We start from the raw sequence: 126,042 nt of genomic DNA on the forward strand, positions 1-126,042 counted from the left end.
CTAAATTAGCTCATGAGACTGGCTTAAAAGATTGGACGATGCTCCTGCCGTATGCCCTTTTTTGCGCACAAAACACCCCGTCTGCCAAACCCCCTAACCTCACCCCCTTCGAGATCCTCTTTGGCACTCCACCCCCCCATTCGAGGTCTCACTCCCTTAACTGAACATACTACCTTGTTACCAACCTCTTTGTCTGACAGGCTCATTGCCCTCGACAGCCTGCAGAGGGACTTGTGGACGCAACTAGCCTCAGCCTACGCCCCCAGCGAGTCTCCTATACCACATCCATACCAGGTGGGAGACTTTGTGCTCGTCCGGCACCACCAACAAGAGACTCTACAGCCTCGCTGGAAAGGACCATACCAGGTCCTACTGACTACTCCTACAGCGGTAAAGGTTGACGGGATCGCCTCTTGGATCCACGCGTCACATCTAAAGCCTGCCTCAGCGCCAGAGGATGACTCCTGGGAACTCAAATGGTCTGATAACCCCCTAAAGCTTAAACTGAGCCGAAAGACTCCCTAACGCTGTTTCTGTACACTTCTGTTGTGCGTCCTTACAAGATGACCCAACCAAAACCCCAGGCTGTAACCCCCTGGGCCCTAATGGGATTACTCATGTTAATTACCCCCGCGATGGCAAACCCCCACCGTCCTTGGGTCTGGTCATTGATTAGGTGGGATAACCAAAAAGAGGTTGACAGATGGATAGGGTCAGGCCATCCAACCTTCAGTTTTTATTCATGTGATCTTGTTCCTCTTGATCCCAATGTAGATCTCCCCCCGGGAATATATCTGTGTCCCGCGTCTGTGGAAGGGAGAAGTTACTGTAATTCCCCAGGCGAATACTACTGTGCCTACTGGGGATGTGAGACAGTGGCCACAGCATGGACTCCCTCAATAAAAGATCGACACCTTAGCTTGTCAGGAACAGGGAGTGGCCAACACAAGGACCCTTTGCCACTGTCAAAAAGGAGCCTTCACTCTTTTGACGGGGGACCAGGCAATTGCCAACATTTGCAACTCAAAGTCCTCACCCCTGAGGACCAATCTTAGACAACAAGAAAAACTTGGGGATTTAGATACTATATGAGTGGACCTGACATAGGGGGGTTTTTCCTTATTAAAAAGGAGTTAAAGACAAAACCATTACCGCCAACACCAGGCCCAACAATTGCTAAAGGGCTCTCATCCCCTATGCCCATGACTACCCAAAGCCAAGGGCCCACGACCTCACCTCTCACCCTCTCCGGGTATTCAACTAACCCTCCTGATTTGGGGCTCATCCCTCCAACTGTAAGCTCCCTCCTTAGTCTCATACACGGGGCTTATAAAGCCCTCAATATTACCCATCCGGACCTCGCCCGATCCTGCTGGCTATGTCTAAGTCCTAACCCTCCATACTATGAAGGGACTGCTCTAAATGACTCTTATACATTAACCCCCAACCCCGACCAATGCGAGTGGAATCAAGTATACCACACTCTCCCCCTTCCGGGCCTCGCCAGTCAAGGGACCTATATAGGAACAGTTGATAACTGGCCGACAGACCTACGCCATCACTGCCTCATACACGTCAACTCCTTTCCCAAAAATCAGTATCTCCTTCCCCCCCTGGGGCATTCTGGTTATGTACCACTGGACTCACCCCTTGTGTCTCCACAAATGTTCTCCTTGCAGACAATAGCTCCTGTATCCTCACAGACCTCATGCCTCATATTAAGTACCTCCCACCCAACATGCTCCCCCTCATGAGGGGCCGAAGTAAACGAGAACCGGTTTCCCTGACCCTGGCGGTATTACTGGGGATAGGAGTAGCGGGAGGCATAGGGACTGGTACAGCAGCCCTCATTACTGGACACCAGTCCCGCCAACAGCTCCTCACAGTTGTTAACCAAGATTTAAAGGCCCTCGAGGGATCTATAACTGCACTAGAACAATCCCTTACGTCACTATCTGAAGTAGTGTTACAAAACCGGAGGGGCCTAGATTTACTGTTTTTAAAAGAGGGGGGTCTCTGCGCCGCACTTAGAGAGGAATGTTGTTTTTACACTGACCATACTGGAATTGTGAGGGATGCAATGGAAAAGCTGAGAGACAGAATCAAATCCCGAGAGCCCTCTCTAAGTGAGACCAAAGCGTTCTCCTTCTGGGAGTCAATTCTGCCCTATATTCTCCCTTTACTGGGACCCCTGGCCGGGTTCATTATAGTTATGGCTATAGCCCCTTGCCTCATTAATCGAGTAACTCAATTTGTGAGGACCCAGATTTCTCAAGTAAAAGTTATGGTGCTACGTCAACAGTATGACCCCCTGCCCATGCAGGGCCTTTAGGATTAAAGGCCATTTACAAGAAGAAGGGGGGAATGAAAGGGTTAACTCCCTAACTCCCCAGAGCAGGAAATAAAAGGGTTAACTCCCTAACTCCCCAGAGCCGGGAATGAAAGGGTTAACTCCCTAACTCCCCAGAGCTATCAGAGCAGAGCAGAAAGAAATGCCTAACTCCCCAGAGCTATCAGAGCAGAAAAAAAAAAAAGAAAGAATGCACCTGCAAGGTTGTTCTGTCTCAACGAGATAAGTAAGACAAGTAACTGTTCTGTTCTGGGCACATAGTGACTGGGCTAGGACCCCCAGTCTCCATGGTTACTCAACCCCAAACCCCTCCAATCAATTTCTGCCAAATCCTATGCTGCTCAAAATTAACCAATGCAATCTGCTTCTGTAAACTTGCTTGCCTCCCGCTTGCGCCCTTAAAAACCCTACACAGTTCCCCCTCGGGGCCCCTCCGCACTTGTTTGCCTGGGGGACCCCATGCGCATGGAAATAAACTTTTTACTCCTCACTATGAGCTGAGTCTTTGGGGTCTTCTTCCCTGCGACGCTGGTTCTTACAGCCTTAGCAAGCAAGTGGTTATCTCCAGCTTTACCCTCACTCTGATTTAACTGTGCTCTGCCATCAGTTCCTTTTTGAAGCTTTGTATTCCAATTAAATTATTCATGTGCCACTGTTTAAGAATCATTAAATGAGTTTAATCCAGCTATTTGAGATCTGCACATTTTTTTCCTGCCTAATGCTAATCGGTTTTAAAATAATACCCAATGATCAATCCTGAGTGGTACATTTTTATTTCAATCTTTGCTTGAAAGTGTGGGTTTAAAATTAACCCAGTGACAGATTGTCTGAGTTAATGTTATCTGGAGTGAAATGGTTCATTGATAACGAAAACCAGAGAAGTAGCCACAGTATTTTTTAAGGAAAAGTATGTGTAGGAATAATAAGGAACAATTATTAAAATTTGGGAGGTACATCATTGGGAATAAAGACTTTTTGTGGGAAATCTCAGGCTAACAGAGAGGAGGTGAGACCAGAGAGGTGGGGTAATCACCTGTTCAGAAGTGAGACAGCCCTGTCGCCCAGAAAGCCCTATCACCTCAGCGAATTGATGAGGTGTCGTACTTAGCAAAAGCAAGAGTAAGCTTCCAGCCAGACCTAGGGTCTGCACCACAGCAAAGACTCAAGGGGGATAGTAGTCACACGGGTGATCATCCTCGAGGAGCTTTCAGGAAGCAGCGCTGGACACTGCACCCAGGACCTGGCTGGAAATGAAGTGTCCAGGAAAGGGAACTGGGAAAAAGCAAGGTCTGAGATCAAGGAACTCAGTGCACAGGAATCCAGGAAGCCAGGACCCACCTGCGGGCAGCTAGAGGAGCAAGCACCACCAATCTGACCCACTAAGCAGCAGGCTGAGCGCTCGCCTCAGGTATTTTCAGAACTACAGGGGACAAGGGCAGCAACAGAGGACCCTGCTGTGAGGGACGGGGAAAGGTACGAAGATGAGCCTCTCTTCCCACATTTATTGTTATTTTCTTCTGACTCTATCCCCAGAACCTAGAACTTCATTAATGTAACTGAAACAATAAGCCACTCATAACTTCATATGATAGACGATACAAGCGACATTAGATGCTCAGAAATTAAAAATTATATTTCCCTGTAACACATATTGAAAATAGACACAGTGAAATAGGGAGATCATTTTTACAATTTAAGATATGGTACGAGGTAGCTGCACACTGGGAACACTGTATTGTTTTGGTGAGAGCTGAATGCAGTCAAGTCACATAGATACAATCTGATGAAAGGTAACTTCTGTGACTGAGCCCTGTCTGACTGGAAGGCAGCTGGTCTGCACAGACCCTTGGAAAAGAGATTCCAAGAGCAAGCATTTCCTGGGTGGATTGCTTACTGTTCAGCAGGAAAGGCCAGGGTTTGAAAATAGGAACTTCCTGGCTCCAGGACTCCTCTGCTCTGTGAGGCCCCCACGCTCCCTTAGCCGGGTCTGTGTCACAGGAGGTCACCATCTCTGTCAACTCACCTGTTTCCCACTCTTCCCTAACAGCTGCCTGCTCCTCAGTTAACCATGTTGGGTACTCAGAGAAGTCAGAGAGTTGCTACAGTGTTTCTTGAACGTTTCCACCAAGTCCCTTCTAATGGAGAAGAGGAAACAGCCACCCACGAGTCTCTAACCACAGACTTTTGTAAGGGAAACATTTTAAATTGAAAGGATTTAACTGGAAAAACTTATTCCATGAGCAAACAGGAATTTTTCTATTTTGTTCACTGACTATAGGAAGCACTTGGGAAAACAGCAGATACAATGTTGCATGAATTAATGAATCATTTGCTAACAGGAAAAGAAATGGTTTTCCTCTCTGTGTCCTTATTTAATCACTGCTGAGCAGAATTGAGTTACTTCAGAAATTTGAGCTCATTTGAATTTACATCATGGTAATTTCTCATCTTGTGTCACCGTATTCTGAGAGCCTGAACCCAGTGAAAAATGGGCACTCAAATGAAATTGGTTTTATCTTTGTTTTGCAAAATTTCTAAAGGCAATCACTGAGGTAAAATGAACAGAACATTGCTAGAGAGGTGGTTTAATGGTTTCAGATGATGGATGGTAGCAATTTTGTTAAATATCTTTCAACTAAAAGATCCAAAGACTTGTGTCATAGAAGTGGCTTTCTCTTTTGTTTCTTGGAAAAATATAGCTGAAAAATTTCTTCTCTGGTGGAGAGGGGAGATTGAGCCCAGGGCCCCAGGCATGTTAGGCAGGTGCTTTACCACTTGCTGCATTCCCAGTTCTTCAAGGACCTCTGTGAAGGAGAAAAACAACAGATCACTTCTGTTTTTGTCGCATGAAATTAAATTAAGTTTTCAAGATTTACTTGTCAAGAAACTCTTCTCGACTCTCACATTTTTAGTTCTGCTACACAATCTGATCACACCACTGAAAGTTTCTCTATTTTCATGCTTAGAAAGAAGCTACACTTACGTTCTCTGTAAATAAGCCAGCTTTCAAAATCCCTGTTGACCACTGGGCAAGGATTCATCTTGTGATCTACACTTTAACCACTGCCATAAGTTTTTCATTCTCCAGGTTTAAAAAAGTCACTCCAAGGGGCAGGGGATATAGCTCAGCGGCACAAAAGCCTGCCTGGCAAGTATGAGGTGATGAGTTTGATCCTCTGATACCAAAGGGGGGGGGGAGAGAGAGAGAGAGACAGAGAGAGAGAGAGACAGAGAGACAGAGACAGAGACAGAGAGACAGAGACAGAGACAGAAGGAAGTAAGTCATTCCTAAGCAGCATTTCCTTTGCCTGTGCCAGCACACTCACCTGTCAAAGAACAAGTTTTCAAACTCAGTTCTTCACATTTCTTTTCAAATTAATTTTTAAAGATAAGCACTGAAGTACTTTTCTGTTCATTTTAAGTAAAAGCCAGCAATTTTTTTCCAGCTCAGTCATACACAAAGAAAACCAAGAGAGGTTCTTGTAGAAGGAGGCGTGATTGGTAGAGGACCCCACAGCTGCTGAGGTGCACAGGGTGCAAAAGGACCCTCTTCCCACAGAATCACCAGCATGGATTCATTTCCATGGACACACCCACCCAGTGTGGTTTTGCATACATTAAGGAGAAGTCTCATTTTTAAAAAATTAAGTTACTTGTCCCCTATACATTACCTTTATAAAATTAGTAAAGAAATATCAGTGCTTAATCAAATTGCTAACTTAACTTCCATGATTTCTGACTTAAAAAGCAAAGTTAACATTCATGCCTTAGTCGGTCCTTCCAGAATGTCCTTTTTGTCTGTTGGAACTATTTGGATGAACATCAGTCAGTAAGTGTGATTTTTTTTTCACCTCTCCAGTTTCTTTCAATTCTTCACACAGATATAACTACAATGTGAAACTTCCCTGAGTTTCTTTGTCTTCTTTTGTAAGTTTTAACTTAATCATTATGTGGTACAGTATTTTTTTTTCAGTAAGGCTTTTTACCCCTAGTCATTCTAATTTTTCTTCGTTAGTACAATACTTTCTGATTGTTCAGTTTCCCTTTACCACACAAGCTGTGATAGTTCATCCAATTACTCTCTGGATTTTTTCCCCCTGGAAGCTATAAAGAATTAGATCTTTGGCATTTAACACAATATTAAAGCTATTTTTAAAATCCCTCTAAAGATTTATACTATTATTAAATGACATCCACCTATACCTAATTCAATCATAAAAAATATAATCTGTGACTTTTACCCTGAACTGTACTGAGAAATCCTCATTTTATAGCCATTGCAGTATTTTTGGCTTTACTAAAAATTTTGAATCATCTTTTGTATTTTATATAGTCTCAAGTTTATGAACCAGCTATTCAGACTGCTCCTTTGTGTTTATTCTGCTTGAGTTTCACTCAGTTTCTTGAGTCAGTGGCTTTGCATCTTTCACCAATTTAGCAACACTTTCTGCAATTTTTTTTGAAGTCTTTAGTATGCACTCTTCATTTTTCAGGGCTCCAGTGATATAAAAGTTGAATCTTTTGTTAGCTCACAAATGACACTGAAAAAATTTGAATAATGAATCAGTCTTACGTTTCCAGAATTCATGTCACTTGTTCACTGCTTGTGAGGGTGTATGTGTGTGTGTGTGTGTGTGTGTGTGTGTGTGTGTGTGTGTGTATCTCAATTCAGCTTTCATGTATTTCACTAAGGATGTTTATGTGTGAACTCACAAGAGATTTTGATCAGTTCTTTTTGCTTGTGCTACCTGTGTCACTATGACATCAGGATCCTAACCTCTTCATGAGTGAGAGTGTTTTCTCAGAGTCTGTAATATGGGTGATAATATTAATTATTCTTTAAGTATTTGGTAGAATTCTACAAAATCATGTAAATCTTGAGGTTTTTTTTTTTCCAACTATGGATTCTGTTTCTCTTGGAGTTGTTGAGAAAATCAGACCATTTGGTTGATTACTATATGAATAAGGACCTAATGGCTTGTGAGTTCCAGGGTAAATTTCTAAATGGAAAGAATAGTAAGTCTTTGCATCTACAAGGGTGCACACTTTTATGCCATATTTGGAGGGGGTTTTGGAGTATACTGCCTGAAGCTACAGTGACCACAAAATGCTGCAAGATGTTCATCAGTAGCCATGTACCTAGGTAGTGTATACACCGCTTGACAATTATCCACAAATCTCTCCAACCACGAGCAGAGAAAGCAGCCAGATTACCAGTTCTTTTCATTTCTTGGCAGGTGGTTTTGTCATCAAACTTTCAGGCAATTTTGAAAGAAACCATATCTCTTCGGTGTCATCATTATTCTATAGACCTCAAGTCCATACTCATCTGTTTTGCATGTCTTTTGTATTTCTGGGATTACCAATGGAAATCCCTTTTTATGAGTGATTTCAGCTCAGTTAGTGAGGTGTCACAATAAACACATTCTTGAGTATAGCCATTACTGCATACAGAACGCCTAACTTGTACTTTAGCATTTGTGTATTTCACAGGGAATGTAGACTCCTGGCCAAGATCCTTACAATGTTGTTGGGCCTAGTTTTAACATCAGATCATTCCACTTGGTTGCATGACCATTTCATACCATTTCTATTAGCCAAATGTGCACCCACGTTTGTTTTCTTCATCACCTGGATCAAAGGAGTCCAAATCCCCTGTGTCCCTTGATTCTTGTTCCAATTCACGGTCACAGGAACTTTGACTTCAATGGCCAATGTCAAAGTTACTACCGTCTTCTTTATAATGCATGAATGATCTGATAATTCACTTTCGACCTCCTCTAAAACTTGCTTCTCTGGCTTTTCATATGCCATTGTACTGAGCTGAGCTACTTCTACTAAAAAAAAAAAAAATCAAAAGAAAACTTTTTAAGAAAACAAATCCTAAACGCACAGAAATTTAGTAATGAGCATTACATGGGTAAAACTCGCCTGTTGCTGCTTTAGACCGCCTCTTCACACTTTGCCATTTGTCTGCCCAGTGAATGTACAAGTAGATTTCTGCTTCCCCTAAGTACAGCCACTGTGAGTCATACCCACATTCCACCTATGGTAAAATGCACATTTACAGAATGGAAAAGTGGTGTGGATTTGTTTTATTCCATGTGAAGCTCAGATAAATATATGCAAAACCTGTTTAATAGTGTTACATCAGTAAAAATCCCAATTTGACACTTTTGCACACATGCACACACCTTGACATTCATCTTACTTAGTGGGCAATCACGAAGATTGCCTCTTGTATCCCCCAGGTGCGGTTCTGAGATGTACAGCCAGCTACTATTATGCTGAAGTACAATTTTGTAGTAGAAAACTATGGGATGGATAGTTGTAACCCAGTGATATGTCCTGGGTATGTCCCAGTGGTGTAACATCTAAAAGTAGGAAATCGGTAACAAAGATGCTGGAATATCTGGAAGAACAAGGTGGTGTTGGGGGACTGGAAGAAAGGGAAGAAAATAAGACCGTGAGATTAGAAACTGCTAATATTCCTGGCTTAGGACTCACACTTGATACTTCTCTGTTGCCTGATTCCCAAACATTGAGAACGTACACTTTTCAAATGTCAAGAAAAGCTGTGCTTCCATCTGGACTGTAGAGTTAGGAATGACCTGACCTCCCACACCATGATCACAACCACCAACAACTACCACTGAGAATCATCCAGAAGTGTGAAGCCTCTCTTTCTTGTCTTTCTAATTTTTTTGTCAGTATCAACTAAACCTAAAAATATAATTTGTTGTCTCCCATAACTGGGTACATAGCAAAACATACGACTACAAATGGGGAAAATCCATCCAATGATGGCTCATTGGATGAGCCATCCATCCAAAATGGCTCTGTAGAACTTATTCTAAGATTAAACATTTGATTAAATGCCTTAAACAACAGAAAACAATGAAATAGCTGTTATTTTTTTTGTCTTTTTATCAGTACCAGGTATCAAACTCATGACTGCCTGCTTGCAAGGCAGGTGCTTATGCCACTGAGCTAAATCCCCAGCCCCTGAAATAGATGTTATTTATTGGGTCATTTTCTGTTTATGCCAATATTTTATGTTAAAAAAAAGCATTTCCTAAATGTAGCGGGATCATTTATTTATAGCTCTCTGTTAAATCAACAAAGAGAATTTATAGCTTATCTTGGCAGAAGGCAATACATATAAATGTAAAACTGTCAGAAAAAGAATATTTTCAGTTTTTTATATTGTACCCAGAATATTAAGTTATTCATGTAAAAGAAGCACAAGGAAAAAGATTTTCACTGTAAAAACAATGAATCTATTCCAAAGGCAGGCAGGAAAGAAGATTTATAAACCACTGAGGATTATTCTTTAAACTATGTTTCACATCTCACTTTAAACAAGGATTGTAGCTCAGATTCTTTAAAAATACTTAATACAACCTAAGTTTCTTTTCTATCTATAACATACTTTAAAATGTTCTTAGCTTGCTAGGCAAAGCTTCAAAACTTATTTCAATCTAAAGTTCATTTTAAGAGGAAAAAATATGTTAGGAGCAAAATCTAAATGAAATCATATCTTTTAAAATGTTTGTTTTTCTTGAGTTCCATTTTCTGTTTATAATGCATGAACAGTGACTTACAAGTGATTATAATGCAGTGACTGGATTTCCTAGGTTTAGTCTAGAACTTATGGATAAAAACCCATGGGTCTCATAAAAGTAAACAAAAAGGTAGGTCTGGTCCAAGGACACCAGCATCATCTTCCCAAAATGAGACACTCATGTCATGTACTCACACACACACATGCACACACACATAACGATATGCACAATATTAACCCCCAGAGGAAAATGACATGAGTGTCTTGGAGAAGTAATAGCATGAACAAGAGCATCCTATTAGCCTGTGTTAGCTTTCAGGGACCTGTTGGGGAAGGGAGGAAGGCAGGATATGCCATACAAAGGGAGACACTGCTACGCTCTGCTTTGTGTAAAAGTATACCACTCCACCCTGTGTATCAGTGAACAAAGTGGGTGGGGGACAACAATTTGGTTTGACGAAGTAACAAGGGAAGTCTCCTTTTTTAATTCCTGGGGCAAAGAAGAAACCCCAGAGTTCAGTCAGTTTGCTTTTGTTACCTTTCTCAAGATCAGTGATTGCTAAGCAACAGAAAGGAAGGAAAGGTCAGCCAACCTCAAGTAATCTGTCCTTAAAGTAGTTCTCAACTCTAATAGCCATGTTTCCTGAAAGGAGAAAGGAAATTCATAGGAGAATTGTAGGAGACCTCCTAGCAAATAAAAACCTACTTTTTGACTATAAGAGAAAAATGTATATCTAGAATGTCAAAACAGAAAGAGAGAGAGAGAGAGAGAGAGAGAGAGAGAAGAAAAAGAAAAGCAGTAAGATCACTTCCATACAGCAGAGTAGTTTCAGCTTTTTCACCAAAGTGTTTGTGGAAACAAATGTGAAAAAAAATTGTATATACTTAAACAATTTTTGTTTTATTTTATTTAGCTTTTCAAATAAATTTTGCCTTTAGTGTAACATTTCCAACTGAAAAGTTAACTTAAATTTCCCTTAAAAATAAGGAACTAGACTAGGCCTGAAATCTCAGCACTCCAGAGGCTGAGATAGGAGGATTAGAGAGAGTTCCGAGGGCAGCCTGGTTCACACAGTGAGACTCTGTCACAAAAAAGGAAATATCTTTTTATCTTATCAATAAATGTATTGTTATTTATCTAAATTACACAGGCACTGTTTGCTAGTATCATTGTATTTAACTACTATCTTATCTTAATTACTGTACTGCAAATGGTGAGTGGTTCATTCAACTCATGAAGAAATTATCATCTTGAGGAAAATAGTTCTAAATAATAATAATTATGCTGACTACACATCTAAGATTGCCACAGTTTTTTTTACACAATGTCCAGTAAAATTTGAGATATTACTGATAAGTAATTTAAAACTTTTAGTATAAGTATATTCAGATTTCGTGTTTAAATAGCTATATACTTACCTACCTACTTATTTTTGTGCTAACAATCAATAAGTCAATTGTTTATTAACCAATAATCCTCTATTCTATGCCACAGACATTCCTCAAGCCAGATGCTCTTGTCTTGGGCACAGTATATATATATTTTTCCCCATAGCTGCTGACAGTAAGGTTGCCATGGTAAAACCATGCACTGAAAACATCCTTTTTTAAAATTCTGAAACTCTAACTTGAAGTATTCTGTATTCTACCTGGTAATCGCACATGCATCCATTTTTACCTAAAAGAGTCCCAGTTGGATCATGACTTCTCAGTAATTATTCACCCCACATTTCACTCTCAAGTGTTCTAGTTTGAATGTTAAGTTATATGATGACTCCTATACAAAATGCAGCTCGAAATCTCCACAACAATATCAGAGGACAAAGTAAAAAAAGATTTTAAAGCCAGAAGCAGAAGCCAAAGGAAGAGCCGGCCTGAGCCAGTGATAAAATTTGAAAATCAGGAATGGCCCAGCCTGAGTTCTGGGGGAGATTTGTGGAACTTCTGCTTGTAGCAAGATGGCCCTAACCTATGCTCCAGGCTCAAAATCCTATCACACACCACTCAAAAGAAAACTGTAAGTGGGAAGTCAAAAAGAATTTGGAGCAGAACGAAGCATACTGAGTAAGACAAAACAATAAAGTAATTATTAACTGCTAACAAGAAGATAAAAAAATTAGGAAAATATATACTAATAGTAAGATAGAGTATATTTTCCATAATAAGCAAAATAAAGGTTATTATATAATTTTTTAACAAAGTCATATATTTATTTCTGGATTTAAAAGTTTTAAACAATCATTTACTAAGTCATTCTGCTTTAACTTGAAGAATTGTAGACTTTGTTTAGTTATATAAATCAGTAAGATCTTTTGTTTTGTTTTAATTTTTAATTTTTTTCAAATCCATTTTATTCAAACACATGAAAGAAGAAGAAGAAACCTACACAAAATTGTAAAGCACACATCAGTCAGGGGCAGCAACAGTACATACATTGCGCATTATCATCCCCAAATCATTCTCCCAGAGCACAAAAGAGCTGCATTCAAGGGTCTGAACAATAGCAGCACAAATAAATTCAGCGAATACAGAGAAATCAGTAGTATAACTGTTTTACTATATTTTATATACATATACATACATATATATGTTTTTTCAGCTTGTCACACTAATGAAACAATATGTTTATACATGCATGTCGCATTTATTTAACTAATAAGTGTGTTCCCAAGGCGCATCCGTGTACCTATCTATAAAACTGTCCAGTTTATCACTTTATAGCTGAGTAGTACTCCATTGTGTACTCCACATCTTTTTTATTCATTCCACAGTTGATGGGCATTTAGATTATTTCCAAGATCTGGCTGCTATAAACTGTGCCCCTGTAAACATGGGTGCACACATATCACTGTGGTACAATATTTTTAACTCTTTTGGAAAAACACCCAGATGGGGAATAGCTGGGTCAAATGGGTTCTCCAATCCTAGTTTTTTGAGGAATCTCCATACTGATTTCCACAATGGTTGCACCAGTCTGTATTACCACCAAAAGTGGAGAATTGTTCCTGTTTTCCCACAGCCCCTCCAGCTTTGATTACTGGTTGATTTCTTAATACTAGCCATTCTTTCTGGGCAGTGTTGTTTTAATTTGCATCTCTCATATAACAAGTGCTGCAGAACATTCTTTTGTGTGTTTATTTTCTGTTTGTACGTTTTCATCTGAAAAGTGTGTTCATCTCAGATGCCCATTTTTGGATTGGGTCTTTAAATCCTTGGGAGGACTGCTTTTTTGAGTTCTTTATATGTTCTCCATAGTAACCCTTTATCTGAGGAACAGATGGCAAACATTTTCTCCCACACTTTGGGTTGTCTCTTGAGTCTGTTGGTGGTGTGAGCCAAAGTGGGAGGAGTGGGTCAAACTCATTCATTCACCAGCAATTGCTCCTGAGATCACTAACTCACAAACACAGATGTGGCATTTACCCACTGACAGAGGCAGAGCCCTCATGGCCTCATCAGCCCATGAAGGTCCCACTCTCCAAACATTAAGTTTCCAATACACAGAATTCAGGGGTTCACTCACATCACAGTGTCAGGGATTATGACTGCAGTTTCGATAGCAGCAATACACTCCCATGATTCAACAACAGTCATCAGAGCACCAAGTCAGGCTACAATTACCGAGGCACTATGGATACCACAATCAAGTATCGAAACAGGGTACAAACAAACAGGTTACAACAGGCACAAACAATGTTTTGCTCCCCAGTCCTCACGTGCTGGGTCTTACTCTCCATTGCAACAGTTTGTAGAGGTGAGGCTCGTAGGAAGTGATTGGATCAGGAGAGTACTAACTTTATCAGTGGATTAATCCACATATGTGTTCAGAATTCCAAAAACTTATTAAGATATAGGTCCTCAGTGGATGAAGCAGGTGTCTGAGAATGTGGCTTTGAGGGTGTGTTTTGTCCCTAGCCCTGTCCTTTGGGGCTCTTTCCCTTTCCTTTTCTCTTTCTCCCTGCTTCTCAGCCATCACAAGGTGAGTAGCTTTCCTCTGCCACACACTCCCCTCACCAACATCAGAAACAGCCAAGTGACAATGCATAGCACTCTCTGAAACCACGATCAAAGCTGAATCTCTCTTCCTCTAAATTGCTTTTCCCAGATTTTGCACTACAACAGTAAAAAGCTGCCTAGCAAAGAACCATTTCAGAAATTAGCAGGCCAATAAGCATAAAACAATATTGTCATATCACAGATTAAATACATAGAATCTAAAATTTAAAGTAGTTTGACTTGCGAATTCGTGTCTTTATGAGGGTTTAAATGTTAGCCCATCAGTGATTCTTTTTTACTTTCAATGCTGTATATGGTAAATAAACAAACATTCAATACTTTGTTATCAAACAGATGCATCGGTTGATTTTGTCCTTCTGTAGGCTAATATAAGTATCTGAACATATTTAAGCTAAACTAGGCTAAAGTATGATTGAGGTTTGGTAAGTTGAGCACATTATACTAACGTTTAACTTGTGATACTTTAAACGTGCAATACATTTGTTGGGATGTATTCCAGATAACTCTGCAGGTATCTGCAGAAAGAGTGTGCTAAACAGAAAGAACAGCAAGTGAGAATGTCCTGAGGTAGCAGTGTGCCTTGTGTGCTATAGGAACAGCACAGATGCTCATGTAGTGAGAGAAGAGTGAGCAAAAGACACCAAAACAGAAGACAGCCTGAAAGGGCAACAGGAAGCCAGGTTGTGTCAGACCTTCTAGGGTGCCTTTAGAACTTAGCTGTCACACTGAGCAAAACAAAAACACACGGGCGGGCTCTCAACAAAGAAATGGCATGATCTTACACTTGTTTCAAGGAGAACTTAAAACAGTAATCTCCAAGTATAATTCTAATTTGTTTCTGAAAAGTGGAGTCTATCAAAGTAGTGTATGCTCATTGTAAAAATAGATGCCTTAAGCCTTTAGTGTACAGACGGACTCATCCGCCCTCCGTGGGGCTTGGGGCTGAAAAGTGGTAGTGGGGTCGGAACTCATCCTCCCACCCTGCGAGACCATGGCAGCTTAGCACACACCCTGGGGTCAGACAGCTGCCAACTATGTGCCGCCCTCTCACCCTGGCAAGGGAGAGGAAGGAGTGGGCAGCAGAGCTTATTGTTGGCAGGTGAAGGTTGTTTTGTTTGTCTTCCTACTTCTCCTCAGGTGGAGATTAGCTCCCGTGCAAGAGCAAACTGATAGCATCTTCATTAATGTCAAAGAAGGTTTTCTTGATTCAGACACATTCTCTAAATAATACAGCACTCGGTTGTCAGAATAAGGTGCAGAATCCCCAAACTGCAGCCCAAGACTTCCACAGCACAGCCTCAGAACACAGCATGTTCCCTGCACTCTGCACCGTGGGCGCTGGCCACACAGAGCTGCTCTCCACTGCTTCTTTGTTCACACCACCTAAATCATGGCCAGCGAGAAGCATCCAAACAAAGCTAAAAGCAAGCACTGGGAATGAGGCGCTCTACATGGCTTTAGCCACATCTCTTTGTCTGTTTCCTGGATGCTACTATTCACTTCATAGAATGTGTCTGACATCAAATCGATGACATGTGAAAGCCCTTCAGATAACAAGAAAACAACCTCCTTTATAGCTGTTTGTTTGACTGAAAGGGAGAATCATGGAGAGAATGTGAGAGGGTGTTCAGGAAAAAGAAAGCCTAGAGTAAGGCTGTTGTGGGTGGATGGGTTCCATGGATCCCAAGAACTGCCCTCTCTGAATGTTCTTGGTCATGTGGGTGGGGAGAAAGTGAACAGTCTAACGTGGAACTGCAGTGAGCATACAGATGGGGACCTATCTTCCTTGTGTCATCTACCTTCACAGCAGCAAAATGACAAAATACATATAAAACTGTAGCTTATGTATCATTTTGCCTCCAATACCAATAGAGTACTGACATAACTAGGCAAGAATAATCCATGGGTGCCAGACACAAAAGTAGGGCGGGGGATGAATTCAATAAATAGTAGAACATTTTCATAGATTCAAAGTGCTTCCTCATCTTTGCTTGCTTATTAATAGCCAGGGAAGATTAATAACTATGTAATAAAGAACTGAGACAATGCATTGACCAATGATTAAAATTAACATCAGCAAATCCAGATGGTCACTGTGTGGCTCTGGACATGATACTCTGAGAGGTACATAGCATAATTTTTATAGCAATCTGGGTAGGATGGTACCTCCTATCTTAAAATTCAGTAATATTTGGAAGAATTACTTGCATGTATCCTTCAAAATAGCAATGCAGTTGATGGAGAACTGTCTCCAAGGATGAATATGGAGGCACAAAAGCTTCTTGCAATGGATGATTCTACATTGATCTTGCCCTCATTAGAAAATGTTACATGGCACATCCTAGGAGAATTGTCAAAGACATAAAACATAGACTTAACAATTAAAACTGTTAGATCAATCTTTAATTTCATGAAATTGGTTATATTAAGTGAATATTCTTGTTGGTAAATACCTAAGAATGTACAGTATACTCTTTTATGTGAGTACTCACTATGATTTGGGAAGAGGGCTCTTGGTTCCATTGAACCGGGATCTCCTATAGCTTCAAATTCTGTCTTCATGTCCAACTTCACAGCCATAGTAGTGTTAGAGGCAGCTGAGTTAGGTAGAAGTATTATAGGCAGTCAGATAGGACTGAGCCCTTGAAGAAACCAGTGCAGAAGACCAACTCGAGAGAAGACAGACATCTCCCACTGTGGGCCAGACTTCAGGGAAAAAAATCAAACAAATGCACCCATATCCTAAGTATAAAACATCAGGGATTGATATTCTAAGTAGGTCTCTCTCACCCTGAGGAAACCAAAAGTAACCACTAATCTAACCCCTTACAGGAAGAACCTCTGCTCTATATTCATGCCTGCCTGCTATGTGACTATGCCTGCTATGTGTTCCTGACTTAATCAATCTTACCTGAGCAATTATAACTTTACTGGCTGGCCGTAGTTCTGCCCCACCTCATGTCCACTTTGCTAGTTCCCATGATTTCCTCACGTTGGACCTGCCTTACCTCATACTTTTGTTCTATAAATGACCCTAGAAAAGGCAGAGGCTTTGGCAATCCACTCGGTACCCCCTCTATCTCTCAGACAGCTTTCTTTCTCTCAATGTATATATTTTGCTCTTAGCCTCCATTGTTCCTAAAATTCACTCTTTGATTTCAGAGAACACGAACTTGTACCAGACCTCTAGTAGGCTGGAGTCTCTTTCCCCTGTATCAGTGGGAGCACCCTGGCCACTGTCCTGTGGTTGTTGTGGGCTTGCTGGCTCTAACTTACCTGCACGTGCCTGCCTGATGCACTGGCCTGAGAAGCCATAAAGAAATGTAGATTTTTTAACTGGCTATGTCTGTGATTCTAGAACCGGACATTTGCCTCCATGAAACAGACATGCTCAAAGGAGTTGAAGAAAGGGAGCTGGCTTTCTAAACAAAACAAAACCCAAAGAAAAGTGGAGGGGCAATGGATTGGTCTTTTTGATTTTATTTTCTTGTGAGGAAGGAAGAATAGATGGTTCATATCAGGGTACCATCAGGATATATATATTCAAGGATTAAAACAGAGGAGATTTCATCATCACCTTCATTGAAACTGATCTGTTTGGAAAATTTGGCTGTTACCTCTCTCCTGTGATTTCTCAGAAGATAAATAAAAACGCCGTTTCACTTTGGTTTGAAATATTCACATGAGTGACTCCACTGATTTGTTTGTTTGATCTGCTTCAGCTGGGCCCTAGTACAGCACCTGAGGCCCAAACAATAGCTTGACCTAATTTTTATTTACCAATCTGAATATTTACCAGGTCTTGCAGAAGCATCTTCCTATCAGGGATAACCTGCCCCTTGTACTAGCTTTGAGTCTGTGAGATTGCTTTCTCAGGCCCCAGGGGCCAAGCAGTACTTTCCAAGTTCTTACTTAGCCCAACAGAACAATGGTGAAAGTGAAAGATTATCATTTGTTTTATGACAGAAATAAGGAAAGAAAAAAGGGGAGCTTAAAAGGAGTGCTCAGGGAGATAAAGGTGCTTTGAAGGAAAATGCTTTATCCCACAAGTAGAAGGGACCACTGAAGGAGTAAGAAAGCAATGGCCACAAAGTCAACCGCTGTCTTTCTCCACCTTCCCTGGTAGTTGATCCAGGCAGGCCCACTTGATCTTGTGCCAGAAAGTTGATCTCTGGTGGCAGGTTCAGTGTGTTTTCATACTGGGAGATTGGTGCTGGGGGCAGGATTGGTCTGATCTTGTCAGGCTCAGGTACTGCTGTTCTGCCCACTGGTTGATAAATCTCTTTATTTACATAATGCCTAACTGATCCAGATACATCGTCCTGACCTAGCCTCCTACTACATAAATCCACATAAGTATGGGACAGGATGTGGAGGAAGTGAAGGTCTCTGCCTTCATAAGCTACTTCGTGCTGCAAGGGCTTGGAAGCCCTGCCACTGGGGATTAGCTACTTGCCAACTAGCTTTGGATGAGGTGGCTCACTGGCCAGACTGAGAAGCTGCTAGAAAGCCGTAAGAAGTTAGTTATCATCTACACATGGAGCTTGCTGAGCTCTCAACTTAACGAAATAGAGCTTGGTGGACTTGAAGAGAGACATTGGATAGGCAACCAGAGACTATTCAAGCTGTGACAGAGAAGGGCCTTTTTTTTTTTTTTTTTTTTTTGAGGAGGGGTCATTTTGACTCTCTGTGTCCTTGAAGTAGAATTGGATCCTGTTTTTCAAATAGGAGCCTCCAGTCTTCCAGAGTTTCTCAGGAACAGCCCTCCTGTGGTCACAAGGTCTTCTTCAGCTATTTCAGGTGGAGTGAGCTTTATGCAGGGTTATTGTGGGTGCAGACAAGGCTAGCTCACCAGATCTTTCTGGTGGAAACCACTAATGCCAATCTTGTGAAAATTCAAGTGACCATTTCCCATGTCACATCTCTTCCCACATGAAAGGAACCATGAAAGGTTTTTGTTGTATTCCACTGTCTTGCCTGAGGAAGGACCAATTTGTTTTCTAAATACCACCTTTCTAACTGTCAATGTTAAGGCCCATTTACTTTCTTGGGGATATAGACAGGTTTTAATGGTTCCTCAAGGATAGAGAACAAGGTAGGATCTGAGAGCCTGAAAAACAGCCTTTGAATTCCCCAAAAGACTGTATACTTTCACAGATAACATCCACAGGTTTTAGTTACCTTTCAATGAAGCACAAGAACCCTTAATATATCAGGAGAGTAATACAGTTTTTCTCATTCAAGTTTTAAATTCTACAGTGCATGCAAGTTCTTAATAGCTTCACCATCAGACTGGAATAACAAGCCTAACATCTTACAAATAAAAGCACATTCAACATAGCTTTAAATGCAGTTTTCATCAGTAGATTAGATCATGCGCAGTTATGATTAAGAATAAAAGCAGGTCTATTGCTTTGATGGAGACGTGGAAATCTCTCATTCGTGTACTTCAGGGCTTAGATGCATTATTACTTAATCAGAAGGATCTGTTTATCTACAGCTGATGAACAATACTGATGGCATATCCATGAATTTTTATTTTTGAAATAATTATAAAGGAGTTAAATTAAATTCTGAAGTTTGAAAATACCTGAATTAAATACATGTTCTCCTGTCTCTAGATTTTTAGGTAAAATCATTTCTTGGTTTAGGTTTGTCAGCATTGTATGTCTTTCTTACACAAACAATCGAAGCAGCCAACACTTCACAGAGGTAGATCAGGTATTTCCAATTCAAGATCTTGTAGTAGAAGAGCACCCCCCGCCCCAACGAGTCCAGCCCATTAATTGCTCGGGTAACCATTCTAGTTACAAGATCCTGTTATTTCTGTCTCTTAGAAATGCACAGTCACTGTGATGTAGAGTTGGTCACTGTGATGCATATTGGAAGAACCAATCAAACACAGCTAAGTGCTCTTCTTCTATGCCTCCCATTCAATTCCATAAAAACCTCCTCTCTGGGTCTTCAGGGCCTGCTATCTTGGGAGTGATCCTGATCAGTGCTCATTCATGTAAAATAAATCTGCCTCCAAATCCAGTGGGGGGGGGCGTCATTTGGGTGTTACTGCTTGTGATTGCAGTCTTACAGACTCTCTGGAAAGTGAATAAACTGACTTAGTTGAAAGAGTTTCACTTTTAAACAAGTGCCTTATTTGAAAGACAACAGTTTCAAAGGAGGAAGATCAATAGAAAGTGACAGAGCTATCCTGCTCTATAGTTCTCATATCTGTGCCTTTAAACAGGCCATGCTGTTTTATACAGGCTGCAGCCACCTTTGCTGCTTTTAAATAAGTGGGGGAAACTTTTAAAGTAGCAAGAGCTGCCCTGGGAGTTAACAATCTCTAGGTGTGCCTGTCAGCAGTGTCCATGGCTCCAGGACCAGCTCAGGTACAAAGGTTACCCTCGTTGTCTACATAACAGCCCTGTCCATTCCCCAAGAGAAACAGAAGCCCTAAGCATGGTGATATCCCTTTCTCAAAGGTCATCCCTTGGGTACAAAACTGCAGCCTAGCATCTCTACCCTACCTGAGGGCACCAGTTCTCTGCTACTGCATCAAGTGGCCAGGAGGTAAAGGGTTCATGATTTTATCTAGCGGGCTCTGTGGTACTGAGCCCTGAGCTCAGCCTGCAGCTGCACAGGCTTTCTGCTTTGTGCTCTATCTGCCTGCCTCTTGTAGCCATTGGAAGGATCAAGGAGCCCTCAGCTGCCACTAATTTTTATCACACTGTGCTTTCTTCTTAGTCCTTGCCCGTACCAGGAAAAGAGGCTTTCCTAGAGACAGAAAAGAAACAAAAAAGCAATCCAGTCTTCAAATTCGTCCTTCTTAACTTGAGTCTCTAGGTTTCAAAGAGAGAAAAACATAACCATCTGCAACAGCCTTGCTTTCTAACTTTCCTGTTACCTGCTTGTTAACTCCTGGCTGGCTCGCCAAATGTGTTATTAGATGAAGTCAGAACCAGCAGTGTTTCTCAGGTTCTAATTTGTTTTGATCAATGGATTGGTCAGGACAATTGGTGATTGTAAAAATTTAGCAGGTATTTTAGGGTAGAAATAAGAAATAGATAACAAAAAGGATAGGAAGCTCAAAGGAAGTGCTCAGGCAGAAAAGGGTGCTTGGAAGAAAAGAGATATCCTGCAAACAGAACAGACCATTTCAAGAACAAGAGCACAGTGGTTCCAAAATAAATCACTGCTGATGTTTTATGTCTTCTTTGATATTTGATAAAGGTGGTATCACTTGATGTTGTGCTAGGAGATTAACTATTAGTTGCCAAGTTCAGCATGCTTTCATGTCAGAAGTTTGGTACCTGGTGCAGGGCTCAGGCATTGAGCAGGTATTGATCAGGTATTGATGAATGTCAGGCATTCTGCACCTGTTGTTAACAAGTTTCCTCAACTGGTAGATCATGCCCAGCTTCTCCAGACACATTGCCATGCTCTAGCCTCCTACTATACTATTAATATTTTGTCTTCATTCATGCTTATAGGGCAGACATTCATGGGTATCTTCTATTATGCCTCGAGCACTACCCTGAATCATGTACTTACGAATTAATGCCTGGCACTTTCCATAGAATTCTTTACCTCGCATTTTCCCAGTTTTCAGGCTTTCTGAAGTTAACATTGCTTCATTTGGACACCGTAGCTCATCTTGTTTAGTGGGAGAAACTGTACCTCTACTAACATCTGACCTCTTTTTTTATCTGAAGAAGGGGAAATGAACTTTGACATTCCAGAAAGATTCTTGTCACACAGATTTTGCAGTGGATCTCATGAGTTTCCAGCTACAATCTTGAATTTACACCATGCCTGAAGGTCCCTGTATCGAGTTCTGACCTAGATCCTCAGTCTCCCAAATAAGTGTACTGCAAAGGCTTAAATAAATGAGGCAAGTGGTATAATTTTGGGATGGATCAAAACCCTTAGCCAACTTTGAGATGCTAAGGGCTAAGACCAAGCCTTCTATGGACTGTCTATATTTATTAGGTCCAAACAAACAAAGAGTGGGAAAACTGAGGAAAGTGCGTGACATGCAGACCTTGGGAGTCACTTTGAAGACTTCTTGAAGTAGTAAATTATGCCAGTTAAGAGAACTGTCTCATGTCCAAGATGACAGATATGATAGGAGTGAGGCTGCAGAAGTGAGATCCCTGTAGCTGTAGTCTCCATCTGCTTAATTGGTGTTTGAGCCAGGTGTTCTCAGCTGTGGCCTTATCTTGCCTTTTAAGGTATTTCTGGCTGCACAGGCTACTACAGACCTCACCCAGGTTCAGTGATTCATAGAGGTTAACTTACTATGAATCAGCTCTCATCAGCAGAAAAGGGACCTAGGCATAGGACAGACTCACAGACAAACATAGAAAGTCAATTAGTTAATTTTAAATCCTGCTCAGAGCTGCTTCATAGTGGTCTCCAACACCTGCAGTGGAAAGTGACTGATAATTCAAGGTAAATTTGTAGTGGTTAAGCTCAGCAAAGCCACACAGTCCTACCGAGCCACTAGCTTTAGTTGCAACTGTGCCTGTGGGGCTAGACTTTACTGCCTAACAATGATCTTCCCAGATGTCCTGAGTCAAAGTTGTAGGCAGAGCTGAAATATCCTCAATAACTCTTCCATCTCCTAGTCTTGATTCTTACGGATGTAATTATGGAAGAACATCGCGGATCAAATATTTTATAAACCGTAAACTGAAATTAACCAAAACATGAGATTCCTCCAATGAGAAAGGGTAGGAGTTTGCCTTCCCCTTTGGGTCAGCAAGGCAGCAAGATCACTGATATGCAGATTATTTATAGCTGAGTGGTGATATCATGCAGGTCACATGAACGACCAAGGGACACTTGTATTTCTTAGTAAGTTCTGGATCACATGTTAATGGTACAAAGCATCTAAATGCCAGGTATCGAAACCAAATAAACACAATGGATATAAACAGTATATGTCACAAGCATGAGTGAAGTATAACAACAAAAATAACAAAGAAAACTTAGAGATGGAGAGAGGGAAGTGAATAGGAAGAGAAAGTGGATTTAAAACAGAAACAAGAGATTCAGGAAGGCAGCTATGCTAACCACTATACCACCAACGCACCTTGTTTGTACTTTTTTTTTTTTTTTTTGTCTTTTTGCTTTTTATCGGTACCAGGGATTGAACTCACGACTGCCTGCTTACAAGGCAGGCACTTATGCCACTGAGCCAAATCCCCAGCCCCCATCAAGAAGATTATACACCATGACCAAGTGGCATTCATCCCAGGAATGCAAGGATGGTTCAACATATGCAAATCAATAAATGTAATCCACCATATCAATAAAGCCAAAAATAAGAATCACATGATCATTTCTATAGATGCAGAAAAAGCCTTCGATAAGGTCCAACATTTATTCATGATAAAAACTCTACAGAAAATTGAAATAGATGGTCTTTACCTCAATATAATAAAGGCCATTTATGACAAACCAACAGCCAGCATCATACTAAATGGCCAAAAATTGAAAGCCTTTACTTTAAAATCAGGCACAAGACAAGGATGTCCTTTATCACCACTCCTATTTAATATAGTACTGGAAGTACTAGCCAGAGCAATTAGGCAAGAAAGAGAAATAAAAGGGGTAAAGATAGGAAAAGAAGAAGTTAAGTTGTCATTGTTTGCAGATGACATGATACTCTACATAGAAGACCCCTTAAGCTCCATTGAAAGACTCTTAGATACAATAAATAAATTCAGTAATGTGGCTGGATACAAAATCAATACTCAGAAATCAATAGCATTCCTATACACAAACAACAAAATCACAGAGAGGGAAATAAGGGAAACTGGACTATTCACATTAGCAAGCAAAAAAATGAAATATTTAGGAATTACTCTTACAAAAGAAGTGAAAGACTTATACAGTGAAAACTATAATACACTAAAAAAGGAAATTGAAGATGATCTCAGAAAATGGAAAGACATCCCTTGCTCATGGATAGGAAGAACAAACATTGTGAAGATGGCCATTCTCCCAAAACTCTTATACAGATTCAATGCAATCCCAATAGAAATACCATCAACATACCTTATAGATCTAGAGAAATCACTCCTAAATTTCATCTGGAACCAGAAGAGACCTAGAATCGCAAAAGCAATTCTAAGCAGCAAAGACAAAGCAGGAGGCATCACAATCCCTGACTTGAAATTATACTACAAAGCAACAGTAGTAAAATCAACATGGTATTGGAATCAAAACAGAGCTGAAGATCAATGGAATAGATTAGAAGATACAACCACAACTACAAACACACGCAACCACCTTATCTTTGATAAAGGAGCCAAGCAGGTTCACTGGAAGAACGACAGTCTCTTTAATAAATGGTGCTGGAAAAACTGGCTCTCCATTTGCCGAAAACTAAAGCTAGACCCATGTCTATCACCATGTACTAAATTAAAATCTAAATGGGTCAAAGATCTGAATATTAAAACAGAAATGCTAAATCTATTGGAAGACAAATTGGGTAGAAACCTTGGAGACATAGGAGTAGGTAGAGAATTCATGAACAGGACTCAAACTGCACGGGAAATACTTCCCAGAATCAATAACTGAGACCACTTCTTATTAAAAAGTTTCTGCATGTCAAAAGAAATCTCCAGCATAGTGAAAAGAAAACCCACAAACTGGGAAAAGATTTTAGTGAACTCTCTCTCAGACAAGGGACTCTTGTCTAAAACATATAAAGAATTAAAAAAACTCAGACCTCCAAAATTCAAAGATCCAATCCAAAAATGGGCATCTGAGATGAATACGCAATTCTCAGATGAAGAAATGCAAATGGCAAATAAATACATGAAAAAATGCTCATCATCATTGGTCATTAGAGAAATGCAAATTAAAACCACACTGAGATACCATCTCACTCCTGAAAGAATGGCCAGGATCAAGAAAACCAACAACAACAAATGCTGGAGAGGCTGTGGGGAAAAAGGAACTCTCCTGCACTGTTGGTGGGAGTGGAGACTGGTACAGCCTTTGTGGAGGTCTGTCTGGAGGTTTCTCAAAAAGTTGGGACTGGAAATCCCATTTATTCCAGCTATTCCACTTCTAGGCATATTCCCAGAAGAACTGAAAGCATCATACCACAGGGATATATGTGCACCTATGTTTATAGCAGCACAATTTGTAATCGCCAGATCTTGGAAACAACCCAAGTGTCCATCAACTGAGGAATGGATAAAAAAGTTGTGGTATTTCTATACAATGGAGTATTATTCAGCTATAAAGAAGGATCACATTGAGATATTTATCAATGAATGGGCGCAGCTTGAGACCATACTCATAAGTGAAATAAATCAATCTTGCATGTATGAATACCGAATAGTTTCCCTAATGTAAGTAATGATTCAAATATATAAAAATATGTGATAATCATGATTCCCCATTATGTGGCCTTGAAGCCTTATAAAATTTTCACTTATTAATTAGAAAGGCTTTATTCTGGGCTTCTTGATATGGAAATTTTGAAGCTATAGTATATGAAGTTTTATCCAAATATTTTAAGGAAAAAGACAGACACTACGGTAACTACTATTCTTTAAAAAAATTATTTAGCTATTTCTTATGTTTATTTTAACTAAGGGAAAAATTAAAAAAATTAGGATATATAATAGTAACTCTTTTCAATCTCCTATTAACTTGTTTTGAAGTCCTGTAATACTCCCACGATCTTGTTTTGACTGATTGGACTCTGTTCCATTCTGTGCGATAGTAGCAAGTCTGAGGGTATAGGCAACTAATTTGAAGGCAATAAGATTCACAAAGATGCCCATTCTGGTTTGACTATTGTCTCCTTTGGAAGTCCTGTAATGTTCACAATGCCTAAGTTTTATTGGTCTTGTTCTCCACTGTTTTGTCCAACTTTATAATATCTAATGAGATAGACAATTCCTTTTAAGGAAACAAGAGACAACGTTGATAACCATTGTTAATAACCTTGTACTCCGTTCTACATCATGTGCTATGTCTATCCTTGGTTTTGACTTACAGCTTTGTTTTGCCATATTTGACTTTATTCTCCCCCCCCCCAAAAAAAAAGTAATAAGAACTAAGGAGTAATAAAATCCAAAATGTGTAAATTTTGTTGTAAAAAAGAGAGGGAGGAAAAAAAAAAGAGCTCTAACGGATATAACAGCAAGTGTGTTTAGGGGTGTTAAATAGCTGACTATATTAATGTTTTTGGATCATTGAACACAGCTGTTTGCAGTCTCTCTGTTTGAATGTCTACTTTGTATTCTTTGATACTGTCATTTGAGCAACTATTTCCAAGATGATAATATGTAATCTATTAACAGGTGATTTCTTACTGTTATTTTTTTTGTAGTTCTGTATTATGTGTAACCTTACACTGCTTTGTTTTGTTTTGTGTTTTTCTCTTTTTCCTCTTAAATAAAAAAAAAAGAGATTCAGGGATCCAGAGGGTGGTGAAAGAAGCTGGATGTTTTGTGTACACATAAGGACTCTACACAAAGAATGTAAACATTTGGTATTGCAACCACACATTAAAAAGGCAGAGGATCAAGAGATGGGTGGAGCAGGAAAAGAGAGATAGGAAAGAATATGAAAAAGGAATCGAGATGTGTTATGGAAAGGTACCAACTTCCCACAAGCAGTGTGAACATTACATACTACACATGTACCAATAGACAGAACTAAAATAAGTAACTAAAAGTGGAAAAAGAAGCAAGCTGTGTTATACACATGTACCTGTTCTCCCAGATGAACATAAACTGCATGTAGACTAAGTATGTGCTGACAAAATTTTAAAAACAGAAAAGCAACACTTTATTTGATAAACAAATGAGAAGGAATCTGTAGGACTGACATAACATAGGCAGAATTACCATGTACTGGACTAAAGTTACACACCCATACTCACATGCACACACACACACACACACACACACACACACACACACACTCCGGACATTACATAGATGAAGCTTCTGGCTTTTCCAGGGTGGCAGTGCTTCTGGGCATCAAGATGTTTCACAGGCAGGGAAGTAGATGGCTTTTCTGTGGGCTGGGTTGTGTCAGCCTTGGACTATGGCTGTAACACCTGTTAGGAGGCCATTGCTGCAATGTGCTGTACACATGTCCTGCCAAAGGTGAGGGCTGCTGAGAAATCATCTTACCCACGGGAATGGTGCCAGCATTCCAAAAAGTTGTGATTGTCTCTCCCCATTTCTCTAGTTAGGGCCTTATCAGATTTATCCAGGGATGATCTGACCTGATAACATGTGAGATCTCACTCAGTGACAATGTCTGGCTTCCTTCAGTTCTCATTTTACAAAATCTGCTTGAGGTGGTAAAACTCAAGGGGAGGTGTTGTACTAAGGATTGTTTTAGACAACAGGAACATTGAATAAATTCTATATATATTCAACATTTTCCTTAAAGTATGAATTGAAGCTTGCCTCCCCTTTTAATAATTTATGTCATGAATGACTTCATGGATGCAATGCTTACAAATACTTGTTTTTAAATTTTTTAATTTTATTGAAAATAAAATAAGACACAACAACAACAAACACCAGAATAAATCCAATCAAAACAAAACAGTGAAACTGGTAGAGAACTTCAGAGCAAGATACTAGGAAAACAACAATGGCCACATAGGATAACTTGTTACCTTCACACAAAAACTAGATTAGATTTAAATTTTTCCTTCTTCCTTTTTATTCCACATCAGCTAGAATAATTCTTTAGACAGTCTTTTCCATCATTTTTTTCATTTCAAAGCCTCACAATAGAGGCCAGTTTAGAGCTCCAAGACTAAGCTTTGAAGACACTGGGGTACTGTTTCATGGAGACCCCAGCCTGTTCCATTTCACAAATGAGCAGAAGCTGCAGAGCTCTCATTTTGCACAGTCCTCAGTGTAATGGGACAAGACACAGAGTGACAGTCGTGTGGATTCTCTTCTGGGAAAAATCTCATGGGCTTTCACTGAAAAGCTGGTATTGCTTCTGACCAAAGGTTCATCAAAGCCGATTTCTTACTACTGTAATTGCTTTATTAAGTGAGAATATCTTTTGAATTCTATTCATTCAGTTTTCCTAACACTGTGTTCTTTTTTTTATAATTTTGTCCTGAATCCAGCTTTGATGAGAAAAAGGTAAATTATGAAGGGCATGCCGCTCTGGTCCAAACTGATACCCTCAGTCCCACAGAGAAAGATTAGTTGCACAACCTCTAGTGATGCCAGATTCCTGCTGTTGTCACTGTTTGTCATGCAATTTAGAGAGCATGACAGGTCCAAGGCCTGTTGATAAGATAATTCATCAAATAAACTCATAATCTAACACTGTTTCAGCAAGGAATAATTGGTGTTTTACAAAATGCCAACATTTTCATGATGCTTATATAGAATACATTAGATCTCAACGGTCAAACTAAGACACAGGTCTGTGTTCTTAATGCAAAGGAGCTTTGGTTTCAGAATTTTGCCCTCTGTTTTAGATAGGCAAGATTCCCAGCCCGAGGACTTGCATAAACTGAGGGAAATATTCAGTGCTGATGACCAATCACAGAAGTTCAGTGTTAACTCAGTATAAAAGTCAAGAGAAGAAGATTTTCAAGGCAAGATAAAGTTTCATCTGCAAATGTTGATTTTTAAGTTTTAGGAGAAAACATCAGGGAAACATTTAATAGCTTCTTTGGAGTTAAGGGGAGAAGTTTGATTTACAACTATTAAAGTAAATACATAATAAACAGCATAAGTTTCACACAGAAAACTACCTAAGATTGTAATGATTTTTCCGTATTATCTAGTAATCCCATTACTTGTACATAAAACAGGAAATAAAACTAACATGTGATAGAGATACTTGCACTCACATTGCAGAATATTTTAGGTGCCACAAATAAGAAAAATATGACACTTGTTCTTAGGTATTTGACTTATTTTTCTTAGCATAAGGTCTTCCAGTTGGCTCTATTTTGCATCAGCAAATGATGAGACTTTTATTTATACCATAACATTTCTTCATCTATCTACGTATACATGTACACCTAGGCTGATTCCTTATCTTACCTACTGCGAAAAGAACCGGGTGTGGCTGAGTGGTAGAACACTTATCTAGGCATAGATGAGGTCCTGGTTCTGATTTGGAGCACTGCAAAAACAAAAACAAAAATCAATATACTCTTCAAAGTTACTATATGATACTTAAGTATTCACACCACAAAAAGTCCTGATTACAGGACTTTTGAATTACAGGTTAACTAGCTCAAGGTATTCATTCTACAACTTCTAATATTTCAAAACTTAGCCTTGTATATGATAAAAGTATGCATTTTTTGTCAGTGTAAAAGCTAAACTTAAAAACTGCATTGCAAAAAAACAAAACTGAACATGATTTTTAAAAGGAGTTCCTTTTTTTAATCTTTTTTTTTATTTAAAGAAAAGGAAACAAAAAAATACATGGAGATAAGGACCCTTTCTGAATACTTTTAAGAAACAAGTAATGGGAGAGGAAATCCCAAAGGAAACTTAGCAATTAGCAAGGACTGTCTTAATGAAGATGTAAAAACAGAAGCCAATTTCTTTTGGAAGGATAGAGGCACTATCAAGAGGTAAGGATTTCTAAAAGAAGAGATAAAGATTTATGCTTATTGATGATTTTTCTCTGACCAACAGAAAGACAGAATAGGGAGCCCATTGAATCAAGTAAGCTACAATCTTTAAATGACAGCGATTGTTTGGACAGAAGGGTTCACAAAACCCCGTCACAGGTTTCGATGTTTTCTTCTCTGAAGTTCCATGAATGCTCTTACAATTGATGTGACTTGAAATTGAGAAAGATAAATCTCCTAGAAGTTACATGGCAGAACTGGCATCTTCTGGGTTTTGGCAGAAGATGCTGGTTTGAAAAAGAAATATTGTCCTGTTCCTTTGGAATACTTGTTTGACTGACAGACACCCCATGACTACAGGCTCCATGAAGGAAGGCAACATTAGCAACTTTTTACAGCAATGGATTTTATGTATTTAGTACAGAGCCTGGCATTTAGTAGGTTTGACAACACAGTCAAATGAATTAATGACATAGTCACCTGGCCATAATTGCAACAGTACACTGGCAAACCTCATATTTGCTTATCACAATATACCTACAATTTTCTTCATATTTTAGGATTCTCATTTGCATTGCCTTATAACTTTCTTCTTATATTGAATCTTGGATCTAACTTTTTTTTTTTTTTGCTTTTTTTTGAAAGCTAAAGTTCATGCTAGATCTACTTTATGAGAATAAGATCATGTCTTTACTCAGGAACTGAAATTCAGATATGAAAAATGGAGAACGTGAAGTACAGGCTGACAAAATATCACTCTTACTGGGATGGAATTACAAATAACTGGCCCACCAGATAATACTCTCTGGTCTTTTCTTCCAGGTAAGGAAGGGGAACAAATGTGGAGCCAGTGCTCGTCAGTAAGGCACCCAGTATAGATAACTCAGTTTACAGAGCATTAGAGTCTCTAGGCTCAGTGCCTGCATTTGTCTGCATGGAGAGAGAGCTTGTTGTATGGTAAACGACCTGGATCTGCATTAAAACAGCTGTGGTGCAGCTGGATCTTTTTCCTTATTTCAAACCAGAACTTGTACCAACATCTGACCTAAGACAAAGGTTCTGACCATGGGGTGCTGGAAATGTTTTACAACTGGATTCTTGGAAAAGAAAAAACAAAACAAAACAGTAGCAAAAGCAAAATCTGATTGTAGCATTTGCCAATTTCCAGGGTCTGTTGTTTTTATCATGTCCAGTTTCCATTCAGCAATGTGGTATCAACCGGCTCACAAAATTCCTGAAATCTTATCAGTAGGCTGCATAAACTGGCATATGTAAACACTGATTCTTTATCCTGGACAGTGTTTATCACATATCTCAGCCCATTATAGAGTTTGCTTTCATTGATTAACACATGCATACTTATATTGATTTATTCAAGCATAATATTGATGAAATATCTTGGGATAGGAATGAAAGATAAAAAGAAGACCCTACCCTGTGTTAACAGTCAACAAAAGACAAACTTTTAAACAAGCAAAGGTTGTCTTAGAGGTATATGCAGGTTTTATGGAAGCACAAATATGAAATCAGGTAAATTAGAAGGCCAAGGATCCTCAGAGTAAGAACTTGAATAATTAATGAGCATGCTTCTGATAAGAAACTACTAAGTATTCAATAATACAAAAGCAAATTAGATTCTTCTATTGAGAGCCACGGAGTCTAAAACAAAAGATAGTAGGCGAGCAGTTGCAATCTGTTGTAAGTACAGTCACAGAATGGATATCAGAAACAGGGATGACTTATAAACAATCATGAGTAAAACTTGCATTGCACAGTATTGATCACAGCCCTCCAGACTGCTGCATAACTCTGTAGTAGGCCATGCAATATCTAGTCTAACCCAAGTAGCATCTTCAAGCTTCCCTAACATGCCTGGGCTCCTTTTTGGGGAATCAAGTGGTACTAGAAATCTCTGTGTTAAATTGAAGATGTGAACACTGTAGCAGTCTTTGCTCATCAGTATGCCTGACTTGTTTTCTGTGCCTTTTTGAAAAACACTGAGATGGAAGTTAAGATTCTATTGGGTGGTAAGAACAGCAGCACCAAATGGAGTCAGGAAGCCCAGGATGGAGTCTACTGCACCACCACCCTCCCCACTAGGGATCTTACAAACACATAGCCAGGTGCCCTGTAGCAGTCAGGAAGGCCCACAAGGCATGATAAGGCCATTGGCTCAACAATGTGTGGTCCCTTCATGGGCAGTACATAGATGAGACGCTGAAAAGTGAGTAGTGTCCAATAGGGTAGAGATGAGATAGCTTGGGAAACAGCCCAAGCTCCCTTTTAATCCCTTTAAACACTCCTAGACAGAGAGCCTTCATGGGTAACCTGCTCAAGAACCCCCTTCTGGCTGGTGGGAGCTCTACCCCCTTGCTTTTAAACTAAGTGTTCTGTTTCCTTGCCTTTGCATCTTTGAAATCAATTTGTTTGCACCCTACCTCCTCTACCTTGTTTCATTCTTCCATCACTTGGGACATAACCCTGCATTCTGGTTTCAGTATTGTATTAACTACATAGTACAGTAAAATCTACTATCTTATTTGCTTGAGTCCTACATCTTGGACCAGTTTGATATCATTTTGTATGCCTTAAACTGCTGCTTATGTTGGGCTCATTAATAAAATCAGTTTTTTGTTTGTAACTTATTTTTTTCTCTTTCTTAAAAATTTATCAGATCCTGTTTTATTTTGTGTTTGTTGAAATAATCTAAAATGTTGCAACAGCCAAAGGGGAAAACGGAGGTTTCTATTTTTAGGCCACAGTTATTCTTCTTACAACCTTCTACCTCATTTGTATCTTTCTATCCTATTTGTAACATTTCAATTTTTCATTATTGCAAAATATGCATCTTTTACCATGTAATAAACTTACTTGTGTTTAGTTAGGGAATGCGTTATCTAGCTTTCTGTCAGTAGTTTTAAAAAACTGAAAAAATTAACCAATAAAGAGAAAAGATTTGCATATATGGTTTTAGAGGTTCTAGTCTAAGATAGGTCAGACCCATTTCTTTTCAGGCCTCTGCTGGAGTGCTGGATGGCAAAGGCAAGGACTGTAGGGAGAGCAAATTGCTTACCTCCTGAGTCAAACATAAAAGTAAAAGATGCAGAGATTAATGCCCCACAATCCCCTGAGGCAGGAACAGGCTTCCCACAATCCCCTGAGGGACGGACTAGTGTCTCAGTTTCCTGAGAAAGGAACCAGGACCCCAAAATTCCCCAAAGGAGGGGCCAGTGTCCGAAAATCCCCTGAGGAAGGAACAGGGGTCACATAATGAGAGAGGAACTAAGGTCCAACAGTTTCGTGAGGAAGGAATAGACATCCCATAACCCCCTGAGGGAGAACCAGTGTCCCACAGTTCCCTGAAGACTAGACCAATGTCCCACAGTTTCCTGAGGAGGAAGGAACTAGGGCCCCATAATCCCCTGAAGGAGGGACCAGTGTCCCACAATCCCCTGAGGAACAGGGATCCCATAATCACTTGAGGGATGGACTAGTGTCCCACAGTTTCCTCAGGGAGGAACAGGGGTCCCATAATCCCCTGAGAGAGGGATCAGTGTCCCATAATTCCCTGAGGCAGGGACAACTGTCCCACAGTTCCCTGAGGAATGACCAGTGTCCCATAGTTTCCTGAGGGAGGAACAAGTGTCTCATAACTCCCTGAGCGAGGGACCAGGATCCCACAATCCCCTTTGAGAACTTTTTCTCAAAGTGAGAATCTGAAGAGTTCACACTCACTGTCACCTCCAAAAGTTCCACAGCCTCCGCAAAGTGCCATTCAGGGAATCACACTGGTAACACATGGACTTTGGGGGTAAAATTTAAAATTCAAATTATATCAACAAGTATTTGCTAAAGGCCTATGATATACGTGTAATAGTACTGGTTGTGCTTGTACTAGTTGTTATAAAATGTAACAAACAACTAATGATATAAGTTCAGAATAACAAAGATAAAACATAAACAAAAACAATCCAAATACTACTCTAAGGGCCCACAAATATACATGCAATAGGTATTAATATACATGTATAATATATGTGTCCTAATCATTTACTTCATCACTGAAACACAATGCCCAAAAAAGCAGCTTAAGGGAGAACAGATTTACTCTGGCTCACAGTTTCGAAAGTTCCCCTTCCATATTCAAAGATTCAAACACAGAAAGGCTCTGCAGGGGAAAGCTGCTCAAGGAAAGCAGAAAGGAAGGGGAGAGCCAGGAAGGGTGATGCACTCTTCCAGGTCTCACTGCATCTCCTAAGAGATAGTAAGTACCTCTTCCAACCACCCCTTCGGAGCACATAGGCTCTGAGAAGAGCCTTGATTTACACAACAAAACCTACCAGCTAGAAAAGTGCATTTCTGTACAAATCTGTAAGCTCAGTTATCCAGCAGGTACAGCATCTTACATGATAGAGTGAGCGTTGGAGGTTTCCCAGGGTGGGATAATAGCAGTGGCAGGGAATGTGCAGGGAGAGTGGAGAACGCTCTCCCTGAGCAGGGACCAGGGAACAGAACCACCCTGAACCAGGCATGGGATGGAGCAAGCACAGCAGCACAGTGCAGTGGTCAGCAGCATCAGCTCTGCATGTCTGCAGTCCAGCAACGAAGTCTTGGAGGCTGCTTGAACAGAGGCCTTGAAACTCTAGGCCGACACTTCTGATCAATCACAAAGGCTTTCATTCTAAGAAGATAAGATTTTATAGGAGAAGAAATAGAATATGGGTTTACTTTTAGATTCTATGTCTGTTGCTACAAAAAGCAGTTATAGTTGTCACCTAAAGCAGCACAGCTTTCAAACAGATTGCAGATGAAGCCATGAGTATGAATTCTCTGGCAAAAGAAACAAGCAGAAAGCTAAATGGAAGCACCATGAGAATATGACAAGTTATCATAACAACACTTGAAGGGCCAACAATTTGGTGACTCCTTACACCTCCGACTTTGTAAGATAAATGTAGTGCATATTTTAGGAGCAACACCTATAGTTTATTTAAGTAATACAGATTATGAACACAAATTTATGCTTTTAAAACTATCAGAAATAAAACCAAAATAGAAATTATAAGAACAAGACAATCGTGATATGCATGGCCAGTAAAAAAGAGTCTAGCTTTTCCAGAAAGCAAGTTGAAAATAAACATCAGAAACCTTATAAACTTATTCATGTGCGGGGTATGGTGGCTCATACCTGCATTTGGGAGGCTGAGGCATCTCAAATTCAAACCCAGCCTAGGCAATCCAGTGATTTCACGAGATCTGTCTCAAAATTTAAAAACATGAACAAATAAAATAAAAAGATGTATCTCGGTACGAAGGCTCTAGGTTCAATCCTTAGTACTGAAAAAAAATCATAAATGTTTGGCAATTCTATTAATCCATTAGTGCAATGTAGCAGATTTTTTTGTTCTGTGTATGGCTAGTAGTAGCAGTAGTAGCAGTAGTGAGGATCAAACCCGAAGGGCTCAATCAAGGGGCTGCATACCCAACACTTTTGTTTATTTTAATTTTTGAAACAAGGTTTCATTCAGTTGCCCAAATTGGCCTTGAACTGTTGATCCTGCTTCAGCTTCCCAGTAGCTGGGATTAGAGTCTGTGCCACCTTGGCCAAGAGTGAAGCCTTCTTTAAAATATCATGTTGACTTTTTATCATTCATAAGACCTAGAATTTACTCTCCAAAAGAGGAATGGTTAAATAAATCTCACTACTTCTGTATTATGAAATCACATGAATAAAATAGAATTATTTTAGAAACTTTATGATGCTGGTTTTGAAGACTGGATAAAAATTGACATACAGGAGATCATCAAAGTTTGTAAAGAAGAAAAGAAGGAAGGAAGGGAGACAGAAAGAGAAGGAAAGAGAGAGAGACAGGAAGAAAAGGTCCACCAGATGATGACATTTTCATTCTTGATGCTTTCCATAATCACAACAATGGCTGCTGTACTTACTAAATGACTAACTGTAATCCTGCTCAGTGAGCCCATGCACAGCAAATCTATTTCTACTTCTTGTCAAATATTTGGAAACTGAGCGTAGGGAGCCCTTAAAGCTGGAGATTGATCACATGCTTGGGGCCAAAGCACAGGCAGCCCAGAAAAAACAGAGAGACCAAAATAAGCTATGTGAACAAGTCATTGCAGCACCAAGAAGGCAAGGGGCCCAGGCATGCCAGGCAAACAAGTTTCTGGGAAGTGGTGTTGAAATTGACATTCTTTTTCAGAAGTGTATGGAGTATATAAATAAAGGTACTATAGTGGTTGAGCAGTTCCTTTCCTCCCATAAGGAGGATAAGGGCTCTACCCCACCCCAACTTTTGTCTTTTCTTATTTTCTGGGGATCTTTCATCCCTGCATGGGTTGCTACAACTGAGTAAACAAGTCTACCTAGTGTTCTTTTGCTCATTCCAACAAAATGTCAACAAAATGTCATTCATTTCTCTAGGTAAAAATGGCCCTGTTCTTCATTGCTTACTTTGTGTGCCATTTTCTATATATTTATTTAACAAGCATTTTCATTTCATGGTTTTTGTGTGCCAGTCACAGGTCTATGTGCCTTACACAGTGAATTCAACCAGCCTTCAGAACATTGGTTGGTCTGGGCACTTTGGCCCTTTGTGTTTTGAGACTAGAAAGCAAAGAAGAAAAGACTTTGGAGCACTGAAGTAGAGAATCCTGCTCCCTCACTTTGCCAACTGGTGCTCCTTGGAGGACAGTGTCAATAAAATGATACATGAAGCAATATCCAAATACCAGAAAATGGTCAGCTGTGAATGAGGAAAATGTATCCTGTGGGAATGTAGATATAGGCACGATCCAGGGAGTTTGAGGACTTTACTTTGAGGCACTGGCTTGTTGGTGCCAAACTGAGAAGTACTTTTGCAACGTCCCTCACTTTGGCAGAAATGTGGGAATCTGCCAGCACATTTCGCAGAAAGGAGTTTGCACAGTTCTCAACAGCTCGAGAGTCAAGTAGAAAAAGTCAGAACACAGGATCTTTACCTTGGAATCACAAAAACCACAAAGTAATCAGGTAAGTATTCTTCCAAGTGTGAATACAACTGTAACTAAAGACATGTAAGTCACACAAAGAAAAAATATATAATTATTGAAATTAAACATTTGATATAGTTTAAATAGCACACTACAAACAGCTTATAAGGAAAATGGATTAGCTGGGAGGCAAATCCATACCAATTTTCTAAAAAGTATCCTACATAAATAAGTAATAAATATGAGAGAAACAAAGAGATAGATTAAGACTAGAAAACACAAAATAAGAAAATATGTGTATGTATATATGTATGAGTGTGTGTATGTACATAGATATGCTGTGTGTTTGTGTATACTATTGATAATTCCAGAAGGAAGAATAAAATTAAAAAGAGGAAATTTTAAATAATTTTTATAACTGACAAGATAAATTTTTATAATCTGAAAAAAAAAAAAGGTAAACTATAGCATATTGTGTGCAAGTTTTAAAAAATCAAAGACAGACCTCCGCTGCGGACTGGAAGGTGAGCGCCCAGCTGAGCGGAGGCGACTCCAGTCCGGCCCTGCCTGCCGCCTCTCCCGCCTGGGGACCACACTACAACTGCTGCCAGCCTGGACGAGAGGGCCCAGCCCAGCGGAGGGGACTCAGGTCAGCCCATCACCTCCTCTGGCCAAGGAGCACACCACAGCTGCTGGCTGGAAGGAGGGAGCTGGGCTGAGCTGCTGAAACTTGCTTTGACCTCGCCTGTGACCTTCTTATGATCTGGAGAGCACCAGCACTACTGCCACTGCCTGGAGGAAGGAGCAGTCCTGCTGAGGAGGTTTGAGGCCTACTTAGGCCATAAAGGAACCTTGATAAGCCTGGGGAGCTTTGCCATCCAAGGAGCTGGATTGTTACAAAACATCCAATCCCTGGGAGATTATGAGATCCTTGCTCTAGGGGGTTGGGGGCCTAATGGGCTTGCAGCCACACTATACTGGGCTTAACAGGATTTGGGATTGCCTGGACCACACCAGGTAGTCTTCTATCCCTCAGGGGAGCTTTGCTACCAGAAGGGGAAACTGTGTAAATTGAGGAGGCTTTAGGTCTACTGAGAGGAGCCTGGCAAGCCTCTTTTAATCCAAGGGCTCCACTGCCCAAGGAGGGAGCTACTACCAGAGGAGTCCCAAGAGCCCAGGACATAAGAGTCAATTTACAACACGACCAGGGGAAACTCTGGAACAACACTTGAAACACAGTAATATAGGAAAATGACAAAATGAAAGACCAAAATGCAATCTCAAGCATCCAACCCATCCCAAGAAAGCCTAGGAGCCATGTACATAGAAGTAAATACATTCCATATACCTGAAATACCTGAAACAATAGTAACAGAAATAAAGAAGCAGCTCCGGGAAGCTTTGAAGGAATTCAAACTAGAAATAATCTATCAGGTAAAAGCAGAAATAATAAAAGAAATGAAGGAGATGCTGAACATATCTAAAGAAGACACAGCTAACAAACTGGAGGAACTAAACAAAAGGATAGAATCTCTGGATGAACAATATAAGAAACAAACAGAATATATAAAACAGATGCAAAGACATATACAGGAAATCAAAACCTCCGCTGAAAGTTGTAAAAACCACCTGAATGAATGCGAAGATAGAATTTCGGACCTCAAAGACAAGATTGCAGCCAGTGAACAGGAAAGGAAAGATCTTTTAAAAATGACAAGAAATCAAGAAATAACAATTCAACACCTGCAAGATGATGCAAAGAAAAACAACATAAGGTTGATAGGGATAAATGAAAAAGAAGGAGACAATACAAAGGATGTCAAGAGGATATTTAGAGAAGTAATCGCTGAAAACTTCCCAAACATGAAATTGGAAACTGATATCAGGATCAATGATGCATATAGAACTCGAAATAGCCATAACCAAAATAAAACTATACCCAGACATATAATAATCACCATTCCAGAAATCGAACAAAAGAATAGAATATTAAAAGCTGTCAGAGGCAAAAGACAGATCACCTATAAAGGAAAACCTATCAGAATCACAGCAGACTTCTCAATACAAACAATAAAGGCAAGAAGAGCATGGAGTGAACTATATCAGACCCCAAAGGAAAATGATTTCCAACCTAGACTGATGTAACCTGCATAACTGTCCTTTAAAATTGATGGAGAAATAAGATACTTCCACGACAAAGAACAGCTGAAGAAATTCATGATCACCAAGCCAATCCTGCAAAGAATATTGAAAGACAGTGTAGATATACTTAAGAAAAAACCACTTAACAAAGCAGACAACTAAATAGAACAGAAAGATAAAGATGCAACAGCAGAAATATAACATGTCACCAATAAACCAATATATAACAGTTATAACCATTAACGTAAATGGTCTCAATGCACTAATTAAAAGAAATAGATTGGCAGAATGGATCAAGAAACAAAATCCAACCATATGCTGTCTATAAGAAACCCATCTAACCCAAAAGGATACTCATAGACTGAAAGTCAAAGGATGGAAAACAATACTTCATGCAACAGGAACCAAAAAAAAAAAAAAAAAGTGGGGGTAGCTATTCTGTTTGCAGACAATGTGAACTTCAAACCAATAATGATCAGAAGAGACAAAGCAGGTCACTACATATTGGTTACGGGAAAACTTCAAGAGGAAGAGATAACTATCTTAAATATATATGCACCAAATTCCAAAGCACCCAGTTATATAAAACAAGTAATATCAGAAATGAAAAACCAAATTAGTAGTAATACAATTATAACAGGAGATTTTAACACACCATTGACACCAATGGACAGATCAACAAGACAGAAAATCAGCAAAGAGATAAAAGAACTGAATCACACCTGTGAACAAATGGAATTGATAGACATATACAGAGTATTCCGCCCAACAACAACAGAATACACATTTTTCTCAGCAGTACATGGGTCATTCTCTAAAATAAACCATATATTAACTCTCAGAACATATTTAAAGAAATGCAAAAGAGTTGAAGTCATCTCCTGCATGTTATCAGATCATAGCGCTATGAATTTAGTAATTTATGATAAAATATACTACAAAAATCCCATAAACACATGGAAACTGAATAACACACTCTTAAGTAATCAGTGGGTCACAGAGGAAATTAAAGAAGAAATTAAACAATACCTACAAACAAATGAAAACACAAATACAACTTACCGGAATCTGTGGGATGCAATGAAAGCTGTCCTCAGAGGGAAATTTATTGCACTGAGTTCCCACATCAGGAAAACAGAACAAATACAAATAAATAACTTGATGCTACACCTCAAACATCTAGAAAAAGAAGAGCAAGTCAAGCCCAAAGCCGAAAAAAGAGAGGAAATGGGGCTGGGGATTTAGCTCAGCGGCATAAGTGCCTGCCTTGCAAGCAGGCAGTCATGAGTTCGATCCCTGGTACTGATAAAAAAAAAAAAAAAGAAAGAGAGGAAATAATAAAAATCACAGCAGAAATCGATGCAATAGAGACTAAGAAAACAATACAAAAAATCAATGAATCAGAGTTGGTTCTTTGAAAGAATAAATAAAATTGATAAGCCCCTAGCAAACCTTATTTTAAAAAGGGAAGAAAAAGCTCAAATTCATGCAATAAGGAATGAAAAAGGTGAAATCACTACAGACCCAATAGAAATACAGAAGATCATCAACACCTATTTCGAAAACCTCTACTCTCAAAGGTTTGATAACACAGAAGAAATAGACAGATTTCTAGAAGTATATGAAGTACCAAAGCTAGGTCAAGAAGAAGTAAAACTGCTGAATAACCCAGTTTCTACTAATGAAATCGAAAATGTAATTAAGTCATTACCTACAAAGAAGAGCCCAGGCCCAGATGGATTCACTGCAGAACTACAAAGAGGACCTAATGCCGACACTCCTCAAACTCTTCAATGAAATTGAAAGGGAAGCAATCCTTCCTAAGTCATTCCTGGAAGCAAATATTACTCTAGTACCAAAACCTGAGAAAGACCCAACTGAAAAAGAGAACTACAGACCAATCTCCCTAATGAACACAGATGCAAACATCCTCAATAAAATATTGGCAAATAGGATGCAGCAAGTCATCAAGAAGATTATACACCATGACCAAGTGGGATTCATTCCAGGTATGCAGGGATGGTTCAATATACGTAAATCAATAAATGTAATCCACCATATCCATAGAGTCAAAAGTAAGAATCACATGATCATTTCTATAGATGCAGAAAAAGCTTTTGATAAGGTACAACATTCATTTATGATAAGAACCTTACAAAAATTGGAATAGATGGTCTTTACCTCAACATAATAAAGGCCATCTATGACAAACCAACAGCCAGTATCATACTAAATGGCCAAAAATTGAAGGACTTTACTTTAAAATGAGGCACAATACAAGGATGTCCCCTGTCACCACTCCTATTTAATATAGTACTGGAAATACTAGCCTGAGCAATTAGACATAAAAGAAAAATAAAAGACGTAAAGATAGGAAAAGAAATTAAATTATCACTAGTTGCAGATAATATGATACTCTACATAGAAGACCCCCAAAACTCCATTGAAAGACTCCTAGATATAATAAATAAATTCAGCAATGTGGCTGGATACAAAATCAATACTCAAAACTCAATAGCATTCTAATATACTAACAACAAAATAACAGAGAAATAAGAGAAGCCACACCCTTCACACTAGCAACCAAGAAAATGAAATATTTAGGAGTTACTCTCACGAAAGAAGTGAAAGACCTATACAGGGAAAATTATAATACATTGGAAAATGAAATTGAAGATGATCTCAGAAAATGGAAAGACATCCCTTGCTCATGGATAGGAAGAATAAATATTGTGAAAATGGCCATTCTCCCAAAACTGTTATACAGACTCAATGCAATCCCAATAAAAATACCATCAACATACCTCATAGATCTCGAGAAATCAATCCTAAAATTCATGTGGAGTGAGAAAAGACCTAGAATAGCAAGGACAGTTCTAAGCAGCAAAGGCAAGGCAGGAGGCATCACAATCCCTGACTTGAAGTTATACTACAAAGCAACTGTAGTAAAATCAACATGGTACCGGAGTCAAAACAGAGCTGAAGACCAATGGAATAGATTAGAACTACAAACACACTCAATCACCTTATCTTTTATAAAGGGGCAAAACAGGTTCACTGGAAGAATGACAGTCTCTTTAATAAATGGTGGAAAAACTGGCTCTCCATATGCCGAAAACTAAAACTAGACCCATGCCTGTCACCATATACTAAAATAAAATCTAAATGAATTAAAGACCTAAATATTAAAACAAAATGGGCGCAGCTTGAGACCATACTCATAAGTGAAATAAATCAATCTCGCATGTGTGAATACCGAATAGTTTCCCTAATGTAAATAATGATTCAAATATATAAAAATATGGGGTAATCATGATTTCCCATTATGTGGCCTTGAAGCCTTATAAAGTTTTCACTTATTAATTGGAAAGGCTTTATTCTGGGCTTCTTGATATGGAAATATTTGAAGCTATAGTATATGAAGCTTTATTCAAATATTTCAAGGAAAAAGACAGACACTATGGTAACTACTATGAAGTCGGGTTATTTGGTGGTGAAGCACTAGGTTGCTGAAACAGTCACACTTTGACCTGTATTGTTATATTGTTATGTCGTCTTTTATCTTAATCTCTCCCTTATTCATTAAAAAAATTATTTAGTTAAAAAATAAATAAATATTAAAACAGAAACACTAAATCTATTGGAAGACAAATTGAGTAAAAACCTTGAAGACATAGGGGTAGGTAGAGAATTCATGAACAAGACTCAAACTGCACGGGAAATACTTCCCAGACTCAATAACTGGGATCACATCTTATTAAAAAGTTTCTGCACATCGAAAGAAATCTCTAACATAGTGAAAAGAAAACCCACAAACTGGGAAAAAATCCTAGTGAACTGGCCCTCAGACAAAGGACTTCTGTTTAAAACATACAAAGAATTAAAAAAAATCAGACCCCCAAAATTCAAAGACCCCATCCAAAAATGAGCATCTGAGATGAATAAACAATTTTCAGATGAAGTAATACAAATGGCAAATAAATATATGAAAAAATGTTCAGCATCACTAGTCATTAGAGAAATGCAAATTAAAACCACACTGAGATTTCATCTCACTCCTGAAAGAATGGCCAAGATCAAGAAAACCACCAACAACAAATCCTGGACAGGCTGTGGGGAAAAAGGAACTCTCCTGCACTGTTGGTGGGAGTGTAGACTGGTGCAACCATTGTGGAGGTCAGTCTGGACATTTCTCAGAAAGCTGGGACTGGAGGCACCATTTGACCCAGCTATTCCACTTCTAGGCATATTCCCAGAACTGAAAGCATCATACCACAGTGACATATGTGCACCCATGTTTATAGCAGCACAATTTGTAATAGCCAGATCTTGGAAACAACCTAAGTGTCCATCAACTGAGGAATGGATAAAAAAGCTGTATTATTTTTATACAATGGAGTACTACTCAGCTATAAAGAAGGGTCACATTGAGACATTTATAAATAAATGGTCGCAGCTCGAGACCATACTCATAAGTGAAATAAATCAAACTCACCTGTATAAATACCGAATAGTTTCCCTAGTGTAAGAAACGAGAAGAATACATGAAAGTACGTGGTAATCATGATTCTCAGTCACACTGGTTTGAAGCCATATAATGTTTTCACTCATTAATTGGAATGGTTTTAATTCAGGTGGTTTTATTTTATTGTCTGTGATACTACAAGTAACTATTTTGAAGAAAATAAGAATGTAATAGCTAGCACTGATTTAATATCATCCTGTTTTGAAGCCCCATCAAGTTGTTGTTCATTTGTTTCCATTGGTTGTAACATGTTGTATCTTATTATATCTTAATGTATGTGAGAGTATAAGCAAGTTTTTTATAGACAAAGAGCTAATATAGAAATTGATGTTTGGTTTCTGCTAGCTGGTTCTAAATACTCTGCAATAATTTCATTCTCTTGAATGGTTTCACACTGTCTTGATAAATTTGATGCTATAGTGTATGAAGTTAGACTCAAATATTTCAAGGAAAAAGTCACATGGTAACTACTATTAATGTCAAGCTATCTGGGGGTGAAACACAATGATGGTCAAATTTTTCTGTTCTGACCGGTGTTGTTCTATTGATATGTTCTTTTTTAATCTCAGTCTCCCCCCTTTTTCTTTCCTTTTTTAAAAAATTAATTTATTTCTTAGTATCTTTTAACTAAGGGAAAACTAAATTAAAAATAGTGCGATAGATTATAGTAATTTTTTTGTTTCCCTATTAACCTGATTTGAACCCCTGTATTGTTCTCCACATCTTGTTCTGACTGATTTTATTATATTCTGTTTCGCTTAATAGTATCAAGTTTGAGGGTATAGGCAACCATTTGGAAGGCAACCAGATATTCTATGATGCCCATTATTATTTGACTATTATCTTCTTTGGAATCCTGTAAGCTCTCCAATGTGGTTTTATTGGTCTTATGTACAGTTTTGTTCAATTCTTTTATACCAGCTGATATAGGCTACTCTTTTTAGGATAACTAGAGGCATAATGATAACTATTGTTGATCACCTAGTAATCCTTTTTTTTTTTTTTTTCATTTTATGCTATGTCCATCCTCCTGATCTAACTGACTCTGTTTTGCTTTGTCACATTGGGTTTTTCTTTGGTCCGTCTTGTTTTGTTTTGTTTTGTTTTTCGTTTTTTGCTTTTTTTTAAAATCTTTTTTCTTTTTCTCTTCAAAGAAAAAGTTAAAAAAACTGTAAGTAACGGAAACTAAAATGTGTGATTTTTAGCATAAAGAAGAGAGGAAGGAAAGTGATCTAAAGGATATAACTGCAAGTACATTTAAATGTGTAGATAGAGAACCATATTGCTGAGTTTTTCTTGGATCATTGAACAGAACTGACTGCAATCTCAATGTATTAATCTCCACTTTGTATGCTTTAATTTTGTAATCTGGACACTGTTTGTAAGATGACAATGTGTGATCTATTAACTGGTGAACTCTTACTGTATATTTTTTCTCTTGAAATTCTGTATTACTTCTAGCCTTTTACTGTCTTGCTTCGTTTAGTTTTGTTTTTCTTTAAATAAAAAAATCAAAGACAGATGATTTTAAGACACCAAAATGAAATCAAATTCTTACAAAAAAATATTAGATTATTTGCAAATTTCCTAACTTCAAGAATAGAAACCAGAAAATTTTCAAAGCACTTCTAAAGATAAATTTTAATCTATAGTTGTATTCCTAAACTATTATTGAAGAATGCAAACAAAATAAAAAGATTTCTGAATAGCAATAATCAAAACGAAATTCTGTACCAATGAATTCTCACCAAAGAAAATCCCAAAAACAATTATTTCAAAATAAAGGTAAATAGGAACATCTCCCAAGAACCAGCCATGCTGGAACTTGGGGAGCTAACCAAGAAAGCAAGGAGCCCTACTTCCTCGCAAGCAGCACAAGCTGCAGGTGGGCTCTCCTGGGACAGAATAAGTCAGTGTTTCCTGTGAGTCTACCAGTGCAGGCTGAGAATCAAATGTCTTGTGCAGCCCTGGATGGTTTCTGGTAAGCAGAAATTGATAGCAACTAAGGTTCATAAAGCAACAAAACGCTTGTATTGTTTGGTTGATTTTGCTGACCTGGGGCCAGCGGTCTGAGCATCTCTTGGGAGGATTACCGTATGCAATGTAGCAAATATGGGAGATTTCCTTCTGTGTTGTCTTTAAAGGCCAATATTGTTTTCACTGTTTTGATTTGTTCTGATTGTTTGCTCTATTCAGTATTGTTTTGATTGATTATGTAGTGTTCTGTTTTTGGTTTGATTTTACTATGCCTGACTGAATGGACAACTATTGTGAAGACAAGAAGATATACTACAGTACCTATTATTGTTAATCCTGGTATCCTGCTCTGAACTTCTATACCAATTTCACTGCATTATCTTGATTAGATTTGATTTGTATTCTTTTGTTGTATTTTACTATCTTTAAAATAAAAAAATGAGGGGCTGGGGATTTAGCTCAGTGGCATAAGCGCCTGCCTTGCAAGCAGGCAGTCATGAGTTTGATCCCTGGTACCGATAAAAACGAAAAAGACAATAAATAAATAAAATAAAAAATAAAAAAACGAGTAATTGTAAAAAAAGAAGGCAAATGGTTCCAGAAAATGGTTTCAATTAAAGAATAAATAAAAGAATCAATAAAAGAAAGAAATTAATAACCAATATAGACAATTGGAAACAGGGAGATAGATCTTTTGCAAAAACAGAACCGAGATAAAGGAAGTTCAGAGGGAGGAAGGGGGAAAAGATGAAAAAAGAATTAAGCTGTGTCTTGTATGTGTATTAATTCTCCACAATAAATACAATCATGATGTACTGTAAACATGGACTAATATAAATTTTAAAATTTAAAAAAGTAATAAAAAGGAAAAGTTAGATTCTTCAAAAGACTATGAGGTAATCACAATATTCAACTTGGAGCATAAAAAAGAAATAAAGAAGCCAGGGAGTTAGCTCAGTGGTATAAGCACCTGCTTGGTGAGTACAAAGTCTTCAGTTTGATCCCTGGTACACACACCCAAAAAAAGAAAGAAAAAAAGATATGGCAAAAGTAGTTGATAGCTGATAGTTGCACATAGTTTATCAGAATTAAATATCATATCTACTAGCATTATCAAAGAGAAAGAAGAAAAAACTCACAATCTCAAGTTCATTGTGTCCACTAAGCTAGCACTGCAGAAGATATTTAAAGGAATCTTATACACAGAAGAGAAGAAATACATAAGCTATTGAGAGTTGAGAAAGAAGCAAACATAATGTAAATCAACAACTATTTATAATCAATATTATATCTATTTATAATAACTCTAAATATAAATTGTCTTAATGGATGGAAAAACAAGATCCAACCCTTTGCTGCTTGAAGAGACGCACTTTAATAGCAGAGACATATGAAGACTAAAAGTGAAACGATAGAAAACAATATTCCATGCAAAATCAACCCAAAACAAGCAAAAGTAGCTGTACTAATATCTGACAAAGCAGGCATCTAGACAAAGTTAGTGAGATGAGGCAAAGAAGGCCACTACATATTGGTAAAGGAAACAAACCACAAAAGAGATATATGGCTTTTAATATAAGTCACTTCATACTCACGTAACCTGTTTTATAAAACAAACTCAATATAAAGGGATACATAGACCCTAAAAAATAATAATAGGTGACTTCAATAACTTACATAACCAAAAGATAAGTCATTCAGACAAAAACTAACAAAGAAATTGCAGCATTAAAGCACACCATAGATCAAATGGATTTAACACAGGTCTGCAGAGTAGTCTGTCCAACAACACATGTCCTTCTCAGCAGCTTATGCAAATTCTGCAAAATAGATGATCTTTTAGGCCATAAATTAAAGCTTAACAAATTCAAAACAAGAAATAATCTCTTGCATCTTATCAGATCATTATGGAATAAAACTAGAAATCAACAGCAATTGAAACCCACAAAGCATAAAAATATAGTGAGATTAAATAATTCATTTTTGAATGATTAATTGATCATTGAAGAAATCAAGGAGGAAGTTTTTTAAAGTTCCTAGAATCAAATGAAAACAGCAATACAACATATCAGAATCTGGGACAGAGCAAAGGCAGGTTTGTTTGTTTATTTAGGGTTTATTATTTTTTGGTTGTTTGTTTATAATAAGTTACTGTGCTTCAGTGGTAATCTTAGTTCTTTTGAACTAAGTACATATTTGTCATTCATATTGATTAAAGGGAATTTGTAGCCATACAAGAGGCATCTTAATTCTTTTTTCCATTCCTGTCCCCTTTGTAAAACCCTTTCTCTTCCCAATTACGAGAGCTTCACTTCTATTTCTTTCTGTCCATTACCTTTTTTCCTTTTCCCTTCCTTCCCTTGTCCTTCCCCACTGCCTTGTTCCCCTTCCCATCTGAACATGTTATTCCTACTTCCTAATATGTCTCCTCCATTATGCTCTTTATGTATCCTTTCAGTTTTTCACACAAAAGAAATACAACATTTAAATTTGTGTGTCCAATTTACTTCCTTTAAGATTTTGGCCTTGAGTGCAGGGGGCCTTGAGCAGGCCTGCAATGGCCTCCTCACTCCCAGCTGTGCCTGGCAGACTCTGTAGTTGTAAGCAAGCAGGCACCATCTGTTCCAGAGGACGGGCGGCCTGGGGTGAGTGGCCCCTGCACCTTCCCCCAAGCCCAGCTAGTTTGGCATCCTCACTTGGGCCCGGACAGGGAACGTAGCAGCTTCCTGTTGCATTGGATCAGCTCTGTGGGTCTAGAGCTGGTCTGCCCCACCCCCAGTGACTTTCTCTCCATCTGAGAACTGGGCAGCCAAAGTCCCAGGAGCTGAGGACATAGAAGAGGATTTCCAACAGACCCTGGGGAAACCTTGGGATAAGACTTGAAACACAGAAATATAGGAAAATGACAAAATGAAAGGCCAAACTACAATCTCAAACCTCCAGCCCATCCAGAGAAACCTTAGAAACAATGTACATGGAAGAAAATATATGCCATACACCTGAAATATCGGACTTACTAGCAACTGAAATAAAAAAGCAACTCTGGGAAGCTCTAAAGGAATTCAAACTAGAAATAATATCCCAGATAAAATAAATAATATCCCAGATAAAAAAATGAAGACACTGAACATATCTAAAGAAGACACAGTTTAAAAATTGGAGGAACTAAACAAAAAGAATCTTTGGATGAACAATATAAGAAACAAACAATACATAAAGCGGATGCAAAGAGATACACAGGAAATCAAAAACTCCATTGAAAGCTGTAAAAACTGCCTCAATGAAAGTGAAGATAGAATTTCAGACCTCAAAGACAAGATTGCAGCTAGTAAACAGGACAGAAAAGATCTTTTAAAAATAACAAGGAATCACAAAATGACAATTCAACAACTGCAAGATGACATAAAGAAAAGCAACATAAGATTGATAGGTATAAATTAAAAAGAAAGGGATAACATAAAGGATGTCAAGAGGATATTTAGAGAAGTAATAGCTGAAAATTTCCCAAACATAAGATTGGAAACCGGCATCAGGATCAGTGAAGCATATAGAACTCCAATAGTCACAACCAAAATAAAAGTACATCCAGACATATAATAATCACCATCCCAGAAATCCAACGTAAGAATAGAATATTAAAAGCTGTCAGAGGCAAAAGACAGATCACTTATAAAGGAAAACATATCAGAATCACAGCAGACTGCTCAGAACAAACAATAAAGTCAAGAAGAGCATGGATTGAACTATTTCAGATCCTAAAGGAAAATGATTTCCAGCCTAGACTGATGTACCCTGAAAAACTGTCCTTCAAAATGGATGGAGAAATAAGATACTTCCATGACAAAGAACAGCTGAAGAACTTCATGATCAACAAGCCAACCCTACAAAAAATACTGAAAGACAGTTTAGATACATTTAGGAAAAAATTACTAAGCAAAGCAGACAATTAAACAGAACAGAAAGATAAAGATGCAACAGCAGAAAGATAACATGTCACAGTAAAACAACATATAACAGTTATAACCATTAATGTAAATGGTCTCAATGCACCAATTAAAAGAAACAAACTGGCAGAATGGATCAAGAAACAAAATTCAACTGTATGCTGTCTACAAGAAACCCATCTAACCCAAAAGGATACTCACAGACTGAAAGTCAAAGAATGGAAAACAGTACTTCATGCAACAGGAACCAAAAAAAAAAAAAAAAGTAGGGGTACCTATTGTATTTGCAGACAATATGAACTTTAAACCAATAATAATCAGAAGAGATAAAGAAGGTCACTACATACTCGCTAGGGGAAAACTTCAAGAAGAGGAGATAACTACCTTAAATATATATGCACCAAATTCCAGAGCACCCAGTTACATAAAACAAGAATTAATAGGAATGAAAAACCAAATTATCAGTAACACAATTATAACAAGAGACCTTAACACACCATTGACACCAAGGGACAGATCAATCAGACAGAAAATCAGCAAAGAAATAGCAGAACTGAATCATGCCTATGAACAAATGGACTTAATACACATATATAGAGTGCTCCATCCAACAGTATCAGAATACACATTCTTTTCAACAGTACATGGGTCATTCTCTAAAATAAACCATATATTAGCTCACAGAACATATTTAAATAAATGCAAAAGAGTTGAAATTATCCCTTTCATGTTATCGGATCATACTGCTATGAAATTAGAAATTAATGATAAAAGATACTGCAAAAATCCCATAAACACACGGAAACTGAATAACACACTTTTGAGTAATCAGGGGGTCACAGGTGAAATTAAAGAAGAAATTAAACAATACCTACAAACAAAAGAAAATACAAATACAACTTACCGGAATTTGTGGGATACAATGAAAGCAGTCCTCAGAGGAAAATTAATTGCACTGAGTTCCCAACATCAGGAAAACAGAACAAATGCTAATAAATAATCTGATGTTACACCTCAAATATCTAGGAAAAAAACAGCAAGTCAAGCCCAAAGTCAAAAGAAGAGGAAATTGTAAAAATCAGAGCAGAAATCAATGTAATAGAGACTATGAAAAGAATCCAAAGAATCAATGAATCAAAGAGTTGGTTCTTTGAAAGAATAAATAAAATTGATAAGCCCCTAGCCAACTTAATTTAAAAAGGAAATAAAAAGCTCAAATTCATGCAATAAGGAATGCAAAAGGCGAAATTACTACAGACTGTAGAAATAGAGAAGATCATCAACACTTATTTCAAAAACCTCTACTCTCAAAGGTTTGATAACACAGAAGAAATAGACAGATTCCTAGAAACATATGAAGTACCAAAGCTAGGTCAAAAAGATGTAAAACTGCTGAATAACCCAATTTCTATTAATGAAATTGAAAATGTAATTAAGTCCTTACCTACAATGAAGAGCCCAGGCTCAGACGGATTCACTGCAGAATTCTACAAGAAGTACAAAGAAGACTTAATGTCAACCCTCCTCAAACTCTTCAATGAAATTGAAAGGGAAACAATCCTTCCTAAGTCATTCCTGGAAGCAAATATTACTCTAGTACCAAAAGCTGAGAAAGACCTAACTAAAAAAAGAGAGCTACAGACCAATCTCCCTAATGAACACAGATGCAAAAATCCTCAATAAAATATTGGCAAATAGGATGCAGCAAATCCTCAAGAAGATTATACACCATGACCAAGTGGGATTCATCCCGGGCATGCAGGAATGTTCAACATATGTAAATCAATAAATGTAACCCACCATACCAATAAAGCCAAAAGTAAGAATCACATGATCACTTCTATAGATGCATAAAAAGCTTTGGATAAGGCCCAACATTCATTTATGATAAGAACTTTACAGAAAATTGGAATAGAGGGTCTTTATCTCAATATAATAAAAAGCCATCTATGACAAACCAACAGCCAGTATCAAACTAAATGGTCAAAAACTGAAGGCCTTTACTTTAAAATCAGGCACAAGACAAGGATGTCCCTTATCACCGCTCCTATTTAATATAGTACTGGAAATACTAGCCAGAGCAATTAGATAAGAGAGAGAAATAAAAGGAGTAAAGATAGGAAAAGAAGTTAAATTATCATTGTTTGCAGATGACATGGTACTCTACATAGAAGACCCCTTAAACTCCATTGAAAGACTGCTACATATAATAAATAAATTCAGCAATGTAGCTGGATACAAAATCAATACTCAAAAATCAATAGCATTCCTATAAACTAACAACAAAATCATTGACAGAGCAATAAGAGAAGCCACACCCTTCACATTAGCAACCAAAAAAATGAAATATTTAGGAATTACTCTCATGAAAGACGTGAAAGACCTATACAAAGAAAATTATAATACACTGAAAAAACAAATTGAAGAGGATCTCGGAAAATGGAAAGACATCCCTTGCTCATGGATAGGAAGAATAAATATTGTGAAAGTGGCCATTCTCCCAAAAGTGTTATACAGATTCAATGCAATCCCAATGAAAATACCATCAACATACCTCATAGATCTCAATAAATCACTCCTAAAATTCATCTGGAGCAAGAGAAGAAACCTAGAATAGCAAAGACAATTCTAAGCAGCAAAGGCAAGGCAGGAGGCATCACAATCCGCGACTTGATGTTATACTACAAAGCAACTGTAGTAAAATCAACATGATACTGGAATCAAAACAGAGCTAAAGATCAATGGAAAAGATTAGAAAATACAGCCACAAAGATCTGAATATTAAAACAGAAACATTAAATCTATTGGGAGACAAATTGGGTAAAAACCTTGAAGACATAGGGGTAGGTAGAGAATTCATGAACAGGATTCAAACCACATGGGAAATAATTCCCAGAATCTATAACTGGAATCACTTCTTATTAAAACGTTTCTACATGTCAAAAGAAATCTCCAGTATAGTGAAAAGAAAACCCACAAACTGGAAAAAAAATCTTAGTGAACTGTCCCTCAGACAAAGGACTTCTGTCTAAAACATATAAAGAATTTTTAAAAATCAGGCACCCAAAATTCAAAAATCCAATCCAAAAATGGGCATCTGAAATGAATACACAATTCTCAGATGAAGAAATACAAATGGTAAATAAATACATGAAAAAATGTTCACTAGAGAAATGCAAATTAAAACTACACTGAGATTCCATTTCAGTCCTGAAAGAATGGCCAGAATCAAGAAAACCATCAACAACAAATGCTGGAGAGGCTATGGGGAAAAAGAAACTCTCCTGCACTGTTGGTGGGAGTGTAGACTGGTACAACCATTGTGGAGGTCAGTCTGGACATTTCTCAGAAAGCTGGGACTGAAAGCACCATTTGACCCAGCTATTTCACTTCTAGGCATATTCCCAGAAGAACTGAAAGCATCATACCACAGTGATATATGTGCACCCATGTTTATAGCAGCACAATTTGTAATAGCCAAATCTTAGAAACAACCTAAGTGTCCATCAACTGAGAAATGGATAAAAAAGTTGTGGTATTTTTATACAATGGAGTACTACTCAGCTATAAAGAAAGGTCACACTGAGATATTTATAAATAAATGGGCACAGGTTGAGACCATACTCATAAGTGAAATAAATCAAACTCAGATGTATGAATACCGAATAGTTTCCCTAGTGTGAGAAATGATATAAATACATAAAAGTATATGGTAATCATGATTCCCCATTATATTGCTTTGAAGCCTTATAAAGTTTTCACTGATTAGTTGGAATGGTTTTATTCTAGGCTGTTTGGTTTTGTTGTCTGTGATGGGATGAACAGCTGTTTTGGAGAGGGAAGGATATCATGGTAGCTAGTGCTGATTTGGTGTCATCTTCTTTTGGAGTCCCATCAAAATGTTGTTCTTCTGTCTCCATTGGTTTTATCATGTTGTGTCTTGCTGGATTTTGCTGTGATAGTGTAGGCAAAATTTTTTATAGGCAGAGAGATGGTGTAGAGACCATTGTTCATTTTCTGTTGGCTGGTTCTGGATATCCTGTGGTACTTTCATCCTCTTGGATGGTTTCACACTGTCTTGGTGTGTCTGATGCTGTACTGTACCAAATTATACTCAGGTGTTTTGGGGAAAAAGACACTATGGTAACTACTGTTGGGTCAGGTTGTCTTGTGGAGGAACACTGTGTTGCTTGGATTGTTCTGTTCTGAGCTGTGTTGTTGTGTCCTCTTTTGTCTCAATCTCCCCCTGCCCTTTTTAAAAATTTGTTTATTTTTTTAATTACGGGAAAATAAATTTTAAAATTAACAGGATATATTATAGTAACTTTTTGATTTCCTGTAGGCCTGTAGTGCTCTCACCATCTTGTTTCGACTGATTTTACTCTATTCTGTTTTGTTTGATAGTATCAAGTTTGAGGGTATAGGCAACTACTTTGAAGGCAATATGATTCACTATGATGCCCATTCCGGTTTGACTATTATCTTCTTTTGAAGTCCTGTCATGCCTCCAATGTTTTGGTTTTATTGGTTTTGTTCTGTACCGTTTTGTTCAATTTTATTGTACCTGATGATACAGGCAAATCAAGGAAGCAAGAGGCATTATGGTAACCACTGTTGATTATCTTGCATTCTGTTTCTACATCATGTACTATGACCATCCTTTCTTTTGATTGACTCTGCTTTGTTTTGTCACATTTGGTTTTATTCTTCCAAAAAAAAGTAATAACTATGGGAGTAATAAAATCCAAAATGTGTAATTGTTATTGTAAAAAAGAGAGGAAAAGAAAGTGCTCTAAAGGATACAACTGCAAGTGTGTTTAGGTATGTAAGATAGATGACCATATTACTAAGTTTTTGTTGGATCATTGAACACAACTGTTTTCAGTCTCACTGTTTGAATTGTCCACTTTGTATGCTTTAATTTTGTAATTTAAACAACTATTTCTAAGATGACAATATGTAATCTATTAACTAGTGATTTCTTACTGTTCATTTTTTTGAAATTCTGTATTACTTGTATACCCTTTTACTGTTTTGTTTTCTCTTTAAATAAAATTTTAAAAAAAGATTATAGCCTTGAGGTGCATGTGTGTTCCTACAAATTACTTAAGTTTATAGTCCTTTATGGCTAAGTAGTACTCTATTGTACATAAACACAATATTTTCTTTATCCATTCATTTGTTGGTGGGCATATGGGCTGTTTCCAAGATTTAGCTATTATAAACTTTGCTGCTATAAACATGGGTATGCATATAACGCTGTGGTACAATGCTCTTAACTCTTTCAGGAAGATACCAAGAAGAGGAAAAACTGGGTCAAATGGAACCTCCATATTCATTTTATGAGAAATTTCCATAACAATTTCCCTAATGACTGTATCAGTTTACACTCACACCAGCAATAGAGGAGGGTGCTTTTTCTCCCAGTCTTACCAGATGTCATTATTGGTTGAGTTCTTGATTATGGACATTCTTTCTAAACTAAGATGGAATCTCAATATTGTTTCAATTTACTTTTCTCAAGGGACCATTGATGTTTAGCATTGTTTAAAAGTTATTTGCTGAATACTTCATCTGAGAAATGTCTATTCATTGCAAATGCCCAGTTTTGGACTGCACTTTAACTTGGGGTCTACTTTTCTGTTTGTTTGTTTGTTTGTTGTTTTTAGTTCTTTATATATTCTAGATGTTAATCTTTTGTTTGAAGACTGGATGGTAAAAGTTTTTTCCCATTCTGGAGTGATCTCCACTCTGTTGACAGTTTCTTCTATTGTGCAAAAGCTTCTTAATTTGATGTGATCTCAGATTCTTTATAATATTTCCTGTAATACTTCCTGAGGATTTGGTGATGAAGTCTTTGCTTACATTATATCTCCTAGAGTTTTATGTACTCTATCTTCCAAAAGATTAAGAGTTTCTGTTCTAATATTTAGATATTTGATTGATTTCAATTTTAGTTTACTGTATGATGGAAGATGTGGGTCTACGTTCAGTTTTTAGGATGTACAAAACTAGTTTTCCAGCATCATTTATTTAAAAAGTTATTGTTCTTATAGAGAAGGTGTTTGATTTCTTTGTCAAAGATAAATACCTGAGTGTCCTTGGAATTTTTTCTCCATATTCTATTATGACCCATTGATCTGAGTCTGGTTTTGTGTCTTTGTTTATTTGTTTTGGTTTTTACCAGTATTACACTGTTATGATCATATTAGCTTTGCAGTATAATATCAGGTCAGGGATTGTGATGACCCCTAACTAGTCTTTTTTGCTATTATAGGTATCTTCTGCTTCCAAATGAATTTTAGGAAGGTTTTCTGTAGGTCTCTGAGGTATTTGAATGCTATTTTGATGAGTATTGCATTAAATCTGTGCAAGAGCTTTGGAAACTAGTTTCAAAACAGTTCATTTCCAAATTGGTCAAAAGTGCTGTATTCTATTTTAGCTAGGAGGCAAAAGTTAATCGTGAAAGAAAGCAAAATTAACTAGTCTTAAATTATCTTTTAAAAGTTTTATGTACTTTTTCAGTATTTGATCAAAATTACCAAGTCTTTGAAGAGGTATTACTACATGATTAAAAAAACAAAGAAAAAATTGGAGAAAACAAACATCTACAGAGGGTTTTAGAACATGTTTTGTGTCCAGATTGTAAAATATCTTTAATTAGTATATCAAAAATTTTGCCACAGAACTAAATTGTGTTTCTTAAATACGGAAACCATGGAATGTGCAGTGCAATATTTAAAAGTATGAACTCAACAGATGGCTTTAACAGTAGTATAGAGAAGGCATTGTAAAATATAAAATAAAACAAAATAAATAAATAAGGGGGGAAAATTAAGTAACATAAGGGAGAGGAAACACAGTATTAAAAATTGCCCAATTTACATGAAATCTGATTCCCAAACAGTATGCTATTCTCATAAAGCATCTGATTTCATACTTCCAAGGCCAACATTGTACCAGTAAAGAGAAAAATCAAAAGACTCCCACTGACAACATTTGCTCAGAATATGCAAGAATCACCAGCTCCAGTGGAAGAATCTCTCCTAGGGAAGATGCTGGAGACAGGCTGCAACACTGAGAATCAAAAGGTATTGCAGATAGGTCAGACCCTACAGCCTCCCAAACAAGTGGACAGGTAAGGTTTTAAAAAAAAACAAAAACAAAAACAGAGAAGTGGTATGATTTTAGGGCTCCAGGAGAATCAGAACTCTACAGGAGCATTTATGATTCTCTGGGGCCTGAGACCAAGAACTTCTTTGTGCGGCCCATATTTATTTGGTTTTCAGACAAAGGAAGGGAATACTAAAGAAAGTGTGGGGAAATGAACAGGACCTTGAGAGTCAGTACAAAGACTTCCCCAAGTAGTAAATTATGCTAATTAGGAGAATTATCCTATTTCCCAGTTGACATTCATGGCAGGAGTGAGATGCCTGCAGCTAGTCTCAATCTAGTTAAGTGATGTTGGAACTAGGTATTCTCAGGGGTGGCACTGTCTTGTCTTTGAGACATTATGGTGTCACAGGCTAATAGAGACCTCAGCTAGAACCAGTGATTCACAGAGGTTTACTTAATGTTAATACACTGCACATCTCCAGATGAGGGGCCTAAGACTCATAAGAAAACATAGAAAGCCAATTGACTGATTTTAAATCCTGCCAGAGCTGCTTCACAGTAGTCTCCATCAAGTGGGTTCTTGAATGCTTTCAACACACAGTCTTTATTGAGAAGAGATCATGTATCCTCTTTAGAGCATAACAAAGGTGGACATTCCCAATATTCTGAAACAGAGGAAACAGCTTGCTAAATTGGTGGTGGACTGGGTTTTGGTCATAGCCAAGTAGAACTAAGCTCATATATCTTTCAGAGGCTTTGCAGTCACCAACTTTCAAAAGCTTCCATAAAAAATAGAACCCCTAGGTGTGAGCCAGCAGCAGTCATGGGCCAAGTCAAACCCTTCCTGTGAGCCAGAAGCAGCTATGCATCCCAGGAAGAGAACCAAGAAGAAGCCATCCCTTTTCTTTGAGCTAGTGGTGGTCATGGGTCAGGCCAACCCCTTCCTGTGAGCCAGCAGAAGTCATGGGTCCTAAGAGAATCATGAAAAACCCAACCCCTTCCTGTGAGCCACTGGTGGTCCTGGGTGAGGTCAATCCCTTCCTGTAAGCCAACTACCCTGCAGGCTGGGAAACAAGAAGTGCCAAGCCCCCTTGCCACCTCACCATAAGCAACCAGCTGATTCAGAGAAACATAGGCTGAGATTAAAAAAAAAAACACTGAAGAAAAAAAAACCCTACTGCCTGTATTATTTTATTGACTTTGCTCACCTAAAGCTGTAGGTGAGCTTCTATTTGGAGGATAACAATATGCAATATAGCAACTACAGGTGATTTCCTAATAAAGGTGATAGCCATTGTTAATTCCCTATTATCTTGTTTTAAAGTCCTGTATAATTTTGTTTGATTTGGTTTGGTTTGGTTTCATTCTGCTTTGTTTTGTTTGATTTCATTATATCTGATGTTATGGGTAGCTATTTCGATGATAACAAGATATATTATGGTAGCCATTGTTGATTTCCTATTGCCTTGTGTTGAATTCCTGTGTCACTTTCACTGTTTTGTTTCAGTTCTGCTTTATTTTCTTTGCTTTCTCTTTAAAATAAAAAAAGACAAAAAACAGATCTCCTAAAGGAGTAGATGGATGAAGCTGGAAATAAAGTAGAGCAGGGCAAGATCACTTCAGAGCAGACATGTACAGAAGGGGAGTATAGCAAACGTTTTTGTGTTATTAGAAGCCCAAGCAGATTACACTGACTATTGTAGGAAAGGACGTTCCAGCAGTCCATCAGGATAAATTGGCAGATAATCCAACCTTCAGGACACCTTCGGGCAAAAAAATGAGTACAGCAGGAGATGGAGGCCTAGGTCATGATGTTCTCAGAAACTGGATGGAGGAGAAAGGCCTCTTCCAAATTCAGGTGGGCACCTCCAGGTTAGAGAACTCATAACTGCTTTGGACTCTTCTACTTCTCACTTGGATGGGTTTTATTCCCAATCCCACATTGTGCCAGATGTTTCAAAGCTGTATTTACAAGAGTTGCTCCATGGTTGATGACTTTGAATTGGTTCAGTGAATGGATACAAAGTTGAAAGCATGCAAGATCCAGACATAATCTTCAAGATTAATGGAGTACACATTAGAAGTTGCCTCACACAATTTTGCTCACTTAAGATATTAAGTTCCTAAGGTTAAGTTTCGCTATAAGGTATCAAGATCCTGATAGACCAAACAGGGCCCAGGAAAAATGAAGCCAGTTCAATTTTCCCACGAGTCAGTAGAGGCCATACTGGGCCTGGAATGAGCACACATCAAGAAGCTAATTTGTGCTTCCTATAAGCCGCACAAACAAGGCAGGGCCTATGAAGAAAGAAGCCAGGTCTCCTTTCTCATGTGCCGACTGGCAAGCATGCTAAGTATGAAAAATATCCACACCCAACTTTAAGCAACAGGCTGATTTGGAGGACAGGATGAGTTGATAGTAACTGAGGTATAAAAACAACTAAATGTTTGTATTGTTTAACTGACTTTACAGGACTAAGGCCAGTGGTAGTCTGAGCATCTATTGGGACGATATGGTATGCAATGTAGCAAATAATGGGGCTTTCTTTTGGTCTTGTTTGTAAAGTCCAATATTATTATATTTTGTTTTGTTCCAATTTATTGTTTTGCTTTATTCAGTATTCTGTTTTGATTGGTTTTATTCTTTTTTATTTTGGTATAATTTTACTATATCTGCAGTAAGGGACAAGTTTTGCGAAGATAACAGATGTACTATGGTAGCCATTGTTGTTTTCCTAGTATTTTTCTCTGAAGTTCTGTACCAGTTTCACTGCTTTGTTTTGATTGGATTTATTCTGTTAGGTTTTGTTGGGTTTTATTCTCTTTACAGTAAAAAAAATCTTCTTGTAAAGCTTGCTCAGACAAATGACATTCATAAGAACACTCCCATCAATATCATATATAAGGCCTTAACTTACAATGGGCCAAAAGCAGAAGAAGGTCTGCTGACATGGCAGCAGCCAGGTCCATCCATGTGGTTGCAGTGATACAACCCGTTTTTTAGCAACCAACTGATTCTTCCCTCAAGAGTGGGGATATAAGGCACTAGATGAATTTGTATCTCATGCCACCCCAAAGTCTAATCACTCGTCCTACTCTGGAAATGTCTCAAACTCAGTAACACAGAAGAGTAAGCAACAGGTAGTATGGAGGCTGTGATGAAAGGAGCCCTGGTGGAGGAGGAGAGCTTTGGTGTGAAGCTCAGGGACTTTGGGACCCCGCAGCAAGCACACATCCTTGCTGTCCAGCCACCACTCAGATGGCAGTGCCTCAGTCCCATAGGCCTAAAGTCCTCCTCCCAGGGCTCTCAGACTGAAAGCACCTCAGAGAATGCAACCATCCCCTCCACCACAGGCATAATGGAGCAAAGGCCAAATCTGCATGATAGCAGACCTCTAAAACCCAAGGACTCCATGTCTTCAGCTGTCACTACTTGAAGAAGAAACAGCAGTGATGTGATCATAGGCCAGAATGAGGCCCAGTCAGGGGCTGGCTCCCGTCAGCTCTGGCTTGGCTCAGCCAACAGTGTCACTGGCCCTGGCCCCCACACTGTGCACCCTGCTGTTAAAAATCCTACCTCAGAACCCCCTAAACCAGGAAACACACCTTCTGGCCATCCTGTGGCTCAGAGTTCTCCTACAACATCTCAGCTTCCACTAAATGTGTCACCAAAGCCACTCCCTTGAAGTCCTTCTCCCTTCACTCCCACCCCAGCACACAGGCCAGGTACCAGGCCAACCCTCAGCCACCTCTCACCCAGCTTGGCATCCCTTCTAACCTTCGGCAACCTTTTGATCTCTGCAGACCACACAGTGAGAAGCTTCCAGTAGAGGAGAAGGAAAGCCTCCCCATGTAGGACTTGGCTTTGTGCATACACTAAAGAGAATATGGAGACCAATACTTAAAGCTGAGTGACCTGCATTTTGAGGAAGCTGGCTTTACTTAGCAAAGAAATCATGCCTGAAGAAACAAATAACAAACACCTAAGATCAGACTACTACTGTTAAGAAGTGTGAAGGGGGCTTTTCTCATTGCTGCTGGTCAACAACAGCTGGGAATGAATAATCAGCAATGTGCTTATTCTCTATTTAATAAAGCACAGAAGTTATGCCAGTAATCTACTTCCTGCTACTCAGAATTCATTAGCTCCTTCATGGGAGAAGTTTCTCTCCTTCAGACCTGCTGAAGAATACTTTTGTGTTGAGTCTGACCTTTGTCTCCCTCATGCACCCTAAAGTTTTTATTTGCTTTCTTCCAGAAGCTTGAATTTCCTTTGCATTGCACCTAGGTACTCTACATGATGGCTATAAAACCTCCTTCATACACAAGAGGAAATGAAGCACATGTACTTTGCACAACTCATTCCATCTGCTCAAGATAAGGCAAAAAGACATGTTCACTTCATAATTGCAAGCCAGTCAAGAATACCAGGATAAAACTTTGCCATCCAGGACAGAGACAGATCAACTCACAAGTCTTATATAATGGAAATTAACTTTTGCTATAGCCGAGAGCAGATTAAGAATATATATATATATACCATCTAAATATTTCACATAAAAAATGTGGAAAAGTTTCACTGATTCATGTTCTCTCCAAAATTTATCTCATTTCCACCTTTAGCCATTGCTGCATAAACCTGCCAGTGTTATTAATGAATTTCTCTCTGTTATTTTGTGGCTTTACTAAACATGGGAAGGTCAGACAAACAGGCCTTTGAAAGAAGCTGACTTTATTGCTGTTGGGGGATCAGTTCTGTCTTTCTCTATTCTCCAGTTTAACATGCTACAGGCCTTCATAGAGAAGTGTGTGCAGAAAGCCAGCTTCATTGAATCCTTTAAAAACTAAGGTATAGAACAAAAATACACTTTCTTAAAAATGTTAGGAAATGATCACTTGTGGAGGATGAAGAATTACTTTGAGGCTCTGGCCCCCTCGTGACCTGCAATAAACAATAGCCCCCGGTATGCAGGACAGAGACGGGATGGGAAGGCCCGACCCCAGTGAGGGAACATGTTCCCCCCTCTGAGCCCATACTGTACTTGGCTTTGTTTGCAGAGTCATGAGGTGGTGGCCGACCTTCAGGTGGCTAGAAAGAACAAACATAATTAAAAGCATTCTTGGGCTAATGGGATTCCTCCTGGGTTAGTGTGGCTAGAAGAACTGTTTTTGTTTGTTTAACTTAGAGAGAAACATTGTAGTTGGTCACAAATCTTGTTACAAAGAATGTTTTTCAAGATAATTGCCTGTGCTCTGTGAGTTGACCTGGTTTACTACATAAGAGCCCTGAAATAAAGACTTGGTGTGCAGTTGCAATTGCTGTTTCTCTCTGCTGCTTCTTTTCTCACCACCGGTGTCCCGACATGGTGTGTGTGTGTGCCTCTTCCTGGGGTTCAGAGTGCACTAGACACTCGCAACAATCACTCTAGTAAATAACTCCTGTAGTACACAATGATGATCAACTGAAATTTTCAGTTTTAACTACTACTGTGATTTTGTCATCCTAAGCCATATTGTGTAATTATTGCATAACAACATTTTAAAGTTATTTGTCTTTATTCTTTACATGATTGTATTTTGTGCCCAAAAGCTATGGTTAGAAGTAACATGTGTAAATGGATTCAGAAGTTGTATATTTATCACATAAAGACTAAAATTTAATCTGTGAATCCACAAGTTATTTATGTCTCATGTCTCAAAAGAGGGTGGAACACTGAGGATGTAGCTCCAACCTCCAGTACTGGGGAAAACAAAACAAAACAAGAGTCTCACCTCTCAACACTACAAAATTATGGATCAAGATTATAACATGGGAATTCGCATGGAAATATTCTAGCCTAGCACACAGTTTTATTCTTTCTGATGCCATCAAATATATTTTTTAAAAGAAAGAAGGGGGAAATCATATACATATATATACACAAAATGATAGATAATTATACTATTAACCTCTATTAGTTCACCAAACACAACAGCTTGTGCTTTCATTGTTTGATCACTTCTCATGCCTATATCTGGTAATCTGAGCAAATGCTTTGTGAATAATCATATGTAATATATTAACCATTGTTAATCTCCTATTATATTGTTTTGAAATTGTGTATCATTGTTTTTGTTCTTTTTTCATTTTAAAATTAAAAATATGCTGAAGTTTCAATCATTTCTCAAAGATTCCTTATCTGTATCATAAGTTTAAATATTATAATAAACTCCCATTTATAGAACTGGACTGGCAATGAACTGAGAACTTACTGCTCACCCATTTGAATACTCTGTTTTGATGAAACATTTCTCCCATATAGAAACAAGTATGTTTTATCTAAGAGAGGTGTTGGGACACTTTAGGCAATACTAAGATGGATGACATCTCTGAGTTGAATGTCAAAGTAACTTTAACATGTGGCACAAAATTTTGAAAATCTTCCTCTAATCTTTCACACACTACCTCCCAGTTTCAAATATCCCATATCTTTTTTGCTTTATAACTTTTATACTAAAGTCAGAATGTTATTCTTCCTTTTGTTATCAACTATTACAAGTCAGTGACAAGCTCCGTATTTCTAAATCATTTATTTCATTTCAATCAGTTCCTAAGCTCTATGCTACTCCACTTTGAAGATTACATCTCACTGATATGCTTGCTCTAATCTTCCTCTTATCAAGGGCCACTAATCCTAACCATTTAACCTCTGGTTTCCATATGAACATATTCTGTATTATTTTTGTATATCAGTCCTCATCTACCTTATTCACCAGAACTGGTACTGTTAGACTTCTGTTTCTTCCCAACTCAGGGCATTGAGGCAGCCACAACTCTGTAACAATGAAACACTCAGGAAAGGGAATTGTCAGAACTGCTTCAGAAATTGGCAAAAACATGAGGTGAGTGTGTTTTGAAGCGAAGAGTAGTATCTTGAGAAATGTTAATGGCAATGTGTTCTTTATTATAATCACTTTTTAAAAAGTGAAACATTTACCATATTGTTCAGTAATACGGCGTGTATCCAAGTTACATCATTCCCTGGATGAAGTTGTTTTATCTGTATTTTTACACAGATTTCTAGAGTTTACAAAGAGCATAGGCTTTTTTGGGCAATTAGGGAAGCTCACTTAGAACTTTCTTCACATTCCTGTATTGCCTCAGCTTTGACTTTCAATTAACTGCCTGTAGGTCAGTTTCTAGGGGAGGCAAAGAATAACATTAGGAAATTCTACTGTATAATTTCAGTTCTTTTCATTGATCTGGTTATCTCTGGCTCTGTTTTTTTAACCTTAAAGCACATGATGTGACATCTGTCTCTTCCAAAATGGCACAATAACTCCTTCAATTTTCCCATACTTCATGTCTTAGTTACTTTTTACTTGCTGAGACAAAACACCTGAAGCCCAAAGTTGGGAAAGGAAAAGTTTATTTCTTACAGTTTTTGGAGGTTTCAGTCCACACTCAGTTGGCTCCAAGGCGGGCGGGCATGGCTGGGCCGCAGTTCATGGTGGCGGCAAACAACAAGCAGGAACCAGCACAGAGCAAGATACACCTTCTTCCGGCCATTACAACACATCCTGGCTCCACCCCTATGTGGGTGGAGCACTGACACTGTCAATCCAAGCACTAGACAATGAAGCATCACAAATGCACAATGCAAACTTATGAGGCCTGGGGGCCACAGACATAAACTATGTCTCTTCATTACTTGAAAAAACTTTATAGTATATCTATAATATATTTAAATTTTTTTTATCTATCAAGATCTTTATCAAATGATAAGTAGCCATTGAGATCTATCACTGCCACTATAAGCTCTTTCAGTGGTCTATTCTGCACTCTGCAGAGTGTATCTTTCCCTACTTTTACTGCCCTTAATAACTGTATAACTTCTCTATCTTTTGTGTACTTCTTATCCCAAAGAAGAGATCTTTCATTTTCCACTTTGAGTATTAAAATTCAAAAACTATTAAGAGATGCTGTTATAATTTGTATCTAGATGTCCCGCAAGCCTCTTGTACTCACGGGGTGGGGGTCTTTTGGGAGGTGACTGGATCATGGGACTGTGATATTCATCAGTGGATTAGGGCACTGAGTTTATAGGCAAATGTGATGTCAAGAGGTAAAGCTTGGTGGAGGGCAAGACCTAGAAGGGTCTATTCCCCTCCTCCCTTGATAGCTCTTTGCTTCCCTCTGCCAACCTATGCACTATTTCTCCTCTACCAGGCTGCCATATCCTGGAGTTAGGTCACTGTGAACTGAAACCTCTACAAACCAAATCAAAATAAACCTATATATCCTTAAACTGTGGGTACTGGGTACTGTGTTTCTGGGAGGAGACAGTAACTAAGATGATTTTATTTAAAATACTCTCTTAGAGGTGGAGCCAGGATGGTTAATTGGGATAAGGAGTCAGACAAGGAAAACTATGGTTAACAACAGTTAATTTAATATTTTAAAATAATATTTTGAATGCTGTCAACAAAAAATTATGTATGACAACATATGATTACACATTGCATAAATGCATAAAAATGTCATACTGTGGGGGCTGGGGATTTAGCTCAGCGGCATAAGCACCTGCCTTGCAAGCAGGCGGTCGTGAGTTCGATCCCCGGTACCGATAAAAATGAAAAAGACAAAAAAAAAAAAAAAAAGTCATACTGTACCCTATAAATACATTATGGTTTGGACCTGAACTTTTTCCCTAAAATCTCATGTGTCTAAATTGGATCATGGCAATGGATCTGTGGGGGTGCTATACTCATCAGTGGATTAGTCCACTGATGAGTTTAGGGTTAATTGTACTATAAGGAGGTGGGACATGGTTGGAAGCGAGGACATACCTGAAAAGGATACAGCTTTTTCCTGAGCTCCTCCCTTCTCTCATAGCTTCCTGGCCACGACATAAGCAGGTTTCTCCCATAGTAGGCACATATGACACTTATGTCATGCCATTTTCTTCATCTGAATCTCCTTAACAAGGAATAAAATTTCATAAACTAAAATAAACCTCTCCACCCTTAAGTTGCAAAAGTCATTCATTTACCCCAGCAATGACTGAGTCTTTATTATGTGAATTTTTTTTAGTTGGTAACATACTTTAATTTTTGTATATTCAAAAATTTTGCAGTTGTATTTAGAAAAAAATTCTGTCACTAGACTTTAATTTTTGGTATAGGCATAAATAAATGATATACTTTCTCATAAAAGGTAGTTTATATTGGTTTATAGAAACGTTTCACATTGAATTGATTTTCTTTAGTTAATTTGTCACAATTTTCTAGTTCAAATCTCCTATGCAAACTGTATTTTTTGTTTGTTTTCTTAGTTTTTTGGGTTTGTAGTTTGTTCTGGTTTTTGAGACAGTCTTGGTATGTAGACCTGGGTAGTCCTAAACTCACTATGTATCCCAAGCTGGCCTCAAAGTAGAAGAGATCCTCCTATTTCAGCCTATTGAGAGCTGGGATTATAGGCATGAACCACCATGCACAGCTGCTTGTATTACATCTGCTTGTAAGCTTTTAACTGTTGTCAAAGTTCTAATTTTTTTAATTAGAACTTTTACCTAAAGAGATGACAGATTAGACTGCATTATGAACTCTAAATGCATTTAGCCTGAAAGTCACTCTTTTCTAATCTCTGATATTGCTCAATTTGATGAGAATTGTTTCATGACACTGAGCCCTCTTCCCTGTGGAAGTTAAGCTGGACCTGTTATGACCGAAAGCTACTTAAGCATTGAGGGACACAACCCAAAATGGTTAAGCATTGCCTTCATAAATTTTGTAAAAAATACTGGAGAAAACTTTGTATCCAGATTGTTTTTTGCTCTTTTCCCATTCCCTAGTGTTGTTTAAAAAGTTAAATGGTGCTTTGCACTCAAGAATAAAAGCCCCTTAAAAAAGTTCATTGCAGGTTCGTAAATAGCATTCATGAAAATCAAATGTTAATAATGAAATTTTAATAAGATCTTATCATAAGGGTTCAAGTATGTAAATTAGTAGAAGCATCTTTTGTTCAGAAGGGGACACTTGAGGTGTAAGAACTATCATTATTCATTGTTTTTCAGAGTATGACATAAACATCATGTGCTTGCTATAAAGTATTTGCAAGTAGGGACCGAAATTTGCGTCCTTACCCAATGTGATGCTGTGTATGCCAATGACTGAGGACCTTATGAAAGACACTACAGCTCAGGAAAAGCACATACATACACATGTTCACAGGACGCAAACAGCAGGAAGGACACTTAAAAGGGTTCAATCTCAAACTCCAAACTGGAGTACACATGGAATTTTACTTTTTTTCTCTTTGGTTCAATTTAGTCCTCAGTCTCTCAGTTTTGCCTGTACAGGGGCCAGTCTTAATTTCACATTTTAAGAATTGCTACTCTTTGTACAAATGTTGCTGCAGTGTTCTAAGAGTTTTACATAATTGTGCAGTTTGGTGAGATCACTTCATAATTCAAAAAACCCCAGGATAGTGACAAGCCCTGCCTGCAAGGCTGGGAGTGTAGGTCAGAGGCAAAGTGCATGAGTCTCTGGGGTTTGTTTTCCCTCAGTACAGTTAAAAAATAAAATAAAATAAGATTCCTGAGTGGAGAACAGGATATAGAGGAAAGTGAGAAAAGAAATTTAACAGTGAGTCCAGTAAGAGAGGATAAGAAAAAGCATAATTTCATATGCAATTACAAAAGTGCAATTAAAAAAGTACAGTCTACATTTATCCAGCAGTTACAAGAGTTACTAGATACTGACATGTTAACACTACAGTATATTAGCCTTTGTTCTGTTGGTTAGCAATAATGCTATTACACTGAATGAAAGAAACACAGGTCTTGGCTGAGCTCTTACAGTCTTCATATGCCTGTCTTTTCAGGATATTTAAATATTCTTTCTGTGGTTTATTCTCAAAGTCTACTCCAATTAAGCAGATCTAATCATTGGTGCATACATAGTATGTATGAGGGGTACTTTATAACAAGAAATAAGGAATAAAAATGGTCATTATTTTAGACCACTAACACCACTGAAAACTTTCTGCAAATACCTGGCTACCTCCAGTTAAACTCAGACAGCTATGGATCCAGGCACTACTTAAATAGGAGCAGAAAAAAGGGCGGGGGTTTTCTTTCGTGTTAGTGTCAGCACTAAAAACATGTCTCCTTTTGTGCCATCTTCCTAACAGTTCTACCAGCCATAAAACTTCTCTCTCTTCCAAATTAGTTATGTACTTTGGTCTCTTTTGATAGTTTTCAATCTCTTTTCAAACATTTCCCCCAACTTATTGGTAAATTATCTGAGAACAGGCAATTAATAAAACACTTGGAAAAAAATGAAAAAAGACGAGATGGTATCATCCCCACACTTGATTCTATATTTATTTTAAAGCCAGTATCAGGCAGCTACACACACACAAGAGAACAAAGGTTACAAAGGCTGTTTGTGCTGGCCACAGCTGCCAAGCTTGGAAGGCTGAAGCACAATACAATGGTGGATAAGGTCATCAGCTTTCTGTTTTTGGAACACAATTCTTGCCATAAACAACTCAAAGGATAAAAAGCCTTGATTAAGGTTTATGGCTCCTGGTTTTACAGTTTTCACCCTCAGGTGGGTCAGGTTGGGGCATAAACTTCACAGCTAAAGGGTCTGGTGGAGGGTGGAGGAAAGCTGCTCACGTCATGGTGGCCTGGAAACAGAGACAGCTGGAAAGGCCAGGAGAGATACTGCAATCCTTGTTTAATGACTGAGTTTTCTCCCATGGAGTAGGTCATTAAATGAATTGCTTGCTCAGTAAGAAATCGTGTATAGCATGTTCTTTACAACATTCAGAACAAAGAAATAGTGAAAGGAAACTCCAGCCTGATGACTTTGCTTTTATTTGTGTAACATCTGCCCATGGTATGGTAATGTATAATAGACCATCAAACCACAGCACTGTACAGTAGAGTAATCAGCAAAAATTATAGTACTGCATAAACATGGTGTACTGTACCATGAAGACATTTAGGCTCTATAAACAAGGTGTACAGAACTGTACAAAAAAAGTGGAGTCATAAATTCGAATACTCATTAGACAGGTGTGTCGTTAAATAAGGCATGTCTGTACTCTTTGAAGGTATTCCCCAGTGACCTGGCTCTTTCACCTTAACCCACTTCCTAATACCCCATCAGCTATAAAGTCACCAGTGTGCTGACCTATTGAAGAGTTAGTTTCCTAAGGATTAAATCACCTTCAGAAAGTCCTACCTCTTAAGATACTAGGAGACATTTTAAAGAGTTCGATCACAATAATAAACAAACCTAAGGATGCAAACCACACATCTAGGCTCTCCATCACTCTGAAAACCTAACAGATTATTTTCTCAGAATCAGTGTTTATCAAATGAGTTTCCTTTTTGAGTATAGTGGATTAATTCAAGTATTTCATAGTAAGCTGGAAATACTTCTAACGACTTTTTCCTACCAGTACTACCAAACTAGGCTCCTCCTTCTGCATCATATGCAATGCCTTGCTAATTCCATACCTCTCATTAGAAATAGAGATTATGCCTTGTTTATTGACCTATCCATTTAACAGCTGTTTGAACTTACAATTCAGGTACACTCTTTAGACATGACAACTCATCTTTTTTTTTTTTTTTTGGTACAGTTCTCAATATCCTGCTTATAAAGCCTCAATGTCTTTTTGGTATACTATGCCTTGTTTATACAGTACTATAGTTTTTGCTAACTACACTGCACAGTCCACTCTAGTTTTATGTTGTTACACGTTACAGTACTTCATGTAAAAGTTATACAAATAAAAACAAAGACATCGAGTTTCCTGACCATTTCTTTGTTCTGCATACTTACAGATAATATGCAATTCCTCATTTAGTGACCAATTCATTTAATTACCTAGTCACTCAGGAAAGGCACTCAGTCATAAAATGAGCAGTCCCTATAGCCTATTGTATTTAGGCACATTCACTAAGCATGCTGTACAAATAAACACTATTTACTGAAAAGAGAAATGTTTTCAATATATGTATTATTTTTGTAATGTCTGACACTGAGGAAAAATTAGCTATCTGACAAATTTTGGATATCCAGGCAAAACAAGCAACGTCATGCTTGTTTCATCTGGATATCCAAAAATATGTATGATTTGCCTATTTTGATGCAGAAGGGAGTGATTTGGCATAGGTCTTATGAGACTTGTTGTCAAAGGGCAAGAAAAATTTCTCAGTGCATTCTTTTTGGGGGGCCCACTTTTAAGGACTACTTGCTTCCAACAATTCCTCTGGTGATGATAAAACTGATGCATGTGGCGGAATGGAACGCGGTCCCTAAAGGAGGCAAGTCTGTAGAGTTCTCATTCATACTTTATCTACGTCAACCACTGACTTCGAGGGACACGACGACCCCAGTGCAATCCCTGCACTCTGACCACACTCCAGCACGCCTCCCGCGGGGTGAAGCCGGGTGCCTAGCATGACCCCGCCACCCTCCCAAGGGCTGCCTCAGCAAGCTCAACTCACTGCTTCAACCAACACTAAAGGGACTAAAGGGCTCAAAGAGGATGATTTTCTATGTCCCTTGCTAAATTAGGATCCGAGAGCTGAACCCTTTACCTGCAGTCAACTAGACCCTGGTTTGGCTCCAGGTTTCTGAGGCAGAACAAACACTGCGGGTCACCACCTGTAACCTACGCATCCCTTTCTCCTTTTTACTTGTCAGAATACTGAGCACCTACATTTCTCCTTTTCCTATTAAAAATAAAAAAAATTCCCTCTGCGGAACCGGAATAAATTCGGCTTTTTCTCCCGACTATCGGGAGTGGCCGGCTAAGGTCTGTCTGCACCTCAGCTACATGGCTGACGGCGACTCCCTGGAACCCTAATCTCAGCTCCTGTGCCAAGAGGGTTCCAATTATAAAGTCCTACCTTACATTCAGGATCTACACAGAATATTGCATTTTTGAAGAAACCACAAAATACCCATTCTCTCGTCAATACCGACGATATCCAAAATGAGTTTGGTCTCGCCCTAAATTGTCTTCCCTGCTTCCGGTTTACCGTAGAAGGGAAAGCAGGACTCAACAGCCCCTACCTCACCGCAAAACCCCAAGACAAGCAGAGATTAGGCTTGGCAAGGCCGGCGAGCGCCTTCACCTCAGAACCCTTAGGAGCGGGCTCCTGTCTCAGCCTGGAAAGGCGCGCAGTGTTGGGGGCGGGACTTCCCAACACCTCTGGAAGCGAGGGTACCGCGCGAGCCGGAAGCCAGGAGGGGGCGGGACCGAGAAGCGGCCTGGGAAGGTCGGGAGGCGGAAGTGGATGCAGCGGGGTGGAAGAGGGTCTTCGGAAAGCGGAAGTGACCCCGGAAGCGCGCTGGCGGATTCGGACTGCGGGATGTGCTAGGTACTTAGCAACGCAGGTCTGGAATGTCAAGCTGCAGTCGATGCTAGCATCTTCCCCGACGAATTTCCAGCGCTGAGCCGCCCGTCGGAGCCCCAGGTTCGTCCTGAAGCCCTGGCGCAGGCGCAGTACTGTCCGCTTGTGAGGCCCTAAGCGCCGCGCGCAATCTCCCTGTGCTTTGGGGGCGGGCGAGGACCCAGTCTGCCAGGCAAACGCTCTGTCCTGGAGCACTGTGAGCTCACCGTACTGACTCAGGCAGCGCTACCCGTGGTCTATAGGCTCCTTCACCTCTGCGTCTCCTGCTTGACGGAAACATCCCCAGTATCAATTGTGTGACGCTGCCGACTTCTCAGAAAGTGAGCCACACTGTCGCGGTATGGGCGCTTTCTTTCTGCGTGCGTTACTATTTTTCTGTGCTGCAGTCCATCTATGACTACGCACATAGGCGAGGTTGTAGAGTTAGGGCCAGAGGTTGAAAAGGCTGAGGACCAGGAGGTACCCCCATTGCCACTGCTGTCCTTCCTGACTTCCACGTCTTAGAACTGAAAGTGCAGCTCTTTTGTTGCCCTAGGCGCTGCGGAAACACAGAGGAACTGACAAGGCCAGAAATACCTGCAGAACCATCAGATGAAGACCTAGCACTTGTGGGACAGATACATGTGGAGGTGGAAGTGTCATTGAGAAACCTGGAGGAGGAGCATCGACGTAAAACATCCCATCTTGACAGTGATTTGGCAGATGAGTTCTTAAGGCATCAGTTCGGGCACGGAAAGAGCATTTCAGGGAGGGAAAGCAGCTGTGGACAGCGCCTGGCTTGAACTGGGTGAGTGGTGGGACCCATAGTCAATGAGGGGCTTGGTTTCCGTTCTGATTCTTAAGTCATTGTGGGACATTTAGTCTTTAGGAAAGTCATTATTGGCAAGTAGTATTCATCAGGCCAGGTTGTAGGTACTGCAAATGTCATCTTGCAGCTAAAACTGGACAATTCCCTTAAAGAAGTAATTAGGGCAGTGAGTGCACTCAGTAACAGTGTTTAGAGGAAATAACTTGAAATTACTCTGAGGAAGAACAAAATGAGGTAGGTAGAAAGACTGTGTATCCTAAGGCTTAGCAAGAAATGTGTAGGGTTTGAAGATCTGCCAGGGAATAGAGTGCAGGTGGCCTATAACAACTTGAAAGATAATTTATGCTGTGCCAGCCTGAAATCAAATTGAAGCTTGAGAATCAGACTTTATATTGGCAGTCTGAAGTGAAGCACTTTTGACTTTTTTCCTTGTTTCCTATCTGCCTTGGCCTATTGTTTCCTTATTAAGTATGGATTCTGAATTTAATGATTCCAAAATGATGGATAAATAGGAAACGACTTTTAGTGGAGCAGTTAGCTTATTTTCTGTTTACTGAGGGAAGCTGTTATTTTATCACCTTTGTAGAACTTGAACACAAACTGGAGAGTGAAAACTGGTCTCAGATGGTCAGGCAAGTTCTCCTTTCCTCCCAGTTTCCAGCCACTTGGCAGAGAGTTTGCTCAGCTGCACTGAAACTGCTTTGTAGTGAGGCAGCAAGGCAGCTTGCCTGACACATTTGAGCATTTTTGCTCTTAAGAAAATTATAAAATTTTAAATACCTCAGGACCTTGCAAAATTGTAATTCTTAGAATAACCCAAATATATATTGTTTATCTAGTTGCACTTATGGGTTCTGAATCTTAGGCTTGCTTACTTGAATTTTCAGATGCTACTACAATTGAATAATGGCTAACACCTTTTTTCTGCAGCACTGAATTCTTTATTCTCTGAATTGGGATTTAAGATGAGCGCCTATATAGTAGGTATCATCAAATTAAACCTTTAGAATTGCACTTCTTAACTGTCAGCCTGCACATCTAGCACGACTAAGTACTGTGTGTGAGTTTTTCTGGTGCTGATTTTTCTGGTGCTGGTACAAACAAGAAAACTTGAGAGAAGGGGAGAAAAGAAGAAAGATAGAGGAGATAGAATGAGAAGAAAAAAAGAAGAAAATATGTAATTAGTAGAAAAGAATACACCAGGTAATGTACTTGCTTTAGAGAAATCCACATTTGAGAGATAGGTCAAAGATTATAATGGAAGATAAATTAGAATTTGTTAAAAAATGAATATACCGGGCCTGGGAGTTAGCTGAGCAGCATAAGCACCTGCCTGGCATGTGCCACATCATGAGTTCGATCCCCAGTACAAAAAAAAAGGAAAACAGATACACATTGAGAACATAATATTAAGTGAAATAAGTCATCACACAAGCTTAACTATCCATAAAGTTTCCCTCATTGAGTAATGAGAAGTACACATAAAGAGTAAAATAAAAGATTGATGAATTAGGGATATAGATTTTTTGCATAATGAGAAAGGGTCCAAGAAACTGAGGTTGAGGGGTCTAAATGGATTCAAGATGCATGATGCACCAAATACCCACAGTGAATTTAATCATTACATGGTGCAAACATGAACTAAGAAAAAAAAAATAATAATGAAAATCAGGAAAGGGAATCCAGAGGTAGAGGGAGGGAGTTCGGTGGGAAAGGGAAGGGAAAGAATAAAAAGAATCAAGATATGTGAGGTACATAAAGAAAAAAAGATAGGTACATGAAACTACTCCTAAGGTGAATGTAAACTTCATGTACTGCAGGCATGTACTCATAACACTTTTAAAAAGGTGTCTAATGGGGGCTGGGGATTTAGCTCAGCGGCATAAGCACCTGCCTTGCAAGCAAGTAGTTGTGAATTCGATCCCCAGTACCGATAAAAAGGAAAAAAGACCAAAAAAAAAAAAAAAAAAAAAAACAAAGATGTCTAATGTGGCAAAAGATTATTATTATGTTGATAAGTGTTTAATGATTTAATAAGTAGATGAAAAGCTGATAACGTTCATCCTAATTGCTATAGTATAGACAGATCCTGTACAAATGAGACCAGAAATAAGTTGTTCATTGTTATTCCACAGTGATAATTAAAATACTGATGAGTTTATAAGGCGTTCCTCTTTATTTTCTTGTTCAATTCTTTGTTCTGTTCCCTAAATAGAGCATTATGACACACAGGCAAATTTAGTTTTCTAAGTAGCCAGCTAGGCCTTTATCAGGTTTCTTTTCCATTTTTGTTTGAAGTCATGATCAGTGTGGAGAAGAGCAGCAACTCTGCCCTGATTACTTTTCTCCATTTAGTTGGCTCTCCGTGTCTGATTATCCCCTGAGTAAAACATGTAGAGCATAGCGTCCACATTAAAAACAAGCTGCTGCGGAGTCTGTGTTTGGCTCTTTATGTAGGCCTTCCAGCTTTGTGAACTGAGCTGGTGAGTAACCTTGAGAACAGATTTTCCCCTAGGCTAGAAGAACACCTGAGGAGTAGAAAACTGGAGGGCGAGGGGAAAGAGGCCATGTTGGATACATCGAGTGTGTTAGCGTTAAAAAAAAACCATACAGGAAATCTTTGTCCTCCTTTCTGAAAGGGAGCAGAAATGCAGGAACCTAGGACCAGCAGTGGCCCTGTGGCAGGCAGACAGAGGCCTGGTTATAAGGATAACTATCTTTGGCCAACAACTGTGACACCTGAGACACACAGTCACACTTCTTAGACTTGCATTTCTTAGAAGCCTGACAGTGAAGTAATTTTTTTCCGTGTTGTAAATGTAAATCTCATCATTAAGCAATGATGCCATGATACCAGTACAATGATAATCACGTTCTGTATCATTTAGTTTCACAGATTTAATTGTAAAAGTTTTAATCAATTTGGTAATGGAGTTAAGGGACTCACTTAGTCTATCCTATGTTCTTACAATATCAGAACAATATTGGGTAGTTTATAAAAAACAGAAATTGCCCCAGCATGTAACATACACTTGTAATCCCAGCCATTTAATCAGCTGAGGCAGGAAGCTCATTTGAGTCTAGGAGTTGAGGGCAAAATACGGTGGCTTTGTCTTAAAAACAAACAAAAACTGCAGAACTTGTTCTGGAGGCTGAGGAATCCAAGATCATCTGCCAGCATCTGCTGAGGGCTGTCTTGTGCTTCTGAGATGGTGCCTCCCTTGCTTCTGCTTCATGGGTGAGGAACGCTGTGCTGTCACATGATAGAGGACAGAAGGGCATGAGGGACAGACTCCACCAAGTCCCCTTGTAAGGACACCTAACCCTAAGGATGAATGCAGAGCCCATAGGACTCAGTTTTCTCCCAGAAGCCACACTTCTCATCTGTTCCACAGAAGTATTTATCAGTGAATTTTTGAAAGTACAAACATATTCCAATCATCATGTGGCCTCATGTTTGTTTGTTTTCTAAATTTGTTTCTGGGTAGGGGTTTAGGACTATGTCATTTTAATGCTGTAGTACGTTAATTCCAACATCATCTTTTGAAGAAGTGATACTCTGAAAACTGCAGAGCTAGAGTATCTTAAAGTTTCCATCTACTACTAGCTTAGCCAAATGGAAATAACCAAAACAATTTTTAAAAAGATGATTTGAATTGGTTTTCCTTATGTTATTCCTCTGTAGACCCAGTAGAACTGGTATGTTGCTTGATTTTATTTTTGTATTATTTGAACTCCAAAATTTAGAAACAAAAAAGTAGCATAGTCTATGAAGTTACTGATATTTCAGGTTACTCATACCTGTAGAATGTTAGACTACATAATAAAAATTTTACTGGTAGGGAAAAAAGACCCTTTTTAATGCAAATCTCTGATGGAGCTTAATAAAAGGAGAAACTATTTTCAATTAGAAAGTAGTTCCTCAAATTGATTGTAAAGGGGCTGGGGATTTAGCTCAGCGGCATAAGCACCTGCCTTGCAAGCAGACAGTCGTGAGTTCAATCTCCGGTACCGATAAAAAGGAAAAAGACAAAAAAAAAAAAAAAATTTGTAAAAATTGTAAAACCCTTATGGATACCACAGTCCCTTGTGTAAAATGGTACAATATTTGCATATAATCTATGCATAGCCTAGGCGTAAGCCTATATTACTTATAATGCCTAATACTATGTAAATGTTGTATAAATAGTTAAACTATATTGTTTAGGGAATGACCACAAAAAAACCCCACATGTTCAGTCCAGATATAATTTTCTTTTCCATCTGGTGTTGACTCGACTGCAAAACCTGTGAGTATGAAGGACCAGTTGTATTTGAATTGTTTTGCTTTATGTTATACGTATTTTTTCCTTGATGATACTGAAGGTTTTATTTAGTGTAAAGATGATGTATTTCTCTCCAAAATAGGAATTCATCCCTTTGAATTGCTATAAAATAATCCCTTAGCAACTACATGTGTCTATATTCTTAGATTCCATTATATGAATTTCTTAGCCATAAAACCCTATTCAGAAGTATAGTTTCCTTCTGTCCCATGTGCTTAGCAACTAATTAGGTCTTTATTTTTTTATTTTTTCTTTCTTTTTTTTTTGGGGGGGGGGTCTTTTTCATTTTTATCGGTACCAGGGATCGAACTCACAACTGCCTGCTTGCAAGGCAGGCGCTTATGCTGCTGAGCTAAATCCCCAGCCCCGGTCTTTATTTTTTTAAATGTAGGTAAACTTATAGCCATTATGTGCTTGAAATAATCTAATAAAGAATACTATCCATTTTTCAAATATTTCAATATTAGTCTAGTTTATCTTTCTTCAGAGTTTGTCTTTAAAAAAGCACAGAAAGCTTCAGAACTTCCTTTCAATGATGTGGTTTGACATAATTTCCTATTTTTCCCGTGACCTTGACTATAGAACTGGGTCTAGGTAGAGTAAAAGTAGAACTGAAAAAGAAACCAATAATGGATGGGAATGGGAGTTATGATCACAACAGAGCTTATAAGCAAACTTTAGATAAATCCTGTCGTGAGAATATAGGTCTGGTTAGCTAAGTTGTTGCAAGAACTCATTGCTTTCATTTCTACATAGCTCTGAAATGTTTAGTTTACATTTCTTCCACAGAGAAACCCAAAGTATAGGAGATCTTGGGACTACTTATTATTTACATGTAGATAATTACTGAAGAAGCCTTCAGAAACCTTGGGGCTTTTTTTTCAGAGGAACTTCATACTGCTAATTGGTAATTATGTTTCTCATAGACTTGAATATTCTGCCTTTATTAATTTATTTTTCTTCATGTTCATTCTTTGGGTGGTGCTCAAGCATGACAGGGCCATTATTTTAAATATGCTCATTTTCTATCAGATTGGATGCAAAGATTCATGCTTCAATGGTGTGAATAAAGAGACTTGGTTACTATGCAGCATCTAAGAATAAACTGAAGTATCTTAAAAATGATCTGAAATATTTAACAGCACTGTTCTATGTGCTTGAACACAACAGAGCTCTGAACAAAGGACTTGTCTTTGCATTTAACTAGTGTAGCGATTTTCTAACTGTGTTCACTAAATCTTGGCCATAATTTCTGAAGTGCCTCCTTTTCATAGTCAGACATTTTACTTCCCCTGGAAAATCAAGAAAATAGCTCTTTGAACTAGGCTGTAATTTGGGAATGGAACTGTCCTGGTTAAAGAGATTTTTTTTCAATGAGTGAAAAAAATACTTGCAGAAAAATCAAGTGAGTCATTTGTTTACTTATTAATTTATTATTAAGTATGTAATGTAGTAATTGATTACTTTTGGCATTCTATCTAGGGCGATACAGAGAAAGTGAGACAGAAGACAACGATTAGAGAGGCCTTTAATGTAGGCACAGCAGAGGCTGCAGAAAGGCGGGTGTCGGGGTGCTCTCAGTGGGAACGAAGAAGTGGAACTACTTTTATCAGTTTTGGTTGAGAGAAGAGTTTGGGAGTTGGGAAGAATGACATATTAGAAGCTGATTTGAAGGAGCATCTGCCTGTGCAAAAGAGCAGACAGATTTATTAGAGGGTGAGGGTAGAGGCTTGAGTGGTTGTGGAGTCTTGCGATTGGAGAAGGCTTGCACTTGCCAAAAGGGAGTGGGAGGTTTATCTCTGGAGTGAGAAGAAGAATATAGAAGTTACTCTTGAGAGATAAGTTTTTCTCTGGGTCCAGTACCAAGTAGAGCAAATGTCATGTTACAGATAGCTAAGCCCCAGGCCAGCAGAATCTGTGGGTAATATTGTATAGTGTTGGATGGCCACCTTTGATAGTCATTCCTTGTAGCCTTCTGGGTCTTCAAGAGGCTTTAGGCACCTTAAAGTCAGGTTGTACCGACAGAATCAGTAAATGCCTTGTCTGTCACCTTTTCAGATTTTGTAGCTAAAACTGATGATGGGATGAGAAGATTTATACAAGTGAGGTACTCCATGGATTTTGAAAAGGAGTCTAGAATTGGCAAAGGTTAAGATACTCAAAATAACTAAATATTTAGATGTTTTACAATTTTAGGCTTTAACTACTTTCCTTGGTTGGTCAGCAGTTCTGTTTACCATGTTGATTCACTCATAAACAGAATTTGAAATGGGTCACATAGTACTTTCAGTATTTTTGACTCCATACCACAGCCACAGACAGCTAGTGATTTTTTTGAAGGGAGCAAGAATACAGAGTAAATCTGTAAAGATTGTGTCATTGCAGGAAAGAATAAAATTATGTACGTTGAAAGCAGATTCCATCATAGGATTTAGGGTGGCAAGTTAGATCACTTCCTTTTTCTTGGAAAAGTAACATCAAGTACTCACTTTTGGCTGTTGGCCCATCATAAGACAGGGTGGCAAGTTAAGAATGCTGATTTTTTTTTTTGAAAAGTAACACCAATCAAGTGTTTTACTACTACGCTTATTCTTGGATATTGTTTTCTAAGAATATAGTGACTTTGTCTTTAAACTATCTAAAATACATTATAGAATATACTATCTAATATTGTATATATTTATTAAGTCATCTTGAGATTTAAGAAATACTTTGATCTCATCAATATCGTGTTCAGAAATCACCTTAGAAGATAATACTTGTAAGTGCATCTGTTGGAGAGATTGCGTCCTACTTTGTATTCTTAGTTCCTTAAATAGGACTGAGTGTTGTGCTGAGACACTTTGCCAAAAATGTCACTTGAAGGTAAAGCAATTTAAAATAAATAATAGTGTATTGAACCTTCTTTCTAATACTGTTTTATATTTTCATAGCTTTACAGCAAGTTCATGTGTTTCCATTTGGCTATACTTTCTCCATATTTTCCTCCATTAACCTGTTGGTAAATAACTTTTATACATGGAATACTTTACTAGGGTCTGGTAAAACAGTGTGTGTATCTCAAGAGAATTTGCAGAAAATGTGCTTCTACTGAGAAAAAAAAATGAACAATAAAATTAAACTGACATATGGAACGTGTTAAATGGACCACAACAATATCATGGGCTAGGATAAATAAAGGCTGAGTGTTTCTATGGAGGAAATCATTTTTAGGTGGAAACTTAGGAATTCAGTTTTTAAAGATGATTGGGAGTTTTGCAGGTCAGTGGGGGAGGAAAGGATTTTCTAGGAAAAATGAAATGATACAAAATACGATGGTAAATCTGTGGGACCTGGTTAATTGAACCCCATGTACATTGCATAGAAATGTCATGAGAAAAAGAGAGGCAAGATTTAAATACCAGCAAAATCAAAGATAGCTTTAGACTTGCTCGCTGGAAACCTTAAAATTGTAATATCCTATTTGGATTATAAGGATATCCAGGAGTACATTTTGAATTGGAGATAAAAATGTGATAAAAGTTACACTTTTTAGGAAAGCTATGGGCAGAAGAGTGAAAGATCTCCCAATAGGTCAGTCATCAGTAAAATCAGTAATAAAAAGGGAACTAGAAAAAATAAACAAAATGTTTGAACAGATACTTTTACCTAAAAATTATTTGCAGGTGACCCATGAACGTATAAAAATGGGTGTTATCTTCACTGTGTATCATAGAAATATAAAATAAGACCATAATGTTACCTTACAGTAGAATGAAATAGAAAACACAATGGGAAGTGATAAGGTTGTAAAGGAACAGTGACATTCACTGTGAGGATGCACACTGGTCTGACTATTCTGGAAAACTTTTTACCCAGATCTTCTATGACTGAGGGTGTTTGGTCATTTGACTCTGTGCATGTATAAGTGAGAGAAAAAACGAATAAGAATTTTCACACTGACCAGTTTGAAGATACCATTGGTTTAAAAAAAAACCAACTTGCAGAATTCTTCACTATTTAACCATTTGTGCATGCCAGACTGCAGCATACCTAATCAGCTGTTCGAGTGCTAGATATATATGAACCAAAATGCATCCATATTGCCCAAAGGACACATGCCAAAAGTATTTATAGAAACTCTATTTGTAAGGCCAAAAATTGAAAATAACCTGAATGTTGTTAACATTAGAATAGATTGTTGTGTATTACTGTAAATGAATACGGGAATGAAAAATAGTGGACTATTCAGACTCTTTTTTTCACATGTGATCACAATAATGCATGTTAAAACAAACAAACAAACGAAAAAAAAAAACAAAAAACATAGCCGGGCTTGGTGACACACTCCTGTCCCAGCACTTGGAAGGCTGAGGCAGAAAAAGCATTTGCAAGTTTGAGACCATCCTGGACCACAAAGTGAGCCCAAGGCTAGCCTGAACTGCATAGTGAGACCTTGTCTCAAAAAGACTAAAACAAAAAACAGCACACACACACAAAAAAAACCCTAGAGGTGAAACCAAACATAAAAGACTATATTATTTAATTGGTGTACATTTCTAAAGCAGGCAAACTAGTCTTGAGTGTTAGAATGCAAGGTGGTCATTTCCCCTGACATGTTGCAACCAAAAGGTGGCTTGAGGGATCTCTGGAAATTCAGATTATACTCTGTCTCTTGATTTGGAGGTAACTTACTAAAATGTTTTCTTCTTGTCAGAATTCATTGAACATAAAATGCAAATCTGTTACATTTTATATGCTTTGTGAATGTAACTTTCATCTCAAAAATATTCACATAGGGCAAAAAAAACTAATGGGCAGAAATAAGGTTACTCAGCTTGTGAATATAAAGAAAGGAGAGTAACAGAACTTTGAAGAAGATGAAATCCAAACACATTCTTATCTTTTTTCCCCATTTTCCTAAGACTCTTTCCAGCTTTTTGCATGTGAGTATTGCAGAAGGCAAGGACAATGCTGAGCATCAAATCTGATTGTGAGATTGTTCTTGTGGCATTCTGCCTAAAAACTGTCACCAGGGGACATCTGGGCTAACTGGGCTAAATTACAGTTAGTCTTTGAAAAAGCAAAGGTTGCCAGGTAGAGAAGTACCGTCATGAGAAAGAGTGTCGGGTTGTGAGGCAGCCTGCCTACTTTGTGCAGTGCTGTGAGGGCTGGGGCAGCAGCACATGCTCTAGCAGCCTTCCTGGCTGTTCATTCCCGGTATGTGCACCATCGTTTTTTCATTCTCTCTCAGTGATGTCCTGAAATGATATACTTTGTGAATTATTTGGTTTAAGAGAGTGTGCAAGACAAGCAACTCCTCATTGATTGTATTCTGAAAGGATAATTTTGTTTCATTTTCATTTTCTTTTTTGTCCACGCTCTTCCCATACTCTTGGGCTCACATGGCTTTCTTTCCTCAGCATCTGGAGTAGCTGGGACTGTGGATAAAGGCCATGGTTCTCTGTGCCTAGTAACACAGGTCTACTACCCTGAACAACTGTGTGCTTCTCTTTTCCAGAAATGGCAAACAGTCTTTTAAAAACATCTCCATCTTCAAGGACAAAAGTACTCCATCAAGTAGGCTTATCTCTGTATAATACCTTTCATGGCTTCCATGAGGAGGAGGTGAAGAAAACACTCCAGCAGTTTCCTGGTGGGTCCGTCGATCTTCAGAAAGATGACAGTGGCATTGGCATCCTTACTCTGAACAACCCCAGTAAGATGAACGCCTTCTCAGGTAGGCGAGATCTTTCTTTTCCTAGATAAAGAATGACACTGAATTTTACCTGCTGTCTCGTGGATTTAGTCCTTGCCCTGGTGACGGAATCCTGCCCAGTCTTGGCAGTGCTCACAGAATTCACACCAAACAGTACTCTGTAATGTGAACTGGAAACACTTTTACTAATTAGTACTATTTTAATGCTTTTAAAAAATTCATGAATTTGGATGTTGATAAAAAGGATGCACTTAAATCGATCTTAACTGTGTTTGCCTTGAAATTTATTCACAGCATAAAAACTTTGTTTTCAGCTAATGCTATTTGGAAACAAAAGGAGGTTTCAGACATTTCTCTGAAACTAAAGAGAAAAACCTGTACATAAAAATTATTCAACATTTTTTCTATGAATTGACTTAAGGCTGTCATTGTTAGTTGTCCTCTTTTTGCCCCTAAAATTTCTTTTACTAAAAAGAAAGATTCTCTTTCTATTTTTTAGCTTTCTTTGTCAGTTTTAATTGGCATATGTAATCATATATTTATACTTTGATACATGTGCACCATGAATACTGATCACATCATGAGATGTTAACATTTCTTTGTCTTGAAAGGCTTCAAACGTGTCTCTTCCATGTACTTTTCAAGATATAATGATTATAACCTATAGTCAAATATAGTGCTGTAGAAACTAGAACTCATTCCTGGGATGGGAACATGGCACTTAATATTTGTTGACTCGTTCCCGATAGCAAACACCTTGGATTTTCTAGTCAAGTCTCTTAGCATGGAAAGAATTTTATCCTTAAAGAACCTGAAGAGCCAGGGTCTATCGTCATTTGTCACTTTTGCTGAGGCTCAAATTTGAATCATGCTACCGTTTTACACAAGAGTTATAAGTAGCTTTCCAACCCTCATCCTTCATACCTGAAGCAATGCTGATAATTTCTACTTGCCGGTTACATGCTTCATGGCAAGAGTACATTATTTTCTTTGGTAACATTTGAAATGCTGGACTCAGATATTGCAGTAAATTTTAGGTGTCTAACTTAAGTGTACTGGTACCTACAGACATAATTCATTAAACTGTTAACTTCGTAAATTGCCAGAAGTATTTCAAAGACAATTTTTCTTCTTAATCAGATTTCAGAGATATTTCTCTATATGAGTGCTGAGCAATAAAATTATAATGTGAGACACAAATGTGATCCACACATGTAATTTTAGATATTCTAGTGGCCACCATTTAAAAAGAAGAAACAGTTAATTTTAACTGTGCATTTTAATTTAATTTAATTTAATTTAACACAGCACATCCAAAATATTACTCAAGAAGTGACTGCTGTAAACTATTATAAATGAGATTTGTTTCATTTTATTTTCATACTAAGTCTTGAAACCTGTTATTCAGCTCATTGCACATCTGCGTGTTAGGCACCCTTCAGTTGCTCAGTAGCTGCACCTGATTAGTGACTACTTTAGTAGACAGGGTTGCTCATACCTTCGATTAGTTTAGGGAATAAACTCCAATTTTACCATTATCCCCGATAAAATAAATTTCAAAAGGTAAGAGTGGGAAGACTATCCTAGATGCTTAAATTAGATCAGTTGTAATTTACTACTGAATAGTTACTAGTAATACTTTTTCTTTTTGGTACCAGGAGCCAAACTCAGGGCCTCTACTTGCCAGGCAGGCGCTGTGCTGCTGAGCTGTGTCCCCAGCCCATAACCTTTTATTCAAATGAAAACCAATAGTAACCCCTAAAATTAGTAAAATCAGAGTTGCTGGGCTGTGGGTAAACACACTTGGTTAGACTGAGTGGGGACAAGAGGAGTGAGCCCCAAAACTCTTATTTAAAGAATACCCCATCAGATTCTCTGTAAGGTTTCCTCCAGCTGTCAAGGTTGACTGTACAAATTGAAAAAATGAGTTTAAGATTAACTACTAGTACAGACTTTCTAGTGCCCAAACCCACCTTTACTTTTTAGAAACTGAAATGTACATAATTAAAGGTCCATATTTCTTTAAATGTATGTCTTTTGGTTTCCTTGCTAAACTGAAAATCGCTTCAGAACAAGATCTATATTTCTGTCGGGCTTGGTGGCTCACGCCTGTAATCCCATTACTCCGGAGACTCATGCAGGAGAATCATTGTGAGTTCGAGACCAGCCTAGGCTACAGGGTGAGCTCGAGGCAAGCCTGAACTGCATAGAGAGACCCTGTCTTAAAAAGACAAAAAAGAAAAAGAAAGAGAAGACCTATATTTCTAAATTATGTAAGACATTTTTGGAGAAGTTTTAAGACATTTTGATTACAGTCATAATTAGCAGTTGGGAAGGTTAATTGGCTGTATTAGTCATTGTGTAGCCAATGACCATTTATTGTAGAACCGTATACCTACTGGTTATTTTTAAAAGGCAAAGAAAATAAAAGTTCTTGACTTTGTGGGATTTGTTTTCCAACATTTAGTTTACGTAGTTTAATTGGGCATAAGAGTAAGTTTTAGAAACTAACACTGCAAATTTCATTCCCCCCATGCTTGTTATATTGGCTTCTGAAGCATTTCCTAACAGTGGAAAATAAACCACATTGAAAATGTTATGAACCGTGGGAACTTGGAAGACATACTGACAGCAATTTAAAAATCATAGTCCCTACTGTTCCTGTTTTAAATTTGTCTGCTTATAAGGAAGCTTGAATAGAATTTGAGGTGATCTCAAGGTAACAATCTGATACATAAATTGTAGACTTACTAGTAGTCTGATGAATCACTTCTGTAATGGCCCTTTGGGCTTTAGAGCCACTTGATATCTTGGAACAGGGTGTTTACTGCCCCTTTTGTGAACTGACATGCTGTCATTGTACTTCCAGTACGAACAAGCTAGGAATGTCACTTTATTCTGTGCACTCTATTGTAAGATCCCATAAGCATTATAAGATCCATAAAGTTAGTAGTTGAACAAATTCATGTTGACTGAGACATCGAGTGTATCTTACTATAAAGTTTGATCTGTGTTTTTTCTTTACCCTAAGAAATAATTTTTCCTTATCACCATATCCCATGTGGTCCAGTCCAGTTTCCCTACCTCTAAGATATGTAAGATATGTATGGTGCATTTTTATTTTTCTGTGTAAGCATAAATTTACGTGCATCTTTAAGGTAAGTAGAGAAATGCAGACACTGACAAGCTTAAACTTTTAAAGCAGGGACTGTCATAGGTTCCTCTTGTGTACCCCATTGGGCCAGCACAGCAGGCATTTTTCTGAAAAGCATTAGTAACTATTTGTAAAAGACTTGACCTGAGACTTGACTGATTATAGTGTCTGTGTGATTTCTGCTTTTCAATCTCAGACTTTTTTGAGTTTGTGATTTTGCCCTTCGTTCCCTGGTAGGTGTCATGATGCTACAACTTTTGGAAAAAGTGATTGAACTGGAAAATTGGACAGCAGGGAAAGGAGTCATTGTCCGTGGAGCCAAAAACACTTTCTCTTCAGGGTCTGACCTGAATGCCGTGAAAGCCCTGGCCACTCCAGAGGTGAGGCCTTGTGGGTTACACTGCCTTAAGGTGCGCAGGCCAAGCAGGAGTCTGGACTGCAGGGTTTCTGTTCTGCCTATGTAGTTATTAGCATGACTGAATCTTTGGCCTCTGAAGCAGCAGGGCTGTGGTCCTTGGTGTCTGGAGGAAGTGTAAAGAGCCTTAAGGAGAGGGATGTAGGGAACAAATGATGCTTTAGGTCTGTGCCGTAGGCCGCCTGTGAGGATCACTGTTGTGAGTGCTTGGACACAGCTCCTCCTCGGCTTAGCAGTGCTCTCTCAGCTGGGTTGCTGCTTTTGCAGAATGGGATTCATTCTCTCTCTTTCTGTCTCTCTCTCTCTCTCTCTCTCTCTCTTTCTCTGTCTGTCTCTCTTTCTGTCTGCCTCTATCTCTCCCTCTCTGTCTCTGTCTCATGCTGTGAGTGTTGATCCTGTTAGTTCTCCTCAGCTCCCACTGTCTCTTCTCTGTGTCTGTTAAATTTTTTAAAATGAATTTTTAAATTTTCGAGTAGTGTTGGTTGGATTTACAAGAAAACTACACCCATAGCAGAGAGCTCCATATACCTACCCCACACCCAGTGCCGTGTATCACTGTGCTGCCTTAGGTCTGTCACAGGTGATGAACTGGCAATGATGCTTTACTGTGGCTAAGAGAAGGATTTACCTCACAGCTAGATGAGGAGGAAGAGGGAGACACTCTCCTGTGCACGTGGCGTTAGGAAGTGTGTGCCATTCTGGATAATTAGATGTCTAGTTTCATATTCTGAATAGAGACAGTGTAGAATTGTGAACACTAAGGAAATTCATATTTATTAAACATACTTAATAATTGGTCATCACTGTATGTTAATATTCATGATCGTATCTAAGAGTGTGAAAGGACAATAAAATCAGAGCCTTACTACACTGAAATACATAGTCCTATGTACAGAGGATACATTTATCTCAAGGTGACTTTTAAATTAGCACGAAGCAGAAAGGGTACGGTGCATGCATGCAGAGCCTACAAGCCAGGCTTCATGCAGACTACAGTTGGCCATAACTGGGTGAGAATCGTGGATGGCCTTGGAGTTAGGGGACCCAGTCCCCCTGAGCTGTCCCTCCCCGCCACACATTCCGCGCTCCCCACTGTCGCCTCCCTGCAGATTTCCTCTCCCGTGGCTCCTCTTTACTCCACATGTGGACTCTCTAGTCACAGATGCCTCACCGGCCTCTGCTATTGGGAGAATTTGCTTTGTTTTCAGAAGGCTGCTGTACTTGGTCTGCATGATGATTTTAGTAATTCAATTACATTCCCCTCCAGCTGTGGCAAAATGCTTGAAATTGATGATTACATGGATTTTTAAAAAAATAATTATGTCAGTGTTTTTGCCACTGTGATTTTTCAGATATTGGAAAATGCTTATTAATGATAGTTACCAAAGATCAACAAGACGGAGCCTAACACAGTGAGAGCCCTGTGTGCCAGAGCAGCATCTGCACTGCTCCACGTCCTGTGGTGGTCGCTTGGCTTTCACTGCAGGTCTGTTTCTTTGCAACTGGTCTCCTAAGCAGTTGGCTTCTTTCTGGTGTTTTTAGTCCTGATGAGCAAGAACAGAACTGCCCCTGCTTCTGTGACACAATTCTTGGTTGAGAAGGCAGAGTCCAGGAGGTGACTAGCAAAACTCTCAATTCACCCTGAAAATATACAGGGAGTGGAAAAGAATGCAATGTTTAAAAGTGTGATTATAATTCAGTTATAAAATTAGGATTTCAGCTGGAAGTGGTGGTGCATGTGAGTAATCCCAGCGCTCAGGAGGCTGAGGCAAGAGGATAGTTGCAAGTTCAGGACCAGCCTTAAAGAAAGAAAGAAAGAAGAAAGAAAAAATTGGATATGATGCCACAGGTGTTCTGTATGCTGTAACAGTTCTCCTTTTAGAGGGAGGAAGCAGAGACCACCTACAGGATACAGGGAGATGAAAACTGCTGATTTCCAGCGAGTGGGCATGAGGCCTCAGGAACAGTCTGGCGGGTTAGACACCTTCAAGAGTCTTACTCTAGCTTCAGGACAATACCCTCCTTTGTCCCTTGACCTCCTATCTCCTCCATTCCCCTCTTGGGGGCACATTTATATCTTTCTCTTTTTTTCTCCCATTTTTTGAGACAAGGTTTTGCTGTGTAGTTCAGGCTGGCCCTGAACTCACTATGTAGCCCTGGCTGGCCTGGAACTTGAAGTGATCCTCCCATCTTAGCCTCCTGAGCTGGGATTACAGGCATGCACCACCACACCTGGCCTATAATTGTATCTTTCTAATTTAGATTTAAATCAGCAGTCATTCCTCACTCTATGAATTCAGAGCCAGTGCTACTTACATGTTCTCCTTCATGCTGCTAGTAAGCGATAACACTGCCATTTGCACTCAGCCTCTTTCTGGCCAGCTGGCTTTGCTGAGCTGAGTTGGAGGTGCTGGCAGGGTGTGAAAATTGAGGAAGGTTTTAGTGCTTCACAGGAAAGGCACAGTCAAAGGGGAACAGTGGGTGACACTTGCAAGAAAGTGCCTCTTCCAGCGCAGCTCTGGAAATTCTTGGGGCGAAGTGGTGGAGAATGAAGGGAAGAGTCAGGGAGCAGAAAGCTGAAGTCAGGTGGTGCCCTCTGTCCAGATTGGAGCAAAGAAACTGCTCAAGGACCACAGCGCATTTATTTATACTTTGGCAGTTGGATGTCATGTGGTACCACCTGCCTACCAGCCTGTGTGCTTGGTGTGCCTTGGGTGCCTGGTGTTCTCTGGACTGGAGCAGCTTGTTCATGGAGTTTACCTTGGCACACTGTGTGGATGACCGATCTCCAGCTTCATCCGCTCACTACAGGGAAGGAGCTGTGCTTAGGACAACGAGAAGCATGGATTCGCTTGTTAACAGTAAATGCATTAGGGGATTCAGTAAATAAGAGAAACCAAGGAGGAAACCTAGAAAGGAAAACTCAGTAAGAGAATCAAGGGTTTAAAATCTCATTACAAACTAAGCTAGAGGAACAGAATGAAGAAACTGTCAAAGGCACTGCCTGTTAGAGCGAGCAAGAACAAGACGGGGAAAATAGAGAAATGGTTTAATTTGCAAGCTTAATATTAGAAATATTCGAGGGAAATCGATTTAATATGCAAGCTTAATATTAGAAATGTTCAAGGGAAATCTTTTGGAAGAAGGCTGAAGGCCAAATTACACGCGTTTCAGAAAACCTGAGTTGAAAAGAGTAGGCAGTGTGTTTGGGTTCCTTTTAAGAAGAAATGCGTTCATTTGTAGAGATGCGTAGATGCATAGGAAGTACAGAAATTCAAAGCTTGTTACAACACACCTTCTCTCCTCCTGCCTTCCTTCCTTCTTTCGTGTGTCTGTCTGTGTGGCAGTAACTCAGCACCCTTCTCCCCACTATTTCTCCAGTGCAGCTCCACTCTATCCTCACCTTGCAATCGACTGTCCTGCCTGCCTCTCTGCTGCACCTCATGCCTAGCTGAGCCAGGGAGCCTTTGTATATGCAAGCAGAGTCAAATGCAGTGTCCTTTGTGTTTCACACAGCATCAGACACTTGTAAATGAACTTGTAAAACTAGATACGTGTTTTTGTCTTCATTACTTTCTGAAATCTCAACTTAAAAATGTTATTTTGTACAAGTGCATTATATCTTTGTATTTATGCCTATTTTTATTTAAAGGATGGAATGGCTTTATGTATGTTCATGCAGAACACCTTAACAAGATTTACAAGGTAATGTATCTTTTTAAAAGACGTATGATTTCTAAAAGACCAAAAGTAGTTCTGTATCACTTTATTATTTACACTAACTAGAAAATGACAGTTGATTTTTAAGTTATATACATATATTCCAATGCTGCATTATTTTTTTTGCTATAGAGAACAATCATTTAATTGAATTTTAGCAAAGGATACACAAGTATTTCATTCACAATAGAAAGGAGGGAGGAAAAGAATTTCCTCAAGGAGTTCCTGGGACTGTCTTCAGGGGCAATCACCAGGCAGTCACACTTTGATGTCACACATTAGAGCAGAATAAGGACACCAGCCAGGAAGTTCGGGACAGAGTGACTTGGTATTGAGAATTCCAGGACCATGTGTTGTAGTGGACTGTGTCCAGAGGCGGTGGGAAACCAGCAATGGATTGAAGAGTCTCTTACGGCTTTCTAAGAAAGGTGGATTTATTTTGCATCGAGATAAGAAAAAAATGAGAAAATTTTTTCTTTACAATTCCAGTATTTCAAACTGCTGCAGGTTTTGGTTAGTTTCTAATTTCTTATCCTGCATGTAGACACTCTACAATTATAAGAACTAAAGAAATTTAGATGACTGTATTTTGGGACTTATACCTGTTAGTCTAGAAAGAGCAGTAGAATCATAACATTTCAGTGTAAAATACTATTTTGTTATTCTAGTACATGTTCATTTGCGTCCTCTATTAAGACTTAACTTCTTAGATAAATCTGAGTAGCTGTTCTATTTTTTGTTTGCTTGTTTATTTGATTTTGTGTGTCACTAGAGACTGAATCTGGAGATGCTATACCACTGAGCTACATCTCCAGCCCCTTTATTTTTAAGTGCACACCTGGAATCTTGGCTCTTCAGGGGCTGAGGCAAGAGGTTCCCACGTTATTTTTTAGATTGTCCCTTCTATATGCAGCCAGTGTGTATTAAATATTCATCTGTATTAGACTTGCAACTTTATATTTGGATTAGAAGAAGCGTCCTTTTAAAACACTGTATATTTACCCTCTAGTATTTGCATATGCTCACAAATTGGGTCTTTCCAAATAAAATGAAGAAATTTATTTTTAAAATAATGCCTGAACATAGGATTGCCCTATTCATAGGACCCTTCAATTCATAGCTTTGGGGTTCTGCCATTAGGTCCACATCTTCCTTTGGGTCTATCCTTAATTTTCCTACCCTTAGCCAAAGATGAATAAAAACAGATGAAGACAATATTACATTCAGTTCTTCTGGATTGTTACTTGCTAACAGGCTCCAGGATTTATGTTATTTAAAAGCATGTGTCTTGGGAATGAAGTTTGAATATGCATTCAGTGTAAACATTGTTGGGTCTAGTGCTGGTGACACCTGTACCCCAAGCAGTATGTGAGGCAGAGGCAGTATTGCACCTTCAGGCCCAGCCTAGCAACTTCGCAATGTGCCAAGACTCTGTCTCATAATAAAACACAGCAGGAAATGCGGAGGCGTAGCTCACGAGGAAGGCCTTGGGGTCTATTCTCAGTACCAAGAAAAAAAGCAATAAAACCTCACTCGAACTTACATGGCATTTAGTATGAATTAGTGTATTTTTAGTACTGTGCTGTTTTTCAGCTTAGGGTTTTTCACAGCTTCAGGCTCCACTATTGTTTGATACATGTTACTTACGAACACCGTATAATAGTTGTATTTGCACTGTAATTCAAGACTTTCAAAATTACATTTGTAAATCAGTATTGAAGCCAAAACTGTTAACAGCCCTTTCCTCCCACACGCAGGCTTCCTTTAATAAGCGTGGCCCTGGTGCAGGGCCGAGCCCTGGGTGGAGGCGCGGAGTTAACCACAGCCTGTGACTTCAGGTAGGATTAGAGTCCTTGTGTCTCCCGTGAATAGATTGCTATCTGCTCAGATTTCTTTTTGTGCCAGGATGTCGCTGTTTTATATATTCCTAAACAGAATAAATAATGAGTGAGTGTTTTCTTTTGGTCAGTTGTTAAAATAGATCATTTGTGGTTAGGGTAAAAACTGTGGCTCTCACCATCCACTGAAGAAAAAGTTGAGAGCACAGTGATCTTGAGTAACTCAAGTCCACATGAGCAGAGCCCTTGGGGAGGAAAATTAAGGAAATGTATGGAACTTGAAAATACAGAAGGATTATACCAAAGATGTATATTGGGGGAAAAAAGAGAATGGAGAAAAAGAGGCTGCTGTACTGCCCTTTGGCCAAGAGAAGAGCCTTCCTGAGTTTGTTTCACATCTCCCTGTGTGAGTCATAGCTACTTTCTTAAGCTTTAGGGCAGATTTAGGACATAAAGTTAGATGGGTGTGGTTGCACACCACTGAGGTCCCTACACTGGGGAGCCTGAGGCAGGAGTATTGCTGTCAGTTAGTCAGAGGACAGGCTGAGCTGCAAAGGGAATTACAGGATGAAAGACAACACACAAGCAAATCCAGTGAGAGAAGTTCTTTGGGACCAGCAGCTCTTTGGTCTCTAAAATTACTTTCCCTATTTAAAGCTGAGCTACATAGGAATGAAAGTATCTAAAATCTAAAGGTATTCCTGTTCTTGAGACTTCTTTGGCATTAGCATTTTAGAGAACTCCAGTGCCCCACCTCACAACCTTCAGCCTTTGGGAGGCAGAAGGGGTGAGGCCCCAGGATGGGAGGAAGAACACTAGAACCCTGCTAAGCTGGAGCAGCTGCACAGGACACAGGCAAACTCTAGCACTGTTGGTCATGTTCTGCCCTGAGCAGTAACTGTTTTATCTCCTTGTTGTTTCCCCTATTAATAGATAAGTTTCAGTGATACTGTGGATACATACACAGTGCAGTATCGACTTGCTAATATTACTTTCTGTCTTAAAATGAGTTTACACTATGCTGTTGTACAGAAACGCCATGACAGCAGCATTCTGCTATACTTCGTTCACTGTTTTCTTTTCATTCACAATCTTTTTTAAATTTTTATTTCATTAGTATGTGTTTGTAGTACACATTAAAAGGCATCATCCTTTAATATAATTAGAGAAAAGATTCTGTAAAAGCCATAGATTCTCTTTTCATAATTTATGAATCAAGCTTCATTTTATCAGTTAAAATATGTCCTTTTGTATCCTCAGAGATTTGAGCATAGTTCTGGTGCATAAGACAGTCTCCCAAGTTCCTGGCCTCTTTTAAAGTAGTAATTCCTGGTTGAGCAGATAGATGCAGGAGGAGGAGGAAGGTGGGTGCTTTGTATGGCAGCGCCCTCTGCTGTCTGCAGGCTGGATTCCAGCAGGATGCTGCTGTCTCCTGTTTGTGAGGCTAGGTAGGAAATGCTGTGTGTGAAAGAGTGAAATACTTTACTGTCTTTACTCTGAAATGCAGTATGTGATAAAGATTTTGAAAGAATACAAAAGTGTGCATTATTACACCTTTAAAATCCTCTACATGCAAGTAAGGGCAAATTAAGATTTTATGGGTGCCTTTTGGAGAAAGAGATAACCCTTCAACATAGTCTGGGGTCCACCTTCACGTGTTCATTAGGCTTCTGTGCCATCTTTCATGTCCACCCCTGGGATTTCTCCTGTAGTGGCAGAGCTTTCTAGCCCGACTTACCTGCAGCATTCAACAGGGAAGAAAACTGGGCAGTAAGAGGCCTCAGAAAAATTATGTCTCCTAGGCTGATCTCACAGGCATAGAAGAGGAGGAGGTTTGAGGCAAAGAACTAGAAAACCAAATGGGAAAATGCTTAAAGATCCTCTCAGACTAAGAGCCAATAGTTATGTGCTGTGTTCAGAGATTACTTGTTTTTTAATTCTTTCATGTCATTTTATTTGAAATAATTTCGTTCATTTAGATTTTGCATTTATGCTTTCTATCCATATTAATTTAATTTTGTTTTTAATATGTAGAATGTTGTAATAAATAATTTTGTGTGTACTTTTGCTATGACTAATGGTATTTCATATGAATAAATTCTAGAAGTGAAGATTACCAAATTAAAGATAACAAATATTTGTGGCTGCCAACTTTTCCTTCATAGGAAGTGGGTAACTGACCTGTCTTTCATTCCCTCTGTCCTGTTTCACGTAGACTTGTCAACACAGCTTACTCTTACACTTGTCAGCTTTTGCCTGTCTGATGGGTGAAGAATAGTATTTTAGCACAGTTTCAGTGAGCATTTCCCTAGAGTAAAATAGTTGTTTTCCTGTGTCTAAGGATCACTTTATCAATCCTTTTATGAACTACCTATTCATATTTTGCTTATTTCTCAATAGAATACTTGACCTTTTATACTCATTTTTTAAAGTTTTTTCATATATTGTGGACATTTGTTATTATCTGTGATATACTTTGTAAATATTTGCCTAATTTGCTACATGTCTTTTTGAGTCTATTTGTATGATGTTGTTTTCTCAAAGCAAGCTATTTTAGAGAATATACTGTCAGTCTTTTTTATTATTTTTTATTATTGACTTTGAATTTTGAGTGGCAAAAAGGCTTGCCCTACCTGTAAGTTAGAAAGATTTCATGGTTTGATTGGTTTTTAGTAAATAGTTTGTGTTTTACTATGCCTATCTAAACCATTTGAGCTTATTTTTATTATGTAACAAGTAATGGATCACATCTCTTTTTCTAGGTAGCCATTTTCCAAATTTTTGTTTATGTTCTAAGGATATAAATTAGTACCTCTTACATATTAGCATGATTTTGACTTGTAGTTAGATTTGTCGATAGGTTCTCTAATCTGTTCCATCATTCCCAGTTTTTCTGTATCATTAATGCTGTGATAACTACTTGTGTCTAAGACCTTATCCACTCAGGGTTATTTCCTGAAAATAAATCCTGTAAGTAGCTATTTTAAAAAAACTTAGTATACTATAGCTTTCTGAATATCCAGCATACTAAATAATCCTTACAGAATTCTACCTAGTTTGGGAGTATTCCTACCAAATTTAAAGTCTGATAAATCACATGCAAGTATGAACACTTACAGTAGTCCTTCAGTATCTGCAAGGGGCTCGTTCTAGGACCTCTTCTGGATGACAAAATCTGTAATTGTTCCAAGACCCTTATTGGATATGGCATAGTATTTACACACATCTTCCTCTATATTTTGAATCAGCTCTAAATTATGTATTATACTAATACAACATAAATGCTATGTAGTTGTTATACTGTACTGTTTAGAGAATAAAGAGGAGCTAAAAATATAAAGAACCTTTGAAATACATTGTCAAACTCACCTCTGGGAAAGATTATACCAGTTTATCCTACCAGCAGAAGATAAGTATCTGAGAACATCCTTTCTTAAAATGAACACAGTCTTTCAAAAAATATTTTCTAATTTTGATAATAAATACTTATTTCAATTTAATTTACATTTTAAGGTTTTAAAGCATATAGATGTTCATTGATCTGTTTCTGTTTGCGTGTAAGTTGTCTGCATTTCCCTCTTCCATTTGTTTTCTTTGCGAGTGTTGGGCTGTCTTTGGGATAGATGAAATACACATTTTAATTCCACCATGTCCCTAATGAAATAAAATTCTCAACCTGCAGTTCAGAGCATACCTATTTCATTTGCTTCTAATCTTCAACATGTTTTTCTTGAATATAAATAACCTTTAGCCAGATGTTAGCATTTCCAGCAACTGCTTTTCCAGGTCTGTCACAAAGAAAGGAGGCTATAAACATGCATATTCCGAGAGAACTGCTATATGTAGCCCTTTTCTTAAAATATTTGTTTCACAAATAAAATGCAAAATATACATGTAATACATACTGTAAATATATAAATAGATGTGCACATATATGCACATAGACACACACACTCAAAAGACCTAATTCCAGGTGGAAGTGCCGGGACTTTGAATATGACGCGCATACTCCAGGAAGCAGTCGCACGGCCCTCATTGTTCTGTTTTGTAGTTACCATGGCATTACTTGGAAGTTCCTGTGTATAATATTACAAAAATCTGTCTCTGCTCATGCTAGGGTTACTAATTGGATTAAAATCATGCTTGACTGTCACAAAGCATTTTCTAGCCGTTCCCCACCCTTACTACTATGACTGCACACAAATAAGCATTTTCTCTTCACCCACATCCCTTTTTACTGAAACTGTCTTGTATAAAGTGCAGGGCGCCTCAAGAGGCAGTCACCTGAGAGTTGAGAAACAGGGGTGAGATCATAAGGAAAACCCTTGGGTTCTTTCATTGCATTTTCCATAATTTGTCTTGTGAGGTGATGGCAGGCAGGAAAAAAAAGAAGGTAAAAACGAAATACATGTGCAAGCAAGCATTTATGTTCAAAATGTGATACTAAAGTGTGATTTGTGATTGGAGATGCTGCAAGTTATGTAACCTATATCAGTGGTGGCAAACCTATGGCATGTTGCTTGCTGTGGTATTGGTTTTTGGTTTGGGGTTTTTAAAAAAAAATTTGTAATTTTTATTTTAAAGAATAAAATCAAACAATAAATCAGAATGAAGCCAATCAAAACAAAACAGTGTGACACAGGATTTCAAAACAAGATAATAATTCAACAATGATCACCGTAATGCCTCTTATTGTCTTCAAAATAGCCTCCCAGAACGAGGCATTTATCTCAGCAGGCCAAGTGCTTGCCTGGTAAGCGCAAGGTCATGAGGTCCATCTCTGGTACCACCCCCCCCATTCTGAAAATGTAGTCGCCCATGGCCATAAGACAGTAAAATCAATCAAAACAGAACAGAATAGAAGCAATAAAGGACTTAAAAACAACAGTAAATCCAAAATGGCTCCCATTATATATCTTGTTATCTTTGAAATAGCTGCCCTAATAAAATCAAACAAGACAAAACAGAATAAAACCCAACCAAATGAAACAATGATAATGATGCAGAACTTCAAAACAAGGTAATAGGGACTTAAAAATGGCTACCACCTCCAGAAGGCATTCCCCAATAGATGCTGCACTGTGTACCGCTATCTGAGTAGGTGATCAGACTACAATCTTTAGGCCTGCAAAGTCAGTGAAACACTAACCACTACAAGCATGAAGTTGTATTCTGCATCATTAGCTATGGTCATGTTGTACTGCAAAAATGAGACCCCAAGATGATGTCCAAAAAATGGGGCAAGAAGCATTTTATTTTAGCTGATACCTAGTGACACAACCTGTGTTGGAATCTGCAGAGCTGAGTAACCAGGTTAAGTTTCAGGGTGTTTTTAAGAGGAAAAACAGCAAAGAACAGAAAAGGGGAGGGAGCTTTTACAAAAAGGGAGTTAATCTTTGCAAAATATTTTACAACCAGGGCCAGTTGGTCCTGGGATGAGTGCTTTATAATTAGTGATCAGCAAATGTTTTACAATCAAGGGTCAGTTGGTTCAGGAACCAAATTGCTGTTCTCGAAGGGGATAATTCACAAGAAACAAGAGTTGAAACACAGGGGCTAGGGATTTAGCTCAGCGGCATAAGCACCTGCCTTGCAAGCAGGTGGTCATGAGTTCAATCCCCGGTACCGATAAAAATGAAAAAGACAAAAAAAAAAAAAGAGTTGAAACACAAGTCAGGGTAATGACAGCAAACAGGATAGTGGCACCTTAGCCAAGTTATAACATTCCCCACTGATTTTAGCCAGTGAGTCAAATCATTGACTCATGGAAGAGGCTTCCATTAGGGGTATCTCTCTATAGCCTTGTGTCCTTAGGATCATTAGTTTAACAGTTTGAACTTGATCTTTGACATAGTTTACTAATGTTTATAACCCAAGGTTCAATAGTTACACAGACGACGAGGATTAACAAAGGCTCTATGACTATTGTTACCAAAGTTGTTAACCAAGGGAAAAAGAAAACTTAACGTTCAAACGAGTTTTGTTCAGCCTGCATGGCTTGTTCTCTTTCTTGCAATCACATTTTAAGGCTTGCCATGTTCTGTCTGATGATCCCAGAATGGTTGGCACACAGGCAGCAGTTTTTTCCTAAAGCCAAACATAGAGACCTCCCTCTTTTAAGAACAGGAGATATAGTCCCTGTCGGTTTTGTAAAACCATCTCAGCCAGGGAGCTCAAGGAATCTTCCAGCTTGGAGACAGAGTCCCTAAAAGTGGCTAGATCTCGGTTGATAAGCGCACTCAGGTGCGTATAATTTTGGTTTCCAATTATTAGGCTGGACACTCCTAAACCTATTGATCCCACTACCCCAACATCTACAGAAGTATTCTGTCTTTAGATACACTGTGAACACCTCCAGGTATGATAATCTCTGGATACTCCAGTATGGGCAAGGTCAGTAGCTGGTGGTTGTATCTGGTGGCAGAGATACCAGCCAATGGACTGTAACTTCTTTTGACTATTTAGGTCTTTGCAAGGCCCAGTTTGTTTTTCTTTAATCTGCTGGACGTGCTGTTTAGCATATTGTCTTATTTTTATCTCTTTTTGTCTAATTTTTATTGGGATCTTATTTAACAGAGCACATAAATGTAGTTTAATTATCTCATGGACAGTGGCATTGGTTGTCAACATCTCACATTGTAAGCAGTTATCTTCCAAGTTCAAAATTGAGGATTATGAGAAGGGCCCCCAGTCTCCATAAGGGAGTACCCATAAGAACAAAACTATTAGGTACATTTGGCAATCTTAAGCTTTAAGAGGTTCTTGGAGGGGACAACAGTCCACTTCTCCACCGGTTGATAACCTTTGGAGGCCGGGACCAGCTTAAAGTAATGATGGATTCAGGCAGGTTTCCCAGCAACTTTGATGGCAGTTGGAGTGCTGATGACCACAGGGTAGGGGCCTTCCCACTGTGGTTCGAGAGATTCTTGGTAATGTCTCCTGATAAGGACAAGTGTTCCAGGTTCCACTCCAGGGCACTCATCCTCGAAATGGGCTGTAGGCGGAGGATGTTGTTGGAATAACCAGTGGATGGAAGTCAGAACTAGCTGAAGAGCCTGGAAGGACTTAACAAGATCTTGGTTAGCTAGATCAGCTAGTTTTTCTTCAGAAATCTTAAGGATGAGGGGAGGGGGGGCTCCCATATAGAGCCTCAAAAGGGGAAATACCAGCAACATAGGAGGTACATTGCACACGCAAGAGGGCAAAAGGAAGGAGGACTCACCCAGTTCTCACCAGTTTCCAAGGTCATCTTAGTCATTACCGTTTTTTTTGTGTATTTTTATTTTTTAAGAAAGTAAAGTAGACAAAAGGATAGAAATGATACTTCATGTATAAAGATGCTGTTTAGTGATAATGTTGGATTTTCCTAGCCATCATGCATCTGTCATCTCTTCACTTCATGCTCTTTTTATTACTCTCATGACCAGTTATAAAACTGCCTAATGTCAGGAGTCTACTCTTAAAACAGAGAATGCCCTACAACTTGTTGGACACATGGGGCTGTAACCTTTAACAGTTTCTTTTAATACTACAGAGTGCATCATACCAGCAGTATAAGTCAGAAGTGAAGGCATAAATGGCTGTTGTGAGAGATTTTATGGTGTTACAAGCAAACAAGGGCTTTATCCCTATGAACCATGTTTGAGCTACAACCAAAATTGGTTTTAGAAAAAACTCATCAGGAAATTCCCAGCATAAGTGGGAAGATGAGCTTGTGAGCACGTACAGTTGCACTCTTATATAGTCAGATTTGGTTTTGATGACATTGTGGAAAGAGATTGTGGAATGTGATATATCTGTACTTCTTAACAACTGTTGTCTTAACTATGTCATTGAGACAGTTACTTAACCTGCTAAGTGTCCATTTTTGTAATACCTCCATTTTAAATCTGAAACTGTGTGATGGGAATAATAATGTTTGCTGTGGGTGTAACATCCCTTTTTTAGCTAAACATTTGTTTTTTCTCATTGAAAAAAATTTTTTTTCTCATTTGAAATGGCTATCACTCTTTTAAGGTATCAGTGGTGGAATTTGGAAGCAGAAATATGTTCATAAATCTGTTGAGTCTTGCTTAAGTGTGTGAGCTGACATCAAGGTGCTTTTTCTCTCACTTTGCTTTCTAGTGTTGCATGTTTTAAAAATATTTTTTAATGAATAAGGGAGAGGTTGAGATAAAAGGGGGCATAACAACATAACAATACAAGTTACAGTATGACACTTTCAGCAACCTACTGCTTCACCACCAAATAACCTGACTTAATAGTAGTTACCATAGTGTCTTTTTCCTTGAAATATTTGAATATAACTTCATATGCTATAGTATCAAACATATCAAGACTGTGTAACACCATTCAAGTGGATGAAAGCATTGTAGAGTATTTAGAACCATCTAACAGAAAAATGATCAGTGGTTTCTATATTGTCTCTTGGCCTATAACAATTTTTGTTTATACTACCACATACGATAAAATCCAACAACATACAACATGATAAAATCAATGGAGACAGAAGAGCCATAGTTTGGTGCAGCTTCAAAACAGGATGGTATTAAATCAGCACTAGCTATTATGATGTCTTGTTTTCTTCAAAATAGCTGTTCATTGCATCACAGGCCATAATATCAAATAGCCCAAAATAAATTCATTCCAATTAATGAGTGAAAACTTTATATAAGGCTTCAAGGCCACATAATGGGGAATCATGGTTACCACATACTTTTATATATTTGAATCATTTCCTACACTAGGGAAACTATTCGGTATTCACAGATGCGAGTTTGATTTAGTTCACTTATGAGTATGGTCTCAAGCTGCGCCCATTTATTTATAAATATCTCAATGTGATCCTTCTTTATAGCTGAGTAGTACTCCATTGTATAAAAATACCATAACTTTTTTATCCATTCCTCAGTTGGTGGACACTTAGGTTGTTTCTAAGATTTGGCTATTACAAATTGTGCTGCTATAAACATGGGTGCACATATATCACTGTAGTATGATGCTTTCAGTTCTTCTGGGAATATGCCTAGAAGTGGAATAGCTGGAACAAATGGGACTTCCAATCCCAGCTTTTTGAGAAATCTCCAGACTGACCTCCACAAAGGTTATACCAGTCTACACTTCCACCAACAGTGTAGGAGAGTTCCTTTTTCCCCACAGCCTCTCCAGCACTTGATGTTGATTTTCTTGATCCTAGCCATGCTTTCCGGAGTGAGATGGAATCTCAGTGTGGTTTTAATTTGCATTTCCCTAATAACTAATGATGATGAACATTTTTTCATGTATTTATTTGCTATTTGTATTTCTTCCTCTGAGAAGTGTGTATTCATGTCAGATGCCCATTTTTGGATTGGATCTTTGAATTTTGGGGGTCTGAGTTTTTTTAATTCTTTATATGTTTTAGACAAAAGTCCCTTGTCTGAGGGGGAGTTCACTAAGATCTTTTCCCAGTTTGTGGGTTTTCTTTTCACTATGCTGGAGATTTTTTTTTGACTTACAGAAACTTTTTAATAAGAGGTGGTCCCAGTTATTGATTCTGGGAAGTATTTCCCGTGCAGTTTGAGTCCTGTTCATTAAATCTCTATCTACCCCTATGTCTTCAAGGTTTCTACCTAATTTGTCTTCCAATAGATTCAGTGTTTCTGTTTTAATATTCAGATCTTTGATCCATTTAGATTTTAATTTAGTACATGGTGATAGGCTTGGGTCGAGTTTTAGTTTTCAGCAAATGGAGAGCCAGTTTTTCCAACACCATTTATTAAAAAGACTGTCGTTTTTCCAGTGAACCTGCTTGGCTCCTTTATCAAAGATGAGGTGGTTGAGTGTGTTTGTAGTTGTGGTTGTATCTTCTAATCTATTCCATTGATCCTCTGCTCTTCTTTGATTCCAGTACCATGTTGATCTTACTACTGTTGCTTTGTAGTATAACTTCAAGTCGGGGACTGTTATGCCTCCTGCCTTGCCTTTGCTGCTTAGAATTGCCTTTGATATTCTAGGTCTCTTCTGGTTCCAGATGAATTTTAGGAGTGATTTCTCTAGATCTATAAGGTATGTTGATGGTATTTTTATTGGGACTGCATTGAATCTGTATAACAGTTTTGGGAGAATGGCCATTTTCACAATGTTTATTCTTCCTATATATGAACATAGGATGTCTTTCCATTTTCTGAGATCATCTTCAATTTCTTCTTTCAGTGTATTATAATTTTCCCTGTATAGGTCTTCCACTTCTTTCGTAAGAGTAATTCCTAAATACTTCATTTTTTTGCTTGCTAGTGTGAAGAGTGTGGCTTCTCTTATTTCTCCCTCTGTAATTTTGTTGTTAGTGTATAGGAATGCTATTGATTTCTGAGTATTGATTTTGTATCCAGCTACATTACTGAATTTATTTATTATATCTAAGAGTCTTTCAATGGAGTTTAGGGGGTCTTCTATGTAGAGTATCATGTCATCTGCAAACAATGACAGTTTAACTTCTTCTTTTCCTATCTTTACCCCTTTTATTTTTCTCTCTTGTCTAATTGCTCTGGCTAGTACTTCCAGTACTATATTAAATAGGAGAGGTGATAAAGGACATCCTTGTCTTGTGCCTGATTTTAAAGTAAAGCCTTTAATTTTTGGCCATTTAGTATGATACTGACTGTTGGCTTGTCATAGACGGCCTTTATTATATTGAGGTAAAGGCCATCTATTCCAATTTTCTATAAAGTTCTTATCATGAATGAATGTTGGACCTTATCGAAGGCTTTTTCTGCATCTATGGAAATGATCATGGGATTCTTACTTTTGGCTTTATTGATATGGTAGATTACATTTATTGATTTACGTGTGTTGAACCATCCCTGCATGCCTGAGATGAATCCCACTTGATCATGGTGTATAATCTTCTTGATGATTTTCTGCATCCTATTTGCCAATATTTTATTGAGGATTTTTGCATCTGTGTTGATTAGGGGGATTGGTCTATAGTTCTCTTTTTCAGTTGGGTCTTTCTCAGGTTTTGGTACTAGAGTAATATTTGCTTCCAGGAATGACTTAGGAAGGATTGCTTCCCTTTCAATTTCATTGAAGAGTTTGAGGAGTGTCGGTATTAGGTCTTCTTTGTATTTCTTGTACAATTCTGCAGTGAATCTGTCTGGGCCTGGGCTCTTCTTTGTAGGTAAGGAATTAATTACATGTTCAATTTCATTGATGGAGATTGGGTTATTCACCAGTTTTACATCCTCTTGATCTAGCTTTGGTACTTCATATGTTTCTAAGAATCTATTTCTTCCATGTTATCAAACCTTTGAGAGTAGAGGTTTTCGAAATAGGTGTTGATGATCTTCTGTATTTCTGTTGAGTCTGTAGTGACTTCACCTTTTCATTTCTTATTGCATGGATTTGAGCTATTTCTTCCCTTTTTTAAATAAGGTTGGCTAGGGGCTTATCGATTTTATTTTTCTTTCAAAGAACCAACTTTTTGAATCGTTGATTCTTTGGATTGTTTTCTTAGTCTCTATTGCGTTGATTTCTGCTCTGATTTTTATAATTTCCTCTCTTCTTTTGGCTTTGGGCTTGACTTGTCCTTCTTTTTCTAGGTGTTTGATGTGTAGCATCATGTTGTTTATTTGTATTTGTTCTGTTTTCCTGATGTGGGAACTCAGTGCAATAAGTGCAATAAATTTTCCTCTGAGGATGGCTTTCATTGCATCCCATAGATTCTGGTAAGTTGTATTTGTATTTTCATTTGTTTGTAGGTATTGTTTAATTTCTTTTTTAATTACCTCTGTGACCCACTGATTACTCAAGAGTGTGTTATTCAGTTTCCATGTGTTTGTCATTACCGTTTTTAAAATCTGGTTTATCTTTTCTACTTTTCCTGAACTTTGAGGCCGGTGACACAATGGAGTTTCCAATCAATCTGAAAAGTTTGGGCCAGTTTTTTAGTTATCTGAGCTATAAAAGCCGGGCCATTGTCAGACCCCATGGATAAGGGGAGGCCAAATCGAGGGATGATCTCATACAAGTCTTTTAACTCTCAGGGCTGATTTAGACTTAGTAGAAAAAGCTTCAAGTCATCCAGTGTAAGTATCAACCATTACTAGTAAGTACATATAACCTTGAAGTCCAGATTTTCCCATCTCTGTAAAGTCTATTTAGCAGTGTTCTCCAGGCATGAGGCCATGGTAGCGAGTGACTTTGTATTTGTTGCTGTCACTTTGGGTTCACCAGTTGACATTGGGGGCATCTGAGGCTCATAGACTGGGTAAGCTTTGATAACTGGGGAACAAAGAAACAATCTCAAAAGAGGGCAGCAAGCTTTGATCCTCCCTGGTGAGTGGACCAATGGGCTTGTTGAATGAGTTCACATCCCAACACCTCGGGGAAGAGGACTCGCTTTTCAGGCAGTTGGTACCAGCCTCCAGAGATATTAGACTTTGCTTGAAGTTGAGCTGCCAGACGCAAGTCCTTTCCAGTGTAAATGGGCTCTGACAGAGCAGGTGGGATCAGCTTAATGTCGGAGCCACCTCAGTCCCCACTGATTTTATGGCTTCCTTTTGGGCAGTGGCATCTCCCAGATTGTTTCCTTGTATAAGAATCATCTCCCACTTGATGGGCCTTACAGTTGATGACAGCCACTTTCCTTAGCATCCAAATGGCAGCCAACAAATCTAAAATTTGGGGAGCATTTTTGATCTTTTGGCCCCCAGAAGTCAGTAGTCTCCATTCTTGATAAATGACCCCATGAACATGGGCAGTAGCAAATGCATATCTGCTATCAGTATAAATGTTTGTCTTTACCGTCTGACAACTTGAGGGCTGCAGTGAGGGCAATGAGTTCAGCCCACTGAGCTGATGTTTCTGGCTCCAAGACTTGTTTCTATGGAATCTGAGTCTCTAGTAACGGCAGCTCCCGCAACCTGCTTACCTTGATAAATGTAATTGCTCCCATCCGAGAAGTATGATGGAATTCCAGATAGGGGCTCATCCGTCAAGTCCAGTCGGAGCCCCGTGAGGTGGTCAGTAACCTCAATGCAGTCGTGGAGAGGCAAGGAAGGGTCATCGTCAGGCAGCAGAGTAGCAGGATTTAAAGCTGCTGTTTCTTTGAAACTGATGGTAGTCAGATCCAGAAGTAATACCTGATAGTGCATGACTCAGGAGTTGGATAGCCACTGGTCTGGTGGAGTCTTGATGAGGGTCTCCAGCGAATGAGAGGAGATAATTAAGAGTTTTTGTCCAAAAGTCAACTTTTGAGCCTCCTTTACCAGGAGGGTCACTGAAGCAATCACCTGTAGACAAGGTGGCCATCCATCTGCCATGTTATCAAGCCTCTTGGAAAGATAGGCAACAGGCCTCTACCATGGTCCCAAACTCTGGGTCAGTACTCCTTTTGCTATCCCTCACCTCTCATCGATGTAGAGGGAAAAAGGTTTTTGCAGGTCTGGCAAGGCCAAGGCAGGAGCCTCGGTTTAGGCCAGTTTCAGCTGTTTAAAAGGCTGGTCTTGAGAATCTGTCACTCTAGAGGGTCCTGAGTGGCTCCCCTTAATGAGTCATAAACAGGCTGAGCTATCTCAGCAAAATTAATAATCTGAAGCCTACAGTATCCCATGGCTCCTAGAAATTTTCACACCTGCTTTTTAGTCATAGGGACTGGAATCTGTTGGATGGCTTGTACCCACTGGGAGGAAAGAGTCCACTTTCCTTTATGGACTTGGTAACCTAAGTAGGTCACATTTTTTTGGCATAGTTGGGCCTTTTTAGCAGAGACCTTATAGCCCAGCTCATCTAAGGCTCACAGAAAAGTTTGGGACAGTCCTTTCGCCAGTGCCCCTTCTCTTTGCAATAAGCACATTGATTTTTATCTAGGGGCAGGCGAGACTTTGTATCCGACTTGTAACTTTCTCAGTCAGAACCTGTAATACTCTTGTCAGCTTTTGATCTTTCGAATCTTCATGGTTGAATACCTTCTGAGCAATCTCTAATAACTGACTAAGGGGTATCCCTTCAAATCCCTCAGGCTTCTGCAATTTTCACTTAATATCGGGCTGACTGGGTTACACAGGCAATATTAATGGCCCTTGCATCTTTACGTGCTATCAGATCTATGGTTGTATTAATGCAGTAGGCCTCTTGCAGTCTTTCCAGAAACCCCAAGGGAGATTCATTAGCCAATTGTCTTAACCTCTGAAACTTTGGACAAATTGGTCGGTTTTCTGGCGGCACCCTTAAGGGCTTCTAAAAACAACTGGCAGTACTGCTCCAGAGCCTCCTTACCTCCAGTCCTGTTAGGATTCCAGTCAGGACAGGAGAAAGAGAAAACATGGTTCAGGCGTTTGGGATTGGAGGACGGATTTCTATCTGGATTGTGCAGCTTTCTCTCCCAAGGTACAAATGTACTCCCTCTCCTCCACAGTAAACAGTACCTGTAACAGTTACTGACAGTCATCGCAAGTGGGGCAATGAGTGAAAAAGATAGATGCCAGGAGAGAAATGAGGCCTGGGGGAGCCTTAGAAAAAGGTGGATTAGGGACATAAGTCCATGACTCTACTCCTGAGACACAGGTGTCATATATATGGATATTGCCAGCAGGGCCAATATGGCAATCAAAAGATTTTTTAAGGATTGGTGGAATTCCCCTTTTGGTGACTGTATCTCTAGCCTCATGGATTGTGGCTTGAATATCATTTCACTGGACCACTTGTCTTTTCTCCTGGTCTCTTGGGGGAGCTGGAAACTGATTTTCTGGCCGATTGGCAGGTCTCCCTTTGCCCAGGTTGGTAGAGCCATCACTTAAGGCTGTCCTCAGCATTGGTTGTGTCTCCCACCAATGCTGTGTATATCTTGTGGATCTTTCACCTGTCAAGACACAAGCATAACCTCGCTTCTACATTATTATTCACAGAAGATCTGAAGTCTCCCAGGATGCATCCCCAGGCATGGTCTTTAAAATCTCCAAAATGATTAAGGACCAGGGATAAAGGAGATAAAGACACTAATGATGATACCTGGCCCATAGTTATTAATAACTGGTTAAAGATAACAAAACACAACACAAGGCACCACAAAAGACAAAGTAAACACTGAACACACACACACAGGTTTTCTGTCCACAGTCCGGTGACCTAAAGGGAAACAATTTTCATTGTAACCTTTGAGTCCAGTAAGCCACATGGAGCCTGTAACAGACAAGTTCAAATGAGTAATGAGCCCCTAAATTAGTAACAAAGACAAATTCAAATGGGCAAAAAGCCCCCAAATTACAGACGGGCAAAAATCCTCTGGAGGGCGTCCCGCTCCAGTGCAGAAGGAGCACTGGGCTCATCTGCTACAAATGTGCGCACCCAAATGGGCAAAAAGCCCCAAATTAAATGGAATACTTACAGATGTTAAACCAATTGGTGAATAATTTGGGGAGGGGTCCTCGAGATATCCCAGACAAGCCCCCAAATGTTGTACCCCAAAAATGAGGCCCCAAGATGTTCAAAAAATGGGGCAAGATGCCTTTTAAAAAAAGCACTTTATTTTAGCTGATACCCAGTGACACAACCTGCGTTAGAATCTGCAGAGCTGTGTAACCAGGTTAAGTTTCAGGGTGTTTTTAAGAGGAAACACTGCAAAGAAGAGAAAAGAGGAGGGAGCTTATACAAAAAGGGAATTAATCTCTGCAAAATGTTTTACAACCAGGGCCAGTTGGTCCCGGGATGAGTGTTTTATAATTAGTGATCAGCAAATGTTTTACAATCAAGGGTCAGTTGGTTCAGGAACCAAATTGCTGTTCTGGAAGGGGATAATTCACAAGAAACGAGTTGAAACACAGGTCAGGGTAATGATGCTTACAGAATAGGATAGCAGTGCCTTAGCCAGGTTACAAAAGGTCACAGCCTATGTTTCTCCAGACCATTTAGTTGGGTAAGTGGGGTGGGGAGAAGGGAATGTTGACTCTCTTTTGTCTCTCAGCCTGCACCCCAAAGGTTTAGGGTTAGCATCTAGTTCTTCATGAATGGTGGCCCATGAATGGCACCAACTCACAGGAAAGGGCTCAATAAATAGTTACTGTATTGGGCAAAAGACTGAGGACTTTGAGGATCTTCATTTATGTAGGTTTATGGTATATACGTAATAATTTTTAATGAGAAAATTTGGAAATTCAGAAATACGAAGCCTAGGTTATTTGCAAAGTTAAGCATAAGCAAGCACAACAAACTTGTTTTCAAAGAGGTATTGAGTACCACATGGTACGTTAATCCTAGATGGAACAGCCACATTTTCCTGTCCTTCACTTTTTAGTGTTATGTATCAACTAAAAGGCTCAGTGGCTGTTTTCTAGATTATGGAAAGGTAATGCTTCATTATTGTACATATTTTATAGGTAGTTAAGAATTTTTTCCTCTTTTCTTTTGCAGATTAATGACTCCGGAGAGTGAGATCAGATTTGTCCACAAGGAGATGGGAATAATCCCAAGCTGGGGTGGTGCCAGCCGGCTGGTTGAAATCATAGGCAGTCGAGCAGCTCTCAAAGTGTTAGGTGGGGCCCTCAAACTGGATCCCACAAAAGCTTTAAGCATCGGAATGGCTGATGAGATCTTGCAGTCTTCAGATGAAACAAAATCTGTAGAAGAGGCCCAAGCATGGCTCGCACAGTTTGTCAATGGGCCACCAGAAGTCATTAGAGCTTTGAAAAAATCTGTTTGTTCAGGCAAGGAACTATATTTAGAGGACGCATTACAGAATGAAAGAGATCTTTTAGGAACAGTATGGGGTGGAGCTGCTAATTTACAGGCTATTGCTAGAAAAGGAAAATTTAATAAATAACATCTAAAAATGTGGGTTTACTACAAGTTCCAATTAATAATATATACTGAAGTTAAATGAAAATATGAACAGCAGAATTAATCTGAAAGTACTATTAGTATTCAGATTTGTTTTGGGTTAGGGTTAGGATTAGCTAAAGTCATTAGCCAACATTTTCTTAATATTTGGGCAACACGTTTTGTGTAAGTTATTCCTATCACTTCTTTTATGGCAATAATGGTTCTTAGCTATGAACAAAGGATGCCTGTTTTGCTTTTTGGGTTTTTTTTTTTTTTTTTTTTTACATATAAGTGTGCTTATCACCGTGTCTGCCACCAACAAAGATTAGTTTCTAAAAGGAAAAGGTTCTATTGACAGAAAATCAATTTTTTTATTTCTCACCCATAATATTTTCACTCTGTAATAATTTACAAAACAATCTAATAAACTTTTCAGTTAAAGAACATGGGGCAAGATCATAGGACAAGAAAAGATATGATTAGTCATTTTCTTCTGTACCAAATGAGGAAAAAAGAAAAGCTGCATCCCGTTATCCCTTTCAAGTCTGGAGCCTTGATCTTTTCAATAACTAGGGAACATCAGCTGAACGTACGGGCTGCCATTCACTGTCCTGGGAAATACCAAGCTGGAAACAGAGCTGTTGATAGTTTTAAAACAGAAAGTCTTGATTCATGAAACAAGCATTCTACAACAAAAGTTACCACTTTACGACAGGTTTCTATTTTTCTGAAAAACCTCAACTTTTATAAGTAATTTTATAATCAATTTACTAAAAATGTGTAATTCATATTTTTATGATCATTCCAGTAATTCTGCATACAGTACATGGAATAAATATGGAAATGAACTTGGACAGCCTATAAGTCTTATGTTGATCAAGTAGTTGATACTGTAGTTTTTTCTTTCCAGTGTTCATGAGTGGCCTTACACTCTGGGTAAAAGCAGATTTACTTAAGAGTTCATAGACATGAATTCACTTTACACATACTCCTGTAGATGAAAAAACTCACTTTTATTAAGATGTTTTTATATCTGGGTAAGGAAGGAAGTATTGGGTTAACATGGTAATCTAGAATTTGTGAAAGACAGTCTGTTCTTAAAGCAGAATGATGTTGATAAAAGCAAATCCAAGCTATTTTTACTCTGATTTTGAAATGAAATAAAATGAATGCTACAGTAGCAGTTGTTACACAGTTAAGCCAATGCCAGATGAAAAATCAAAAAGCCTAAGTCCTAGTCTTCCTTATTAATGACATTCTTGAAATCACACAAGTAAGCCTTTAATCTAAATTTCCTTCCCTGTTCCCTGTAAGAATTTATGAAACTCTAGAAAGAATGAGAAAAAATAGCTCACAAAAAAATTCTGCAATCATTAAAGCTCCATAAAAGCTACATTCATACAAAACCAATATGAATACAATGTCGATCAGGAAAGGCAAGGTTTGTCACACTAGTTGTACTGAACGTACATCAAATTTGGACATCTGTCATCAATTCAGATAAACATTTAGCATACACCAAAGTCCACATACAGTGCAGAGTACAGACACACACCTAGTCTGTTAAATAAGGAAACACACATGAAAGCATACAGTCAAAATACTCCATACTCGAGAGGTGTTCAAATACTCAGTACAAGGAGAGACACATGAATGGACATAGGTTTGATAAAGTTTAGGGTGCAAGAAGTGCTGTGTAGAGAAGATTCTAGACCGAGACAGAAGGGTTTGATTAGAAGGTAGTATGAGTAACTTAGAAACATGATTACAATAAAACATCATCAACTCCTCTAAAAATACTCCCCACTTCAAGCAGACATTTCTCCTTGTTCTTGCCACATTTTATGCAGTTTTGTGAGTTCTCTTTAATAAGTGCTTTTTTAATGAGATGTAACCAAAAAGTACAGCAAATGCTTCTGTTGCATTCCATCCAACAACAAAAAAGACGGCTTCACAACACATCATCTGCCTCATTCCCTGGATCTGGGGCTTTGCAGCTCCTGGCACTTCCTTAGTCAAAATGATGATGAAAGGTAAACATCTGCACCGACTCGGGACACGGAGGCAGCCACGACAACACTAAAACAACAGAGGACTTCCAGAACTGCTTCAAAAAGTGGCAAGAATTACGTGGTGTGTTTAAAGTGGAGTATTTAGAGGCAGGTTGATCGGTATGTGTTTTTACTGTGAACTATTCTAGCTTAAACGTTCATTGTATCACTTCATATGCAAGGAACTGAGTCACAAAAGCAATGGAATCAGAAAAGGTAATCACAAAGATAATCATAAATCACACAAGCCTTATTGTGCCCGCCCTAAAGAAACATGACTTGATTTTTATTTCGCAGTAATGGGAAACCACAGACACTATGAAAAGGGGAAAATGACAGGAGCAGAACAGTGGTAAACAGTATGGTAAAAATCTCAAAAGATCTGCACTCTGTTGTTTAACATGAATGACAATGTCTGTACTAATTAATTCTTCCATTTTAAACACAGAACATCTAGAATCTAATTGCTGTAAGACCTTTACATTTGGTGCAAGAACAAGCCTTAAAAAGTAACTCTAGAGTTCAAAAATGAGATAGTCAATAAAAATGTTTATGCTAATCAGAAACTGAAAAACACTATTCTTAGGCTTTCATCATGGCATATCCAATCTTACAACAATCTCACACTTTTACTATGTTTGTGTCCTTGGCTCCTCAATAAAGAAAAGTTTAAAATGGTAAGGTTTTAAAGTTTTCAATTACCTGACGTCAGGCCCAGGCACCCCCTGAAGAGCCACGGCCACCAGGGAGCATTGGTGAGCCACCACCCCACACCCTGTCACAAGCCTGGGAACCTCCCATCAGGGGAACCCAGGTGTCCAGGCCAATTCCCTGCTGGACAGGCAGACAGTGCAGGGAGCGCCCAGGACTTGGCAACCAGCTGATTCGGATGAAGACAGGAAAACATCAAGACAAAGAATCAGTGTGCTATGTCAGATCCCACGCGGTCACAGACATAACATAAATTAAAATCACATGCCTAGCATTTCTGAAATGATGGCAACTGAAGTAAAGAAACAACTTAGTGCGCATACTGTTTGACTACCTACCTATGCGTGCCTGTGTCTGGTGGGCTGAGCAACTGTTTAGTGGACAGTGATGTGCAATATAGTAACTACTACTGATTTCCTATTGTCTTGTTTTTGAAATTCAACTCCTCGCTTATTGTTTTGCTTCATTTTATTGTTTTGTTTTATTCTCTTTAAGAGAAAAGCATTTCAATTAAATGAAAAAGGACACAATGATTCAACAGAAACAGTTTAAGCAGTTTAGATCACAGAAAAAATTTAATTTCCAAATTGTTTTGCAATCCTTAATCGAAGTGCCAATCAGCATATTTAGTAGCACCTCTATGCTATAAAAATTAGCCAAGTATCTTTTCCTAAACCATGGAAAGTTCTAGATCAAGAAATACATCTTTTTAATATGAGAAAGGCACTATTGAAGCTTCAAAGTATTTTTTCTTGCCTTTACAAACCTTTTAAAGTAACATGAGGTACAAGTGAGAACATCTGCTTTTCACTAGTCAACAACTCTGGATCCTGTCCTTCTCACCCTGAAACAAAGGATTATGTGAAATTCTCAAAATGCTCTTTCAGACTGATATGTATTTAAATGATGAAGAAAAAAAAACAAATTAACTATAGGTAATAACTGAGAATAGAAAAATGGGCTGATGTTCACTACTACTTTGGAAAAAACAATAGCAGTGTCATACAGTCTACATCTCAAATTAGGGACCTTACAAGCAAAAGACAAATTAAAAATCTGATCAATTTAAAATTAAAAAAATAGTCCAGTAAAATGTAAAGTATCCAATATATGACTTTGAGGAATGTTATACTTTTAAATACAGAATTCTAACTACTTCCTGTTGTGCTTAAGTAAAATTCATACAAAACATCAGTTTTCCACCTGATGCAGCTATAAAAAGTTTCAACCAAAACCACTACTTTCTACGCTGCTTAATATGATCAATATTTTGTTTTAATTCTTACTCTTGCATTCATGAATAAAGCTAAGCATGTCATGTTAAAATGTAAAAAGCAACTATGACTATGTCAGGGAAGCTATATACTGTAAAAATAATACACTTGGAAAGGCAAAATGATTCTGTTTGAGCCATTATTCTGGTTCCCTCCTCACAATAAATAAGTTGGATAAATTTCATCAGAAAATAAACAAGCTACATTATTTCCTATGAAGCACTCTCAACTACCCATATGCCAGAGCAGATTACCAGTTCAGAGCCCCTAAAATCCACCAAGTATTGTGTCAGTCTATCATGCACTAAGAGATGAGAAAAAATGTTTAGTAACAGTTCTTGTAATTATACATGAAGCAAGTACAGAAGGTAAGTACAGAGATTGTGTATAACACGATAAAGATGTACGTTAATCCACTAACCCACATGCAAGACCTTCTTCAAAGCTGTTTTTATTACCTTTTCAGTTGACCCTACACAGTCCTGAAGTCATTTTTCAATGACCTTAAAAAAGGTAAAAAGTCAAATGTATGCAGAGGGATGAGACCAATATGTAAATAACTGCATCTTCATACTGCTTTTCATAAGAGTTAAGAATTTCAAAGAATTAATGCTAATCCAAAAAGTGGTTATTACTCTAATAGAGGTTTTAAGAAACTCCAGAAATTATTCTGGAAACAAAAGGCATTTATTTTTACATTACTGACTTCAGAACAATTTAAAACAAAATTAGAAACATACTTAAGTTAATCCAACTCTGGTAAGGGACAGGATTAAATATAGCAATCACTTTAAACACTTTTACTACATTTTTCATGTGACATAACTTTGCGGCACAGTATCATATTTATTCCCATATAGCTTACACTCCCATAAGATAAATATGTGTCTGGAATACTTGGACATCTCCTCGCCCATGAGGAATATAGACATAGTTAAGGAAAACCTTCAATGATTCAGATTTTGTTGAACCTTCTTAAAAGACCTCTAGTTAAAGGTAAAATTACTATAAATACAAAAAGTCTTCAACTGCGTATATAGTACTGAAAAACTTTTTAGCCAGCAGTCAAAGTTTTAAAATCTGGTTAAGAATCAAGAGTTTTATACATACTTTCCTGAATAACACACTACCCTTCCAACTGACTTCACGTCCATCTTCCTTTGACTCTTCCTCAGTTTCATCATGCATAATTTTTAGTCCTCTTTCAATCTTCAATACTTTCTGCCGCATATATAACCTAATCCAAATTCCTAAGCAACAGTTTCCAATACCATTGACACAGCCTTTATAATAAAGCAGACTCATTTCCAATAATGGCTCTGACTTGCTCTTATCATGCTCACCTGGTCATCATGTCCCAAACGTTCCTAAAGGTAGGAATTAGCTATTCTGAATTTTCCTGGACATTTATACCCAGGAGTGTGGTTCAGATCTAAGAAGCTGTTTTAAGTCAGTCCCCCAAGGGATTCCTCTCAGAGAATTCCAGTGAATGCGGACCTAGGCAAGTGACTTATCCCTGTTTCTCCCTCAGTAAGTGAGACATTCCTGTGATATGCAGGGATGAAATTAGTAACTTGTGGAAAATGTCCAGTAATCACCTGGCAGTGCAGCAGGTGCTGAATAAATGCTCGTTCACCTTATGACACAGTCAACAGTTTTCAAACACAGTTATTCCCTCACCTCATTAAAGCATGCTTTCCTAATGTTGTCTAGTTGTTAAAATTCTATCATTCTTTAAGGCTAAATTTTTCATTCCCTCTTTACCATTCAAACAGAACTAATTTCTACTCTCTCTCAGTTTCAGTAGCATTTTGTTACCAAAATATGGAATCTGTCCTGCCTTGTGGCTGACTATATATTTTTCTCACATACCAGATATTATGGTTTAGCTAGATTTAGCAGAACAACAAGAACAAACACAAACGTAGCCTGCATATGTGGCTCAGTGATACAGCACTTACCTAGCATTGTGAAGTTCTGGGTTCAATTCCCACAAAAGAGGGTGGGAAGCAGATAAATAATATCCAAGAGTAAATGGAAGATGTATTTGCCCGGATTCGGGTTGCAGTGAGCTAGAAGAAGACCACTCTTCCCTTGGCCTGTGTAACACTGGGCAGGACCTCACGACAGCCATCACACTCCTCCCCCTTGCAGCTCCTACTTGGCCTAGAGGGGACCACAGACAACTTTCTAGAAGCAGCTACTCTCAGTCACCTCTCACTTCCGCAGCCCTAGAGAAGCCACAAGTCAAACAAGAGCCTCCACTGTCACTTGCCTGCTCTGAGGCACCCAGGTTCTATTCTGCCTTGAGGAGTATGATGCTTGACAAGATAAAGATTGCAGACAGACCACGACCCATGGCTGTCATCCCTGATCTTCCAAAACTGTATGGGGCTCTGATCAACACTGCCACCCTCCTCAAAGCTCCTTGGCAGTGGCAACAGTAAGGACTGAACCTGCGGTGACCACTTCTGCTGCAGCAAGTCTGCTGTCACCAGGACAGCCAAGGCTACGCTAGGAGCACCACGGCCACTGCAGCAGATATGGACCTAGGCTACTGCAGGTTGCAGACACGGCCCTATCCCAGATCGGTCCATCCTGCACACACTGTGGATGGCCCACCGCTCTGCCACTACTTCAAAGTGCCAGAATAGTCTGCACATGGCCACGCTGCTCCTTCTCTACGTAAGCAGTACCCTTCATACTTCTTGGGTCAGTGCAGGTGAGCTCCTCTCTGTGCTCTGTCCCTCTGTGCAACAGAGGTCCCTAGAAAGCCCTGTTAGTGATTTTACTACACGGGGTGGATTCCCCTAAGAGCTGGTAAGATTAAGAACTATTAGCCTCAACAGTCACCAACAGCTTGAGGGTGTTAGTGACAGAGCAGCTGAGCCAAGAAGAGGGGCCAAGAGAGAAACCCGCAGAGAGGGCACCAGAAAGCTCCTAATGGAGTACAAACTGAGGACCTCACAGGGGCAGTTGGAAGCCTCCAGATACAGTGACACCAAGAGAGGCACTAGCACTCGGAGCTCAGAGCTCTAACAGTAACGACTGAGAGTCGCTGACACCCAAAATCCCAGAGCTCATCAAGGGAGGTTCCTGCCAATTCATGATTTTCATATGAATTGAGCCAAAGAACTTCCAGCTAAGTGGTGACACGAAAATAAGGCCGATATGGTCATACTTCTATCATACCAAAAATTAGAGTCATATATCAAACTCAGAGAAACTGAAACATATCTATACAGGTGATGCTGGTCCAATAATGTGATGCCTAAACCCCAGAATTAAACTGTTTGTTACATGCTTTATGAGTAACAAGCTGGATAATGTTCAACAAATTGGAAGACAGAAATATAATGTTCATTGTGGATAATATTTCATCAATAATAGGATGAAGTTCAGTACAAGGAAGCTCATGGTACATCTAACACTTTAAAGCACATTACACAAAGACTAAATGATAAGAAAATACAACTAGTAATACTGAATCAGAGTGAATAAAAAATGAAAACAAAGGATTGTTTTGAGAAATTAAGTTTTAAAAAATCAGTTATAATAGAAATTTTCTAAATTTAATGAAACAAGTTCCTCGTAACAATTTTATAGGTCAGAAATCTCTATTTTAAAAAGTGATACTACTGTATCTAACTTGATTAGTTAATTACTGTGCAAAGAAAAAACAGAATCCAGAGGTACCGTAGATCACTCCGTGTTGTAGCCTACAATAAGCGAACGCCTGTCTTCAGTTTCACTTCTTGTAGAGGTTCTTCCTTTTGAGATTTTTTGGGAAATCTTACAATGATAATCTAATGTGAATAAAATTGCTAACTTGATAATGCAAACAGAAGTCATTACAAAATACTTTTCGTAATTACAACTAAAGGTGACAGGCACTGGATTTACTGCATTTTATACAAATCCACTATAGCTTTGGAGAATCCACACTGTACTTACATTTCTGTTGCAGATCCCACAGACACTCGCCACAAAGACAAAGCATCTTCTTCAACAGTACTCAGCTAGCTGGCAGCATTTTTCTTCCTCTACTAATTCATTTTCTGTGCTGAAAATGAAAGAAATTTCAACATCAACTTCTCTACAGACTAATCAGAATCAACATAAGTAGTCAATTACCTATAATCTTTGACAAAATTCAGGGGAAAATTTTATCTTGAGAGTAAAAAATGAATAATGTAAGACAAGGATCTTAATTTACCACTGCTATTCAACACGACAGAAAATTCTAGCAGAGCAATACCATGAAAAAGGAAATAAAAGTGCACAAACTGACAAGGAAGAAGTAAATAATCTAATTAACTATCTCTACTCATGCAGTGTCTCTATTCTCTATGTAAAGAAAATTCCAAAGAACTCCAAAGAAAGTTACTAATATCAGCAATTTTCAGATTATAAATTTCACACATAGTACAAACCACATCAAAACAATGATGAAAAACCTTGCTTGTAATTTTATATCCTGCTAATAGTCAATAATCTAAAAAGGAAAATCAAGGAAACTATTCCATTCATAACAACATCTAAAAGAAAACAGGAATCAACTAAGGAAAATGTTTACACTGAAAATTATAAAATATTACTGAAAAGAAACAAAAGCTAAATAACTGAAGAGATAGCCAGTGTTTATGAGATGGAAGACTTAACATGTTTAGACAATCAATGCTACACAAAGTAATCTATAGATTTGATTAATTCCTATTGAAATCTCAACAACCTTTTTTGCAGAAATTGACACATCAATTCTCAAATCGTATACACTCTGAAAGGGACCCCAAAAGTAAAAAAAAAAAAAAAAACCTTAAAAAAGAAGAAAAACATACTGCCCTCACTTCAAACTGTCCTACACAGCTGCCACAAGCACACACTATGCTACTGCCCTGAAGACGAACATGTGAAGCAAAGGAATGGAACTGAGAATCCAGAAATAAACTCACAGATCTGGAACCAACTGGGTTTTCAAAACAGGTCAGGTCCATTCAATACTCTCTTCAATAAATGATGGGACAACTAGGTTTCCACATGCAAAACAATGAAGCCAGACTCCTATTTATACCATGAGCAAAGCTGAAGTGGATCAATGATATAAGTACCATAAAACTCTTAAGGGAAAATCTTCACGACCTTGAAATTGGAAAAAGGTTCTTAGAAATGAGAATGAAAGAAACCAACAGACAAATTGGACTTATCAAAATTAAAAATCTTATCACCACCTTGAGACTATAATCCTAAGTGAAGGAAACCAGACACACACAAGCTTAACTAGCACATGGTTGCTCTTCGATAAAAAGTCTAATATACAAACTTCAAAATAAATGATAGAGAATAGGGAATAGTCTTGTCCATAAATACTCCATTTCTGAAACAAACAGTGGTGTTTAACAGGAGATAAAGTAACTGAGGCAAAGTTGAGGAGAAGCAGCTTCAAACAAACTTACAGGAATCTTCTAAATATAGTATATTCTACCACTTTAAAAGTTGTCATTTTCCTTTAGAACTACTACAGAGTTGAAATACAGCTAAAGCCACAGGTTACTGAAGTAAAAGCTTTGCTACACATATATCAGCACAGAAGTGATTTAAACCATTGTAACTGGTTGAAGGGGATGTAGTTTCATCGTTCTGTTTCTGTTAAATGAAGACTTTAGTGGATTCAAACAAGTTTTCAACAACATAACATTATTTTTAAAAGTCCTTTATAGATTAAAAAAACCCACAAGAATGGGGGTCCATTCACTCAACAAATAACAGCAAAGCATCTTATATGAAGAAGACATACAATCACTACCCTCCTTGTTAGTGTATTCTTAAAATTACTTCACTTTGAATTACGCACTATCCTTCCAAAAACACAAATGGAAATCATGTAACCCAGCTCTTCTTGCCTGCGATTCAGTAACACTACTCCACAATGTGTCCCTAAAAGTTCACAGGGCATATAATTTTTTAAAGTCTTGCATGCTATTGTGACTTTTTACATTTATATATTCTATGGATGGTTTTTAAAGTTGAAATTAAATGGATGAAAAAAAAGTCTGGAGAAACAAATGAACTGAGATATTTGCAGTAATCTAGATCCTCACCATATAAACCACGCTCTTGAAGCAGCAGGTCAGACCTCTGCCTTACATATGACAACTCAGAACCCCCACATGGGCACCTGTGAGTACTGCACACGCATCACCCCATCCTCCAAACAATCTGTGGAATGGAACTGCATCATTTTACAAAGGAGGAACTCCAACCTCAAAAGGCTAGCAGTTTACCCAAAGTCACAAAGCTCTTGCTACTCTGAGGTATTCTAACTCAAGTACACTGTATCTTCAGAAAATCCTTTCTACAATGTACTGTTTCTCAAGGAAATAGTCTAGCATACTATTATCTAACAGAAATGTTGCAAACCACATTTGCATTTTCAAACCTCTATGTTACATTAAGACTAATAAAAAATAAAATATTTAAGATATCTCTACAATTTTAATATGCATTGAACATAAAAGTTAGTATTATTTTACATTAGTAAGGTTGTATAATCTAAAATCCAGTGCTTATTTTACACAACACTTAGCACAACTCATACTAGCCACATGTCAAGTCTCAATAGCACATAGCTGTGTAATTTCCTTTGATTTGATACTCTCAGGATGCAACCTAGCACCCATACAGGGAAGCCTGTGACCACTGACACCCCAGCTGTAGTACAGATCCAGCGTGTCTCTAAACCGGCAAATTATCACAAGAATCAGTAGAGAGAAAAAAATGAACTCCGTGTTAAGGTACCTCCATCTCTGCTGAACCTGTACAGCTCTAAAGTAACTGTATACCTGTTCTAGTCAAAGATGAGAGGTTTTGTTGGGTCTAATTCTGCCAAACTGACCCATCAACTACAAATGCTATACATTATAATGTTAACTGGGTATGAAACTGCACCTATAACAGTGATGTAAACAAACCCTCACAAGGCTCACATCATCTGAAGCCAGAACTCTTTTAAAAGTGTTGATACAGTGATATTTTTCTTTTAACCAAAGGAGGAAGACAGAACAAAGTAATTCTTAAAAAGGCAGGAAATAATTTTGCCAGCATAAATAATTCATATGCATATAACTGTTCCTGCAGTGATTCGTAAATTATACACCAAATTAAATACAATGATCTGCTAAGAAAATTACACAACACTTGAAATTATACTACTTTGTCCCTTAACAACTGTAGAAGAAAAAAAAGTGAGATTAATTTATAACTATATAAAGGGGCTCAGTGATTATTTATGAATTTAAATCTTAATCCATTCAGTCAATTAAATAAATATAACTGAAAATAAAAATAAACTATTTAAAACATGTAACACTCAAGAAATTCATATTCTTATATACTGTACTGTTGTTTCCTATGAAAATGTTTAGGATTAATTACAATTACACTTTTCAAGGCAGTCACAAGCTTAAAAAGTCATTTTCCTTCCAGATAACACATTCAAATATCATCTTAAAAGAACTAATATCACAAAGATGAACATATAACATCAACAAAAATAAAAATAAAAATACTGACTTCAATTCCACTTTGCAAGTTAGTCACAAGCTTAAAGTCATTTTTCTTCCAGATAACAGATTCAAATACCATTTTAAAAGAATTACAAAGATGAGCATATACAATTAACAAATTAAAAATAAAATCACAGATATTTCAAGACTTTCTGTACTCAATTATTAACACCTAGCATGTAATAAAACTTTTAACCTCTTATTTATTCACTATACACAAGCAAATTCTATATGAAAGCTCTTAATGAAAGCAAAAACACGTCAAACCTTCCAAAGTCTGGCATACAACTAAGAAAATAAAAATAACTACAGAAAAAGGAGTAGAGATGATATGTGATTTAGCAGGCATATCGTAAAACTTGCCAAATGCAGCTTAATGACATAATGTATCCCTTTTTAGCCTTCATCACCCCTGATGAAAATCAGCTTGCAAACTGGGGACAGTGAGGCACCCTGTAATTCCAGTTACTCAGGAGGACTGCAAGTTAAAGGCCAGCCCAGGCAATTTTGTGAAGAGCTTTCCGGAAAACATAAAATTAGAAAAAAAAAAAAAAAAAACCTGGAAGTGTCAAGTCAAAAAGAATTTGGAGCAGAATGGAGCATACTAAATAAGACAAAACAATAAAGTAATTATTAACTGCTAACAAGAAGCTAAAAAATTATGAAAATAAATACTCATAGTAATATAAAGTATATTTTCCATTATAAGCAAGATAAAGATTCTTATATAATTTTCTAACAAAGTCATATGTTTATTTCTGGATTTAAAAGTTTTAAACAATCATTTACTAAGTCATTCTGCTTTACTGTAAAGAACTGTAGATTTAGTTCAGTTTTGTTTTGTTTTTATTTTTTTCAAATCCATTTTATTCAAACATAAAAAGAAAGAAGAGAAAAACTGCAACAAAATCTTAAAGCACATCAATCAGGGGGCAGCAATAGTACATACTTGCACATTTTCATCCCCAAACATTCTCCCAGAGCACAAGACATCTGCCTTCAAATGTCTGAACAATATCAGCACAGATCTTTCTCTTCAGCAAACAGAGAAATCAGTATCATCCTAACTATGTTCTATGTACATATACATACACATAGACATACATTTTTTCTTTAAGCTTGTCACACTAATGAAACAATACAATATTTACATGTGTGTCTTACTTATTTTACTTATGAATTGTTTTCAAGGTGTATCCATTTACCTATAAAAGTGTCCAGTTTATCTTTCTTTATGGCTGAGTAGTACTCCACTGATAAAAATACCACATCTTTTTTATCCATCCTCGGTCAATGGGCATTTAGGGAGTTTCCAAGATTTGTCTATTATAAACTGTGCTGCTATAAACATGGGTAAGCACATATCACTGTTGCATGATGTTTTTAATTCTTTTGGGAATATATCCAGAAGGGGAATAGCTGAGTCGAACAGGACCTCCAATCCTAGTTTTTCTAGACAGAAGTCCTCTGTCTGAGGGACAGTGGCCTAAGATTTTTTCCTAATTCATGGATTTTCTTAGTAGATATCTACAGAGTATTCCACCCCACAACATCAGAATACACAGTCTTCTTAGCTGCATATGGGACATTCTCCAAATTAAACCATATACTGGCTCAGAGAACATGCTTAAGTAAATAAAGGAATTGAAATTATCCTGTGTGAACTCCCAAGATCCACCCATGGTGGGACTGACTCAGGCAGCTTATTCATCCTCCCTCTTGGTAAACGCCATGACGAGGGCCAGGAGAAGAACCAGTGCTTCCGAGATCCGGACAGACATGGTGGGACTCAGGCAGCTTATTCACCAACCCTCTTGGTAAGCACCTGCGATGTGGGCCTGGAGGAGAACCAGAACTCCCAAGATCCAGCCATGGTGGGACTCAGGCAGCTTATTCATCCTCCCTCTTGATAAACGCCATGACGAGGGCCAGGAGAAGAACTAGTGTTCCCGAGATCCAGACAGACATGGTGGGACTCGGGCAGCTTATTCACCAACCCTCTTGGTAAGCACCTGCGATGTGGGCCTGGAAGAGAACCATTTCCTGTGAGCCTACTGCCATGTGGGCTGAAAATCAAGCACCCTCCCCCCCCATAGCTACTGGGGATAGATGTCTCAGCATCTCTTGGGAGGATGACCATATGCAGTATAGCAAATATGGGGGGTTTTCTTCTGTCTTCTGTTTGAAGGCAAAGGTTGTTTTCACTGTTTTGTTTTGTTATGTTTCTTTTGCTCTATTCAGTATAACATTCTATTTTTGGTTTGATTTGGCTATACCTAATTGACTGGATAACTATTGTGAAGTTAAGGAAATATACCATAATACGTATTACTACTATCCCAGTATCCTATTGTGAAATCCTGTACCAATTTCACTGCATTGTCTCGATTGGCTTTGTTCTGTCTTGTGCTGTTGCATTTTTACTGCTTTCAAAATAAAATTTAAAAAAAAAGAAAGAAAAGAAATTATCCTGTACATATTATGAGACTGCAGCACAATGAAGTTGAAAATCCATGGCAAAAGAAACCACAAGAACTTCATAAACAAATGTAAATTAAATAACACCCTATTGAACAACCATGGATCTCAGATGAAATTAAAGAAGAAATTAGCTCTTACAGTTGAATGATGATGACAATACAACATACCAGAACTTGTGGGACACAGTGAAAGCAGTCTTCATAGAGAAATGTATAGCAGGAAATGCTCATATCAGGAAAACAGAGCACGTACACATAGACAACTTAATGTTGAACCTCAAACGTCTAGAAAAAAAGCAGGCTAAACCAAAAGCTCACACAAGAGAGGAAATTATAAAGATCAGAGTAGAAATTAACACACTGGATATTAAAATCAATACAAAGAATCAATGAATCAAAGAGTTGGTTCTTTGAAAGATTAAGTAAAATTGACAAACCCTCAGCCAAACTTATCAAAATAAAAAGGAAAGAAAAGACTCAAATCCATGCAATTAGGAATGAAAAGGGCAAAATCACAGCAGACCCTGCAGAAATCATCTATACCTACTTTGCAAACTTGTATTCTAATAAAATGGAAAATACAGAATAAATGGACAGGTTCCTAGGTACATATGAATTACCAAAGCTGAGTCAAGAAGACATAAGGCTCTTAAGTAACCCAATATCAATAAGTGAAATTGAACATGTAATTAAAAATCTATCAATAAAGAAAAGCCCAGACCCTGACGGATTCACTGCTGAATTTTACAAGAAATTTAGTGAAGATCTAGCACCACTACTTCTCAAAGTCTGTAATGAAACTGAAAGGGAAGCAATACTTCCAAATTCATTCTGAAAGCAAACATTATTCTGTGTCCAGTTAGGAGCTACTGGAGGAAGCCAGAAGCAGTTCTGGTTCCGGTTATGGGCTTATCCAGCCTGACTCCACAATAGCTCCCAGCCAATCAGTGTCTGCCATGGGAGGACTGGTCCTCTGCATTCACTGCCAGGCAGTGCATTGCTCCATGCCCGCAGCTCCCCTCCACTGCTGCATCTCTTTGCCAAGGCCTCCGGAGTTGGCAGCCACCATTGTCACCATGACTGTGCATCCCCAGGTTCCAGCAGCTCCTCTCCTGCAGTTAGTCCGGCTCTGGGCAAAGGCACTGCCAGCTATCGCCTTCTTCTTTGTTGAAGTTTTTCTTTCTACTTTTCACTGTCTCTGTGGGCTTCAGTTCACACTTCAGATTCTTTTTGGGTCCACGGAACCCACTGCCTTCCTTCTCGTCTTCCTCACAGTGCTCTTGGATGATGACTGTCAGAGAGCCTGTTTTCTCTGCTGCTTACTGCTCTGCCATCTTGCCAGAAGTCTCCTGTCGTATAATTTGGAAGTAGTTGAATTATGATTATAATGATAATCAAAATGTCCTAACCCAAAAACCTCCTTCGTACAGGCAGAAATAGATAATGCTCTTATTATTGAATACACATTAACCCAGAATGTGACACACACAGGTAATCTGCTAAGTGATAACATGGGAGAAATAAATCTTACCCCCTGAATGCTCCGCATGAAACCAATCAGAGAGCAGTAGTTTCTGTTTTGTTTTTCTAATTTTTATTTTAAAGAGAATAAAACCAAGCAAAATAAATCACAGTAAAGCCAATCAAAACAAAACAGAACAACTATTGCTACCATAATGCCTCTTGTTATCTTCAAAATAGCTGTCCATATCACTGGGCAAAATACAATCAAACAAAACAAAACAGAATAAAAGCCAACCAAACAACTAATGAAAATGATACAGGTCTTCAAAACAAAATAGGGAATCAACAATGGCTATCACCTCAGAAGGAGATCCCCCATAGATACTATACTGAGTATTGTTATCTTCTGAATAGATGATCAAACCATTGACTTTAGTCTTGCAACGTCAGTGAAACACCAAATACCACAAACATCAAATTGGATTTCACTTCAAAAGCTAGGATCTCAGCCTGTGTTTCTCTGGATCAGTCAGTCACTTATCAGGGAGAGGGACCTTGGCTCCTCTCGTCTCCCAGCCTCTGTGCCAGAAGGGGCTGGCATCTGGTTCTTCCCACAGTGGCATGCACATGACACCAACTCACAGGGAAGATTTGGCATTTTGTGGCTTCTTGTTCTCTCCCATAGTCTGCAAACAGAAATATGGAATCAAAGACCAAAAAGAAAGAACTGAAAGGGCCTCTTTCTAACACAGTGCTCCAATGTTCAGCTCTAACTCTTTAACATACTTAGAGTGCTTTTTACTTTGATCCTTCCTGGCTTGTCTTCTCTCTGTACATTGTTATAAAGATAATGGACAAAGTGTGCACAAGAGCAGTTTACCAATTCTTTCATATACAGGGTCTCTCAATGGTTAAGTGACAGAATTCCAGAAGATGGGCCAAAGTCCTTTGAAAAAAACACTTGTAGTGTAGGCCTTTATTATGTCACCTCATAAAGACAGAACATGACTATTTCAACTCTGATCTAGAAAAGAAAGCCAGCTAGGGAATGCCCACTAGCCCAAGATTTGACCACTATAACTTGGAAAAACTCCAGATATAGCAGGGAGAAGAGAAAACTTTGCTTTAGGGACCTATTTTTTGTTGTTGTTTTACTCTAGCCATCTCTGGATTCAGGCCCTCAGTGGATGAAGCAGGTGTCTGAGAATGTGGCTTTGAGGGTGTGTTTTGTCCCTAGCCCTGTCCTTTGGGGCTCTTTCCCTTTCCTTTTCTCTTTCTCCCTGCTTCTCAGCCATCACAAGGTGAGTAGCTTTGCTCTGCCACACACTCCCTCACCAACATCAGAAACAGAGCCAAGTGACAACGCATTGCACTCTCTGAAACCATGATCAAAGCTGAATCTCTCTTCTCTAAGTTGCTTTTCCCACATTTTGCACTACAACAGTGAAAAGCTGCCTAGCAAAGAACTATTTCAGAAATTAGCAGGCCAGTAAGCATAAAACAATATTGTCATATCACAGATTAAATACATAGAATCTAAAATTTAAAGTGGTTTGACTTGTGAATTTGTGACTTTGAGTGTTCAAAAGTTAACCCATCAGCCATTCTCTTTTTTATTTTGAATGCTGTATACAGTAAATACAAACATTCAATACTTTGTTATCAAACAGATGCGTTGGTTGATTTTGTCCTGCTGTAGGCTAATGTAAGTATCTGAACACATTTAAGCTAGGCTAGGCTAAAGTATGATTGAGGTTTGGTAAGTTGAGCACATTATACTAACGTTTAACTTGTGATATTTTAAACGTGCAATACATTTGTTGGGATGTATTCCAGATAACTCTGCAGGTATCTGCAGAAAGAGTGTGCTAAACAGAGAGAACAGCAAGTGAGAATGTCCTGAGGTAGCAGTGGGCCTTGTGTGCTATAGGAACAGCACAGATGCTCATGTAGAGAGAGAAGAGTGAGCAAAAGACACCAAAACAGAAGACAGCCTGAAAGGGCAACAGGAAGCCAGGTTGTGTCAGGGCTTCTAGGGTGCCTTTAGAACTTAGCTGGCACACTGAGCAAAACAAAACACATGGGCGGGCTCTCAACAAAGAAATGGCATGATCTTACACTTGTTTCAAGGAGAACTTAAAACAGTAATCTCCAAGTATAATTCTAATTTGTTTCTGAAAAGTGGAGTCTATCAAAGTAGTGTATGCTGATTGTAAAAATAGATGCCTTAAGCCTTTAGTGTACAGACGGACTCACCCGCCCTCCGTGGGGCTTGGGGCTGAAAAGTGGTAGTGGGGTCGGAACTCATCCTCCCCCTGGCAGTCAGAGCCAGTTTCCCAGGGGATTCTTAACAGGATAATTGCTGACTACACAGCTGACTTATCCCTGGGCCTGACCCATTGGGAGCTGTGTATCTATCAACCTGCCAGAGGCACGGGAAAGCAGGTCTCCAGAGGAGACACTTGTCCATCCCTCTGCTTGCTCTCTCAGCCCTGATCTCATGATACCCGTTTGGCGCTTGAGGGAATAGATGCGGGAAAGGGGCTGAAAAACAAGAACTGGCCAGAGTCGCCCTACGCTACAAGTCTGAGCTCTGGTGCCATAATTGCTTTTCTAGTTTAATGAAGGGCAGAAGGGAGAGCAGAGGTTAGGGCTAAAGCAGAAGAGATGGAGTCTTTCCCTGATCAATACCCTCAGGCCATGCAGCCAGGGGAACTGGAGATATAAATTCCGACATCCGGAGGGGGAGCTAGGAAAGAAGGGAAAGGAGTGAAGCTGTGTTACACCAACTCCACACCAGGAATAGACTGCAAACATGTACGTTTTTTAAAAAATGAATCAAGAACTTTAAAAACAGTTGTATTCTTTTACCCTATAAAAAATGAAAATGTTACTTTCGGGTAAGGCTGTGCAGCATTAGCATAGCTCCACTAGACGTGTTTATAATGTATTTCAGGAAATGAGAAACGTTTATAAGATAGTAAGTATGAAAAGCGAGGCACCGAATGATTTGCACAAAAGTGTCAAGTGCTAAAGAGACACACACACGGCGCAGCTGTAATCCCAGCTGAGGCTGAAGCAGGAGGATGGATCACG

The 126,042-nt window shown here is 38.5% G+C and overlaps 1 protein-coding gene and 1 long non-coding RNA gene across 4 annotated transcripts; one reads left to right on the forward strand and one right to left on the reverse strand.

Moving 5' to 3' along the window:
- Nucleotides 1-3,957: 3,957 nt before the first annotated feature.
- On the reverse strand, nt 3,958-70,361 carry LOC106026054 (uncharacterized). The gene is made up of 3 exons (XR_010042118.1): nt 63,652-70,361; nt 28,997-29,078; nt 3,958-5,154 (listed from the first exon to the last, which is right to left on the reverse strand). It is a non-coding gene; the product is annotated as an uncharacterized LOC106026054 (long non-coding RNA).
- Nucleotides 70,362-70,516: 155 nt separating this feature from the next.
- On the forward strand, nt 70,517-108,252 carry LOC100725062 (ethylmalonyl-CoA decarboxylase). 3 transcript variants are annotated; one of them, XM_063233472.1, is made up of 7 exons: nt 70,517-70,715; nt 71,188-71,439; nt 81,286-81,504; nt 84,875-85,017; nt 88,705-88,757; nt 90,530-90,610; nt 106,997-108,252. In XM_063233472.1, exons 3-7 carry the CDS (start codon nt 81,288-81,290, stop codon nt 107,403-107,405), a joined length of 903 nt encoding a protein of 300 aa, XP_063089542.1. In that variant the 5' UTR covers nt 70,517-70,715; nt 71,188-71,439; nt 81,286-81,287; the 3' UTR covers nt 107,406-108,252. The 3 variants fall into 3 exon arrangements, with proteins under 3 accessions (XP_063089542.1, XP_063089543.1, XP_063089544.1); XM_063233473.1 differs by lacking the exon at nt 70,517-70,715 and adding an exon at nt 70,797-70,990; XM_063233474.1 differs by lacking the exon at nt 70,517-70,715 and adding an exon at nt 70,800-70,972.
- Nucleotides 108,253-126,042: the final 17,790 nt, after the last annotated feature.

Source organism: Cavia porcellus, unplaced genomic scaffold (genome assembly GCF_034190915.1).
Source record: "Cavia porcellus strain 051 isolate PalLab524CR breed Dunkin Hartley unplaced genomic scaffold, mCavPor4.1 scaffold_22, whole genome shotgun sequence".
NCBI lineage: Eukaryota > Metazoa > Chordata > Mammalia > Rodentia > Caviidae > Cavia > Cavia porcellus.

Bases quoted from the DNA above. Each gene is read 5' to 3' on its own strand.
- LOC100725062 (XM_063233472.1), top strand. From the start codon at position 81,288: ATGGCAAACAGTCTTTTAAAAACATCTCCATCTTCAAGGACAAAAGTA. The intron at 88,758-90,529 runs GTAATGTATCTT...TCCCACACGCAG, and splicing joins ACCTTAACAAGATTTACAAG to GCTTCCTTTAATAAGCGTGG. The intron at 90,611-106,996 runs GTAGGATTAGAG...TTTCTTTTGCAG, and splicing joins ACCACAGCCTGTGACTTCAG to ATTAATGACTCCGGAGAGTG.